Here is a 144,179-nt window from a genome sequence, read left to right as displayed (position 1 = left end):
CAGGGACTTTCTCCAGCAGAGGGGGGTGTGGGAGCCGAGTCCCTGGCCTGGGATTCTCCCACCTTCACTAGTGAGTGTGGGCCCCTGGGCACTGACCACAGGGGCGTTATATGTTATATTGCAATAGTGCTATAGAGACATCATTAATACAATCTCACATTGTATGGGGGGGATGGGAACACAATGTAAAAGGCCACTTTTCCTAAGGTTGCAGATGAAATGAAGTGACGAGCCACAGCATGCCAAATGACCAAATGTCTTGTCACCTTTGCCAAGTAGCAGCCCCAGTCACCTGTATGAAGACATTCTTGGCCCTTTCCGCCCTTGTCCTTTGTACTATTTTGCTGTGCATAGGAGTGAAAACTTCTGAAACAATTGTGACAATTGTGCTTCTGTCTTAGCATTAATTATAAATATCAGTTAAAATCATGTTTAACTCAGAACAAGTGCCATCGAATTTTCATTAACTGATAATGCTATATATATCAGAAATCGTACATGGAGACCAGGAGGTTTGGTGTGGAATTGTAATGGTGCACATTGCCACGATGAAGGCCACACAGTTCTTCTGCTCCGTGGTGTTGTTATTTGGAAAGACAGTGCTGCACACACTTAGAAAGAAAACAAACAGCATTAAAACAAAACTGTGACTGCAGATGTGGAGAGCCAGGGATGGATGCCCCTGCCTTGCATCTGGTTTTAAAATATGCATGTTCTCCAAGAATGCCCCGCAGCACCACACACGGCTTCCTGGGGTCGGCTGACATTTATTTTCTCATCTTGTGGCTTCTCCGCAAGCGGGACATCCAGGTTCAGAGACCTATGCTGAGTCTCATCTGTGCTGTGCAATGTCCCCAAGCGGCCGCCAGCCTGGAGAAGCGGCAGGCCCCGGTCGCTGGAGCGGAGAGGCGGTAGAGGTGGTGGGAAGGTGCTCTGTGTGGCCTTTGGTGGGAAAGGGCGCTGACATGAACCGTTTCGGAACCCCTGAGCCAGATGAGCACCCTTCGCTTTGCTGAAGATGTAAAGGAATTGGCTCAGTTTCTCCCTCAGAGCCATTATAATTGGGCTAATGAAGTAAAAATTTATAGTTAAAAATCAAGAAAATCTTCAAGCTAAGAGAATAAATAGAATGTGGATCAAGTTACTGGAGAAACATACGTTTTGCTATGCGGAAAGGCAAATGCCGAAAACTGGACACTGGGTCATTTCCCGAAAGGCCTGCTGGGGGTTATTCAGCTTTCTGCTAAACGACGGCTTGGCATTACTGGTTTACAGAGGCAGTGAGGGGCATGTGCAAGGTGCACTTCCTAGAGCTGAAGGTGCACTGCCACACACACTCAAAGTGAAGGGTGCTCATCTGACTCAGGGGTTCCAAAACGGTTCATTTCAGCGCCCTTTCCCACCAAAGGCCACACGGAGCACCTTCCCACCACCTCTACCACCTCTCCGCTCCAGCGGCCGGGGCCTGCCGCTTCTCCAGGCTGGCGGCCGCTTGGGGACATTGCACAGCACAGATGAGACTCAGCATAGGTCTCTGAACCTGGATGTCCCTCTTGCGGAGCAGCCACAAGATGAGTGCAAGGTGCACTGCCACACAGCCTCCTGGGTGGCATCCTTCAGAACAGGCGTCCTTAGGGTGGCTTGAGCAAGAGTATGTGCTGGAGTCCGAAAGAAACGACTGAAAACTCTCAGAAGAAACCAGTACACATCTGTCAGGGTTCTTGTTCCAGCATTAAGAAGGTTTCAGGAAATCTGGAGAAGGCTGTGTGTAGATTAAATAGGAGTTCAGAGATGAAATATAATTTTGAAAGGCATTTGGGGGTCAGAGGAGCTTAGCTTAAAGGAAACTAAGTTCTAAGATCTCCTCCTCTCAGGTCCCCATGCTTTTTATTAACACAATTTGTCCCGGAGGCGAGGCAGAGATATACACTTCAAAGGGTCAGGGTTTGGTACAGAGGCATTGTCAGAATGGGGGAATTAGCCTAGGGCTGTTCAGGTGTTTGGCCAGTAGGAGGCAATAACATGTAGATTAAGATGCCCTGAGCTGTCTTGGCAGCCAACAGTCATCCCTTTTCAGGTTTGGGGAAATGCCCTCAGCCATTCCAAACAGGTGTGACTCAGCCCTTGTTGAGTCCCCAAGTTCCATCAACTTTTTGATGAAATTCTTGCAATTATGACATGCTGGAATTGGCTTCGGGCACACATCACCAGGGTTCAAATCTCAGAGTGTGAATATAATTATAGAGTCTGATAAAATGTTCAATGGGTGCTGTCTCCCACCCACCAGGGACTATTGATACTGCTTGCAATGTGTGTGTAAACAGACCGAAAAGAATTAATTTTGTCATTTGCTCAGTTGGTCAGGGTATGCCCATTCTTTGTCATTCCACCCACCAGGAACTTCTGGGATGGTTGAGGTGGTGTCCTTTGGACAGAGAAGAAATTCTCTGGAATAAACTGGGAGTGAAGGAGTGGAGCCTTACCAGTTAAATCAAGTCACGTCTCACAACCTTGACCCTCTCATCTCTGTCCAAGTCCCTTTGGACAAGGTTTTCTTCAGTGTCTTATTTCCCTTTGTTCTTTACTTCCTCTCACTTGACCCATTCCATCCCTCCATCAGAATGAGTTTGGCAAGTAGTAAATGTCTTCAATCATTAGTCCCTTTAACTGCTATAACTAGAGTTTATTTGTGCTAGACTCTGGCTCTATAAATTGGATCAAACCCCTCTCTGTCTATACCACATGTGGTTTGCATTAATCTCAGGAAGAATGTTTTATGCCAACCGTTGAGCTGAGCCTAGTAAGCTCCACAATACAATGGTATTCATTTCTTCTCCACAACCCTGAAGCTCCTGTTTTCACATGTGCATGCCCTGATTCTCTCTACACGAGGTTCTACGATAAATCAGAATAAGCCTAGAGCTAAGCGGACAGCTTAAGCAGTTTGTGGACTGTGGAGGCTGTGGCTAGCAGCATAGAGTATCAGGAAATGGGATAAGGAGGTAAAGGTGTGATTAGTCAGAAAGTCAGACCAACTGGCAATACTCAGGCAACTTACAGAGTCCACAGAGACAGGTGTGCATTGATGATGACCAGATGTCAAAGCCAAGGGTGACTGATGTATGGGATTGTTAGCCGCATCCAGCAACTTCTAGTGGATGTACTGGGCTCTCCCCTCTCCACCCTTTTGAATCTCAAAAAATGTCATCCATGTGCTACTGGGTGGAGTTTAAAGTTGCAGGGATTCAGTTAAAAGCTCCTGCTTTTGCATGGAGGGCCCAGCCAGGATCTCTCTTTACTTCTAAACAGTTACTAAGAAGGGCTGAAAGGATCTCCTCATTTGTTCTCTTACCAATGTGACCAAATATAGAAAAGGACTAAGGTAGCCACTGTGGCTTTGTATAGATCTTAAGGAAGTTGGAACAGTTACTCCCAAAGATATCTTTAAAATCCAAGATTAAATTAAATTGGAAATTAAGATTTTCTGCATTGCATTTGACATTTCTTTGACTGTCCTGTATGTGTTGATACCCCTGGTGAGTTAGATTAAATTCTTGGATTTTGGTCCAGGTGGTTAAGGAAAAGATCAAATTGCTTTGCAGTTTTTAAAATTCTTAGTTGTTAGAAAACTTAAATTAATACCTCTTTTATTTTCATAAAAAGTATTATAGGTTGTCAATATAACTACAGTTGAAACAATATTTTTAGGGGAAATAATTGCAATCACTGATTTCATTGCAGTATGTATTTTCATTCTTTTAAAATAATTTTTATTTGTACCAAAAGCAAAAAACAAAACTCTGATTTGCCAAATTTTTTAATATCATTCCACCTTTTTCTATTACAGCCTTTCGGAGTGCTGCAATGCCTGATCCACAGGACAGGGCAGTGAATGATGTGCCTGCCAGGTTTAGGATGGCAGCTGAAATCTCAGAACACTTCCCAAATCTGGGAGGACTCTTTTACCCCTGTTGCCAATCCCCTGATCTCTGATCCCTGGGTCAGTTTCAATAACACCTGTCCTCTAAGCATCTCAGACACAAATCATGAGCCACTTTGGAACAAGAGGGTCTCTGAGGGTAGCTACTCCAATGTTCATTGCTCTACACTGAAGGGAGGTCAGTGTACTTATTCATTCCTTTTATTTTTAGACTAGAGGACCAGTGCATTGACTCATGCACCGGTGGGGTCCCTTAGCCTGGCCTGAGCCCTCTTGCAATCTGGGACCCCTCGGTGGATGTCAGACTGCCAGTTTTGGCCCAATCCCTGCAGGCCAGCCTGAGGGGTCCCACCGGTTCGTGAATTCATGCACCAGGCCTCTAGTATGCATATAAGATCTTTGGTTAATTGCTTCCTGCCCTCCCCCCCCCCCCGCCCCCATTCCCTCTGAGATTCATCAGTCTGTTCCATATTTCCATGTCTGTATGTTGAGTGTCTGTCCCCTGCTGGTCAGTGCATGTCATAGCTACCAGTCAAACAGTCAAATGGTTGAACGGTTGCTTAGGCTTTTATATATATATACTAGAGGCCCGGTGCACAAAAATTTGTGCACTCGGGGGGTAGGGGGGGTCCCTCAGCCAGGCCTGTGCCCTCTCGCAGTCTGGGACCCCTCGGGAGATAACGACCTGCTGGCTTAGGCCTGCTCCCGGGTGGCAGAAGGCAGGCCTAATCCTTAAGTGCAGCCCCTGGTTGGGCTCAGAGCAGGGCCGATTGGGGAATTGGGGCACCGCCCCCTGTCATGCACAGAGCAGGGTGGATTGGGAGGTTGCGATGCCACCCTCAGTCATACTCAGGGTAGGGCCGATTGGGGGATTGGGGCACCACCCCCTGTCACGCACAGAGCAGGGTCAATCAGGGGGTTGGGGAGCTCCCCCCTGTCACGCACAGAGCAGGGCTTATAGGGGAGTTGGCACACCGCCCCCTGTCACACACAGAGCAGGGCAGATCAGGGGGTTGGGGCACCGCCACTCTCACACTCAGGGCAGGGGCGATGGGGAGGCTATGGCTCTACCCCATCACACACAGAGCAGGGCCTGTGGGGTGGGGGGGTTGGGGTGCCGCACCCTGTCACACACAGAGCCGCAGGGTGATCAGGAGGTTGGGGAGCTCCCCCCTATCAGGCACAGAGCAGGGCCGATCAGGGGGTTGGCGCGCCTTCCCCTGTCAGGAACAGAGCAGGGCCGATAGGGAGGTTGTGCCCCCCCCCCACCCCCCCGTCACACACAGAGCCACAGGGCGATCAGGGGGTTTGGGTGCTGCCCCCTGTCATGCTGATCCCGGTGCCGGGAGACCTTGCAGCTCCGCTGATCCTGGTGCTGGGAGGCATATTACCCTTTTACTATATAGAATAGAGGCCTGGTGCATGGGTAGGGGCTGGCTGGTTTGTCCTGAAGGGTGTCCTGGATCAGGATGGGGGTCCCCATTGGGGTGCCTGGCCAGCCTGGATGAGGGGATGATGGCTGTTTGCAGCTGGTCACACACCCTTCAGGGTGAGGGTCCCCACTGGGGTGCCTGGCCAGTCTGGGTGAGGGGCTGAGGGCTGTTTTCAGGCTGGGACTGAAGCTCCCTACTGCTCCTTTTTTTCTTTTCTTTTTTTTTTATTCTGAGCCAGCTTTAGCTCTGAGGCTCCAGCTCTTAGGCCTACGCTCCTGAAAGCAGGTATCTGGTTTGTTTAGGTTCTACAATCGAAACTCTGTATCAACTCCAGCTATGAGATCCCAGCTAGCTGAAAGCTGGTTTCTGGGGTTTTGTTTAGCTTCTATTTTTGTAACTATGTTTCAAACTGCCAGCTCAGAGGCCTGCAGCGGCAGGCGGGGAACGTTGGAGTCCTCCATCACTGAAGCAAGCAAGCCTCATGTTAGTTTCAAGCTGCCTGGCTGCTGGCTGCCATCTTGGCTGCCAGTTAATTTGCATATCTTCCTGATTAGCCAATGGGAAGGGTAGTGGTCGTATGCCCATCACCATGTTTCTCTTTTATTAGATAGGATATATATACATAGTAAGATAGAAACACAGGCAAAAGGGTTGTGACAATGACCACCATTAATTTCAATCTGAAAATGTGATAGAAACCCATGACCCTCTTTTGCTTCTAGGCGACTGCTTAACCCACTAAAACTGCATTTATTGCCAAGAGTGTGATGACAAAAATCATTTTTCTTAATTGCTCTTGAATGTAATGAGGCAGAAAAGAGAAGTCAGGTCTTTGGATCTCTAGCCTCATCAATAGCTAATGAATCACGCATTCCATCCCTGGATTCAGGTGGTTTTACATGCAGTAGGCGCAGGAGTGGCTGGGCAGATGGCTCTGATATAGGACGCCGGTGCGCAACAGTTCCCCTGCAGTTGGAGAGCTGTGCACCCACTGGGGCAGCCGATGCTGCGGAACAGATGGATTTCCTGCCCTGGTTACTTCACCTGGGTTCTGTAACTCAAGAGGTCCCTGATGACAAATTCCTCCAACACTTATAAAACCACATTCCCAGGAAGGTCTTTCTGAGGTGAAGTGAAAGTTAACGGGAAGCACAGTGAGCAGCTGGGTCAGGTTGCACTTGGGAGGTTGGTTGTGATTCGCACAATGCTGTGGACCGCAGGCATGTCCACTCTGCCCTGACCGGGTAAGCACGGAGTGAACAAGCTCGCCAGTTCCTTCGCATGGCTTTTCTCTGGAGCAGGGGGAAATGCCACCAGAAAGTCTGCATTGGTGGTAAAAGGTGTCTTGCCAGCCTCGCCAAGAGGGCAACTGCTCACAAGTCATAACTAACATTAATCTCAATGATAGCTGATATTTGTTAGGTACCTACCACCTGCCAACACTACTCTAAGAATCTAATGCGTGGAACTGTATTGACTCTTAAGAGCAAGTCTACAGATTTGATGCCATCATCACCCCTGCTTTATAAATGAAAATGAAACAATTTAAAAATACTAAAATCTGGCTCTGTGATCTTAGGGAACCCAGACAACTTCTGGGAACCTGCATTTCAGTTTTACAACAGGGAAACTAAAATGTGATCAAGGTAAATGTTCTGTCGGAAGAGTAAGTTGTCATTTGAGATACCAGGGATCTTGTCCATTTTCCTTTCCAAGCCTCCTTTCTCATGTTATCCCTTTATATTCCATAGAGCATGGCAAATAGGTTTCATCACCTGTACCAGCTTCAATCAATTGGTAGTAGCATCCCAAAGCACGTGATGGGGAGGATTCTCAGGGAAACTGGGGTTCAGTGTGTCAGAGCGCTGTGATCACTTAATGATACCTGTCTTCTGTGGGTACAGGAGGAAGCCTACAAGGCAGGTGTGCTGTGTCTTGTCCTTCCCCACAATGCTGTCATTGTACCTTTGACGATACTTCAATAGGGAGCTGAAACAATAAATCAGTTCATTAGCATCTATTCTGAGAAGCTTCTCCATGGTAGCTCTGTGCTATCTCCTGCCCTCACTCCACCACCAACAACCCTATCCATCCTGTGAAGCAACAGTCAAATCTACTGAGCTGAGGAATGGACTCACTGTCGTGAGGTTGGCACTTCCAAGAATTCCAACAGAAATTGGCTCCCAGTCAGAATTATACTTGACTTGAATCTCAGTGTAAAACTGATCTAGCTCTATATCATTCTACCCAGGTTTGAGAATGTCTTTCTCTCACCAGTGTGGCAAGAAGTGGCTGTGAGGACCAGGCTGAGGGTTCTAGTTGGCTGGGCTCTGTCAACTTAGCCCAGAAGGTAAAAACCCAGGAGAGGGAAGAGGCAGAGAAGAAAGGCTGTGTATGTGTGTGTATAGTGAACAGAGTGGCAGCCCAGCAGGGGGTTTGGGGTGGGAATGTAGAAGTTCTGAGCTCTTCTCTCCCAGAGAGCATCTGCTTTTAACCATAGACAACATAGTGAAGAGGAGGAAGGGCCTATAGCCAGAGGTATCAGCTCTGGAACAGGACAAGAAAGGGGTGCACCAACAGGGCTATGAAGAAAGGCAAAGAGAGGCAGCAGACACTTCAGCGTCTTGCCAGTGTGCTTTATTTGGCTGTTGTTTTTTCTGGAATAGTCTAGTTGTGGCGGGGCTGGGGTTGGTCATAGCCTGAGCAGGTTGGAGAAGAGAAAAGAAAAGCGGAAAGAAGAAAAGGAGATAGAGTGAGCAGGAAATGAGGTGGCATTTCCAGGAGAAGAAGGTCTTCTCAGCAGAGGAATATGAAGATGGGGTCTGATAAAGGCGGAGCAGGGAAAACATATGATGGGACGCTCCTTAGCATTAGGGAGTTATATAAAAAAGACGCCGTTCTGTAATTCACCTTTTTGGAAGCAGGGGATTTTAACCCTGATAATAACTTCAGGTCAGCAGTATTCTTCAAGAGACTACATAAGAGAACGTATCAAGAAGAAACAAGTCGAGAGTGTAATAAATTCAAGTTACTCTACTCAGAGGAAAGTGGAGGCCTTGTTTTATTTAGGAATTAAAATCACCTTCCATTGGTTAAAAAAGCCTTTCCCTGAATGGCTACCAATGTCAACAAAAGTTATCTATCACCAAGTCTATGGCAAAAAGACGGATAACATTTTGAATGGTTCTGTGTTTGCATGTCAGAAGCGAGACAAGATGGACATGGGTGGGTTGCCAGCAGATGTAAGCTTGGGGATGACGGAATCTCCTACCACTGGTCAGCAAGCTCATTAGTCAACAGAGCCAAATATCAACAGTACTTCTTCAAAATAGACTCGCCCAGGCCGAAAACCGACTTCTGCGCATGGGCCACGAAGTTTCAATTGCATTGTACGTGCGCCCGCACATGGTATTTTGTGGAAGAGCCACACTCAAGGGGCCAAAAAGCTGTATGTGGCTCCTGAGCCACAGTTTGCTGACCATGGTCCTACAATTAGATGCCAGAGTTGAAAAAAACCTTAGGGAGTGCCTACTGAGTCTCCTCATTCATCAGGTTGGGAAAGATGAGACCGACTCTATGGTGTCCTTGGTGATCCTCACCTCACCAATGTAACCCTGTCCCCTTGAGTGTGGGCAGAACTTGCTTCTAGCCAACAGAATATGGCAACAGTTAGGGATGCCATTCTGTGATTATGTTACATGATAGGAGATGCCATCTTACTAGCAGATTTACTCTAGAGACTCTCCTGGCTGGCTTGGTGAAGTAAGCTGGTGTGTTTGGGGAAGGCCACATGGCCAGGATTTGCAGTGGCCCCAGAACTGCAGGCAGCCCTCGTGGCTGGAAGCAGCCTCTGAGAGCTGAAAGGGCCTCCAGACAACAGCGAGAACTGAGTCCTCAGTCTTATAACTTAAAAAAAAAATAACTCAACTTGAATGATTTTGGAAGTAGATTCTTCCCCAGACAAGTGTCCAGATGAGAATGCAGCCTGACACTGCAGCTTTCTGAGACTCTGATCCAAACACCCACAAAGCTGGCCTGACTTCAGAACACAGAAACTGTGGCATAGTAAATCATGGCTATTTATTCTGCAGCAACATATAGCACACACATGCAACCCGGGAAGGATAAATTATTCGTCTACAGTAATTTCAGTGTAGATCAGAAAATATTTGTTTCTGTGCCCTGTATTTATGGTACTGCTTGGATTGAATTATGTTCCCTCAGAAAGACGTGTTCAAGTCCTGACCCCAGGTAACCTGTTAATGTGACCCTATTTGGTCCTTGATGATGTAATCAAGTTAAGATACCATGTTATTTTAAAATACTAATATTAAAAATAGAACGTCCATAGCCCTGACATATGGCCCCTGTCAGAAAACATTCCCTAGTTGAATGCTTAATCCCCAGGAGGGGGCATACAGGAGGCATCACGATCCCGATCAACGTTTTATGCTCACATGGATGTTTCTGTCTCTCTCCTCTCCCTTAAAAAAAAAATCAATAAAAAATCTATTAAAAAAATAGAACTGCCATGTATATGATCTAGCAATTCCACTTCTGGGTATTTATCCAAAGAAAACAAAAGTACAAACTAAAAAAGATCTATGCACCCTATGTTTACTGCATCATTATTTACAATAGCCAAGGCTTAGAAACAACCTGAGTGTCCATCAGTGAATGAATAAATACAGAATGGAATATATATATATATATATATACACATAATTCAGCCATGAAAAAGAAGGACATCTTGCCATTTGTGACAATATGGTTGGACCTTGAGGGCACTATGCCTAGTGAAATAAGATATACAGGAAAAGACAAATACCATGTGATCTCACTTATGTGTCAAACCTAGAAACAAACAAACAAGCTCATGGATACAGAGAACAGATTGGTGGTTGTCATGGGTGGTTGTGTGGGGGCATTCAAGGGCACAGCCTTCCACATAATCATGGGGATGTAAAGCACAGCATGGCAGCTGTACTGTACAGCTACATTGAAAGTTGCTAAGAGAGTAGATCTTAGAAGTTCTCATCACAAGAAAGAAAACCTTGTACCTATGTAGGATGATGGATGTTAACTAGACTTATTGTGGTGGTTATTTTACAATCTTACCTAATAATAGACAGACATGTAAATTAACTGTCCCTCCGCTACGCTCACCAGCCAATCAGGAGAGTATGCAAATTAAACCAACAAAGATGGCAGTTAATTTGCATATATAGGGGCGAAGCGAAGACTGAAGGTTCCATCCAGAGCCATAAAGGCTGAAGGCTCTATCCAGAGCCACGAAGGCTGAAGGCTCTGGCTGGAGCGAAGGCCTGGGTCCCTGGTGCCGGAGGAAAACCGGTGCTGGCAGTCAGGGAAGGGGAAGGCCTATTGCACGAATCTCTTCGTGCAACAGGCCTCTAGTCCTATATAATAAAAGGCCAGTGACCATAATGGCATAATGATCAGAATGACCGATAGACCAGTCACTGAGGTGCATTGACCACCTCTTGGTCCCTCCCCCAGCCTGCAGGCTCTGATCATTGGATGGCCAATGGAGAAACACGGGGAACCCGGCTGGGTGGTGGTGGGGCAGGACTGGGGACTGGCGAGCAGGCAGAAAGCAGACCTCTTGGTCCCACCCCCCGGCCCGCAGGCTGTGATCAATCCTCAGTTTCTTCCTAAGGAATGTGGTGCCTCCACTGCGCAGCCTTCCAGGACACGGACTCACCGCTGTGAGAGGCTCCGGGGGACCTCAACAAGGACTTCAGCTCCTGCAGCTACCCTCAGCCTTCCCTGCTTGGAGGTGGACGGAAAGCATCAGCTTTAAAGCACAAACACCCTCCTCAGGGAGAACCGCCACCTTCCTCTCCACAGTGGCTTCTGGTTCCCCAAGAAACTGGCATGCTCTTCCCTGTGGGATGGGTGGGGCCAGAGCCTGAGCTGAGTGGTTCTGCGATGAGGGAGGGGCCAAGCCAGCCAGCTGGGCCAGTGAAGGGACAGAGGGAAGGAGGGAGGAAGAGAGGGAGGGCAGGGCAGGAGCAAGGGGGCAGCCCTGGTTTCCTGCACATCCTCCCACAGGTATAGCCCTTCCTGGTTGAGTTTTCCACATCATTTGGAACTTAATGCTAGATAGTAAGTGGAAGGAGCATAGTCATTTTGATTTTATCTTGGAAATATTAAGGCTAAACATTGGGTCAATACCACTGTTGGGGAGATACCTCACATAAGAACAAAATTTATTATGTTTTGGCTGGTGATGCCGGCTGTGAAAGGATTCACAAGGAAGAGAAGAAACAGGTGCAGAGAAAGGGCATTAATTTTACTTCTTTAAAGGGAGCAAAGGGCCAGGTGCCCTTTGATGGCACAAGGCACCTAAGGCAGAGTCGGCTGTTCTTTTGATTGCTGGAGGAGCTGGGGTGGATGGTGGTGGCGGGGCTGGACGGGGGACTGGCAAGAGGGTGGAAGATGGCCCTGATCGCAGAATGGGCCTAGGGACTCTACCCATGCACGATTTCGTGTGCTGGCCCTCCAGTATAAAAATATTATACATCTGACACTAATTAATATTATATGTCAATTATACTTCAATAATATTTTTTTTACAAAGATAAGGTTATAACAGATTAGGGTGAGCTTTAAATTTAACAACTGGTGTTTTCATAAGAAAAGGAAATTTTAAAGACAGAGGGGACACAGATATGTACAGGAAAGAAGGAATGTGAAGACAGACACAGAAATTTCAGCTATAAGCCAAGGAATGACAAGAATTCTGCCAACCACCAGAAACCAGGGGACAGGCATGGAAAGGAGTCTCCTTCACAGTGTACAGAGGGAAATAATCCTGCCAACACCTCCATTTCAGACATCTGGACACCTGGGATAAATCAGTAAATTCCTGTTGTGTTAAGCCACTCAGTTTGTGCTAATTTGTTAGGGAAGCCCCAAGAAACTAAAATAAGCACCTTGGAAAGTAAGCTCAGAGACCCAAGTTCTCAGACTCCTAAATGCAAATTTTTTTAGAGTGATAAGATACCAGGACAGAGTTAGAGATGTGCAGGGCAAAATGTGACCTGTGGTGAAATGAAATAAAGTGTGTGTGTGTGTGTGTGTGTGTGTGTGTGTGTGTGTGTGTGTGTGTATACATGCTCATTCAAACCACATAACAAGCAGGCAATGGTTGGAACTTAATGCTAGATAGTAAGTGGAAGGAGCATAGTAATTTTGATTTTATCTTGGAAATATTAAGGCTAAACACTGAGTCAATACCACTTTTGGGGAGATATCTCACACAAGAACAACATTTATTATGTGTTAAAAACCTAATTCTATAAGCCAACAAAGAGTTAACATGGGATTGTGGAAAAACCAATTAATCCAAAGGAAAACAGAAATAGATAAAGGAACAAAAAACAGATGGGCCAAATAGAAAACAAATATCAAGATGATAGATTCAAACCCAATTATATCAATAATCACATTAAATGTAAATGGTCTAAATACCTCAATTAAAAGGAAGACTGCCATAATGGATTAAAAATATCAATATTCAGCTATATGTTGCCTACAAAAAAGTATTTCAAATATAAAGACATAAATGGATCAAAAGTAAAAGAGCAGAAAAAAGCTTACTGTACTAATATTAATAAAAATAAAGCTTGATTGACTATATTTATACCAAAGTACATTTCCACAAAAAGAATGTGACTAGGGATAAAGAAGATTACTTCATAATGGTAAAGATGTTGATTCATCAAGAAAACATAGCAATCATAAATGTGTATGTACCTAATAGCAGCACCTCAGAATATATGAAATTAAACTTGATAGAACTATAAGAGGAAACATAAAAATTTTGAAGTACAGTATTTAAGATTTTCATTATTTTGAGTATGGTCATGAGTTTTTACATATCTCAACACATTGAATATATGCTTTAAATGTTTACAGTTTATTATGTTCAATGGTATGTTTAAAATTATATTAGAAAGCTACAAGAATAAAATAAACTGTTTAAATAATCAATAAACTAACATAAATTTTTGCTTTATCAGAAAATCAAAACCCTCCCAATGTCTTGCCTTTGGTCCAAAATAAATAAATAAATTAATTAATTAATTAATGTAGTCATGGCTGATTTTAAGGAATAAAAATAATAGACAAGTCTAAAGTTTTAATAATTTTTATTTTAATTAAATATTGAAATAATGAATACCTCATCAGTAATATTAAGATCCTTAGGTAATATGTTTTATGATTAAGCATCCAAAAAAGACATTAACTGAGGCTGTATTATATGAAATGGTGCCTTTTATTAAGTAAAATATAACACACAAACAAAATTTATTTTTTTTAAAGAGAAATAACACTGAAAGGAAAATGTCCAACAAAATATTATGTAAAGGCAGATGTTTTAAACCCTTTAAATCTTCAGCATAGAAAACATATACATATTTTATGTTACATAGAAAGAGAAAAAAAGCCTGGCATAGTTATGCAATTTAATAAATGCACCTAAAATTAGATTTTTTAAGTTTAATTTTTAAATTATTGTTATTGTTTCTAATTTTCCTGGTAGTTTTGTCACAATGAATTTACATTTAATACATTCAACACTTTCCAGTTTCAATGACTAGAGTAGAAAAGTTACAGAATTAAGAAAAGTCCCACAAGCATTTTAAATAAATAGCAGCTTTTGTACACAATAATCAAGAATGATGAACATAAAACAGAGAAGAAACTGTATTTCCTCAAGAAAGAAAATGATGAGTTCTCTCAGATGAAGAAAATTTGCAATACTAAAAATAAATTCAAAGACTTAAAGTGCATAAAACTACTTTTTTTTAATGACTTAAGTCATAGAAGAATATTTTAAAGAAGCTTTGAGAGGCTATTAAAATGTTAAGGATCATTAAATAAGGCCAAATCTTGGAACATATATGTATATATGAAGGCACTCTAAAATTTATATATATAAAATTTCTACTTCAACAAATATGCGAAAATACATTGCATCACGTCAACATCCACCACCACAAATTATCTCTTTTCAGTTCTTTTCCCAAAACAATTTGATGAAAATAAACAAAATGTAAATTGGCTGAACTGAACCAAGCCACCAAGGGAAACTGTTACTTTGCTTGTTATTTATGAATCTTAATACATATTTGCAAAAATCCCTAGGAAACCCAGATTTACCCTTGAAAATTACACCTTTTAATTTAAAGAAAGGAGGAAAGCTAAAGCTGTTTAACCAATTTGACAGGTATATAAAGTGCTAATAGTCCTAGTCAAGAAGGCTGGGAGCCTGTAAAGTTTATTTCATAGCAGAGTCGTCCTATTTCATGGTAAATCTCTTCATCTATAGAACTGCTGCTAGTGACCATTTCATCATGTTGAGTTTTGTAACTACAAGCATGAGTTAACTCATGACCCCAAAACAGTCTGATAAACAGAGCATTCTGGTTTGATTACCCTGGATCTATAGTTGTTGAATTGAGCAACACCCTTGCCAATGTATGAATCAGCTCTCATTAAGCTTTTCCCCTAAATCTTGTTTCTTGAAAAATCAATATATTTTAAACTTTCTCATCACCATGTCTTTCCTCTTCCAATAAAAATGTAAAATGTGCCCCAACCGGTTTGGCTCAGTGGATAGAGCATCGGCCTGCGGACTCAAGGGTCCCAGGTTTGATTCCGGTCAAGGGCATGTACCTTGGTTGCGGGCACATCCCCAGTGGGGAGTGTGCAGGAGGCAGCTGATCGATGTATCTCTATCATCGATATTTCTCTCTATCTCTCTCCCTTCCTCTCTGTAAAAAATCAATAAAATATATTTTTAAAAAATGTAAAATGTCAACTTAAGTTGTTTCAAGACTAGATGATTGCAGAAGTGGGATTTGGTCTAGTCTACAAAATCTACCAAGTCAGTGTGCCCATGCTAATGACTGTTTAAATACAGAAATAGTCTGCCATGTTGTCACAAAGGTATCATGGGAAAGTGTCATTGAATTTAGGTGCCATTAGGAGTGTTCAGTGAGGAAGGTGGAAGTATCCCCCCTTTAGGAACACTGACTGCGAGAGAAAAGAAAGTTAGCCTGTACATCAAAGACCTGTGCAAACCCTAAGTAGTCTGCCATTGAAACGCGTCATCACAGGACTCTCCAAGCAGTTTGATGGAACTTGCGTGTATATTTGCTTAGGGCTGGCAGGAATCTCTGAAGATATTAATCTGTTCCCTGATGAGCACACTGAGACTCTGAAAGCCCCTCGGCCTTTATGTCAAGTCACAAGACAGCGTCAGGCAGAGCAGAAATCCAGGTCCTGGGCTGCTCCTCACCGATTCCCAGCCTGCGATGGGAGACCCGCACTCACTCTGCCGTGCAACCCCCGTGTCTGCTTCCTGTTGGTGACTCCGGATGAGGAAGTCAAATGGCCTCCCTCTTGCCGAAATGACCAATGTAGACTCCACCAGTGGGATTAAATCACTCCTCTCTCCTTCTGACTTCCACTTCACGATTAGAGAGCTTTAGGATTCAGAAACTTGCAGTGTGTACTTGGGTAGTCTTCTAAGTTCAAGATATAATAACCTTAAAATGTATTACAATGATCCCAAATTGTATAATCTCCGTGCAAAGAGGCCTGGAAGTGCGCAGCAAAATAGGGACGTACATGTACGCAAACATATTCAGGCAAACTATAGTCATTCTCTAGCAGCGATTTTCAACCTGTCGGTTGCGACCCCTTTGGTGGTCGAACGACCCTTTCACAGCGGTCGCCTAAGACCATCCTGCATATCAAATATTTACATTATGGTTCATAACAGTAGCAACATTACAGTTATGAAGTAGCAATGAAAATAATTTTATGGTTGGGTCACAACATGAGGAACTGTATTTAAAGGGCCAGAAGGTTGAGAACCACTGCTCTAGATCCAAGAGTGTGTCTATACAGTTTTTAAACAGAGGCTAATATAAGAACTGAAACTTATATCCTATTTACTGTATGCCAGGCATTGGTATAAGCACGTTACATAATAATTTAATCCTTAGAACAACCTAGGCTGTGAGGGCTGTTGCTATCAGCCCTTCTTTACAGGCTAGAAAACTGAGGTTCAGAGAAATTGTTTCCCAGAGTCTCCCACTGGAGACCAGCACATCTAGAGTTCAAACACTAGTAGAATACCCATGCTCTTAATCAACAATTGACTCTGACTCTCAGTAATGAGGATTTCTGTTAGAAATAGGCTTAAGGAGCTTGCCAGGTGATTGGTGAGTTGTAGTAACATATCTGGTACCCATGGCCACCAATGGTTTCAGCCTGTGCTGATTAGTTCCATCTGGCATTGCCAATTATAATTAAAATGCATCCTTACCAGTCCTTTCAAATGAGAGAAGGGTCCTCCATTGCCCTGGTTTGTCACTGCTATTTACACACACCCTTAAGCCTCTTTGTATACCGCCATCAGCCGGGTGCCAGGTAAGGGTAAGGAGGCAGAACTGGAGAGTATAGCTGCGGAGTCAGGGAGGAGAGAATTCGGGATGTACTAACTTAAGAAGAGGGTGCAAGGGGAAGAAATTGCATCCTGCGAATTGAACTTCCCCCCAAATTGCACATGCAGAAGCGGATTCCCTTTCATGGGGCCTGAAGCTCCGATAGCTGTAGGGGCTTCTTTAAGAACAGAACACAAAGCTGCACAGCTGGGAGGGGGTAGAGGAGCCTGGAGGGGCTTAAGAGGTGAAGGATCCGGAGTTCAAGCTTATTCCCTCCGCAGTGCATCCACCTGCTCAGGGGGAGGCAGGAGCCCACAGAAAGAACGCCTGCTCCTGTGTGCCCAGATAGGCGGCAGATTTCTTCCAGAGAGCCCTTAGGACAGTGGTTCTCAACCTTGGCTGCACGTTACAATCACCTGGGAATCTTTTTAAAATCCTGATTCCCGGACCCCATCCTCCGGAAATTCTGTTTCTTTGTTGCTAATGTTGTGGCCTCGCCCCATCACAAAGAAAGAGAATTTCCAGAGGATGAGGCCCAGAAATCAGGGTTTTAAAAAGATTCCCAGGTGATTCTAATGGGCAGCCAAGGTTGAGAACCACTGCCTTAGGAGAAACCACAGCCCCCTGGGGAATAGTAATTACATGGGGAGGAACCAAAGCTGCAAAAGCTGCCCTTCAAATTCCTACAAGGAATACATTCACATCTAGAGAGAAAACTGGTTTGTTTTAGAAACTGTATGAAGAGAAATTGGAGCAGAGCCACATGTTCTTCAGAATCAGGCCTCCCTGGCGTTCACAGGGTCAGCAAGGACGTCACTAAGGGGATCAAAGGAACAGAGCACTTCAGGCCAGTCCAGTGCCTGGGTGAGTTCACATAGTAGGCCCTGTCCTGTCCCCTGCCTCGCCCAGGTAGACAAGTCCAGGGAAGTCCCACAGCAGACATCAGAATGTGGTCACAGAGGCAGGTTTGGGCACATCTCCTGACCGTGGAATAAGTGGGGGCAGAAAGCCTAGGACCGGGCTCCAGAGGTGGCTGGCTACATAGCTATGGGGCAGAATGGTGAGAATGGGAGCTTAGTGATGAAAAAGCAAAATGAGCCCAATTATCAGATTGGAGCCAAATTCCAGGTAGGTGAGGCTTAGTGCTATGGCTGCCGGTGTAAGGATTGGGCATCTACATCCCATCAGAGGACAGATTAGTCTGAGCCTGGGGTGGTTTTGGATGTGCCCAGGTAGCATTTTTCTGATGCCCATTTTCCAAGATGAAGCAACAGGAATGCATGCAGATCCTCTCATTGGGTGACATTTCCATCATGTGGCAGTGAAAACAATGCATCATGGCTCGACTTGTTTTTGTTAATAGTAATCTTAGTAAGTAGGCTCAAGTTAAATTTTGTGCATCCCTTCAGGGTAAGAAAGAACTGTGACTTTGTATGCATGCATATGAGCATAATCAATGGACATAGACGGGGTGGGGGAGGTGAGGGCATGCACTGGGGGCATGGGAGCGGGTGAGGAGAGGTCAAAGGGGGAAAAGGAGACATAATTAATACTTTAAATAATAAATAATTTAAATTTTAAAAAAAGAAAGACATTGTGACTGAGTAGAGAAGCCCTGGGCTGTGCTTACAGGTTGACAAGCATTAATGGACATATTATGTGAAAAAGGAACGTAGCCTACAGACAATGGGGTCTGCTATTTGGAACTTGTGTATTTATGGCTGGTAGTCAGAGACCTAGACCATTTACTCAAGGACTGGAATGGGTCAGAGGGTCACCTGAGTGTTGATACCATTGGAAAAGTGTCACCAGTGTGCAAAACCAGCACCTGGCAATCTCTCAGGTCAGGGTGAGATTCAACTTAAACGCAACCTTTGGGGACAGACAACGGACACTTGGGCTGTGAGCATGGGTGAGGCTAGTGATGGTGGGTGCCCTGGCCATGTGCTTCCTGGGACCGGAAGAAAAAAGGTACAAGTTGTTCAGCTGCAAGGGCCCCGGTGGAGAGGCCGACTGTCTGGTGGCTCAGCTCCATCCAGAGGAGCCGCTGAAAGCTCTCAGGGTGGACGGTCAGGAGGCTGCTAAGACCTGGGGGGTTTAAAGGAAGGCAGAGGAAGCAGTGAAGAAGGTGAAGGGTTACTCAGTTCCTCTTGTGGAAAGAAAAGGGGAAAATTCAGGGACAGAGAGGGGGAAAGAAGATAAGAAAGGGAAGGAAATGGAAAACAAGTCTGTGTACTTAAGAAGAAATAACAATTTAAAAGCACCTTAGAAGGATGACAAGAAGGATAAATAAATAAATAAATAAATAAATAAATAAATAAATAAATAAATAAATAAATAAATAGGGCAGCCAGAAATAAGGACTCGGAGTTAAAAAGTAAGAACAGGACACAGCACCCTTTTTCTTCACACCTGTTAGGATGGCTATTATAAAACTAATGTGAAGAAAGAAGCCAGAAACAACAGAGTTGAAGAGGATGTGGAGACATGGGAGCTTCATGCTTTGCTGGTGGGAATATAAAGGGTACAGCCACGGTGGAAATGTTTTGGCAGTTTCTCAAAAAGGTAAGCGCAGAACTACTGCCTGATCCAGGATTCTGCTCTGAGGTGTGTTCCCTAAAACTGAAAGCAGAGACTGGGGCAGATATATTCACACCCATGTCCACAGCAGCATTATTCACAACAGCCAGGTGTCCACTGTGGGATATACAACACACACACACACACACAATGAAATAGTATTCAGCCTTAAAAATGAAGAGAATCCAAGCACACAATATGGATGATCCTAAAAGACATTATAAGTGAAAGAACCCAGATGCAAAAGGACAAGTATTACATAATTCTGTTACATGGGGTACCTAGAGGAGTAAATTTCTGGAGGCAGAGAGTAGAATAGACTCCCTGGGGCTGGCAGAGAGGGTGGGGCGGAGTTCATGATTGATGGGTACTGGGTTTCTGTTTGGGATGATGACAAAGTTCAGGAGATGGATAGTGGTGATGGTTGCACTGAATAAGCTGAATGGCTGACATGGTAAAATTTATGTTATGTGTATTTTACCACACGGACTTCAAGAGGTCCCTTGGAAACAAAGTACATTCTCACGAACCAAAGCAGAATGGATTTAATTGCAAGCACCACAGACCTGGACTCAGGCAATGCATATTCACTTTTTGGCCACTTGATGACAATCTTGGCCAGCGGTTCTCAACCTGTGGGTCGCGACCCCTTTGGGTCGCCTAAGACCATCGGAAAACACATATATAATTACATATTGTTTTTGTGATTAATCACTATGCTTTAATTATGTTCAATTTGTAACAATGAAATTGGGGGTCACCACAACATGAGGAACTGTATTAAAGGGTCGTGGCATTAGGAAGGTTGAGAACCACTGATCTTGGTGAACCCGAGGCTTAGAATACAAGTGTCCCTAGTTCCAAAAGATGACACATGCTGCCTTCTCTCAGGATTAGGATTTGAACACTAGGATTCAACCTCATTTTTAGAGCAGGGCGTGGTCCGGAAGGTGGGAAAAGCAGAGTATAAAAATTCAAAGGAAAACGCGGTCTGTCTGGACCAGATCAAAGTGATGATGAAAGCAATGCTTAGCACAAGAAAGGAGGAGCTTTTTTATAGCTCTATTTTACTGCTCAAGGTGGGGGGTAGTCTGTAAATTAAAGGGCCCAAACTGGATGGATTAAGATAGCCCCAATTTAGAAACTGTTATTAAGGACCTTTTCTTAAATGAAATTTTTTCAGAATCCAGAAAAGATTTAATGGCCCGGCGTGAGGGAGCAGGGCCGCAGGAGCGGGAAGGAGCCCAGGGTCAGCGCAGGCGCCACTCCTCAGCCTCCGCAATGCGGCTGTGTGCAGGGGAAGGGAGGTCTGGGGCCGCCAGCTCTGATTCTTATTAATAAAAGCACATTTTTGTGAAGAGTTTTCAGTTCCCTATGGGAAGTAAGAAAAGTTATGGATTTAATGATAATCGTTTAAGAGACAGAAAATGATTGTGACAGCCCCAAGCATGCAATGCTTGCAGACATTTCCGCTGGCATGAGGCTGCCAGCATAGTGTGTCCTCTGCATTTTTTTCAATGAATGAGAAAACCGAGGTTCATTGGTCCTGAATGATTCATGTAAGACCTCATTATTCCCAGTAGAATCAGGACTATTCAGAAAATTACCCACAAAATATGATTTTTCATCATTAAAGCACAGATAGAGCTGATGAGTGGAACAAATGTCATTTAAAAATGGAAGGTAACCCTGACTGGTTTGGCTCAGTGGATAGAGTGTCGGCCTGTGGACTGAAGGGTCCCGGGTTCAATTCCGGTCAAGGGCACATGCCTGGGTTGTGGGCACATTCCCAGTGGGGGGTGTGAAGGAGGCAGCTGATCGATGTTTCTCTCTCATCGATGTTTCTAACTCTCTATCCCTCTCCCTTCCTCTCTGTAAAAAATCAATAAAATATATTTTTAAAAAAAGAAAAAAATGGAAGGTAGAGTCAAGAAAATGGATAGAAAAACTATGGTTTCCTTTCAGGATACACACGCACACACACACGCACGCACGTGCGCACACACACACGGTGGTAGGTAAATCTAAGGACTGTGTAATCATATTATGTATCAGTAAAGCTATATCTCTGGCCTCAAACAGTGTGTAGAGAAAAGTTTTAAGTGATGTAGGAAATAAAGAAGGGCTGCTTATGAAGATGGTAGGTGTCAGGGAAAGCAGATGCAGACACCAGAAAACAGCATAGTGGTGCTAACAGAAATCAGGAAGGCAATCGTAAAAATGATGATGATCAGGCCAGAGAAACAGGCACTGTGAGTCAATTAAATAATGGAAGCGTCGTTGGAATGAATGGGCATGAAAAAGCAGAGAACACACTGATGGAAACACAGGATCCAGCATGGAAGGATCGATGAGGGAAACGGAATCTGGGGGCATTATTACCACGTGGGAGACATGCTGCCTGAGTGAGAGGACAGGGTGGGGCTGGGAAAAGCAGATCTGCTTCCACTTTTTCTGTGTATTCATTCTCTATGGCTCTGGGGAGTAGAGCTTATTTTGTTGATACAGAACTTTCTAATAATGACCTCATCAGATAGCAAGGGCCAAAGAGTCTGAAAAAGAGCTCATTGTTTACCGCTCGATGGAAGCAGAGCAGACAAGTTCAATGCATGTGGAATCACCTCACGGAGGACTGCTGCATCTCAGTGGGCAGAGGGCATCAGAAGGCACATGCTGGAGGCCAGGGGAAGGCACTTTCTCCAGAGAGAACGACTCCTAAGAGGTAAGGGCACAATCTAAGGAAAGGGACAGGAGGTAAAGGAAGGTAGACAAAAGGTTGAGTTTTGAAATAAAAAATAAGGTATCATTCTGGGGCCAGATGGTTACAAAAAGGGAAAAAGTAACAAGAGTCACATTGACAAGAAAGGAGGAATGAAAAGAACAACCACAAAATTAAAGCCACAAGATGACATTTTGGCATAAAGATTTTAATACAGGAAAATACTGAAGGGGAAAAATTCCCTCAGAAGAGAAATGGCATGGGAGTAAGAATGATGTGGAGGGGCGAGGCTGAAAGATGTTTGTCAGTAGCTCAGGTGAGAGGAAGTGTGGTGGTGGGAAGGAGCTGTAGCAGACACACACTTTGTATCTAGAAAGAAAGGAAAAAGGGAAAAACCTATTCAAACCTAAGTGGGGTGTAAAGTGCTTTGAGCCATTCCCTCTAACGGTAAGATTATTATTATAGGCTACTGAGTTGGACTTTTCATGACAAAGCACATGTGATCTGGTAGAAGATCAAGTCTTCTGGAATGAGAACGGGGCTTCTCTCGTTCTCTCTGAAAACTTGCAGTAACATGACTGTGCAATTGTCCTGCTTCCTCCTGTCCTCTGCTTGACCAGCTGGTGCAGGCCTGCAGTACGGAAACCTAAGCTTAGGTACGGGTTTATGGGAAAACAGGTGGAGAAAACGCCGCTGCCCAGACCAGAGGCAGACAATCTTTCCGAAGTGAGATGCCCCGTGGCCGACCCTGGTTCCTCAGGTCAGAGGTGAGGGGTGGGCGGGGAAGTGGTAAGTTACCTTCCAACAGCACCTCCATCTCCTGTCAAAAACGGGCTCCCCATGCTTTCTTACTCTACTTCACCCCCCTCCCTTGGGGCCCCGTTTTCCTAGTGTAATTACTCTTGGGGAAAGATAAACCCATCTGACCTTCATCAGTTTGGGGACATGCATCAAATACTTGGACAGCTTTCCCTAGGGCTGAAGCTGAGGGCAGTGGCCCAAGGTGGACTACAGGCTTTCCCCAGGAATCTGAAGTAGGAAGTAGACACCATTGGGTTTGGTGCATTTGAAGAGAGGGCAGAACTTAGGCTAGAAGAGCCTGGGATATCGGGCATCCTTGGACACAGCAGGGTAGAAGGCACTACAAGGTGGAAGAAGCAAGGAGATGGGAGGTGGGAGGGGGATAGGCACATCCCTCCCTTTTGCCATGGAAGAGAGACCCCAGGGACAGCGAACACTCTAGGTTTACTATGAGTGGCTTTGGGAGAAACCAGAACACATGGGCTTTGTTTGTGACAGTGGGGACCAGACAGGGACTTTAAAGCTCTCGTAGGAAATACCAGCTGACACCCAGCTAGAAAGCTAGCCTACCATGTCCCAGCCAGCAGAGCCCATCAAAGATGCCACTTCTCATATCTGATCCTTTGAATGCACTTACGGTAGCAAACGCAAGAATTTGGGGATGAAAAGTAGGCTCCCAGTTTATTGTTACCTTTTATTTGACAGTAAAACTAGAGGAAAGTAGGTTGTGGGACATATAGCTATTAAAATGACACAACCAACAGTTAGAAATTAAACTAGAAAATTAGGTTGATAGCCTGAAACATACCAACTAAATATCCTGAATACGCCGCAATTGGGTCCATATATTAGAAGCGATGTCTATTTCCAGTTTTATTTCCTCCTGGCATAATTAAAAATTCACTATTTTACTACTCTTTGTATGAAGGTGCACTGCTTTGAAATTTCCCAAAATTCACCTTTTTTTAAGAGGAAAGGCCTCCCATTCTCAAACTCCATGACAAAAGGGTAACACTTTCGCCATCCATGTTTCCCGCCCAGATACTTGAGATTCTGAATGCAGAGCTGTTTTCCTGCTGAGGAAGGTGTTTTAAGGACCACAAATCCTACAGTCACGCTGATGTTCCCTGACAGGGCTGATGTTTGGGTTATTGAAGTCAGATTCTCCCTCAGTGACCCTGAGATGCAAGAGGAGGATGGGTAGGGCCCTTTATTCTGCACCAAGACTTACATTGAATCTCAGCCCCACATGTCTATCTTTGCGAACCATAAGCTCTTCTCTCTCCCAATGCTATGGTCATTAGATACTATGTTCCCAGGTTTCTAGAAAATGTGTCCCAGTGAGAATTCTCCTTCCTTTGCTATTACTCAGCAACTCAGGGCATTTCGTAAACCATAGCACATCCATCTGAGAACAGCTGCTTAGCCGAAGAGGAGCCTAGCTCTTGTCACTTGGTTGTGTCTGGTGACAAGAAATGCTGTCACAGCACTGTCATGGAGGCAAATCGAAACTGCACGACTTGAACTTGAAAAGGCCTTTGGGAATGCCTACTTGGAAGGTCATTTTCTAACTGAAACCGACTGATCCTGCTTCACAGAAACGTAACTATCTGCGTGTTACAAGCTGCTCCTGTATCTCCGTAAATGCCCAGTTCCTTGCTGTTTCTCTTTGGAACTCCTCCTGGCAAAGTGCAACAGGAAACGCCGATCTGTTTATTATGGTGCAGTCACGGGCAGAGGCACAGAGAGAAGGATTCTCAGGAGAAAAACCCGGACAGGTGAGTGGAAGAGTTACCATCAGGCTTCACTAGAACCTGGTTCGTAGACATGGTTCAGACACACACTACCTGCGACGGGTTTACTTCTTCCACCGGGAGCCTCAGCACCACTGGCCGTTGGGTGGGTGACTCTGATGGGGACTCGCCTCTGCATGGCGAGATGTTTAACAGCATCCCTGGCACTCACCCACCAGAAGCACCTACATGCCACCACCTTCGGGACAACCCATATATCTCCTCCACACGTGGCCTTGGGTTGCAAAAGCAGCCTTTGTTGAGAATCACTGTCTTAAGGATTCGTTTCCTCAATGGTAAAGTGGAGCCCATGAGAGTGGAGAGCTGCTGGGGGCTGACGGTGAAATGCTGCACTCGAGAGGTTGGTCTGCTACCTGACTGTAAGGTATTATTTCTTACAGACGTATTTGTTCACACATGGAATTTAGGTACTTTCATGGGTAACAGATTTGGCAGGTCTCAGCTGACAGAGCAGGTGCAATGTGCAGAGAGGGAATGTATCCTCTTAGCAACTGCAAAACCAAGAGTTAAGAATTTACAGACACATCAATGTTTTCATGCCTAGTTCAAGAATGAGTACAAATGCTAAATGGGGATGTGATCCAAATGACCCTTGAGGTTTATTCTAACTTTAAGTATTTGTGGAAATGGGGAAATTAGAGTGGGATTAATACTCCTAGAGTACTTAACATCCATTCTCTAGAAGCTCATTAATCCCAGGTTATTAGAATAAAAGTAATTTCCCTTAATAGTTTCTAAGTTATTGGGAGAATTTACACACAGTAGATGTCACCTCGTAAGGAAACTACAGAGAAAGAAGCTGTGGACTCTGATTGTTCTGGAGACAATTATTCACTTTTAGGAAGAGTTAAGGCGGTCAGCAGGCAAGGCTGTGGAGCAGGCAGGCAGGTGGGAGCAGCAAAACCTACTATTGGGCGTGGCTAAATGGAAAGAGACATCTGAGGCCAAGTCCATGCGCAGCAAGTGTAAGTGCCACAGAGAAGTAGGTACGGAAAAGTCCTTTTCTGGAGGAAACCGAGTACTCTGACTCTAGATCTTTACACATTTTTTTTTTCTGGAATCTGTAACTTCTAACACCATCATGAAATCTTAGAAGTCAGGTTTTCCTAGAGTGCTGTGTAGTCATTCATTTAAAAAAAGTAATCTGAACAAAATAATCTACATGCAAGAAGAGATCATTTGCACTCAGTTCTGTTTTTATTATTATTTTTCTTAACACAAAAAAAGATGAAGATTGCTGAATACAATTGTTTCCTTTTGCAAGCTACTTTTGCATTATGTCAAACAAATGTTTATAAAAGGGTCAGAAGCACAAACAAAACGAGTTTAGAAAAACAGATAAAGAGTTCGAAATGAGTATCTTGTTGCTGATAGTGGCAATTCTAGTGGAACAAAGACAGGCTGTGGCACTGAAAGCTGAGGGCACAGCGGGGAAGGAGGTCGCCTGGAAAAAGAGGCCTGGATTTGGGGTTTACTGAACTCCTAAAGGTGGGGATTAATAAATAGAGCCAAAGACTTGGAGCAATCATGAACTATCTAGAAACTTAAATGATTCCCCCTCCTTTTAATCCTGTGTTAGGCTTCTCAAGAAATACTTCCTTCTTGATGCAACCTCTGCGGTAAATGGGAAATTGTTCTGCATATTCAAAACAACTTCAGTTTCTTTTGAATGACAACACTGGAGAAGAAAGAGAATGCACTTTTAGAATACCAGAGTGTTTGGTCCTTTAAATTCTGCCAGATACAGGAAAGTTCCATGAGATAGGAAACGCTTTCCTCTTGGGTTTAAACCTGTAATAGAATGTTGCCAACAGGCTAATTATACATGCTTTATATATTTCGTGCATATGTGCTCCTCTCTAAACCAATTTAATTCCTATTAATGCTAATCTTGTTATTGCTCACTCGGAGAGGAAAGGAATCCTTTTAATAAACAATTGACTTATTTGTCAATTGTTTCAATGGGGGATTGGCAGAAACAGATGGGAGAGGAGGAAAAGGCCACCATTTTTATCCACCTGCAATTCTGAGACTATTTTCCAAATATTAATGAGTATTAGGTTAGTCTAGGTATGAATAGGAAGTGGGAAAAAATAAAGTGTCAAAGTCGACAGTCCTCCACCCATGAAAAATAAGGGCATGGTAGCAGAGGTTTATTGATACATCTTTAGTGCCAGCTCCAAGGTTAGGAATGAGATATCACCAACAGAAGCAGATTTTCTCTGTTAAGAAAAGGGATAAATAAAAAGGAGATTCATACTTGTAAGCTCTTACAGAAATGGCTTTTTCTTAATTAAAAAAATAGGACGGACAGGTCAAAAGAACAAATAGGTAAGTTGTGCTCCCACCACACCTTGTCTTGTTGCCAGCACGACTGTTCCCCTTGTTCTCGATACAAGAACCCAGTAATTTCTCTCAGCTTCATTCAAACCGAGATTGGCTCTTAACAGAGTGTGTGCCCAGGTCTGATGTTCTCCTGGAGTGAACTGTGGTGTGACCGAGGGCTGAGGGCTGGCCAGGTGCTGAGAAAGCCAGAGGAAACCCTCTCCGTCCCATCGAGCCTGTGTCCAACCTGGCTAACCGATTTTAAAGGTACAGATGTTTATTTCCAATTCTCCTGGGAAAAGTGGCATGTAATAAAGAACAAGTGAAAGAAGGGTTGTCCAGGAGTCACCATCTGGCCCTAAGATAAGTTATTTAACCTCCCTGAGACTCAAGTTTCCTTATCTGTAAAATGGGGATAATGATCTCCAGGTACCATGTTCTTGTACCGCACAGTAGTATAAGGATCAAAAAATGTTTTATTTTAAAAACACCGTGATAACTGAAGTGGTGTAAAACCATACAGTATTATCAGTTGGGAAATAGTTTTAGGAAAAGTGGCACAGGAGAAAAAAAAAAAAAACTTAAAGGGTGAAATACACAAGGCTAGGAATCAATTTTGTCTGGGCCTTGTAAGCCAGAGAGAGAGACTGATTTCCCCTCAGAGTTCTCTTAAAAGTTTTAATGGCAACTGATGCTCTTACTTTATAATTATGCATATAAAACAAAATAAAAATTAAAGATGGAAAGTATTTAGATGAGTAAAGTTTTCCATTTTTTGTTTATCCAAATGTTTGGTGTAAGTTAAACACATGAAGATGGGGTCAGAGGTGAGGACAATCTTAACAGTCATTGAAAAAACTACTGCAAGAAATATTTTCAGCACAAATATTAAACTGCCTTTTCTCTACCGATTGGTAAAAAAATATATTATATTTGATTCTTTTTTTTCTTTTAAATTACATTGTTATCCATCCCAGCCGAAGTCGTGCCCGGTCATCTGGTAGAACTTGCGGTTGAAGGGCCGGTAGAACTCGCGCAGCCGCCGCACCACCTCGGGGTCGATGTCGGGGTGGGTCCGGCCCTTGGTCTTGCCCAGGCAGTGGGGCTTGCTGCTGCCCTCGGCCTTCTTCAGGCAGGGGAAGCCCTTGGTCTTGTTGAAGTAGAAGTGCTTGTCGGTGATGATCCTCTTGAGGCCCAGGAAGTCCTGCACGCGGCCCAGCTCGCCGGCCGGGTCGCTGATGAGCCGCTCGCCGCTCACGAAGAGCATCTGGCCGAGCGGGAAGTGGCGCAGCCAGTGCTCCAGGTGCTTGGCGTAGATGCCGATCTGGATGGCGCTCCACGACGTGTCGATGAGGCCCGTGCTCCTGTTTTTGAACGTCAAGCTCTCGAAGGTGGGGATGTCGGGCCGCTTGGAGAGCGTCTGCGTGTAGTCCGAGATGGCCCTGGTCACCGGGTCGCGCACCACCACGATGAGCTTGGTGTCCTTGGACATGGCCGAGATGCGCGCGGGGGCCTCCCGGGTCACGAAGTAGCTGGGCGTCTTCTCCATGGTGATCTGCCCGTCCAGGGTTCTGGGCATCAGGTCCCTGAGGAAAGAAAAAGGCACATGAGCCTAAAATAAAGCGACTGGCCCTGGTTTACACAGAGAGCTCATTCCAAGGGGAGGGGTGAGTATATACTCAGAGCCGGACTGGGACCTGATCCCAGCTCTCCCACCTGCTAGATGTGTGACTGTGGTACCTCAGGTGCCTGTGTATTTAATGGGAAATAATAATAATGATAATAAATAATGATAATAATCTCAGATGATTATTGTGATGATTAAATGAGTTAATGTATCTCAATAGCTTAGAAAAATGCCTGACACAGAATAAATGCTACCTAATTTTTATTTTTTATTATTACCAACCCACAATGCTGTAGAAAATAAGCTTGATCAAATTCTTTATGTGAATTAGAATATTGTAATAAACACAATCACACTGCTGGTAATAAAATACCCTGAATACTTTCTGTAATTTTCTTAAAAACAGAGCAATTATCCTATATAACAAAAAGTTAATATGCAAATAGACCGAATGGTGGAAAAACTGAACAACTGGTCGCTATGACGTGTGCTGGCCACCAGGGGGCATGCGCAGAACATAAAGGGTGTGGGCCACGGTGGGACAGTGGAGCAGGTGAGCTAGGGTGCCAGACCAAGGTGGGTGCCAGTCGCTGTCATCAGGGCAAGCCTCTGGTGGTTACTGAAAATTCTTTACTCCCATGCGCTGTGGTCCTGCCCAGTGCTTGCACCTGCTGCTGGCACAGGAGCCGCCACTCGCACCCGCTGCTGGTGCTGGCCCCAATTGCTTCGTGCCATCAGCAGGTACAAGCGGGGCTGGCATGATCAGCACCTGGGAGCGGCAGCGGTGGGAGCAAAGCTGCTGGCAGACAGAGGACTGGGCCACAGTGGGAGGAGCGGGCTGGAGGCATGAAAGATGGTCCGAGACTCACCCCTGTGCCTACCACAGCCTTGCGGCCCACAGTTCCTTTAAAGGTGTATGAATTTGTGCACTGGGCCCCTAGTATTTAATATCATACCATAGCATATTACACAAAGTACTTCTCTATAATTCTGGAATTTTCTTATAACAAACAAGACATTAAATAATCCATCTTTTATCTAATAATTTGAAATGTCATTATTACAATATTCTAAATATCTTTCTTCCTCTCTTCATTGGCCCAATTATAGGGTTATTATCACATTAGAGTACATTCTTATGTACATCAAAGTAAATTCAGACTCTATTCAAAACGTTCTTGGCAAGTCTTGTCTGTTTATTCTTCCTGATGAATGTTAGAATCACTTTGTGACACACACACAAATCCCACTGGAATATTTTGATTTTTTTTTTTTTTTTTTTTTTAGAGAGAGAGGAAGGGGATATGTGCCCTGACAGGGAGTCAAATCCACCACTTCTTGGGTGAACTGGACAACATTCCAGCCAACTGAGCCACCCAGCCAGAGCCCAGGGGACTCTCCGTAGAGTGGATATTGCCACCCTGTTCAAGCATGCTTTCCTCCTGAGAATGGGTGGGTCTCAGGGCCAGTCAAACTTATGAGCCAGACAGAGAAACCCTATTTATTCTCCAATTTAAATGTACTGTCATTAAATCCACTATTTATTAGAAAAATACATATTAAATATGTATATGTTAAGGCAGTGTTTTTCCAGTTTCAAGTTTTACAAGAAATAGATATTCCTCAAATCAATATTAAAATAACTGTATTTTGGGGGAGTTACAATGACTGAATGTGTTTTGTCCTTTTATTCATCAACTAGAGGCCTGGTGTACAAAATTTGTGCACGGGGACAGGGGGTTCCTCATCCTGGCCTGTACCGTCTCACAATCCAGGACATCCCTCTCGCAATCTGGGACTACTGGCTCCTAACCGCTTGCCTGCCTGTCTTCCTGATCACCCCTCACCACTCTGCCTGCCTGCCTGATCACCCCTAACCACCTCTGCCTCGGCCCCCGCACCCAGGACCCAGGCTTCCTTCTTCCCGCCGACTGCAGGCACCTGGGACCCCGGGCGGCACTGCCTGGGCCCCAGCTTTGTCAGGAAGGATGTTCAGAATGACGTCTGGAAGATGTCCAGTCTATCTGGTCTAATTAGCATATTACCCTTTTATTAGAATAGATAAGAAAAATCAAACTTATAAATATCCTTATATTGGATGTATTAATCTTTTAATATACTCCTGTATTTGAACCCTCTTTACTTTGTTTTGGATTTTTCATCTATATTCATTAATGAGATGTTTCTGCAGTTTTTCCTTTGATTAATAGCTTAATGAATTGTTAAAATATGAATTATTCTACAAACAAAATGAGTCCAGAAAAGTTTCATCTTATTTATTATATATCCTAGAAAACTTTAAGTAGCAAAATAATTTTCTAGTCTTTCAAAATTTGATGGGTGTCACATACACAGCCATCTAATCCTGGCACTTCTAGTGTGAGGGTAGCAAAGGAACTAGAGTCTTCAAATCTCTTTTCAGTTTCTTCCCTGGTTACTGGTTTGTTTGTTTGTTTGTTTTTGTAATACTCCGCCTCATATTGTGTAAATTTTAGCAATAAATATTTTCCTAAAAATCACCCTGTTGAAGAGTTGATTTAGCATTTTCTGCCTATCTTTCTGCTTTCTCTATTAGACTATCTTCTTTAATTGGCTGATTTCCCTTTTAGCTCTTTAATACCCCTCTATACTTTTTCTAGTTATGCTTTGTTATCCTTCTAGTTTATGTAACTGAGTGCTTGGTTCATTTATTTTCAATCTCCCTTCTCAATTAATAATAGCATTTTGATGATACTAATTTCCCTTTAAGTACAGACTTAGTCAAATTCCACAAGTTGTAGTTTTTTTGTTTGTTTGTTTTTATAATCCTCACTCAAGGATATTTTTTCCAGATTTTTAGAGAGAGTGGAAAGGAGGGGGAGAGACAGAGAAACATCAATGTGAAAGAGACCCATCAATTGGTTGACTCCCACACATGCCCCCACCAGGGCCAAGGATTGAGCCTACAACCCAGGTATGTGCACTTGACCAGAATCAAACCCTGGGCCCTTCAGTCCAAGGGCCACCGTTCCAGGTAGGGCAAATACCACAAGTTTTAATATGTATAGTTGTAATTTTCATAACTTCATGATTACTTAGGAATCGCATTTTGCATTTGCATTTGTTATTTCCATTATGGTCCAGGCATTATCTAGGATTGATTCTTTATTTTTATTTTTAACTCTAATGGTTGATTTGATGTTGTCTTTGTGTGTGTGTGTGTGTGTGTGTGTGTGTGTGTGTGTGTGTGTGGTAATTTTGTTAATTTCTACTTTGCCTTTGTAAGAAAAGAATGTACTTGTGATATGTAAGTTTGCTTTTGTTGACTTCCTATAATTTTTCTCACCTCTACTATTCCCTAGCTGTATATTGTGAAAAATTTCAAAGATACACAAAAATACAAAGAACTGTAACATAAATCTCAGTGCCCTACATTCAGTTTTAAGAAGTGATCGCTAGTGGCCAGTTTGATTTCATTCATAACTTTCCATTCCTACTTTCCCAAGACCCCAAGTGGATTCCCTGGAAGCCTAGCTGAGAGATCATGATTGGTTCTTAGGCAGTGCATTGATCTGGCACATCTTAGACATTGCATTGGATCTGGCACAGGTTCTCCAACCTCGTGGCAATCTAGTGGCCTGACAGTGCCTCCGTTGAATGATGCAGGTTTCCCCCATTTTTGCTTTCTTTGATATTGCAATCAGGTTATCTTTAATATTTTTTTTTGAAAGGGAAAATGATAATTAGATGTCTGATAGCTTTTTTTGGTTTGTTTTTAAGAAATCTGCAATTCCCTTTTCAAATGAACTTTTAATGTGCCATAGTCTCCATTTCTTAACGATCCTAAGATCTGGGTAATGGTAACCAAATAGTGCACAGGGAGCTGCAGGCTGCCACTCCTCTCTGAGCTACGCCAGTGCCACTGGGAGACGCTTTCACAGAGTTTGTCACTGCGCACCTCCCTACATTGGACTCAAGAAATTGGCTAGGCCAACCCACTCTGGAAGCTTAGGTTACACTTTCATCAGATGAGGCAGGAGATCTATCCAGAAATTGTGGGAATATCTCAGTTAAGGAAATTTGATCAGATGTGTGAAAAAGTTTGGGATGTAAAAGCAAACATCATATATCACTAAAGTGATAACGATTTAAAAAAACACATGTTGATTTAAAAAAAAAAAAAAAGGAGCATATTTGCCTCCTTTCCTGGAATCTCTGACTTTTAACTATTCGACCTCCTATTTTGGCCTGTGAAATAGAGATAACATCCTTCACTCCGGAGCTACTGGCTGGCGGTCTCAGCTTTCCTTCCCTGGGTCGCAGTGGGAGGCCGGTCCCCAGCAGCCCTTAGAGTAAGCAGAGATTAAAGCTGCAGATTGGGCTGGGCCAGAGGAAACACCACTACTATCTCTGAAAAAAGAAACCATATTTTAAGTTATCTCAATAGAGTAAGGGAAACGCTATCCCAAAGAGGGGGAGTTAGAAGAGGAAAAGCTAAAATAGAATTTCAGAAGAAAAACACATTAATTACTGTCATCCACAGGATGAGAAAAGTCGCTGGGTTAGCATGGGGTGGGGTGGGAGTCCAGGTTAATTATAAACTGACTGCAAGCCACTTTTTCCAAAAAGGATGAAGTGATAGTCTAAATAGATCCTTAATTGGGCGTACAGTGTAGAGAATGGTTGCTTTGTAAAAGGACTCAGGACAGTTTTCTTAAACCAACAATGTCCCTTTTAATTTCCTCATTCATTTTCTTATTGCAATTTGAATTTTAGTGTTCAGAAGAGGCTTGTCTCTCACATAAGATGAAATGCACGTATGTTTTGGAGTAGCATATCTCAAAGTGTTTGGAAGGAATGGAACTGTCTTTCCCTACCCGAGTGAAGTATGTGCTGTGGCCGGCTCGATGCCAGGGTGTGGCCGAGACAGGCAGTGAATGAACCAGCCCCTCCATGATGAGAGCTTTGTAGAACTATGAGGTAGGCTGTGGGGCAGAAAGGTCTGTTCAGCTGAAGACAGAAAACATTGGGGTGGGAGTGGGAAATTCAACTGGATGATGGCAAGGATAGAACCCAGGAGGCCTTAGCTTCTAGGCCAAGCATGTCAAACTTGCGGCCCTCAGGCCACATGCCTCGCTTATTTGGCCCGTGTTAGCCTTTGAGTTTGACATGCTTGGTGTAGGCTATTCCAATTTCCCCTCTATATAATAAAAGGGATTTGAAGACATTTATAATAAGTATGGAGATGCATAAATGGGTAGAAACCAAAATTACAAAGAAAACTAGTGAAGCTTATTTGTTTTCTCCTGAAGAAGGCAAGGATACAAAGGGATTTCACAAGCAAATTAAGGATTACTACAAGGTGGGTGGCACACGTTTGCTCTTTGCCCCTAAAAAACATGAGAATTGACAATAACCAAAAGGTAGAAGCTATGCAAGTGTCCACATGTGGATGAATGGATAGGTAAACTGTGGTGTGCATACACAGTGGAATAGCACTTGGCACGTGCTACAACATGCTAAATGAGGCCATGTTAAATGAAACAAGACAACCACAGAGAGACACGGACATGAGGAACTAGAGGAGCCAAATCCACACCCACAGAAAGTAGGATAGCAGCTTCAGGGCCTGTGGGAAGGGAATCAGCAGTTGTTTAGTAAGTACAGAGTTTTAGTTCTTTGAGTTGAAAGAGTTCTGGAGAGTGACTGCTTAACACTGCACTGTACCCTTAAAAATAGTTAAGAGGGTAAATTTTAGGTTATGCCTATTTTATCATACTTTATTTAAAAAAGAACTCCCCAAGAAGTCAAGGACTCTAATTGTATCCATAGAACTTAATTAAACAAGGGCATTGTTTTGGCCTTGAAGATAATTAAACATTAGCACAAGGTACTCAAGGAGGCTGTGGTTTTGTTTTTCTCTTGCTGAACCAAAGGGGAATAGAATAATTTATAAGATTTTTGTGGCACTATATGAAATTAGAAGATGAGGTCTGTGGCCTGTCTCTGCCCATTCCCAGTTGGGTGACCACGAGCTAGTCACTTAACCTCTTTAATCTCAGGTAACTCACCACACCAGAAGAATCAAGCCAAAGTTTGGGAAATCTGGGTTGTACACGGAGTGCTGGCACGGCCATTACTACAGGGATTATACCAAACACTGCTCTCCAGAAAGTGACGCCTGCTGCTGTACAGAACCCCCAGCTCCCAGGGCCCAGAGGAGTGGGAGCCCGCCAGCATGGCCCTCGGGCATCCACACACCTGCCCTTTGAGGCCTCCTATGTACAACATGCAGAAAGTGAAGACACCTGATTTGAGAGCCATGAGCTGGTGAAGCCAAGTTCTGTGGAAGGACACAGGCTGGCCTGTTGTGATGTGAGAGAGGTGAGCTCAGTTTTTAAGGGGAATCATTCTTTTCTCAGGCGGTGTAGTGCAGTTGTGCCAAGAGGGAAAGGATTTGGTAACGCTTCCATCTGATTCCAGGCGCTGTACCACCAGTGTCCTGGGGATTTCATTTTGGGTAATATATCCTGGGAAGTAGTTTGTTTTTTTCTACTCAAGCCGCGCTGCCGATTGGACAGACCTGCCTCCAGGGCTATGCTCCATTGACAGTTATGGGGGCAGGGCCTCCTTTGGGACAAAGTGGCCCACCACGTTAGCGCTGTCTACACCACCACCACCTGCATGGTCAGGGGAACCACCCCAGAGGCAGCCCTCAATGGCATTCAACAAATGTTCATTGAGCATATGACACATCAGGAAAGTACCAAAAAGGATCCCACCTTATGTGCTTCCCCCTTATATGTTTGTGCCATTTCCCCTAAATCCTCGCTGCACTTCTACGGTCTTCTTGCTCCCCCACCATCCACTGGAACTGCTACTGGCTCTCTCTAGAGGCACTTCTTCCTAAAAACCATATCCTTCCCCATCATACTTTTAACAAATGGTGTTTGGTCAATTGGCTAATTACATAGAAAAATAAATCTTAATCTCTTACCATATGCAAAGATCAATTCCAAATGGCATGAAGATATAAATACAAATGGTAAAATTTAAAAAAAAGTTTGAAAGGAAATGAAGAGATATCTTATTAATTTTTAGTGGGGGTAAAGATTTCTAAAATTTCTTGAATGTATACCGAATGCAAAAGACAGTCTCCAAGTGGTCAATACAACTATGAAAAGGTGCTGAACTGTATTAGCCCTCAGGGAAACCCAAATTCAAACACAATGAATGCATACGATGACAACCCCTCCTGAGAGGCTAATATAAAAATCACAGAGCAGTCTGAGTGTGGGGAGGATGGGGAACAGCTGACTCTCCACTGGTAGGAGTGTAAACGACACGATGACTTTAGCAAACTGTTTGGCACTGCCTACCAAAGTTGAACATATGCATGTACTGGGCCCAGCAATTTCACTGCCAGAGAAATACTCATCACCACAACATGTTCACTAAGACACGTTCATGAATGTTCACAGTTAATCATGACAGCCCCAAATGCAAGCTAACCAAACATGAATATCCTTCTATTTGTATGATATATACATATATGTTTATATATAAATGTATTTACATTTATATTCAGAGTTGGCAGGAATGACTCAAATCTGTGAATTTCATACACCCAATGTTAGCAAACATAGCCAGTCACAAAAATGTATATACTGTGTGCTTTTCCTTATAAAAAGTTCAAAAACAAGCAAAAACTCACCAGAGTGTTTATGTCGGGACAGTGGACACCCGTGGAGGAGTTAGTGACTGGAGGGAACATTAAAGAGATCTGGAGAGATGGAAGTGTCCCTGGCCATGATCTGGGTGCTGGTTACACAGTACACCCACCTTGTGAAAAGTCATTGAGCTATAAAGAATTTGTATTCTTTTCTGAATTTTGTGATACTTCAACAAACATTTACAACAAGTATAAAAAAAATAAATGGACAAAATTTTTATATCCTCCAAGAAAAACATTCATTTCAGAAAAGTGCATTTGCCAAACCAACTATATCTTCACTTTGTGGACTCTCAGATCATAAAGAATGGCAGTTGAGCTCCCAGACTTAGGAGTCAGTGGACATCTCAGTGGCCACATCCCATTCGTCCCATTTAAGTTATCAGAACAGGAGCTGCTGAGCCTCTATCCCACTCATGGGCCACTGATTCTCATGGCGCCATAAGCACAGTGCTCACAGAATCATAGAGGAAGTGTCTCTAGAATGTGGACATGAGTACCGAGATAGCTGAAGGACATATTATATTTGCACAACAGTTTAGCAATTACTTTCTCACTTAATCTTTACGCAGACATAGGAGGGATAAGGTTGATATGCTCTCCAAGTTTTCTGATGAGAAAGCTGAGATGCATGAGGCTATGTGGCGTGGGCAAGTTCCCACAGTCTATGTATGTATGGAAGGCAATGGCTGGTCTTCCCAACGCCCAGGGCAAGGTTGCTTCTATTGCAGTGGATAAGAGAAAGTCAGCAAAGAGGACAGGAAAATAACACGCAGAAGTTGGCTCAGAGCAAATTTGACAAATGGAGAATGTGAGAATGTGAGAAAGTTATCCAGTGGGGAGCTTTGTAGGTCCTGAAAGACCCCTAATCGGAATTGAATACAGACGAAGGAATCTGATTGCTTGAGCTGGAGGATTTTGTAAAATTAGAATGAGAAGATGACAGTGCATTTAACATCAGTGATCAGTTCAGTCCGAGGTGATGCATAAATAGAATGAGCAAGAACAGGCAGCAGGTAGTGAAATCCTTTAGGAAGCTCTTCCAGGGTAACCCCAGCTTGGTAACTAACAACCTGCATTAGAGGGATAAGGGTGGGATACAGGGGTGGTGAGAGCATGGAAGGTACTGAAGGGAGAGCCGATGGGGCGCGGACAGCTGATTCATGAAGGGAACAAAGTAGAAGGAGATCCCAACATTTTGAAGTGGAAAATGATGGCAATTGTACTAAAACAAACAACAAAACAGTTATTGAAATAACTAAAAAAGGAAAGAAACGTAAGTTTCTCTTTCGGTAGAGTCAAGACTCATTTTCAAAAGTTAGGATTTCTGCCCAAGAATTCTAATGAAGACAAACATTATTAGTTTTATCCTAAAACATGGCACAGACAGACATGTCCATGAGGACAACCGTTTCACTGGAAGCTCAAATCTGGGAACACGTGTGGGGGTTCAGTCTTGATTCAGTCTTGATTGTTCAGCCGGGGGGATCTTAAACAAACCACTTTCGTTTTCTGGGCCTTGTTTTCTTCATTAGACGAATAGACTATTGTCCTCCGTGTCTCCAAGGCCTTTCCACGCACTAATTAATTACGAATGTGTCAAATGGAAAGCTCCGCACAGCCTCACACTGCTCTGGGCCGAAGTGAGACTCCACCAATCAAAGAAATGGTTTTGTGTAAATCATCAGACAAGGCAATTCTGCATCAACAGAATGGATTTCAAAATCACTGAGGTTTGAAAGAATGCAGCTCATACAGTGGCTGCCATGAGAAAGCACTGAGGTTAGTTTAAATGTAGGCTCGCCTGGCATTTCCCTAGCATGTGGAGGGAAGGAAAGACCAGGCAGCCCACGAGTTGAGTGATCTCACTGCATCTGATAAGGCAGTGACTAAGAAAACCCATCTCTTCCCCTGCTCCCTCTGTGCCTGAAACATCAAAGATGTTATAGCGAGAAGATGAAGTTCACAGATAAGACTAAGTTAAGAATAACAGATACAGGGGCAGCCAAGAATTCAAGTTTGGTGCCTCAGACAGAACATGGTGAAGGCAGAGCAAATGAATACTTATTAAGTATTTATTATAGACAAAGATCTGATGCATTATTTCCTGCCTCTCACAATAAAAAGCTAGAATTATCAGAATTTCTCAGATGAGTAAGTAGGCTCAGAGAGGTCATGTGACTTGCCCAAGAAACACAGGGATAAGTGAAAGGGACAGCTCTAAAGCACATATCCTGTCAACCTTCCAGACACCTAGGAAACATCAGTGTCACTCTTCTGGTTGCTGCTATTGGCTGTCTTTGGCATTTTGTCAAAACATGTGAGTGTTGAAGGCAAACTTCACTGTTCACCTCAGAGGGCAAATTGCCCGCCTGGAACTCTGTGAGGAGGTAAAACCATCCCATGTTTTTTCAGCAGCTGCTTCTGCAGCAGAAGGATATGCTGCCAGGGAAGTCCCTGAGCTGTAACGCAGAGGCAATTCACCTTGAGGAACAAATAAATCTGGCCCGTGGACACATAACATTTTTCTAGTCTATACAACCAAACAGATCCATGTGTCTGCTTTTTGTGAAGCCTTTGGCATCAGCAAATTCTAGGAAAACACGCTCTTTCATGGCCATCTCGTGAAGGTCATTCCCGTGGGTCCCCAGTGGCATGAGGCTGGAGCGGAGGAAGCTGCTGCAAACCCCAGAGCTGTCAGCCCGCGTCCCTCGGGCCAGGCCTGACCCCATCAATATTCCTTTTCCTGCTGTTGCTAAGTGCAAGCCCACTCAAAACGTGACTTGTCAAGCTGGAAAGGAGCCTCCCTCTAGTTGTTGTTTGACTTGGCTTCTGTGGAAGGAGAAGACTTATGTTCCTAAACCAGCTCCACACTGACTGAAGGAAGATGTGTAATTCTAGTCATCAAACCACTGTCCAGATAAGTCACGCAGTAAACCTGACGGTTGGCACACCTCCCAGTGCCAGTGATAGCAGACTCCTTCTCAATCTCTGACCTATCAAATAAAGAAAGAGAAAGCGAAGGTTCTTACTCTCCCCAGGCTTACAACAAAGGAAGAAAGTTTATTTCAAGAAAGCAACGCCATGGCCGTGGCCCCCCAGAAGAGGAGAGAAAGGTCAGGGATTCTGGGCTGATAATTTTGGGGAACCTCATAAAAGGACAGAAAGTACCTCTTCATCCAGTCCAGAGAGAAGAGTTCTGAAATGGAAGGGGTAAGAGTTATCCTGGGTCATAAACTCCAGCAACAATGCTTTCTCTTTGTGTAGGACCTTATTGTTTTCCAAGCAATCCCGCATGTTGCTCACGCAGGGACTCTTAGGGAATACAGGCTCACCACTACACCCTCTGCTTTTCTCCTCAGTTTATTTGACTGAGGAGCTCATCCTATATAATAAAAGCCTAGGTGGCGTCACACCTCACGCGATGCCCTCATGTCATCACAAGATGGCCACCACAAGATGGCTGGCAGAGGAGGGCAGTTGGGAGTGATCAGGCTGGCAGGGGAGGGCAATTGGGGGCAATCAGGCTGGCAGGCAGGTGAGTGGTTAGGAGCCAGTGGTTCCGGATTGTGGGGGGGGATGTCCCAGATGGGAGAAGGTGCAGGCTGGGCTGAGGGACACCCCTCCTGTGCACAGATTTCGTGCACCGGGCCTCTAGTACATATAAGACATAATTATCATTTCTAACCCTGTAGACATTATCCCAAACTCTGTCTGGCTCTTGGGAACCATGTGCTTCTCCTAGTGTCCTATCAAATTATCAAAGAATATCCAGGAAAAAATAACATTAAAAACTAAAATTCACAGACAAACCTAATAATGTCAGAATATGTAAGCCAATCAGAGCCTAAGAAAGCATCTGGATAAATATAGGGACATGCCCCACCCCTGCACTGTGTCTCTGGATTTAAAACAGGCTTTATGCATCAAGCTAGTGGCGATTCTTCTGTTACTCCATGTGCAGAGCTCAACACTCTGAGAGGCATTCAGGACCCTCTGGGAGCAGCTCCTCAGAACTGTGCTGCTCGTGCCTCACCTCACTCCTTACTCTAGTGTGGCAGGGAGCCACACCTTGAAAAATATTAGCACAATTTTTAGTTTCAGAATAAAGTATTTCCTAGGCATTCATGCAGAAAACAAACAGAATTACACAATAAGCTACTGGCAGGTGGGGAGGGGGAGTTTGGCCTTAGACTTTAGTAAGAAGTGCTCAACGGCAGTGAACGAGTAAAGAAAAAAAGACCCTGTACTCTGCTAAGTTTTACTTCATTTGAAGTAGCCTCAGAAAGACTTTTCCAGAGAAGCAAAGAGTCAAAAATCTTAACTCTCAGGGATGCTTAGCATCTACATGAGAAAAGCAAACACTGAAGTTCCATTTCAATTGGACAGAGCTCAAGAATGAAGGAAATCTAAAATCAGGTGGAATAGAAATAAGTCAAAGAATGATTCCAAATCTAGTTATAAAAAAATGACCATAAATAAATGGCAGAAATAACTAAAATTAAACTAGTCAGGATCTAAAGCTGATATTTACAAACCCTTAAAAACAGTGAGAGAGAGAGAGAGAGAGAGAGAGAGAGAGAGAGAGAGAGAGGGACTGATTACTGAGATACAGAGAAGAGGAGCCCAAGAAGGTGGAGGAAAGAGAAAGTGCGGAAGAAAGGAGAAGTGGAGGGCTGTGTCCTCCTTAGCAGCAGCCTTTCTGGACATTAGACCTGAGAGGAATCACAGAAGTCTCCTAATCCAGCCTCTTCTCACGCAGCCAACTTTCTCGACATAAAGTATGTGCAGGGCTCAACCACCTTGACGTTCCAGATCCCTGAAAAATAAAACTCATCTGCGGAGGGAGGCAAAACTCCCGTGATGTGCTCCTGAAGGAGGGGAGTGCCCTTCCCCATGAGCCCGGATGAAGGGGGAGCAGCAGATGGACACTGTTAACTGCTTTACAACCCACAGTCTGGAAGAGGAACTCGGAATTCTCTAAATACCCAAAGCGTGGGCCAGGGATAGGCACCTCCCAGCTCCGTGGGATGGCCCAGCAAATGGCCCACCCAGCCTAGCAGCTCCTCCTGGCTCCTGGCAGGGGCTTTCTAAGTGATCGGTTTGGGAGCTGGGCTATCAGCTGCGAGATGCTGTGGGCAGCGGCCTCAGCCCAGGCCTTCTCGCCTGTGCTGCTGGAGATACGGGAAGAGCTGCTTTCCTGGCCTGGAAATCAACAGTCTAAGAGCAAGTGAGACAGAAACATGTTGAGGGAAAAACCTAAAATTTTAGATATGTTATTTGTTACATTTTGGCAATAATGGGTTTTCATTAGTTTTTTGTTTCCTTGATTTTTAAAGTTTTTTTTTTTTAATATGCTTTTATTGATTTGAGAGAGAAAGGAAGGGAGAGGAAGAGAAACATGGATGAGACATATCAATCCACTGCCTCCTGCATGCCCCCTACTGGGTATCAAGCCTGAAACCCAGACATGTGCCCTGAGCAGGAATCAAACCGGTGACCTCTCAGTGCAAAGGATGAATCTCAACTGATTGAGCCACACCAGCCAGGGCTCCTTTGATTAATTTTTGTTTGTTTGTTTATTAGGTTCTGGACACAGAGTAAGTGCTAAATTAATATATCTTCTGAGTTTAAAACAGAAAAAGCCATCCTAAACCAGGATTTGCTTGATCTGGGGCCTTGGCCTGCCTCAAGGTTCTTCCTGAAATTGGCTACCAGTACCCTGGCAGCAGCCGCCACGATTTTCAACAGTAGACAATGACAGTCTGTCTCACCAACATCAAAGCAAAACTTACCAAATAATCTCACTCTTTTGACATAAAACAAATTTTCAAGATAATAGCATCATTATGAAATGAAGCCTGCAGACAAAACAGACTCCAGGAAGTAAATCAGTGCGTGTCCATTAGACACAGTTCATCAGCGTGGTTGTACCATGTGCTGCCACGAAGGAGAAAACCATTGCTCCAGTAGGACAAGACAAGCCCCAGATCCATGTCCCACAGTGTGGAAAGTCCCACACGACATACAAATTTATTAAAGAGCTTGTCACTTCTGCACTGCACGGTGCAACCCCTAAGCCCAAATACCCACTCTGGTGACCGACACTGCTCAGGCACCAGGACATGCTTCCCCAAGCCTCTTGCCCCGTGTTTTCAAAACAAAGCATCAGGATGCTGAGAATGGGGTGGGTTTGAGACGCTGCCAACATTGAACCTGAGCATCTCTCTGCTTCAGGAAGAGTTGAGTGAGGGAAAGAGTTAGCAGAGAGAAAAGACAAGTAAGTAACTTACCGGATCTTCATATCAAAGAGCATGGAATGGCTTCTTGTTAAAAGTATCATTTGCTAGAATTACTGACTGCTCCTATTCCAATTTATAGTCCCTGGAGGGGAAGGGACAATTCGTATTATTAAGCCGATCATGCAACTCGAAAACTTGTAAATATGTAGGTCAAGGGGAACCAGGTGGGGCATGAATTGGCAACTCCATGGGCATTTCAGCTTAGAACTGAAAACAGTTCTAATTTTATGAAAATCTTTAATAAGAAAGGGATAAATATAATTAACAAAGAACGTATCTAAAATTTAGAATTTTAAAAATGAATAAAATTCAACTTTAATTCTGATTTCAAATTTTGCTATTTATTCATTATAATTTATATTTTTGTCTTGAGATGTTGATAGATATCTTGGAATACTTCAGAAGAAAAAAATGACTTTTAAAAAGATGAAAATAATTTTAACTTTTATACTTACTTTGATTTACAGTTTGGATAAAGGTACATTTAAATTTGTACACTGCCCTTTAACAATCCTTTAGACCAAGAGTTTCTAAACTGTGGCCCACAGGCCAACTCCAACTATTTTTATTGGAAAGTTTTATGGAAACAGAGCCATGCCTACCTGATTACGTATTGTCTATGGCTGCCTCTGAGCAGCAACGGCAGAGTGAGCAGTTGTGACAGAGACCAGATGGTTTACAATATTTACTATTGTGACTGTTTCAGAAAGTTTGTCAATTCTTGCTTTAGATTATTATTGTCAATAGAAGAAAATTAATAGAAAATCTTGATTGTAACATAATTAGTATTTTGTTGAAATTGAGCATGAAAAGCAAATTGCACTGCATAAATATATGAGCTCATGATTTGTGTAGATCTTTATTACTCATCCAAACATCGCCGGCCCATCAACAGAATACCCCGCTGAGCAATAATAATTAAATCGAGTCATCTTTGGTAGTTTGCCAAAACTTTCAGACATATAAAAACAGTAGATTTAAACATATTTTTCTGCTTTGTTGTCATGAAGGAATAGTTGTCAAAATCGGAGAATAGAGTATATTTCAGTCAACAGTTTCTAAGCTTAATGTATCACTTTTTAAATGCTTAGACACGTGAGATGTGGGGCCTCCATTTGTACTCTTGTCCAGCGACCCGACAGGGTGAAGGGTGGGTCTAGGGAGCATGTGCCAGGGCTCGGAGAAGTCGGTCTAAAGGAAACAACAGCAGAAAACGAGGCTCTGGTTCCCAGCAAGCTGGGGGCCCCAGGAGCTGGACTTTGCCATGGAGCAATTCCTGGGGACTAGGCATTCCTCACAGCAGATGCCACAGATGGATCCGACATCTATGTGATTAAACAAGTTTCTCTTTTCAGCACAGAAGACAAAACACCACAGGCTCCAGGGGAAGGCTATGGAGAAAATAGCTGCTTTCCAAATGGTCTTTTTTACAATTAAATGTTTCAAAACTTAAAAATTACACAAATGAAAAAAGTTCATTATAAAACATTTCAAAGAAATACAAAATCCTAAAAAGTAAAATCACCCACCTAGCATGCAGATGTAGCATTGTGAACTATATCCATCCAGACTATTCTATTCTGATCTTTGTAAATTATTTATAAAATAGGTCATTTTGTACATAGGTTGTTTGAAATGCTTTTTGCACTTAGGAATAAATTGGAAACATCACTCCTGGCGTTAAATACATGTCAACTTCATTTTAAAAGACTGTGCAGTATTGACTAGGTGAACTGTGATAAAGGGCTTAGTGAATCCCTTATTGTTGGACACTTAGGTTGTTTCCAAAGTTAAACAATTTATTCATATGTTTAATTATTCCCTGGAAGGGAAAATGAAAGCAGGCATGTTTAAAGGCATCTTTTAAAGAATCATATTACAAACTTCCTTCTGCAAAGGTATTTAAAGTATATCTTTGAATTTTAATATATCATTTTTAATATTTTATTTCTAGTTCAATATATTAAAGTACATGTTTTCTCATTCACTCATTAATACTGTGTTATCATATTGCACAATTACTACCAATAAACATAGGAAAATGATTTTCGACATTTTAATACCTATGTTTTAAACTAGTGAGCATTATCTCATATACTATTAGAAATAGAAATTTTAAAGACATTCTCTGGTTGTGTATTATTTTTTGCCTATTATTTTCTACTGAATGATTTTTTCTTAGATCTTAAGCATTTCCTTTATATTAATTACATTTATCCCTTTTCTTTCATGCAGCATCTATTCTAGTTTATAATTTCTCATTTCCATTTTTGTGGCCTTTGATTTTTTTGTTTTTAAATCAGTCTTTTTCTTTATGACTTTTGCATTTCTTTATGATGTTGTCTAAATAATCTCTTTCTTACTTTAATATAATATAAATAAATACCCATCTTAATTTTATTTATTTTGGAATTCATTATCTATCAGTCTTTAAAAAGAAAAGTATTTAAAATTCAACCTCAGCAATTATCTAAAATGAATTCTAATACTGATATCCACCAATTTCTTATAGTAAGTTCCTATATAACCTGCATTTTGTATATCAAGATTCTATATGCGGTTTGTACATTAAGTTTTTAGATTCTGTTCTCTGATTATTTTGGCCCTACTAGAACACTCTTTTAATTATTGTAATGTCCTAATATGTCTTAAATCTAACATGAAATTACCTATCTATTCTATTCTTGAATAGTTCTATTAAATGTGTTCTCTTCCAAATGACCTGAACAATTATAAAATGTTTGTATCAAATCCCCTACCTTCTCCCATTAGAACTGGGATTTCATAAAATGTAGAGATCACTTTTAGGAAGAAATGGCATTTTTTCTATATCGGGTCTGTCAATCTGATAGGGCTTTCATTTATACAAATTTTCTTCAATACTCTTCACTAAAGCCTTTATTTTATATTTAAGTTAATATGTAGTAAAATTGACTTTTTTTTGGAGTACAAGTCTATGCAATTCAGTATCTGTGTAGATTTGTGAAACCTGGCCACAATCAGAATACAAAACAGTTCCATCACTCCAACAATGTGCTACCACTTTGTAGTCTTCCCTCCCTTCTCCTCTGATCCCTGGCAAGCAGGGAGTGGGATCGCTGAATAATTTGATAAGTAATTTTGTTTAACTTTATAAGAAACTGCCAAATTATTTTAAAAAGTAGCTGTGCCATTTGCATTCTTCAAAACAATGTGTGATGGTTCCATTTGTTCCACATCCTTGTCAGCATGTGATATAATTTCCCCGTATCTTTTAACCTTCTTAACAGTTATACCGTGGTATCTCACAGTGGTTTTTAACTTGCAGGGCCTCGTGGCTGATGGTATCGAACATCTTCTCATTTGCTTAATTGCCTCTTTGTTCAATGTTTGTTAAAGCCTTTTGCCCATTTTAAAAACTGGGTGGTTTATTTTCTACTGTTGACTTTTAAAGTTCTTTATATATTCTAACTAGAAGTCTTTTGTTGGATACAGGATTTAGAAATATTTTCCCAGTCTGTAGTTTGTCTTATCATTCTTTTCTTTTTATCATGAATACTAGACAACATTAATAATTAAATTTTGGACTTCTTTTTTTCAGTTCTTTTTTTTTTTTTTGGTGAGAATATTTAGTTCTACTCTCTTAGTAAGTTTTAATTATACAATACAGTGTTATCAACTATAGGCATCCTGTTATACATGTGATCTTCAGACTTATTCATTTTATAAGTGAGAGTTTGAACCCTTTTACCAACCTCTCCCTACCTCCCCCATACTCAGCTCCTGGCAACCACTTTTCTACTCTGTTTCTGAGTTTGCCATTTTTTTTAAAGATTCCACATATAAATGACACTATGAAGTATCTCAGTCTATAACTTAGTAATATTTTTTAAAATTTTTATGAAGCACAATTTTATGGATTGTGCTCTTAGTCATGTCTAAAAACTCTGCCCAGCCCCAGGTCAGGAAGCGTCGTCAGTAAAACTTTTTACAGGCTACTTTGAATGTGATCCTGATGCTACATTTAAACTGAATATAGCTTAAAACGTTTTTAAAATGCTGAGATCATATTTTCTATCTGGTAATGTTTTCCTTCCAATAAATCAAACATCTATGAATTTGCATAGAGTTATGGTTAAGTTGTGTCAAATAAGTCATGAGGCATACATGTGGGAGAGGTTTACATTTGCATCTATGGCATTATCAGTAGCCTAAAGTAACATGGGTGTCTCTAAAACTATTTTAGGGGTAGGAAAGATATCTACAATGTAGATAAAGGTATAGATATGACAGAATCCTTATTCTGGCAACTTGCACTATTGTCATGAGTAAAGAATGAAGACCTTGATGGGTGGGTCTAAGCTCAAGGTCCCCAAATCTGCCCTTGGTGTAGCTAAGTCTGACACAGGGCCATGATCTTATCAACCAAAAGCAGAGGTTCTTAATCTGAATCCCAAAGAATGAGTATCAAGAAGTAGTGAGCTCACTGGAAGTAAAACGTGAACAAGAGCATACATGCATTTTTCTGAGAGAAAAGCCTGAAATTTCATCAGATGTTCTAAAGAGACCATTCCATTTTGAGACGGTAGATTCACATTCTCTCCATCCTCTCATTTCAAACACGTCCAATTCACTGTACGTATTCAATACATAGTTGTTGAATGAACGAACAAATAAACATTTATTGGATTTTTATTATATGGCTACCTTTAGGTTTTTACCTCAAGTATAAAATTTTTATTTATCAAATGTTTATTGAGTGCCAATTTTGTCCAAGATCCCTATTAAAAAATGGAATTACATGGACAAAAAAGATGATGTTCCTGTCCACAAAGACCTTACCATCTAAGGGGCAGATAGACTTAATAGCCAAGGTATTTCAATGGGATAATTACTATAATAAGAGTGTTTATCAGGTTCAGAAAAAGATCACCTGATCTGCTAAAGATTTAAAGATGGCTTCACAAATACAGTGGTGCTTGAGTGAAGACTAGAATGTCGATGAGGGTAGAGCTATAAGTGGCTTCCCAAACAGTTCAATTGCATATACTGTGAAGTTGAGATGTTTCAGAGTGAGTCTGATGTGGAAGCTTGGAGCCAGTCACCAATCATGTTACATATAGACTCACTTTATCATGGGTTTCACTGTAGTTTAGGAGGGTCAAAGGAGAGAATTCTAGGGGATAGGTATTTGGAAACATGGAAGCATTGGAGTTTGAGGCATGTTCAGGGAACTACAAATGGCTCAGTTTTCCTGGAGGACAAAGTATGAGGGAGCCCACAGACGTACTTCTGCAGGTTCAATAGACAAAAATACAAATAATACAAATCTTTCTGTAAATGAGAGTCCACTGTAGTACTTTTACAAAAGCCTCCAAAACAAGAAACAACTTAAATGTCAATCATCAGGGGACTGGATAAAAACTTCTGCAGTATATCCATACCATGGGACATCTTGGAACAAGTTAAGAACATTGACTTACATTTGTTTCACATTTTAAAAAGTCTTCAAAATAGTATAAGCCGTACAGTGATAGGATATTATCCCACATTTTAAAAAACAGGTAATAAAAAAGAATGCCTGTGTGTTAACATGTTTCAATGATTATTAGGTTGAGTGTGTTGATGGCCCCAATTCTTCATCCCTCTCTATTTTTACCCTTAACCATAGATTTTGCAAATTATTCATCACGAGTATAATCTATCTTTCATTCCTTGATATTGAGTTCAGCCATGTGACTTGCTTCGGCCAATGGACACAAGCAGTTGTGATACAAGAAGAGGCTTGAAAAACTTCTTATATGTTCAGCTCATGCTCCTGTGTCTGGCCACCACTGCAAGGACATGTCTGGACAAGCTTTCTGGAGGATGAAAAACAAATGGTTGAGCCACCCAAGTTATCCCAGCAAAGAACACCCTAGTTCTGTCTTGAGCCAGCTGATTCCCCAGACATGTGAGCAGACCCAGCCAAGATAAGGAAAGAAATGTGGTTGACTCACAACTGACCACAGGCCCATGAGCAAGGCCAGCTGAGATCTCAAATTAGCCTGGATCCGCTGAACTCTGTAGACTTGTAAAATAACTATTATTGTATGTTTCTGAGGTTTTGTAGTAATGTTATAAAGCAGTATTTGTATAGAATATAGACTTGCCAAAAATCTGGACAGATGCACACCAAACTATTAACAGTGGTTACCTCTAGGGAATGGAATTATTGGTTAACATTGTATTTCCAAACACTTGAAAGTATTGCTATACTCTCTAAGAAACAGAGTTGCTATTTCTGATTTGATCCATTTTCTTTCCTTAGCTTGTTCTTAAAATGTCAAAATAGATTAGATAAAAAATGTAGTCCTACTTCCAGTAGCTGCCTAGGGTCTTAAGATTAAGTCTAAATGGTTACAGTACTGACTTTTAGAATGGTTGGCTTTTGTTCTTATCTGCCACACAGATGGCCTGAAATCAGTGAACAAGCCACTTAACCCCTATTTTAGCCAATTTTTCTTTTATAAAGACGCAAGTGGCTCTTGTTAGAGTGGAGTCATCAAGACAATAATTGTCTCTACTATGAATAGGAAAACCATGATGAGAAACTGTTAAAACTACCCGAAATGCTGTGTAAATGAGCAAAGAAGCTGAAAGTGATTAGTGTGGAGATGATGATGATGATGTGTTTATTTTTATGCACAGTGACAGCCAACTGCTGTATGATCTCTAAACATCTTGCAGTGGATCTACTTTGGACTTTCAGATGATTAAAATACATGAGATATTTTATAAATAATTAGATACTGATGTATCTAGTTACTTCATTCAGTGATGCCAATTGTCTGGGAAAAGATATGATTATTGTTTAACCTTTATCAAGTCTAGAAAAAATAATCGCAAACTATTATTGATACAGTTGGATTGTTAAGCTTACTGTTAACTGCCTGAAATAAATTTAAAATAACTGTATAAATCTGAAATACCAGAGGCTCATCCCCTGGTGTGAAACACGGAACTTAGAGGGAATAGAATGAAAAAATAGTAAGAAAATTGGTCAGGTTTGGTGACTGTAAGTATCTGGTTCCATTTCCTCGTAACTGTGACCCATACGTGTTTTAATTTATCTGACTCAGTTTCCTCATCCATTCAATGGAAATAATTAAGGTACCTTTGTTATAAAAATCAAATTAACTCATTTGCCACCATCTCCCTACTTCTACCCTACCATCAAATTAGTAAGAAGCCTGGCAAAGGATCAGTGAAGAACTGATGTGCTATTGCCATTGACACTCTACATATTCCTTATAACCAAAATATTTTGACTCATAACTTCTCTTCCTCCAATATGCCTCCATTTTCTAGTGTCTGCTATATTAGTGATGTGAAACAGGAGCTGATGTACTTTACAGTTCCATCATTACCCGTCCTCTTACATCCATAGTATGTTCAAGGGGAAACAGGCCTTTAGCAATCACAGAAGTCCAACCACATGTTTAGACATTACAAGAGCCTGGCTGGGAGACAAGGTAATTAACCCAACATTACACCAATCAAATAGGAACAAAAATCTAGGCCTCCACCTCCAGGTCAGAGTGACCTCTAAAACATTTCCCAACTACTGTATGTCTATAGAACTAATGCATAGTGATTATAGCTAAGAATGTTGAAGAACATGCAAAATATTTCTGTTTAGATAAAAATGTATTGCTTATTCATAAGAAAACTAAAATATCATCCTTAAAGTCAAGTTTGATGAGCACTTGCTGTGACAACCTCAACCTTCCAACCAAAAGCAACTTCACATGCCCCCTTCCAAATTCTCTACTGTTACATGAATGTCGCTGAGCTTTCCTAGTCCCAGGGCCACCCTTTCTTGCTCCACAGCAGCAGCTGTCCACGGTGGCACGCCTCCCAAACCCATGCTTCTGAGTTCTGGTCACAGCCGGCTTGTTGGCCGGGCTGGTCCACAGACTACATTAGAAGTCCCTCCACTTGGTGATCTGCTTTCAGATTCTTTGCTAATCGCCTCGTTCTTTCAGGGGCACAAAAACTCCCTGAACTTCCCTGCCCCGGTAGGCAGGATGTTCTCTGCTTTCAGATGTCACAGCCCTTCCAAAATACAGACTTGATCTTGGGAAAATAAGTAATTAGCCTGATGGGGAATAAACAGCCAGTTCAGCAGTTTTCTCACTACTGGGTTTTGAAGTAATAGAAGCCCAAGCAGGTCAGAAAGAAGGTGAGTGCTGTTGGGTCTCAATGCCTCACTGAGCTCTAATGCCAACTACTGGCACCCAAAGCTCATTAGTTCCAACCCAACTCTGCTAATCGCCTTGAGTGCTGATTCAGCTTTCAGGGACACTTAAGGAGGCCTTCATTAACGTTTTAACCTCACAGTGCCCTGTTCGGCCTGAAGACCCAAGTCTCACAAGTTAATGTAAACTTGAAGAAAGAGTACACCAAACACTATAATAGAGAAAAATGGGTTCACCTTGTAAAGGCCCCAAAAGACAAAAATTGTTCTTACCATTCCTCTTGGAAAAACTTTGGCATATTATTATAGACAATGTTCTTTCCTTTTTGGTAAATGTAGAGTGAAAGTAATTTGCAATCTGTGGGAACAACCCTTTAGATCAGGGTTTCTCAACCTCAACACTATTGGCATTTTGGGGTGAACAATTCTCTGTTATGAGAACTATTTTGTGTATTGTAGGATATGAACAGCAATCCTGGCTTCTACCCACTACAAGGATCCTCCCCAGATTCCTAAAGCATGACAACAACCAAAAATGTCTCCAGACATTGTGTAGAGACCCTTGTGGGGAAAACACCCCATTGAGAAATAATGCTTTAGAAGATCACAATCTACATTAAAAATATAGAATAGAATAAAATAGGATAGAAAATATCAGACAAAAATCACATAAGGTAAGAAAAGTATTCTTTATGAACACATATTTCATACTTATTTGTATATATATATATGCATAGAAATAATGTGGATCATGGTAAAAAAAAAACCAATTACTTATCTGCACTATTGCTAGGAGATGGGTATTGTCTCACACTTAGAAGCTCTATTTTTGTCTCAGTAATTTATTGCATGCTTTTGTTTGATTGTTTTTAATTTAATGTGGTTTCATTTCAACAACTAATGGGCACTTTGTTTTCTACCTAATTACGGCAATTGTGGTTTATCTCCAAATCAGATGATACAAAATTATCAAAATAGAACATCACTAATCATCCAGCAGATTAGTGAGTCTGCTATGTGCTGCAGAAAAATGTGGGAATAAAACCTTGCCCACTCAGTGCTATCATCTACTTCAGGGGATGATCTATTCAACAATGTCTCTTTAGGTCTCACTTTATGGTCAGATCACAGAGTTAGTTGATGAATATCAAATCACACAAGAAATGGTATCTTCTTAGTGAGAAATGTATAACATGAACATACAGAGACTGAAATAAGTATATAAAGATAAAATAATGACTAACAACACCAAAGCTTCAGTTTCAAGTCAAGCTTCACAGACCAGAAACACACACACACGTACAGAAGACACGCTCTTAGTTTTTGCCACATTACCATAGAAAACAGAAGTGAAGTTTTATAAGCAGTGGTAGAGCAACTTCTCAAGTTGGAAAAAAAATCTGGAGTGAGCTAGAAATGCTGAATGTGTGGGAATGAAATGGATGTGGGTAAAGATAGGAAGTGGAGGCAGGAGGTATAGTCAAAAGTGAGAAGTTTTACAAGCAAAGAGGTTCACAAAGAAGAGCTGAGGAGCAAGGTCTCAAGGTTCCAGCATCTCAGACTAGAATCAAGCAAAAGAACAAGTGAAGTTTTGTCCATGTTTCCGCTTACGTATTTCCTTTCTAGAAAAACAGGATTTGAAGACCTGGCCATGTAGTTGTGCAGAAAGTGGGTGGAATAAGAAAAAGACAAAGAATGCGACCTGACCAATCAATTTCTTGAGTAGGAAACAGGATCAATTAATAAAGACAAAGGACATAACAATTTGTAGGACAAAACCTGGACCTTGGGGGCCCACATGGGTAAAATTAGGAAGAAAAGGCAATGCAAGAGGAGAGTGGTGTCAATGGGAAGTGAAGCCAGGGGATACAGGACAAGGCCTTAAAAAGAGGTCAAATCAACTGTGTCAAGTATCAAATGCTACAAAGATATGAGTAAAGATGCTGAGGATGACGGCTGAGCAGCACAGTGCCCTGCTGCTGCCCTCGGAGAGAACGGGGTCCCTAGAACGTGTGTCCCCATGTGGGGCAGGTTTCCTGTGCTTCAGATGACAGATGAGAGCGAGCTTAGCAAGGAGCAATCCCTGACGGTTTCTCTCTGCAAGTTTTTGTCTGCTTTTGTTTGGCTGCTTTTGATTTAATTTGGATTATCTCTCAACAACTGATGTCCCCTTTGTTTGCTCTAGTTTTGGCAATTTTTATCCTTCTAGAGATTATAAATTATTTCAGAAATTCTTTAAATTCACTCCTATAGTTATGTTTTCTAATTTCTTTGACATTTTTAGCTATATTTATTCTCATTGTTTTATTATTTCTAGATTTTTCTGTGTTTTATTTTGGATTTGAATGCCAACATTACTCATTTTCATTCTTTCTTGCTTGATATTAAAATATGTGAGGACTGAATTCATTTTACTTATATCACTGACTTTACAATAATAACAGGTATGCAGTGTTATCATTTGACTCTTACATAAGTGCAAATTTAATTTCCTAATAATTCAAGGAGTTTAAAGAAAATACCTTTTAACCTTGTAGTAATTTTATAAATTTTATGTTTCCCTCTGTTAAATTTTCATTTGTACTCAAAGTGTGAGTTTAATCTTAAACTTTCAGGAAACTTATGCTTTTTGTGGCCATGCATATAAACACTTTTATAAATGTTCTTCAGACTTGTTAAAAGACTTTCTATTTTCTGTTTGTAGTATAGGTAGCTTTCTTATACCTATTTATTAAATTAAAATTAAGTTCCTTTTTGAGAGTTTCATATGTTTATTATTTTTAATTGCTGTGACAAAGATTCAAATGAGTATATTAGAATATGCCATCAAGTTCTGATGTTTTAAAAAAATCTCTGCTTGTACTGTGGATTAAATCCATGTCAATTTTCTGGTTTTGATATCCTATATCAGGGGTCCTCAAACTACAGCCTGGAGGCCACATGCAAATACAAATATTGCATTTGTTCCCATTTTGTTTTTTTACTTCAAAATAAGATATGTACAGTGTGCATAGGAATTTGTTCATAGTTTTTTTTTTAAACTATAGTCCGGCCCTTCAACGGTCTGAGGGACAGTGAACCAGCCCTCTGTTTAAAAAGTTTGAGGACCCCTGTCCTATATAATAAAAGCCTAATATGCAAATCGACCAAATGGTGGAATGACCAGTTGCTATGATGCACACTGACCACCAGGGGCCAGACGAAAGTTCTCATGTGTTTCCTCAATGCAGAAGCTGCCCCCAGCCTACAGGACCCAGGCCAGCCAAGGTGGGTGGGTGTGAGCATCCCCCCGCCCCCTGATCGCCCTGCTGGTCACCCCACAGATCAGTCCTGATCGCCGGCCAGGTATAGGGACCCTACCTTTGCAAGAATTTCATGCACCAGGCCTCTAGTTATACCATAATTATACAAGATGTTAAAATTAAGGAAAGCTGGATGAATGATACACAGAAACTTCTGTACATTCATTTACAATACTATAAATCTATAAATGATTTCAAAACATAAGGTGAAAAAATAAAATAAGGTAAAAATTGTTTGCCTTTCTAACAGCTTTCACTTCATATATTTTTATGCTAAATGGTTATGTCATCTCAGGAACTAAGTGAAAGGTTGTACTCTTGATTATTAAAAACAGATCTTTTATTTCATTTAGTCTTTATGTTGAATTTTACATTGACTGATATAAATGTCATGTGTTTATATCACTCCAGTTTGCTTACTTTTATTTCCTTTTCTCAGTTTTTGTGTGTATTTGTGTTAGCTCTGACCATTCTTATATTTCTAAGTATTATTTTATATTGCTTGAGTATGCCTCTTGTAAACAATTGTAATTGTAATTCCCATCATAGATTAATTCCATGTTGTACTATATAATTTCAGTTCACTCTTTTTTTGTGATGTCTTAACTTTCTGTACCTTAGCCATTTGAGATCATTTGGATGGTTAAAAATTCTTAAGGCACAAAATTTTCCCTTCAAAACTCTCTAAGAAGAGGCTAAAGTTTTCTGAAATATAATATTTTGAGGAAGACATCTAATGCCAACTTCACTTTTCTTCTTTTGAGGAAACTGTTTTTGTCATTTAGATGATTGGAGCATTTCGTTTTGTCCCTCCCCTCCCCCTTTCATCCTTTGACCAAACTTTTCTCTTTGGAGTCAGGATACATTTAGGCCATTTTCATTACTTTTGCATGGTCTTCAGTTAATCTCTTCAACTGGAGACTGAAATCTTGTTGAGGAAACACCTGAGAGCTTTTTCTGGCTTTCTCCTATTTCACAATGAAGCTCTGCACCAGGGAGGGAGGGGAGAGGGTGTTCTTTCTGATTCCGCCCATTGGTTACGTTCTTTTGAACAACCAGAACTTAGGTTTGTTCCTGTTTCTGCCTGCTGACCCTACGGGGCACCAAGGGTGAATCTACATTTGCCCACATGTAGGCTGAAATGACTTATTGTTCCCAGTTCCTCCTGCAATCTGTCAGGGCCAGAAGAGGGAGAAGAGAAATGGAAGGTATTTTCTGGGATTTACTTTGTCAAATTAAAAGTGAAATAAATAGCCTGGCTAGGGGAGAAGGTAGGGGGTGAACACAGGAGCTACTATGAAGCCAGCTGTGCTGAGCCCCGCCTGTACCCCACTCTCCCTGGAGGCAGGGCATCTCCAGGCCCGGCCCCGCCAAGGCAGGTGTGGGTGCTGATGTTCATCCTGGGCCTCGGTGTTCCCCAGAGTGAACTCAGATCTCCGCCCAGTCTCTGCGCTGCTCGCACCCTCCCCGGGGCTTCCTGATGGTCCCTGGGCTCCTGGCGTGACGCCCCCTCCTCAGTCCATCCCCTGCTTTATCTCTGCGAGAAGTTTCTTTGGCATGAGGAGGTGACTTGTTTCATTGCTGATACTGCCTTTTTCTTATTGAAACGATTTCTTTGGCCGTTTCACTGCGGATTTGGGGAAAGGGGGGACTTACATGCCAAGGTCCATGCTACCACAGTGAGCTGGAACACATCTCAGTTTCTTATTCTGTTAGCCCGTGATTGATGCTAGGAAAAGGTGGACTCTTCACCCGAGGACCCTGGCTGTATCAGCGAGGGAAGCGGCTCTGGTGGAGGTCCTCTCCTGTGGGGCCTCAGGGGGCCACCACGCTGTGCGGGGGACAGGGACCCACGTTCCAGGGGCCTGCATGGCGGCATGTGCCAGCGCCACGGCCGGGCCCTGTCCACGCCTCGCCCGGAGCTGGTGGCTCTACCGAGAGGAGAGAAGGGCACTTCCCCCACCCTCCGCCTGTTCCTTTCTGATGCCTCTCCCCTTTCTGCCCGGTTTTAGAAGCACAGACCAGGGCTTCCTCCTGCACGCCCCACTCCATGTCCACAGTGCCGCTTTCAGGAAGAGGAGGGACCAGAGCTTGAAAGAGGAAAGAGGCAGAACGCTCACGGGACACAGAGGTGGTTCTGTGCAGTTGTGCGTTTTGTATCCCCCTAATTGCTCTGCCCAATTATTGATGCGGAGAGTGTGTCCTTTTAGGGAGCTGAGTAATCGAGCGCCCCCAGGCCCCAGAAGACACACCTCACCTGCTCCGGGTCTGGTAATTAAGGCTTCGGCAGTCCCAGCCAGGGAGGGCGGCCCGGGGGAGATGTCCACGGCGCCAGGAGCCCTGAATGCCGGTCACAGGTTCTGGAAGAGCAACTGACAACCAGGGGAGAGCAAACACGCAGCCACGCCAAGATTGGCTCCCATCCTGCTCACCGGCCAGTCTTCCTTCCACAGACAAAGCCTTGTTCACAGGCTCTGCCCTCGGCTGCAGTGCCCTGGCTCTGGGGCCCCAGCCCCCTTCATTGTCTATAATTGTCTGGGGACCTCCAGTCACAAAGCCGAATATTCAGAGCGCCAGTACTGTTTCTGTTACATGTGCAATTGAACTACGACGGTCTCTGCAGATCTCATTCATAATTTCCTGGTTTTTTTACCCAACGTCCTCCCACATTCATTCCTCTTGGCCCCAGGAACAGGCAGCGCCTCCTGTGTGGCCAGATAAATAGATCCTTGAATGTCACTGGAATGAGGAGTAGGAATGGGATGGATGGATTGATCGGGTGGATTCTGATTTGGGACTCAGTTCAGTGTGGATCCTGCAATGAAGGCGATCCTAGGCGATGTGGCTGACAAGGGTTTCTGTCTCCGTCTCTGTAAAATGCGAAGGCTCCACTGCATGACCTCAAAAGTCCCTCTGGTTCTAGCACCCCGGGCACGTAGGGGAAGGAATGAACCGACAGGGACAAAGATGGAAGGCACCCCGCTGAGCACTCTGGTCTCCCTCCCCGGAGGACTGCGGCCCAGCTGTGTGAAGTGCGGTCAGCTGACAGGTTCCAGCTGTTAGAATCCTTAGGGTCATTTCAGCTACTGGCACAGACTTTGCACAGGCGGCTCTTGGTCAGTGGCTGAACGGAGGTGACACAGGAGCATAGCCCAGTCTGCCCTGGTTGCAGCTTCTCTGATGAGTGATCTTGGCTCCAGATCTCCTGGTGGCTGGCACTGCCCACAGGTCTGCCCCGTCCGCTCCCTTTGCTTTCTCTTCACAGAGAAAGAAACCTCTCCTAGCACCTTTGTATTCTGAACGCCTTCTGGAAAATCCAAAGAATGACAGAGAATGGGTTGTAGCCAACATAGCATTCAACTCAGAAAAGGGTATGTTAAATCCAACCATGAAGGGGACACTGGGAAAAGCAAAGTCACTCAGGAACTGGACTTTATCTTTGAAGAATTAGTGAAGCTTTAATGAGTGGAAAACAAGAAAACAGGCATTTCCAGCAGAGGGATGGACACAGGCTCAGAGGCACCACGGTATGAGGAGGAAGGATGTGGGACAGGATACTGGGCGGGAAGTGAGTGTGCAGTGGTGGGGGCAGGAGGAGGACTTGGAAGATAATGCTGGAAAATGCGGGACCCAGGTATACAGTTGTCACAAATGGTCTACATACGTAGCCTTGTTGGTTTGCAGACTCTGATAAGAAAAATGGAAATCTTTGGAGAATAATGAGCACCTACAGCAATGAAATGTGGAAAATTCCATAGCACAGAACTTTTGACAGCCTGAAAAAAAAGATGTTTTATTCTACGTAGGTGGTTTCCTTGAATGAATAGCACCTGCTATTTGTTAGGGAGAAAATGAACTGCTTGTCCCATGCTACAGCAAAATCAATCATATCGTAACACCAATCTCTCATGTAAAAATCAGTCTTAAAACTAAGTTTCCAGGAAAGAAATTGGCAGTTAATATCCCCATCACCATCTACTTACTCAGAAGGAGAAAATGACCTGCTCATGGGATCCAGAATAATTGCCTTGAGACCATTATCAAATTATAACAATGAAATTCAGCCATCCTAGCAAAGTTTTCATTTTATAAATCACAATTGCTGTAGTTAAAGAAAACACAGCATTTCCCAAACTGTATTCCAAGGAACACATAGTTCTGTGGGTTTTCATTACAAATACTTTCCATTGTCAGAAACACTGCAAATTACAAAATCCATTTGACTTGTAACAGTGAATCTCAGAAACACAACTCTTAAAAGTCCACTGTAGCCCAGCTGGCATAGCTCAGTGGTTGAATATCGACCCAAGAACCAGGAGGTCATGGTTCAATTCTAGATCAGGGCACACGCCCAGGTTGTGGGCTCAATCCCCAGTGTGGACATGCAGGAGGCAGGCGGTCAATGATTCTCTCTCATCATTGATGTTTCTATCTCTCTCTCTCCCTCTCCCTCACTCTCTGAAATCAATAAAAATATATTTTTTAAAAGACCTTGTATTCTATAAAAATAAGTCCTCTGTAAAAAAATCCATTTGAATTCATTTCCCATTCCCATCTGACTACAAAATCCTCCTACTTCCATAACATCATGGAAGTAACATTACAGTGAATATATTTTGCAGGCTGACTTTGAGGAATCCATAAACATTTCATATCAAAATGTGATCATAGTAAACAAAAGAATTGTCATCTAGTTTCATAAAGTTTCACCTCTTATTCCTGAACTTGCTGCCCTGGACTCAGAATAAAGTTGGAGAAGGTTTGTTCCTAGCCTGGTATGTGGATGGTCCTCACTGGTCACCTGTGGAGGGTCCTGTGGCAGTGGGACTAAGGAATAGTCAATGTGCTCTTTCTGTGGTAGAAAGAGAGCAGCTTACATCTGGAACACAGTTTAAAGGTATAAATAAGAAGTTCAAAGCCTATGGTTTGCTGGATTGCCAAACAATCATCTATGGAAAGAACCTCCAATTCTGCCAAATTAGGGAACATTTGTATAAGTCTGTCTTAGTGTTTGTGACCACAGTGCAATATTCTTGTGCTCATTTTAAGTTTCAGTGATGTGGTAGACGTTGTGCATTACTAAAACAATGATGCAAACCTGTCCAACACAGAGACAATGCAAGCCATTGAGCTACGCATTCAAACTAGGCTGAAGGCAACCCTAGAGGCTGCTTGATAAAGTTTGAAGGTATCACTCTATAAAGTGAGAAAGTGGGCTAAGCAGGTGGGTGGCAGACACCCTCCCTCCCTCAGTCAATCAGCACAGATTCTATGATATGGTAAGAGTTGGCCACTTTTTTTTTTTAAGGGTGAGTCCTAGGAGTACAATCATTTGTAACCACAACTGTAAACTGTAATCTATCTACACACACACACACACACACACTGGAAGGTTAGTCTGTCATTAGGGTAAGGGGGGTGACCAGGGGCTTGACTGTGAGGAAAGAAATGCCCCCCTTTTGAGTGCTCCGAATAGAGGCAACACAGAGGTCCCAAGGGATTCTTTTGGTCAGACAGCCACAGTCCCATCTAAAACACGCTCTCATTGCTACCCTTGAAACTTAAGAAAACATTGCAGGGCCCAATGTCTCCAATCGCTTTAAGTGTAAAGGATGTCCACTAATGATGGCCCCAAAATGATGGCTTCCTGAGGTCATGGGTCAAGTGACCAAATCACAACAGTAACAAGACGGTTCACATGCACCATCTCTACTCCAACACAAGCCAACCAAGGCATGCATCATCTCTACCTTGCCAGATGGCAAAACTAAAGCATGGACAAGCTAAGCCACTGTTCACCGTTACCCAGAGGATAAGGATGAGTGCTGGGGCTTGAACCCCAGGCAGGCAGGTTTCAAAGGCAGTGCTCTTACGAAAGCATTATCTGTTCAGAAATGGGACAAACTAGATTGTTTTCAAAGCTTCTAAGGTGCCCTAACCGGTTTGTCTCAGTGGATAGAGCATTGGCCTGCAGACTGAAGGGTCCCAGGTTCGATTCGGGTCAAGGACATGTACCTTGGTTGCGGGCACATCCCCAGTAGGGGGTGTGCAGGAGGCAGCTGATCGATGTTTCTCTCTCATCGATGTTTCTAACTCTCTATTCCTCTCCCTTCCTCTCTGTAAAAAATCAATAAAATATATTAAAAATATTTAAAAAAAAAAAAAAAAGCTTCTGAGGTTAGCTTGCTTTGCGGAACTTGGGGTCATCTGCTGCCACCCGGATTTAAGTGCTACAAGCTTCAGAAGCTTAAACCCCTGATTCATGGCCTTCCTTTGCTCACTCCATCCAGTGGCCCCAGCCAGTCCAACGCAGTCATTGTAGGTGGAAACTCCTCAGTCTCCCCGTTTTGTATATGTGCCTTTTTATTTTCCTAGTGTGATAAGCGAGTACAAGGTAGGCACTTCCTCTCCTCTGCCGTGGCTTCAGAGCACCTGACATCTCTCCTCCGCCCCTGAGACCTCTTTGAGGAGGGCCAGTGCGGGCTGTTCCCTGCAGTCCACCCAGGAGTGAACCCACTGCTCTCACACACTGATAAACAGAGTCAGGATGCTACTGATTGTCTCCATGTGACCCAGCCATGCAACTCTTCCAAGGGCACTTTAGTGTTATCCGGAATTCCAGAGAACCCATCTATTGCTAGAGCCTGAATGTCTTGATTGATTCAATCAAACACTGAGGGGATAAAGTATAAATAGATGGCTGTGCGATGTTATCATTACTTTGCTTCTAAAGGAATTCAAAGCAAAGCATGAATTGAATTTGTTTGAAGAATAGCCAACTCCTTAGACATATGTATTAATAAATAGCTTATTCTTCAAAACGCAGAAGCCAGGATTATGTTTTCAACGATTTTTGTTATAGGTGTGATTCTGGAGTGAACAGCTGTGTGTGTTGGGGTGCAGCGGCGGTGCTGACCCCTAGTCACATCCCAATATCAAGAGAGAAAGACTAAACAGGTTTGTCCCCTTTAAAAGTGCTTCAGACAGGAAAGACCTCCGTCAATGCTATAAACTTGAATAGGAAAAATGTCTCTTCTCCTTCCCAACCCCCACTCTGTTCCCAGCAGCTTTGTTTGAACTGAGTCTCAAAAAAAAACATGTAAATCTGGGCCCAGACTAAGCAAAGCACCTTAAAAAGGAAGGTTAGAGGACTGTTTATTATTTGAAATGTCTCCCTGGACCTTATTTTTGATAAATTGGCTTCAGCTTCATTACTTCATGATATATCTCCCTTGACATTTAATTATACTCACTCCAAACACATTAAGGGAATCAGTCTGAACAGCTTCTTATTAATATGCAAATTTCTCCTTTGAAAACCCATGAATCTGTGAAAAATCTCTTTAGGCTTCCATGAAGCCCCCTCAGGAAGTTGTATACCTCACACAGACACTCGCCTCATTCAGCGACTCAATGATTCAGCATTTACTAATTGTCTCAGTTCACTATTCTGGCCACATCAAGGGGAGGTGGTAGGAGAGACGGGACAGGGGACCAAATGGGAGTCAGAGCGAACACTTCAAGATGAATGACCAGAAGGCCAGGCCTGAATCAGCGCTGTAATTAGAGTTGAAAACCAAGCCTCTTTGCAGCACAATCAGCCAGATGAGTTGAAACAGCCCATTTTGAGGCCAAGAAGCCATGGGCAGGGCTCACCAGTGACTTGTCTGGCTATTGCTGCTGCGCTGGAGTGGGGACTGCTGAACTGGGGCCTAGGTGGTTTCCTGCACACAGAGAGATCTCTCGTGCACTGGCCAACCCTCACTGCACACCAGCGCCATCAAAATTGCATTTTCTAAAACCCTGATTATCACGTGACATGGGCACCAGAGGCAGACTCTTCTGTGCAGCTGAGGAACATGGGGCCTGGAGCGAACCGCCAGGAAGTGCAAACTGCAAACTGGCAAATGAGTGATCCTAAGGCAGGAAGAAAAAGAAGCATCAGCCAAGTTTCCAGAACTCTGGAACCAAAGCCCAGCACTTGAGGAACAAGCCACGGAAGACCTGGCCACAAGGAGACAGGGGCATCTGGGGAGGGAACGAGTGTTCCCGGAGAACCCAAAGCCTGAGGGTCCAAACCAAGGGGAACAAAGTGGAGATAACACAGAGAAGAAATCTGGATATTCAGAAAGTAAGGGAGAGTTAAGAATTTCATTGGAATCTGTTGATAAGATACCCAAGATGGGGGAAAACCATCATTCTCCGGAAGTCCTGAGGCCAAGTGTGAATAGGGATGTCTGGGCAGCAGGAGACAAGAGGATCACAAAGCAGCTTCTTTAAGTCGGGTTCTGCTGGTTTTACAATATTGGTGGTTTGGGACATTTTTAAGAAGTATTTGCTTACTAAAGCAATATGGTGACTTATGCTTTGGCTCATGATGAACATGGAGGAAGTAGAACAGGTTCCTTCCATGACATGTTTGATCTTTTTCTGAATGATCTCATCCTCTGTAGACCCCCATGTCATCATCTTACTAAAGAAGGCAATGACACCTGCTTTGTCCTTTTTTCACAGTTGGTGTAACTAGCTAGTTATTAATATTACTAATAGGAAGAAAGCTAAGGGGGACAGACATTGTAAGCACGGTCATCTGGGCAGCTTCACCAGGAAGCTGCAACTTCACACTCCCCAGGGAACCACGGGTCCACTCCCCACAGATCACTGGGGGTAGAGGTCCAACAAAGGGGAAGATGGATGCAGGAGCAGTAAAGGCTGGGCGGTGCAAGGAAGGTGCTTGCCTGTCAGTCTAACCTGGGACAAACGTTGGCTAGGAGGGTGAACCAATGCAAGCCAGTGAAACTTTGGGAATACGAAATCCCCAAAGGAATTCTGTCTCTTGTTCATCCTGTTTCACTCCTGCTCCCTTGCTCCCATGTTAGCCACATGGCCCCAGAAACCCCACCGCCATCTAGGCCCTGCACGTAATGGACTGGGGACATGGCCAAACTGGACCGTGCCTCATGTGGCTGGACTGTGCCTCATGTGGCTGGACTGTGCCTCATGTGGAATGGAAAGTTGGGGCCATGGCTTTTATCTTAGCTCTGCTGAAGATGAAATGGGAGTTTTTGCTTGGAGGGGCGGAGGAAGATGGGACATTGGAAACTCAGGGATTTATTCATTGAAATAAAGCTTTCCATGATGCCTCATTCTCCCGTGGTAGCCTCTGGAAATTCTTATTCCAGTGTCACCCCAAGACTCCCACTTCCACTAGCAACTGGTAGGGACCAATAACACTGTGGGGATTAAATTGAATAAAATATGTGCAGGAGAAGGGAGGGGGCTCTGCAAACTGTAGAGAACTCTACATAGCAATATGTACAAGTTGGGTTTTCTTATTTACACACTAGCCTTACAAGTGACCTTGACTGCTAACCAGAGATTAAGTTGCTTAGTAAGGGGAGTAGAAAGTAAAAACTAATATTTAATGAGTCCTGCTATAACCAGGTGCTGCTGAAGGTGATTTTTATGTCATTTTCCTTTATCCTTACAGCAACCTTGAAGGAACAGGACAAAAATGTCATTGAGTCCTGATTGGATGGGAAAGTCCTGGACACAGACCTGACTTTAAAAGAGTCCCCAAACCTTTAAAGGGAATTCAGGACAATTGGAAAACTATTAAATTCATTTTTAAGGCAGGATTAAACCACTAGATGTACACCTGTCATTGAGTTTGATTGCTCTATTGCAAAGGGTTTAAGTTAAAATAATACAATTGGAGGAATGTGATTGTTTGGTGGTAAAAAGATGTTACTTTCATGGAGACAGTTTCCTAAAACTTTGGATACAGTCTATAAGTTGATTAAAGAAGACAACAATACCCCCCAAATTAAATAATATTTATTGTAGTAAAGGATCATAGTCTTGAGTTAAAGTTGTTTTCTTGCTGTTTAAAATTCATTTGTTAATATTTAATCCAACAACTCAGGAAAAAAGGACTGATATGAAGAACTGTAAATTTTATAAGAGCTTCTCTGAGAAGATTTTTATAAATATCTCAAAGCAAGCTAGAGGGAGAAAGTAAGATGGGCTCAGTGGCTTTGAGAAAACAAACCAGAAATATCTGTTTGGTACCTTCCTTTTGTCATTCTCATAGTGGCAGCGTGTGTGTTTCCTTCTCTTTGACTAGACAGCAGAGCTTGAGAGGATGATGCATGATTTGGGGAGTCAATGATTTGGGTCCAATTCTTGGCTGTGCCACTTAGGAGCTGTGCCAACTTGAGTCTTTGTTCCAACAAATGGTTTAATGCCCAACTTACAAGATTATTTGGAGAATTAAAAAAAAAACATTCTATATAATAAAAGGCTAATATGCAAATAGACGGAACGGTGGAACAACTGGAACAAGCGAACAACCAAACAACCGGTTGCTATGACATGCACTGACCACCAGAGGGCGTGTGCAGAACTTGGTAGGCATCGGCCATGGCGAGATGGTGGAGCAGGTGAGCAGGGGCGCCAGACCAAGGCAGGGCATCGGTCGCTGTCATCGGGGAGAGCCTCTGGTGGTTACTGGAAGTTCTTTGCACCCATGTCCCACGGTCCCACCTGGCACTTGCACCTGCTGCCAGAGCCAGCCCTGCTTACACCTGCTGCCAATGCTGGAGCCAATGCTTGCACCCACTGCCAGCACCTGGCACTGGCCCAATCACTCGGCATCATCAGAAGGTGCGAGGTGTGGCTGCCGGCCCCAATCACCCCTCAGGGCTTCTCCACCTCCCCCTGCTCCTGAGGGGCAATCGGGGCAGCAGCTGCCACTTGTGCCTTCAGAGGTTGTGAGTGGGGTCAGCACTGTCAGAGCATGGGAGCAGTGGCAACAGGAGTGGGGCTGCCAGCAGACAGGGGACCGGGGAACACAGCAGGAGGGGCCAGGCAGGGTCATGGAGGATGGGCCGAGACCCCCCCCTATGCCTACTGCAGCTTCATGGCCCACAGTTCCCTTCACAGTGCATGAATTCGTGCACTGGGCCCCTAGTACTGTATGAGGTGCTTGGAATAAATGGTAGTAAAAAATGGTCACACTATGATGAAACACACTCCCTGAGGATGGATGCCCTCTTCCATTGCACTTTGTAGCTTCAGGACAGTTGAACAGAATGGTTCTCAACATACACAATGGATTCTCATTATTCAGTGTAGTTATGTCCTATAAAGTGAACACTGAATTAGCAAATACTGACCTGCTGTTCCTAAGGGAAATACAGGGTTAGGTTCCCAAGAGCCTCTGTTTGTAGCACTTTGTCAACCAATCAATACCTAATAACATTGTTTTATGTCTGTTTCTGTTTAAAGACACCTTTTTAAATATATATATATATATATATATATATATGTATATTGTTGATTCATAACATTGAGCTCACAGTCCACTGCACTATAACTCATACCTGGACAAAGTTGATCTAACGGCACTTACTTTCTCTGTGGGATACATGACAGCTGCCCTGAGCTTAGGGACACTAGACAGCACTTTAGCATTACACTTGAAGGCCACTTGAACAGCGAAATTGCAAAAACAAACAAAAAAACAAAAAACAAAAACAAAAAAAACAAACACACAATAAAGCACAAAAATACAAAAAAAAAAATATTAAGCAAACCCAAAAAACCCTCATGGCACTAAATATACCAGAAAAGGACACTTGTTTGCAGTATGAGGGCTAAAATGAGAAGCAGAGTGTGTCCTTATTAGACCTCTGCTGGGAACACATGTGCCCTTTACTCAAATGTTTTGTTGCTCTGTACATGCCAATCCATGACCGTGGATGTGCTGCAAGTATTAATTTTGGGATTACAAATAAATTTTAGGAAGTAGACAAGTTCACAAATGAAAATATATGAATAACAAAGGTCAATGTACTTGCTAAGTGGTTGAATTAAAAACCTGTAAAAGTATACCAAATGTATTGCAAGAATCCATCCAAATCAGGTTTTTCCCTTTTACAAGACAATAAATAAATAAATAAATAAACAAATAAATAAATAAATAAATAAAATAAAGCAAAACATGAATTGGTCAGAAACACACCCAAAATGACAAGTTAATGTTAAATCACTTTCCCTGTGCAAGTGAATAGCTTGACTGTACCACTGTCTATGCCCTAGGACCTGAGGGGGAAAAGAGCAGATCTGCAGAATTATATGAGCTTCTTTCATCACGACCAGAAATTGAAGCATCAGCATGTTTTCCTGTCGACTCCAGAACCTTCCCTAAACGACCTGGAGAACCAGAGTTACTCATTTCACAGCTGCCAGACACAGAGTGAGGTTTCTCAGGACTCACAATCCAAACCTCAGTGCGCAGGGTTAGTGATCCTGTTATGGCCACAGCAAGAAAAGTGAGCCTTCATCCCATTCTCATTTGTCATCTCCCAGGAGTTCAATCTCAGAGCCCAAGCTTTACAGAAGGCACTTGGGTTTCAAGGTTTCTTTTCAAACAGATAAACCTGCCAGTATAGCCTAAAGAGTCAGGTCCGAGATAAATGAGCATGTGCTGTTTTTAAAATCTCTGTTTGGGAACCAAAAAAGGTTTAAGTTGTTTTAGAAGAAAGGCAAAGACTAATTTTCAATGCAACTGAATGGATTTTATTTTATTTTATAGACTAGAGGCCCGATGCATGAAATTCGTACAAGAGTAAACCTTTGCAGCCCTGGCTGCCTCATAGCCCTGCCTCCCACCCACTGGTCATTCCAGAAGGTTGTTCTGGAAGGTTGTTCTGCTGTCTGGTCTAATTAACATATTAGTTCTTTATTATATAGGATGCAAGAAAATGTGCTCTTAATTTTTTAAGTTCTTTTTTTGCTTTATGAGACAATGGCCATGAGCTTTCTACTCCCCACCTCCTGGGTGCCTAAGAGAATCCAAATCCATGATTTGAAGAACAGGATGAAGAGCAGCTTTTTGGAAATAAGACTTGAATTCCATTAATAATGGTGCTGACTCCATCAATGTTTCACCCCCACACCCAAGGTTAACATTGCTAATCACGTCTCATCAGTGCATTTTAAATACATGGAAACTGACAACTCCAAGGAGAAGCTTCTTGTTACAAAGTCATGGAGCCTGGATGGCCTGGTGGGCATGAAGCCTGTGCAGTCTCCAGGGTCCTCGCTTAGAAAGGCTCTGCCTTCTGTTTAGTGCTTTGATGTTGTAGCCAAAAATTCTCAACACTTTTTAAACAAGGAGCCCTACATGTTCATTTTGCACACTGCCCACACATTATGAACCTGGTCTTGCCTGGAGCTAATGACTGAGAGAGGACTATGGATTCATGGTCCTGTGCTTCCCATCTACTCTAAGTGGTCCTACAAGGTCTGCAAGACAGGTCACAGACACTTCTGTGTGACGTCAACTTCATGCCTCTGAACCCATCCATCCGCCAGGGTGGCTGGGAGCCAATCTCTGCACTATCAGACTCACACACCCTGGGACCAGCGCCTCGGCTCTGCTCTGCACAGACCCCGTTTATCTGAATGAAAAGAATGAGCTAATAGACAGGCAGGTTAGGAACACACTGCTTCCTGGACAAACACAGTGGCCTCCAGTCACTCGAGCAGCATCAAGTGGCATATTTTATGTATATGTATTTTTATAAAGTAGCTAGAGAAATGAAGCGATCTTTTATCATCTAAGAACAACAACCCTCTCTATTTGGCAGGCTGCCCTGCATCCCTTCCCCGGCAGCTCCTCGTCTCCTCGGGCTCCTGAAGTGGCCTCCCTCCTGTCCCCGAACATTGCACAAAGGTGAATAAATCAACATGAAACTCTTATTATCTTATTTTCTCTCTGCTCCCTCCTACTCTGTCCTACCAATCTTGAATGGTCTGAGAAGAATTAATGCCGGTGTCTCTGGAAAATGTATTGCACCTATAATTCAGCTTTAAAACAAGCACAGCAGCAGTGGCCAAACCTTCGGAGAAGGTTCATTTTTCACAAGAGTAATTGAATCGTTCCTTTCCATTTTCTCTCAGGTAGTAAAGACAACTGATGCCTCACTGAAAACTCTTATAAAATTTCCACCAGACACTTGTCAACTGAGGGTAGAGTTGTCTCTTATACAGGACAAGGGTGTGTGTGCGGGGGAGGGGGAAAATGGTGGTGGGAAAGCAGTGCCCTGTACTTTACAGCCAGAGGTCACTCCAAGGCAGTGACAGTAATGAGAATCCTTTATTTCATCAGCCCCCACTGTGTGCGTCAATACTTCTGTAAGGTTAAAATCTGGGTTTCGGTGTTTTCCTAAGTGACAACATTGCTCAATTTAACCGAGTTTCAAATAATACAATAAACATTTTTTAGCAGATTGCTTTGCCCAGCCAAGGTTTTAAAAGGTGTTTTCTATCAAGAAATATGTATTTGATATGGAAGTGAGGCATTTGTGTATTTTAACTGATACATCAATTTTATAGTGTTTTCGACCCAACAAAAGGGACATGGCTTAGTGCTTAATGGTCAGGCACCCAGCATCTGTGTTTCCCGGAGTGAAGCTCGCGGTGTTACTGCATGGGCAAGCCACCTTTGTGTTTACAGGTGGGATTCCTCTTTTTCCGAGACAACTTTTTTTCACAGTTGACTTAGACGGCTCAATGACTGACCAAACCCCAGCCCTCGGATCTACCACTTCACAGACTCCACCTCCCCTGGTGGAGTCGTTCATTTTGCAAGTCACTGGAGTAGATTCTGGATATTTTTGTGGTAGCGCTTTCTTTTCCTGGAATTCAATTGCCACCCTTACTCTATCATTGTCTAATTTTCCACTTCTGATCCTTATCACTGCCTCCTTCTCCCTAGGTTTTAAATCCTTTAGAAAGTAATTGTGTGCCAAGTGTCACTAGATTGCTTTGCAATGGGAACTGAAAACCAAGCAAAGTAAAACGTGGAATAAAATAATATGGAATGTATCAATATGAAATGTATAAAATATGCATCAGTGACCACTCCTACACAACTGAGAGCCACAGGCAAACACTGTGGCCAGGTCCCCCAGCCCAATCACCCATTCGGATGAAATGGAAGGTTGTGCAGGGCCCACCACTGAGAAGTCCCTGAGGCTTTGTTTCTGTTTTGCTTTTCCTCACCAAGAATCTGGGCAGCTTTGGAGCACACAAAAGCAGAAGACTCTACTGGAGGAAGGAAAAGAATCAGGGCAGAGATATCTACTGTTTTCTACTGTCACCCACTGTTGCCTAACAAAGCAACAAAATTTAATGCCTAAAACAGAACGAAGCATTTCGTTGCTCATGATTCTGCATTTTAGGAAGGGCTCGGCTACGTGGTTCTGCTGCTCCATATGATGTCAGTAGGACTCACACAGCTTCATTCATCCAGGAGCTCAGCCCAGCTATAATGATCAAGATGGCTCCATTCATGTGGCTGGGTCCTCCACTATGATGGCGGAAGAGTTGGGGCTGGCTGGCCTCTCCCTCCAGCAGGGTGGCTGGCCTTCTTATATGGTGGCTCGTGGGTCCAAGGGAGCAAAACCTGAAGCTGTCAAGCCTCTGCATGGCTAAGCCTGGAACTGGCACAGCATCTCTTCCTTTAGTTGGCCACTGCAAGTCACGAGGCCAGCTCAGATCCAAGGGGAGAGAAATTAGATTCCCCCTCTTGATGGAAGGAGCGGAATGCACAAATATGAATGGGAAGAATCGCTGGTGGCCACCATCGGAGATAATACCAATGTTCTTCTAAACCCAGATCCAGGCTCAGAGGAGGGTACTAAAGGTCATCCGAGGAAATTTGCAGTCACCCTCCATAATTTCTCTTCACAGTTTAGAAACATTGCCAAAGAACACCTTTTCCATTAAGCATCACTACATATTTGTTACTACATCCTCATTTTAAACTTATTTGAGTTACAAGTCAGTTCTATCACCATGAGTCAATTCGTGGGCGAAGTGGGACACTTGTATAGTGGAGTCAGATCAAGGGCAATTCCTCAACACAGTCAACCAATGAAGCTCAAAAGAACCAAGCATATAACATAGTTATGCTGCCTTGCTCAGGTGAAAAATGACCTTGGCTTCCAACATCACAGGAAAAGTAATATATCAGCCAATTCTCCAGAGACAAAATACAGAACTTGTCTTTGAGCTTCTAAGAGCCTGAAGGATTCTCAGAGGTGATTTTGATTTTGTAGGATCTTTACCTTTTGCACTGATTTTTAGAAGCTCACCACCAACCATGTCAGATAGGAGCCCACTCTATATGTGCCAAACTTGCCAGTGCAGCGCTATAGCGAGGGTGCCCCTCTGCCCCTCAGCTTGGGCTTGGGTAAATGAGCCTAAAACCTTCCAGGAACATGTTTTATTTAGACATGTGGTCCAGGCTGACAGACTTATCTTTTGTGTTCCAACCAAAAGCAGTTCCTTGGCATCTATCTCAACCATAAATGAAATACATTTCTGCACAAGAGAAAGCAAATGGTTGATTTTAAATTTCTTGTTGACCTTTGATTATTTGGTGTATACCACTGATCGAAATGCCCTCAAGCAGCAATCAATAACATTCTAGTGTCCTCTACATCACTGACTAGCTGCTTGCCACTGAGCAAGATGTTTTTACCCTTTTCTGAGCTCTAGCTAAAGGTCCATGGGTTAAAGATCAAAGGGATATTAAAGTTAAAGGAAGGGGGTAGACATCATCATCATGAATGCTTATCCTTGCAGAATGTTTTCTAGGTTAGAAGTTACTTTTGTCTAATTAACTCATTTGATTTCAATTGCTAGGTTCCCTTTCATTTTCACCATTGTATGATTTGATGGATTAAAAATGCATGCTCAGTTGATGAAATACACCTGCTTTCAGCAGTTTGCTTTAAACAGTCAAAGAATTTTAAATGTTCCTGCTATGAGGGAAATCTATTTTCCTTAACCTCTACATTTAGCTTGGAAGACAAACTATAAATTTAAAAATATTTTTCAAAACTTAAGGAGAAGTGTGACTTACTACTTAATGATCAACTTTGGTCACATATGCTCTGTGCTTTACTGGAGAAATTCACTGTAGAATATGAATCTCCCAGAGAAAAGGCATTCAATCTATCTTCTTGAAAGATCATGGCATTCCTTCTCATTATGGTCTACCCACAAGAATGAAATGGAGTGGTGGGGGTCCTTGAGAACGCACATTCTTATTTAAACAGAATTTTATTTCAATGAAAAATTTCATTTGAACCCACAGTTCTAAGATCATCAAATGTTTGAAAACTACTGCTTAAGGCAGTGGTTCTCAACCTTCTGGTCCTTTAAATACAGTTTCTCATGTTGTGACAACCATAAAATTATTTTCGTTGCTGCTTCATAACTGTAATGTTGCTACTGTTATGAATCGTAATGTAAATATCTGATATGCAGGATGGTCTTAGGCGACCCCTGTGAAAGGGTCGTTCGACCGCCAAAAGGGTCGCGACACACAGGTTGGGAACCGCTGGCTTAAGGGAACACATGTAGTTTTGTAAATCTTGCTAACTCTACTTACATATTGTGATATAAATCTCTGTACTGATACTGTAAAATACTATTTTTTTACTGAAAGCTATGATATAAACTATTCAGACTGACCCTGCATACTCCCCCAAACCTCTTTTATAGTTTGCCCTGTGGTTTGAATGAGTTTTGAATGGATGCCAAACATTTCCTATCTCGCTAGATAAAGAGACGAAGACTACAAAAGAAGTCAAGCCACACAAAAAATCTCAGTCATGAAATTTTAAAGAATTCTCAGATGTTAATTCTGACCCAAGTGCCAGAGTGATTCACTGGTGGGCAATGCTGAGTAATCTTACTCTGGACTTCTTAATCCATGTTCTAGTGATGGATTTGAGCCACTGCACCAAAGGTTAGGAGTGAAAGACCCCATTTCCACTTCTTTTTATTAAATTATTCTAACCTCATCCTCGGTAATTCATCACTGTCTCACTCACCCTTAGTATACGTATTGGGAATGGAAGAGCCAGTTATATAATTACCCTCTCCACCTTCTCAAACGTAGTGTAAGAAAACAAAGCCTGTGTCTGGTTTCTTTGAGATTGAAGCGGGTGACCTTCCAATTTTCCACCCTGTGCTACAGAACAGCCAGTTCCAAGAAACCCGAGGTACTTGAGAATTCTCCTCCCTTATGGAATCACTAGAGGCCCAGCACACAAAATCATGCACACGTAGCTTGCTGCCACTTGCAACTGTGAGCCGCCTCGCCTGGGGCAGGGAGTGGGAGGGAGAGGGACCGAGAGGTGGTCAATGCACCTCATGGCAACTGGTCAAGCGGTTGTTCTGGTCCTTATGCTTATGTCCTTGGCCTTTTATTATATAGGATATCTCTTGCCGTGGGCTTGATCATTTCAATATGAACTTAGTTTGAGTCTTTGAGCATCATGGCCGGAGGACCATCTGTTGGCCGTTTACATTGCACATTCAGGAAAACCAACATCTGAAGGCTACTTGAAGAAGAGGTCAGGTCTTTCACACAGCTGCAGACACCCCTTTCACTTGTGAAAGGTAGTTTCCTGAACAGCAAACTATGCTAAAGAAATGGAGGCCTTCATTTAATTGTACCTGTTATGAACTGAGTTTTTCCCCCACCTCCTTCTATATTTGTCTGTTAAAACCTTAAGCCCCAGTGTGACTATATTTGAAGATAAGACACTTAAAGAGGCAATTAAGGCCCTAACTGGTTTGGCTCAGTGGATAGAGCGTCGGCCTGTGGACTGAAGGGTCTCAGGTTCAATTCTGGTCAAGGGCATGTACTTTGGTTGCAGGCACATCCCCAGTGGAGGGTGTGCAGGAGGCAGCTGATCGATGTTTCTCTCTCATCGATGTTTCTAACTCTCTATCCCTCTCCCTTCCTCTCTGTAAAAAATCAATAAAATATATTTTAAAAAGAGGTAATTAAGGTTATATGAGGTCATAAGGATGAGCTTTATTTAAATTAATGAAACTGGCGTCCTTATAAGAACAGAGTCGCCAGGGATAGGCAAGAAGGCCAAGGAAAGATGCTTCAGGAAAAACTATCCTGACTGACATTGTGATCTTGGACTTTCAGCCTCCAGAATTATGAGAAAATAAATTTCTATTGTAGAAACTTCCCCATGTGTGGTATTTAGTGATGGATCCTTAGAAGACGAGTGCAGTACCAATTAACCTCCATCCCAGGCATTGGCCTTTGGAAGGAAGATGGTGTGGCTGTCTTTAACGGTCTGAGAGGCTCCTGTGTAGGGACTCAGATTTGTTCTATGTGAACCTGGGAGGAAATCTAGAATCAGCTGGAAACAATAAAGAATTTGGCCCAATTGCTAAAAAGAATTTGTAATTTTTACAGCCTTTCAAAAGATGACCTAGACACTGAAAAGGAGTGCATAAGCATTCGCCAGGATTGAAGCATCACATAGAATGTTGGCTGCTGTGACTCCAGGATGAATTTAAGGTGGTAAAGCTAAGAGGACACCTCTCATAAGGGGTTACCACTAACCAACTCAGGATCTTGGGCAAGTTGCATAAGGTCTCTTAACCTCCATTCCCAAAATTTTTTCAGAAACAAGTTCAACTTTTGTGAAAATCAATAAGAACTGCGCTGGTGAAGCATTACGTGGATGGGAAGTGTCAGCACCATCACCATCATGTCGCAGGTGCCGCCAAATGAAACCACTCCAAGGGCAAAGCTCTTTGTTCCCTGTGGATTGCTTAAAAATAGAAATGTTTATTTATTAGAAAGGCAATCATCTAGACCAGCGGTTCTCAACCTTGGCTGCACATTAGAATCACCTGGGATTCTTTTTAAAATCCTGATTTCTGGGCCTCATCCTCCGGAAATTCTGTTTCTTTGTTACCAATGTTGTGGCCCCACCCCGTAACAAAGAAACAGAATTTCCGGAGGATGAGGCCCAGAAATCAGGATTTTGAAAAGATTCCCAGGTGATGCTAATGTGCAGCCAAGGTTGAGAACCACTGATCTCTAGACTCATTAGAAACCAGACTCTGAAACTTTGTATTCATCAGAAGAAAAAGGGTAGGTGGGACTGGACGGGTGTTCTCCTTTCCCATATGGTTGAGATGCAATTGGAACAAGCTATGCCTGTAGAGAGACAACTCAAAAGGGTCATTAAAAGGATCTGGTGGCCTCGGGAATGGGGCAGAGCTGCCTTTTCTGGGCGTCACCCTTTGAAGGAAAGGGTTGTCTGCCGGGAGCAGCTCTGCTATGTCCCATCGCTTTCCTTCACCACCGTCAGGCCCTGCAAGTCTGGCACAGCCCCACCCTCTTCACTTGTGCGGTTTGGCTCACGTCGCTGTGGAGCAGTGATCAGGGAGCTCTGACTCAGGTGAGCAATAAGGAGCAGATGGTGCCTCCACAGCTCCAGAGCCCCTCCGCATGCCCCGATCCATTGAACAACAGTCATTATTATAAATGGGCGGGTGATAGGATGAGCCAAGATGCAGGTTTTCCAAGGGGACCTGCAAAGCACCATCCTCTAAAGAGAGATTCAGCCACCGCCACGGGCAACACAAAGGCATTCTGATTGGTGATTGTTTACGGATGTGGTGCTCACTCCCAGGCGATTGTCCTAATCTGATTAATGAAATGATGATGCTAACGGGGTGTCAGTTTGCTGCATCTCATGGCTGACCTGCGTTAGGCAGTTCCCCACAGAACATCCATTCTCAGGGCCCTTGTCAGATAATTGTTTATGAAAAGATGAACGCGTGTGGCAGTCCCAGGCGAAGGAGGCTGATGTATGTGTTGCTAATGATTGAAGTCATCAGTTTGGTAATAACGAGCACGCGTGTGTCAGTGAGCACTGGGGAGCATTAGCATTCCTCAGGCAACGCCGTCTGACAAGTCCCAGACCACCCTGAACAAACGCCCAGGCTTACCCAGACATAATTAAACTGCCAATGCAGATACCCCTAAATAACACTGATATCTTAATGACACCAGATAGTGTTCAAGTAATGAACAGGGTGAGGGGGACGAGCACAATGAATGGAGAAATCAGAGCTCTCTGCTCCACAGGGAGCACGTCCACGAGTGACTCCTCCCAGCGTCTGTCTGTCCCCAGGGGAGGAGCGTTCATTCTGCGTGTTTCTCTCTCATGATGTGCCTTTGCCATCTGAGCAACCTTTCCTTCCCTCGCCCTGGACCTGGGAGGTAAGCATCTCTCTGCGTGGGAGAGGTTTCAGATTTTCTGCCGTAGAAGCTGTGGTCATGTGGCTTCCAAAGGACCAGGCTGTGCTTGGGATGTGACCCGTTGCAGAGTGGGGTCTGAGGCTGTGCCACTCTCTGTCAGTTTATGGGAGGGACGCTCTCCTCCTCATGTCTGCATCACCCGGAGCATCCAGCCTGAAACTCAGAAACCCGATGAATCTTCACTTCCCAGCCTCTGAGCACTTGAGCAGGGGTTATGCATGTGTATTTCTCTGCTTAATTTCCACTCTTTCCTCTCCAATATCATAAAACTGTCTGTCTACTGGGTAGACCCTCTCCTCACCTCGAAGATGGTGCACTTCATCCTGTCTTATTCCTTTTTCATATGCCAACCGAGAAAAGTGTGCCTGCCCCCAACGTCGTTCCCACCACACCACTCGCTCAGTTCCAAGATCCTGTGTGGACTTTCCCGCACTGACGTCCGTATGGAATTAACCACCTCCTCAGCCTCTCTCTTTACCTCCTCTTTTTACTGAAATCTGACTATTCACAGGCTTAACTTCCTCTTCTGAAAAGTAAAGAGGTTGGACAAGATCAGCACTTCTCAGTTGCATTCTCTAGCTCACCAACCTTTCATACTACAGTACCAAGTAGTAAATGCTCAATAAATATGTGTTGAATACATAAAACTACATGTACCATGAAAAAGATGGATTTCATAGACAAATAAGTTTGGGAAGAGTTGAGATAAATGTGTTTAATCTTTAGGAGCTTTCAAATCCTGTAAGTGCTAGTAGGCACTGTGAAACTCCAAGATCACATGGTCTGTGACACTTAGCAAACATATTGAACTGCCAGGTGCATGTGTGGATTGCCTAGGAAGCCCTCCCAGAACACACATCAGAGTCAGTGATTACCGACGTCCCTACTCTGTTAAATATTCATAACCTATTACATTCTATGACCCAGTATCTCACATTGAGACCATCATCTCCGAGGAAGAAAAGGGGTCTGACTCAATCGCTCCTCTCAGCAGCTAGCACTGTGCCTCACCTTTCTAAGTCCCCGTTATTTAAGTTTCCTAACAAGTCCAAGTTTCATTTCATACTCTAATGCTTCCCAGTAGCCACTTCCTTGGTCTTTAATGATTTTCTGGCTGCATTGCGTTTATATATTGTCTTAATCAGTTCAGGCTGCTAAACAAAATACCACAGGCTGGGGGGTTTAAACAACAAACAGTTCTGGAGGCTGGAAGGTCCAATATCAAGGTGCCTGCAGATATGGTGCATGGCTAGAGCTCTTCTTGGTCGGCAGACATCACCGCCTTGCTGCATCCGCACTGGCAAGGGAGGGCATTGATCCCAGCACCAGGGCTCCTCTGGCAGGCCTTCACCTGAATGCAGTCACCTCCCAAGGGCCCCCACCTTCAAACATCATCACATATAAAGTGGAGGGGGAAAATGGATAGTCAATCCAAAGCATATATCCACCATGTCTCTTAGCATCCTAGATACTATTCAGGCTAAGGACACATCTATTACCTTGACCTGCGGTCCATCATCCTCAAAGACTTCACTGATAAGTCTTCACGCCACATCTGTCAGCCACAAACTGGCGCACACTCAGCTATTGCACCACACAGTCCCCGAGTTCTCTGAACTTTCCTGCTTTCTACGTGCACATTTTCTCTTGCTATGATTCCCTGCTCACCGCTGTTTAATGGTTCTCTGAGCTCAGGGAAATTTCCCCAGCGCTGACCCCTCCCAGTGAACCAGACCCATCTGGCTTCCTCTGACAGTAGCCACACTCACCCTGCTGGACTCTGCGTCGGACACATTCCTCACACTTACTCACACACGTCCCTCCAACCACCACGTGGACTTAATCGGTTGTACCTGTTGTCACACTTGGAACTCCAGAGCCATAGGCTTTCCCCCTTGTAGCCTCAAGGAAAGGTACTAAGAAAAGTCACAAAGCTGCCCTATCTTAGTTCACCATAAATTCTTGCCCCCGTTAATGGCTAATGGTACTCAGAGGTCCTTTTATTCACTTCTTACTGATTATCTCAAGACGTCCCTATCCTCTAGACACACCATTCCCCAAGATGCTCACAGGAGATTGACAAATATTCTAGGAAAAGAAGATTTCATGGCTACCTATGTTTGGGGAACATAGGTTAAATTAAAGTTTCATTTATCCACCCTGGCTGGTGTTGCTCAGTGGGTTGGGCGTTGTCCCATGCACCAAAAAGTTGCTGGTTGGATTCCCAGTCAGGGCACATGCCCAGGTTGCAGGCTCTAGCCCCAGTAAGGGGCATGCAGGAGGCAGCTGATCAAGACCAAACTTTTAGCATAAGTTTAAATTGTTTTTGCAGGACTTGTGACAGAGGGGTCTGGCTAGTTGTTCACCCAACCTATTTCCTTTCCTTCCTGAGAACACAGCTACACCTTATTTACCACCCGCTGCCCACCATAAGGTGGCAGGTGCTGAGCTCCAGCCAGTGGTCTGAAGGCAGAGCTGACTGCACCACCTCCAAATCTGGTCTGTGCAGACCTCCCCTCCACAGCCCTCCCTGGTCTGTCCCACTTCCAATGGCTGGACCAGAGCAAGCCGGGCGGTATGTGTATGTCAGAAACCGGGGTCCCCGAATCACCACTTGCAGCAGTGTCACCTGACCAAAAACACCTGCACTGTCGGTTACCTGAGTGACAAGTAAACTTTTATGTAAATGCTCAAATTTGAGGATTTATCCAGGGCCAGGGCTAGGGTGAGATGACTGAGATGTTTTCCTTAGGTGCAAAATTTAAGGTGGCCCCAAAAATTCAGGAATCAAGATGAGCAAGATTTTAACGCAATATTTTTAAAAATCAACATTGATGAAAAAATCCACCAGGAACACATTATCAATATTTTAAATGACGACAGGATCACCATTTACCTGCTTCAGCAGACACGCTTTCCTACTTGACAGAGCTTTGCACGTGCACACAGCAGCCTATGAATCACATACCACTGTGGTCACACCCAGCCTCATCCAAAGGGCTCCTGGGGGACGCTGACCTGCTTAGCAGAGCCCTTACTTTCAGGCTCCGAAATATTGTCCCTGCTTAAATGAATCGCATTCTCTAAGGAAAAAAAAGTAATTTTCAATCTCTATTTTGAATAAATTGGATGCACTTCTGTCTCTATGCGATGCTTCAACTGTTTCCATTCTTACATTTCTATTCTCTACCTTTTTCATCATACCCCACACTTCCCCATTAAGGTCCCACTATCTCCTTCACATGCCTTTATCACAGTGATCTCTTTGCCTCGTGGCATGTCTTTTTCCTCATTTATGTTTTTCATATATTATTTAACTTGAGAATTACAATTTAACATTTTAGGTCAGCATCTGTTCTACCCAAGGAAGCAGCAGATTTCGTGAAGTAAGACCCTGTCTTCATCCTCTGTTTATCCCCACACACAGAGACATCAATTGACGACACTCACTGATCTGATTTAGACCCGAGTTTACGGCTGTCTGGCTGGCCACTGCTATATGTGGTTCCTGAACACTTTCATTTCCCCTGGCTGACCATGGCGGTGTGATCCCAGAGCCAGGCATGTCAGGGGAAAAGACGACTGAGGCACTGATCAACACAACTTCCCCATAAAGGCATTCTCAAGGGCAGTGTGGGAAGTGGATGTGTGCAGGGGCTTGGGGGGAGGGGTGCTCCTTCTGCCTCTTCTTAGGTGGCTGGCTTATGCCCTATCATCTTATTTGTCAACTTATTTACAGAAGATTCCCATCTGCACTGAAATGTTCTTCCCCAGAACCCTGCCTGCTAGCTGAAGGGATGGCGCCATTTCTGCCTTCATGATTATTCAGAGATGCACTTATTATGAACACTTCCAGGACTTTTTCAAACGCAAATTAAAACAAAAAAAAGGTGCAGCTACAATGTCCTCAGCAGCAGCCCCTGTGCCCAAGAAGGGAAATGAAAGCAGCAGATTAGGGTGGGGCCTTTCCAGGCCTTACCTCTCCCACCCAAGCAATTCACCTGGACCTTGACTATACCCCAATGAGGAGTTCTCCCCTCTGGTCACTGACCAACACTGCTCCCCTTTAACGGGGGAGGAGAATTGTCAGCTGACCTGTGGATCCCTAGGCCTAAGGCTTCCTGGTTTTCCATGATCAACTAACTTCAACTCCTGTGGCTGTTTCTTGGTCATGGTACAAAGTGTGCACAAGAAGCAAGAACTGCTGTGGCCCAAAGCTGAGAACAAAATGCAGAACCCAATCAGATCAGATGATATCTCTGAGGCTGAGTGTAGAGTTGGAGCTAGTTCCTCCCGTCAGCTTCTCAGTGGGGGACTGTGGGTTCACAAGACAGGAAACGTGGTGCTGCCTGGCCCAACAGGTGCAACCCGGGGATGACCAAGGAGGGCGTCTCCGCAGGCCCTGTGCAGGAGAGGCTGCTGAGGAAAGGAGGGGAGCTCCGGGCCGCCCATCACTAGCCATTATTGCAGATGCATAAGGGCAGTGATGAGGGTGCCTGCCATGATGACGCTGTGCCTTCCTCTTAGTTGCAAAAACTAAGCTCTTCTCTACCTGTGGTCCCCTCAGGGTTCTCAGACTTGTCCATGCACCAAAATTCTAAAACATAGCTCAGATCTCCCTGAATATCTCTGAGATTATCCTCATGAACCAAGTCCCCATCCACAGCCCTTCTTGCTTTAAAGACTTTTCTTCTGAGGTGCCCCTGGCCAGCTGATATACAGCTTTCTGAATGCCCCTGGAGTTCTTCTGAGGCACTTGAAATTGCACTGATTTCTTTAAAAAATGTTATGTTCATCATCCCAGTGTTTCCTTCTAAAAGTGTACCTAGGCTCTTGGCCTAACTATCCGTCTTTATCAAGCACCCCTTAAAATGATGTTCAGAAGAAATTGTATTCCTTTGATACCCTTTACAGAGAGGGACTTTAGAGCAATGGATAACCTGATAATTTTCCTATGAATACTCTAGGCAGCAATCTGCAAAGGAAATTAGGCACCAAGATAAGGGAACGATGCCCCTCACGTGCTTGCCAGCAAGTACGGAGGCTGGAGACATCAACAATCAGAGATTCCAAGGGAAAAGGACATTCCTGGCGCATTAATCAGAGTTGGGGACTTCTGCTGCAGAGACAAGACATCTTCTCCATTTGACTGATCACAGGCTTGTTCCTTTTGGTTCTCTTGTGGGTTAGTTTGTTTCCTTCTGCTCTGTTTCTTAGAGTTCCCGTTGAGTAGCAAGCCTGTGCTCCAGGCTCAGAGCGTCTACCTGCCCAGCTGCAGAGCCCGTGGCCCAAGCCCTGCGGTGTGAGCAGCTCAGAGCCTTCTGCCCATGAAGGGGGGTAGCAGGAAACTCACAGCACCCAGAGAAGCTACTAAAAATGGGGAATCAGTGTTCACCAGGGGAATGGCAAGTCCATGAAAGTCCCCAGACACAGTTGTTGTCAGATCCACCACCTGACAGCGCGAGGCCCCACGGGGAGTGGATGTCCCTGGAGGCAGGCCCCGGGGACGCTCAGCATCCCTGCCCGCCCTGACCAGGCAGCTGATCACTGCCTCCCTCACTGGGTGCTGGTGCCTTAGCAACTGTTGAGTCTCCAACCTACAAGGGCAGACCAGGTAGAGCAAGCTCAGCCAAAGAGACAAGACAAAGGTTTGTTTTCAAACAGAAAGAGTCAAGTTCCTCCAGAGTATCAAACCCTGCCGGGTGGGCAAGATGCCATCCTTGAGGCTGTAACACGTCACCTCCCTTCACCACCATCCATCCCCCACTCCACTCTGCCTTCTTATCCTGAAACTACCATTCGATTCCACCCTGAGCCTCCGTGCTGCCCAATCACTTCTCCTCAAGCCCCCGAGGATGGTGTCACTGGCACTAACTCAGTGGCACCCGGCTGATGAGCACATTATGAATGGACATCTTAGTCTGGAAGTCACAGTTGTCCCAGATCTCCTGCCTGTTTAGCGTCACCACCCGCTCTGAGACTCACATTTCTGTGACCCCGGATGCCCAAGGCTGCCTGAACACAAAACACGGTTTCATGCCTCCTCTGAGCTGCCTGCCCAGAGCTCACCAGCTGCGGTGCACTCTGGGAAGCATTCCCAAAGCCATGCTCTTATAAACCCACCATGTGGCTCATGCCGCATGCAAGAGGGCAGCCAGATGGAGAAGTGCAACCACCCTTGTTTAAAGGGGCGTCACATTGACACCCATCTCGCTTACACAGGGTCAGCGTGGCCACGGAGGGCACTCGTCTGAAACAATGCAGGGGACTCTCCCTGGCCTTCACCGGGTTCATGTGCCCGAAAAAGAAGGAATGGTCCCACCTCGCTGCTTCCCTGGGGCCCTGCAGAGCTCCACTCCAGGCCGCACGCTACACCTGACTCCAGGTTCCTCAGGCAAACGACTCTATGAGAATTTACCGTCCATGTGGAGTTTAAGTTAACATCCAAATGAGACACGATTCCCCTATGACATGAATGTGGCACATTTTTGATGAAATAATGAACATAAGAAAGGTATCTACACTCATCAGAAGCTGAACTATTTGAGACAAGAAATAAAGTTCTATCTGCACCCCAAACCACACACCCAGTAAATTCTAGGTGTTAAGAGTTCCACATGTATTTGCATATACAGAACTGAAGATATGTAGTCACTCCTGGTGAAGTGTTTTCTAAGCATGAAAGCAAAGGAACAAATCCTGAAGGTAAAAGATACCTAAGGCCGCATTAAACGCCCCTGCCTTACATCCTTCCCCAGGCTTAGGCAAAGTGACGAGAGGAAGGTGAATGTGCGGAAATCCCTCTCCTGGGACTGACAACTAGTAAGGTGACCTCGGTGTGCGGACACAGTCAAGCTAACTTAAGAAATGGTACCTACGGCCAGCATACCTGAGCATCTTTCCTAGGAAGGTAGACTGTATGATGAGCAGTAAGTAGGGGCGCCCCGCAAAGGACTCCTTGAATCTGGGCAGACATCACAAAATAAATGGAGACCCTGGAGTAGGGCAGACCCAGCCCTGTCATTTACACCAAATCAAAACAAACAAAGACAAAACACTGCTAATAAACAAAAGCCACTCGAAGTCGGCCATCCAGCCCAGCACATTTACAACAAGAGGAGGGTGGGCGACGGCCAGGAACGTCCCTGGTGGGTGCTGAGGTGCTGCCTCTTCCCTCCTCTCAGTTGCTGAGTCACGTCATTAACTCGACCTCCCGTGTATCAGAGGTGAGTCATGCACCCTATTTTTTAAGCAAATTAAAGACCTGAATAAAACCTTGAACAGTCAACTATGAGTCAACAGCGGACATCAGTTCTGAAAGAGCAGCCGCAAAATTAAAAGAAAGAAACAAAGCCCTAAATAAGGAGAGGCTACAGAGGTACATAGTGGAGAGAAAAAAAGTGATGATGCATAACAAACAAACAAAACTGGAAGTTTAAGGGCTACCTGCCAATATGCTCACAAAACTTAAATATAGATTTTCTAAACCCAGAAAAAAAAATATGAAATACTAAGGATAAAACAGGCTATGGGAATGCTACTTGAGAGGTAAAGAGAAATGGAAAGGGGATAAGGAAAGTAATTAAAAGAAACACACAAGTAAAAAGTGAATGATCACGGTGGAGGCCAAACGAAGCTGTCTCCCCTTAAAGTGCAGAGAAACCCTCGGCAGAGACGAGAAGAGGAGAGAGAAGGGCGGCCAGAGACCCAGGGACCCCAGAGCAGAGCCTCGACCTCGGGCTGTGCTGGGGCGGTCCTCACGGTCAGGTCTGCAGCCAGGAAGGTCTGCCTTTGACAGGAAAATTCCTGAAAGGGGACAAACACAGGATGTCCCGGTAAATGCTTCAAAATGTTAAGAACAAACAAAGAGGCTGAAACCGGTTTGGCTCAGTGGATAGAGTGTCAGCCTGAGGACTGAAAGGTCCCAGGCTCGATTCCGGTCAAGGGCATGTACCTGGGTTGCGGGCACATCCCCAGTAGGAGGTGTGCAGGAGGCAGCTGATCAATGTTTCTCTCTCATCAATGTTTCTAACTCTCTATCTCTCTCCCTTCCTCTCTATAAAAAAATCAATAAAATATATTTTTTTTAAAAAAAGAACAAACAAAGAGCACAATGAGTTACCTAAGGCAAGTCAAAGTAAAGTAAAAGTACAGGCAAAGAAGTTGAACAAGCAAAAATTAATGGACAATTTAAGTAGAAGAGAGACACCAAATAAGTCCGAGTTTATGGATAAATGACCTAAGTAATGGTAAGAATGAAAACCCCTGGTTGCCCGTATAGAACCTTGATGCAAATTTGAAAAAGCGCCTTATCCCTGGGCACGGCGGCCCTGCACCAGGATGCTGGGTGTGGCCGCGGGCATCGCCCTCAGCGCCTGGCCCTGGGCTGGGCACTCTCTCGGAGGGACCCGAGGGAGACCATTTCACACATGGACAGCAAGTGCCTCCCCAAACATCTAGGAACTCAGACATTCACGGGTGAGACTCTAGTTCCAGGCTACACTTACAACTAGGAGGGAGATTAAATGTCTGTCATACACACGGTCAGCCCTCCGTATCTGTGGGTTCCGAATACTCGGATTGAAAATATTCCAAAATAGTTACATTGTTGCTGACGCATACTATGTCGTCAGGCCTGTGATGTGTCCGTACTGAACACATACAGACCTTTTTTCTTGTAATAGCTCCTAAGCAATACAGTGCAACAAGCCTCTACAGAACATTTCATTGCATTAAGTATAGTAAGTAACCTAGAGATGAGACAGAACAAGTGCATAGGTTCCACGCAAATATTGCATCATTTTACATGAGAGACTTGAGATTTTGGTATCTGTGGGGATGTCCCGAAACCAATCCCCTGTGGATACGAAGGGACAAATGTATTATATACCACATATAGCTATTTGTTATACATATATAAAGGTTTTAAGCAATTTATTATCTCTACGATACCATTCCCTTCTAAAATTCTAGAAATGAGCTCATTGCTAGTAGATAACCTCAGCTAACAGGCAGCTGAAAGCAACTAGCACTTCTTCCTCACATTCTGGGCACAGAGTGTAAGCACACACCGACCTTGATGTCACTGAGGAGACTGGCAAACAGCACAAAAATACAGATTTTTATTTACTTATTTACTTTGCTCAGATTGTACAAACAACTGCATTCATTTTTAAAGAGTTTAAGTTATATCTGGGCCACCAGCTTTTTAAACCAATTTCTTGATTCTGAAAATTTTTATTTTTAAACTAGAGGCTCAGTGCATAAAATTCATGCACTTGAGGGGGAGGGGTCCCTCAACCCGGCCTGTGACCTATCACAGTCTGGGAGCCCTCAGGAGATGTCTGACTGACGGCTTAATGCTGGCTGTTGGGCATTCTTAGTGAGCCCAGCTTCTGTCTGAGCAGCGCTCCCCCTGTGGGAGTGCACTGACTGCCAGGGGGCAGATCCTGCATTGGTCAGTGCGTGTCATAGCAACCGGTCTTTCTGCCATTCGGTCAATTTGCATATTAGCCTTTTATTATATAGAATATTTCAAACTTACAGGAGAGTCACAACAATAGTGAGATTGAATTGTCCATATACTCTTTCCATACTGACTGACTGTGTTCACTTGTTTTTTGCCACACTTGCCTCTGTGTGTGTGCAAACACATATGTTCCTTTGATATAACCATAATATAGTTGCAGGCATTGTGACATCGCACGTGCAAATATTCTGGGTATATCTTCTGAGAACAAACAGAAGTAATCCTAATGCAATTATCACCGTCAGGATAGTTCACATTGAGACCTTTACTAGTATTTATTTTATTTTATTTTTTGGTCACAGCATGTGTCTGTGTTTAGGTTTAGCCTGATGATGCCCAGGCTAAGGTGATCAGACCTCTTTTAGCGCAAAACACTGCAGGCTCCATCACTCATATCATGGACAAATACCTCAACATAGTTAAGTACTGTCGTTCTGTTTAACTCAGAGGACAACTGCAACCCAGTGAGGTGCCTAGAAAAGAACCTGACATTGAACTAGAGTGCTTAGTGCTCCAAGAAAACCATTTAAAATGTTTCCTTCTTTTAAAAAGATAAAGGCACCAAAGTTTAGGAACTTTAAGTGGCATTCCTGAGCTACCACTTGGTGAAATTGAAACTAATTCCAGCGATGTCACCCAGCTACACACAGAGCCTCAAAATTCTTACCCTCTGGGGGCTGGAGCCACTCGGAGCAGAAAGGAACTGCTTCCGTGTGGCCTCATTTCTGTTCACACCACATCTGAGTGAGGGCTCCTCCCTAGTGCCCAGCAGAAGCACCCTGGGACCTTTTAAAGGACGCACAGATGCCTTCAAGGCCCCCGGGCCAATTAACCAGGAGTCTCTGGGCAGAACCAGGCACCAGCGTTTACGAGCTCCCCAGGTAACTCTCACAGCCAGCATGGTGCCCCATGCCCGGAGCAGTGAGAGCCCAGACATTGGCTGCAGCTGTGTATGTCTGTCCTCCTCCAGCCAGTGTAAGTCTCTCGCCTTAGGAGGTAACACCAGGCTGTATTTTTCTCTCCCTGCTGCTGATTTTCTGGCGGGCACTCACCCTGAGAAACTGCCAGGCCACAGCCCTTCCTCAACTCACTGGCCACAGCCCTCCCACCAGGCCCAAGACACCAGGGATTCTAGCAGGAGACAGACACAGTGGCCAATGGCAGCACTTTCGCTCACACAGCATCCAAAAGACAACGGTGTGTTTCACCAGCACAGATGCCCCAAACATAGGTGAGGAGAGCAGGAGCCAAGAGCAAAGTGAGGATGCCATGCTGTGTGCTGGTCTGGCTGGGGCTGAACGCCCGTCCTCAGAGCTGTTGGCATCCTCGCTGGGCAGCGAGCGCAGCCACAGAGAAAGCCGTAGCTGACACAGCACAGGCAGAGGCCCCTGTGGGCAGCCGTATCCTCAAGCAAAGGCTGGTGCTGGTACTGTCTCAAAATACCTACCAATGGGAACAGGATGGGTGGCCATTACCACCCTGTCTTTGGGGGACAGGCAAGTAGTAACTCAGATTCACTCTGGGAGAGGGGAGCCGCAGCCTGCCACCTGCCATGGAATGAGTCACACACGTGGGTGGCCGGGCAGTAGGTCCAGGGTAACTCGTTCTGCAGAAGGCAGCAACTACCGAGCCTGCCTCGAACAGATGGACACCCAGGCCATCCTGTGAACATGGCACATCCTGTCACCAGGGTGGTGGCCGGGGCAGTAACCCTATCTGATTCCTGACACTGCAGCCCCTCCCACCCACTCTGATCTCCTTACATCCTGGGATTGAATGGCCCCATAAAAATGTCCAGCGTGAAAGACAGGTTCAGAAACCCAAGAAACCTTATCCCATGAGGTCCTTCAGCACCCTCCACCCTCCGCCTCAGGCCCTGCCCCCAAGCCCACCATACCTCCCCGCTGGCCAGGAGACAGTCTATGGCTGTGGGTCCCGTTTCCCTACATGGATGGAAATCACTGACAAACACATCCACTGGGCCAAACTCATAGAGTCAAATGCCATGGCACCCGGCTGAGCTCCAGAAGACGGTTCATGAAGCCAGTCCACAAGCCTGTGACCGTAAACCTTATGTTTATGATGACAGAGCAGTGCGCACGCTCATAAGAAGATGGTTCTTGTCTGACTTGCCTTGCCTGCAGGCCCCAGCTGCTTTTACAGGGGACTGTGCAGCAGGAGCGGACACGGGACCTGAAGAGACAGGTCAGCAGCTGTTGTTTGCTCACTTTGTTGGGGTAAAGGAATAAGTCAGACCTAAAGGGGCTGTAACAACCCTACAGGCCCTCTGGCTGCCCTGCAAGTGAGAAAACACATGCCAGCTCCCACTCCTGCAGCGGGCAGGGCCCCACGGGAGAGGGGAAGTCAGTGATGGGTGCAACTAAGCCCAGAGCCCGGGGGAGGGAGACCACAGGTCATCATTCAGAGTGGCTGCAGTACCAAAAGGAACTGAGGCTGGAGCATAGGAAGTGGGGGGAAACTGAGGCCGGAGCACAAGAAGTGGGGGAAACTGAGGCCCAGGACCATGTTATGTCTCACTCGGTCATTGTGCAGGAGGACTTGGTGTTGGCGGGGCTGTTCAATGGGAGCAGGGCTTTTGAAGGGCATCTGAAAGCGGGAATCCAGGCAGACTGAGAAACGTGCGGACGTCCAGCTATTACGTGAGGGGTGGGGGATTTCGCACCCTTCATCTCTGCAGCAGATTGACAGGCTGATATTCGTTAGGTTCCGACCAACTCTGACCAGCTCTGCTACCAGGACTGACTAAGTGGACGGAGTCCAGAGGTGTCAGCCCAGCAAAGCATCATGAAACAGCCCGACCTCCAGGCACGGGTCCTGATGCTGGCCGGAGGCTGCCGCGCTCTCTGGCTGGGAAATCTGTCCCAGGCAAACACAGCTGCAGCCCTTCCTTCCCTCAGTCCAAGCTTCTGAACTTGGTAAATGCTTATAATTAACTGTGAGAGAGCAATTTAAAATCACAAAATTGCAACTTTTAGCACTGGTGCCAGGAATAAAGTTTTTCTGAATTATCAGTGAATGAAGGGTCCGATCTATTATTACACAGTGCAACATTTGGACTCATCCCATTGACCAAAACCTGCATCGCCATTGCTCTGTAGGAAGCTAGAGTTTACCATTGATTTTAGGAAGTTTCTAATGTTAATCCAAGAAAAGCAATTCTTGCATCAGCAGCACCTCGGGACATATGTTAATAATATGTTTCTATATACAGATCTCTGCTCTTTGCACAGCAGCATGTATTTTTATCCCCTGGTGAAGATACGGGTGGGAAGTGCATTGAGGAAGCTGGGAGAGTGATGTTTCTCCAAAGACCCAGGCTCTTCTTGATAGAGATCCATATTTCTGAGAAAATTATCCAATCAGAAAATCTCTCCAGGTTCACATTTATTTTCATTACTTCTAAATTTGGCCTCGTTTTCTATCGTCTTAATGGATTGGTCAAGTTTAGCTGTAGTTTGGCTTAGCATCTCTCCAGTTTGAAGTTATTTTTATTCTTTTAGTGGTTACATTGAAATGTTTTGCATGACAATTGACTTAAGAAAACCTAAAGCTGGTATCTCTAACCTTCACCCTATCAACACAGTTTAAAATACTTCAACGCTGCCCCCACTTCACCTTCCTCTCATTCTCATTAGTGATCCAACCAATTTCTTACTTTAATTAATCTCATAGTCTTTGCTCATTTAGATGCACTAGCATGTTTACCGATTTCTTGGCTTAACATTGCATTTATTACATCATGGTTTCCTCTGGCTTCAGTCTTTCTGGCTAAAGTATGTCATTTAGTCATTATTTCAGGGGAAGTCTGTGTGTGGTTAACTCTCTTTGTTTATCTGAAAGTTCTCCAAGTTCTGTCTTAATAAACATATATTGGACCTAGTTATTCTATTCTCTGTCTCTATAAATGACCTTTTTTCTAGTCCCCCATTTCTTTATCTCTTTGGTAACTTTATCAAATATTTCAGTGATTAATATTACACGGCTGTTTTGCTCTGCTGTTTATCAAGTCGATATTTTCATTATTATGTTTTTCTGCTCTTTTATCTTCACTGATTTTTTAATTTCAACTCTATTTTTCATTTCACATTCTATTTGGCTCTTTTTCAAATCTTTATGCTGCCCAACCTTTTCATTATGATTTTTATATTTTCTTTTATTTCTTTAATAATTTGAAACAAGCATGTAAGTATCTTTCAGAGTATATATTTTTGAGGTCTGTCTTGGGGTTTGTTGTGTCTGCTGCCTCCCTCTCATGGTTGATTTCTTTCCTAAATTGCTAACTGTGCACTTGTCCTCAATTGTGGTTGCTGATTGTGGGGAAGTCTCCTGGGAACCAAGTTATGAAAAATCATGGGACAGGTTTCAGTTTGTCTTCTGCCAAAGATACCAGGGTGTCAATGGTCCTGAGACCAGTCCGTATGTTGGTGTCTGAGCTGTGGTTCTCACACTTCACAGGAAGTATGAGCTCAGACCACATGTGAACATACAGCTCCGACTGTGGTTTTCATTCCCTACGGTCGATTTTAAAATTTTGTCCAAAATCCTGTCTCTTCAGCACTGTGTTCTGGTCCTGGGAGGTGAGGTTTTCTAACCCACAAGGTCAAGACCATGGGGTTTGGGCGTTGGACATTCTGGAGGGGGCACAGTTTTGTTTCTCCTGACAAACACAAGACCGAATTCCAGCCCCGGGCTCCCTCCTACAGGAGCTGAATTCCAGCTCCTCTCCTGCTTACCCTCTGTGGGTTCCTGCAGCTCAGCCTCTACTTACTGCTCCGGCAGAATTTCCTTTCTTTGAACTTCAGCGTGGTGAACTTGCTTTTGTTGTGGTGGTTATATTTATGCAACATTCCTATGTGTTTATTGTTAGTGGGCGGAAGGGCGGGAATTAGATCACATCTTTCCTCCGCTCAGTCCATCTCATCGCTGGAAGTGTTGCTGAGATAATGAAAGGTTTTAATTATGAGGCTATATTGGTACCACATCTCACATCCACTGCATTGCCGTAATGCTCACAGATGCACTAGCCTGAGCCTTCCCGTGGGGACTGCTGGGGGTGCTGGCTGGTACGAGGTACACACACCTGGATGTCCCAGGGTGACACAGAGGGAATCAGATCACTCGCTGCTCATGTCCCCAGGCGTGCCTGCCAGCTCCTTCCATTTTCATCTGTCTGCACAACCAGTAATGGTTTCTAAGATGTTCATTTCTCACAACTATCAATTTCTGAAACTTTAATGCTGGAGACTAGTCTGGAAGTAAAATCTGATGTACATTCATTCCCTTGGGGAAGGTAGTGGGGGATAAAAGTTAAAATAGAACTCTTGGATAGCACACCTAAGGAATCTCATTGCTGCCTCCCCCTTTACCCTCCTGGTCTTCACATGCTCTGTTCTATAATCTAAAATGGGTCTCTAGCCATTCCACACTCCTCCCACCTTCCTGTGCAGCAAGCTATGTCCTACATGGGTAGACGGGAAATTCTATTCTGGGAGTTGCCACTAATCCAGCTTGGACCGCGGCACAGTGCAAAAGCTAAGAGAGAGCAGGTTAACCAGCAGTTCCTCTGGCCTCCCAAAGCTTTCTTATAGCTCAAAACTGATTAAGTATTCCAGAATTATTGACATTTTAATGTTTTCACCACATTTGGGAGATTCCAGCTGTTACCCAGGAATGTAAAATAAAGGATATTCTTAGGATATCCTATATAATAAAAGGCTAATATGTAAATTGTCCCCTCAACCGGGAGTTCAATGGGGAGTTCGACCAGGGGGCAGGGCCGGCCAACCAACCACTTGTGGTCCCTCCCCGTGGCCAACCCCACGCCTGATCAGCACCCCCATCCCAATCAGGGCAGGCCGGCCGGACCCCACCCTTGCACAAATTCGTGCACTGGGCCTCTAGTAGAAGGTATAAATCAACAGTCAGTGCTACATTGGGCAAAAAGTGTTCATTGCTATGATATTTCCATTTCTCAAATGACTGGTTGTTTCCTTTATCTACTATCTATCACAAAAATTGTCTCTTGCTTTTTGTTCTAAAATGATAAAAACACAGATGTTTAGTCCTATTCCCCATTTTCATGATAACAGTAATAACACCTTATAAACAATCTTGGAAACAAGAAGAGGAAATAATCACTCATTCTTTTTTTTTTTTTAATCCTCACCTAAGGATATTTTCCCATTAATTTTTAGAGAGAATGGGAGAGGGAAAGACAGAGAGAAATATTGATGCCGGGGAGGAGCCTGCAGACAAGGTATGTGCCCTTGACCGGAATCGAACTTCGGTCCCCAGGACAACGCTCTACCCACTGAGCAAAACTGGCGAGGGCTAGTCACTCATCCTTCATTCTAGCACACACACAATTAATGTATTTCCTCTCAGTCTATTTTTTTGCCTTATGACTTCTATTTAAACAGTTAAAATCATAGTGCCCCATGCATTTTTAATGCCTTTAAGAAAGCTTTGGTTTCCTAAACATCTCACTGTTTTTGTCATCTAACAACCTCTAACCAGAGCAAACCAAAATTTCTTGGCCAAATTTTACAGAAAAGGAAACCGAGGAGCAGGCATTTGATGGCGAGTTGCTGGGTGTGACAGGGAGACAAGGAGAGAGGTTGTTCTCAGGTTGTTGCTCTTTGTGGGTGTCCGCAGGCCCAGGGGACTCATCTGCTGGGCCACCGCGGGCTCCTGGGCAATGAGGAGAGGTGCGGGGGGGGCTGCGGGGACAGAGGTGGCTTGGAGAGAAGCAATTACATGTCTAATCAGTCATTACAGTGCCTGCCTCCCAAGAAGCAATGAAGCCAGCTTTCCTGGGAGACATTTAGTTTCAAAGGGAATTCCAAAAGAACCCCCCACCCCACCCCCCAAGCCTGTGTGAGGGCAGCACGGGGCAGGCAGCAGCCTCATCCTGGGCTCTGGTGAACCTGCTCAATGGGATCTGCAAATTCTCCACTAACACCCCCACCCCCACCCCCGTCTCCTTAGCTTCAGGTTTTCCATTGCAGAGCGGGGTGTTAGCTCAGCAACTTTCCTGCTCTGCGAGTGCAGGAAGGGCATCTCCCTCAGAGCATCCGTGATGGCGAGGGCTGCCCGCGTGCCAACTCCTGTTTGTCTGGATGGTAACGAGCAACCGTCCCTCCCTCTCCCACAGCCCTGGGAGGGAGTCCGGGCAGTCACGGGCCCTGAGGAATCATGAACACAGGAGGATCCACACTGGAGAGAGAAGAAATGGGTGGGAAGATATGCGATAAAATAAGTGTAGTGGGATGTGAAGAATGAGCTCTAGGGTGAGTAGTTACGTATTCACTGTAAACTCATTTTAGCTTTGCTTTGTACTGAAATTTCTCAGAATAAAATGCTGTTTAACAGCAAAACAAGACAAGACAGAGACTTCACAGAAAAATGGTTTCCTAAATGACAAACTGCTCCCGCTTAGATAATTGTCTTCTCTCTTCACCTCAACCTCTCTCGTGTCCTTTTTACTTCTATGAATTGCTTGAAAACATTCCTCTAAAGCAGTGGTTCTCAACCTTCTGGCCCTTTAAATACAGCTCATGTTGTGACCCAACCATAAAATTATTTTCGTTGCTACTTCATAACTGTAATGTTGCTACTGTTATGAATCGTCATGTAAATATCTGATATGCAGGATAGTCTTAGGTGACCCCTGTGAAAGGGTCATTCAACACCCAAAGGAGTCGCGACCCACAGGTTGAGAACCGCTGCTCTAAAGGGAACCAAATGTGATCAGAAAAGTGATTCAAACCCATTTATTTAAAAAACATTTTTATTGATTTTAGAGAGAGAGAGAGGAATGGAGAGGGAGAGAGAGAGAGAGAGAGAGAGAGAGAGAGAGAGAGAGAGAGAGAGAAACATCGATGAGAGAGAAACATTGGTTGTCTGCCTCCTGCACACACCCTACCAGGGATCCAGCCCCCAAACCCAGGCATGTGCCCTGACTGGGAATGGAACCAGCGACCCTTCGGTGAACCGGACAACGCCCAACCAACTGAGCCACACAGGCCAGGGCTCAAACCCATTTTTAAGAGAACAAAACTGAGTCCTAAAGAGGGGATTAAGGTCCTAAATCAAGTAACCACAGGGGGTTTGGAGCAGAGCGCAGAGCCCTGTCTCCCAGCTTACACGGTGTCCCCACACGCCTCCCTCAGGTGGAGAGCTGGATCTCTTCCTTGTGAACCCTCACCTGGGAGGACTAGGAAGCTAGTGCACTTGGAAACTGAGTGGAGGTTTAAAAGAAGTTAGGGTGCTGAGGACAGCCCACGAGTGAGCAGAAGGGACGCGAGAGCATCTGTGACTGGACTCTGCATCTGAGACAGGGCTCACAACTGACCTTTGGCTTCTGTTCCTAGAAGCTGGCTCCCTGGGCAGACGTCCGGGTGTGATTTAACCTGCTGAGGGCACTTCACCTGCTGACCTTTAGACCCATTCTCTCATTTGAAAGGATTTAGAAGATGGAATTCACCAGCCATTTTCGGAGTTTCTACCAGGTGCGAGATACTGGGCCAGAAACCTCAGGAAAATTTTTAAAAATGAACAAAACACGGATAGAAGGAGATCACCATCTTAGGAGGGACCTGGGAGAAAAAAGGAGTAAGTGAAAATTTTATGTACTGAACTGCAGAAAAGCAATGACCCTTTTATGCCATAGGCCACGCTTAATGAACACCTTGACCCCCGAAGGCAGAAAGGATTTTTATGCAAAGGCCTGGAGTTCAGAAGGTCCTGGAGAAACAGTACAACACACTCCATTAAAGCTTTCCCCCTCACACCTGAATTGCAGTCAAAATATGCACGTCCATGCGAACGCTCACCCTGACCTGCTAAGTGCCAACCTGTTCGATCTTCGGAGTCATGGCTGCCCCCACCCTCCTTCCTGCCTGCATTTAAGAGGACACTCTCCTGGCCGCCATGGCCTTACAGTTGCCCTGCGTCTCATCTGACCTCTCGGAATGCTCTTTAAAACATGCTCCCATAGCCCAGGGCCCCCGGCCAGGCTTCCTCCAAGCCTCTTGCCCTCAGTCTCTTAAAAGCTCAGTCCACCTCTGGTTTCTCCTCTCACTGCTAAGAGCACTCCACTTCCACATTCGTCATGCTACACCTCTGCCTCGGTCCCATACCCCCCCGCCCCGACCTCTGTGCATTCAGATTCACACCCCTCAGCCACACTCAGCCTCTTGCATTTCCAGATGAACGTGATAACATTTGGGGAGAGTCATTTTTAATTCCTTTCCTCCTCCCAAACCAACCAGATGCCACAATGCGATGATTCTCCCGTCCAGTCTCCCCTGGCTCAGGCCTTCATTAGCTGTGGCCCAATGACCGCAGGCGGTGCCTTGGTGAGTTCCCACCTGAAGTCCCACCCCACACTGAACATCAGCCTAATTCAGTCAGCCCTATCATCTACCTATCTATCTATCTCTCTATCTATCTATCAACTATCACCTATCTCCTTAAAGCATTAAAGGGCCTATAGCACTGCCTTGCTCAGAAACTTTTCCTATTTCCACAAAGAAAAAATTCTGAACTTTTAAACTAACTTTCAGGGCCCTACAGGAAGGTTCTAGTTTTTCTTTCTCAAATTATCTCACAACACTCCTCATAGGCAAACTATCAGCTCTGGTTAAAGTGGTCCACCTCCCACCACCCCACACATCACTCCCTCCCCCACTTTGTAGGTACTCTCGCTGGACTTTCTTCTCCGTGTTTCCCTGTTTACCTAAGTCTATTCATTTCTGAGACCCCCATCTCCTTCCAGAAGTTTCTTCCATTGTCCCAGCACATGAAGGTCTCTACTACACTATCCATTCTGACATGTTCTGATGCTTATCATCTGCACGCCCTCACGTGGCACTGCATAGGCTACCCAATACTGCAGCCTTTTCCTGATTCCCCAACCGAACAGCAAGCTCCTGCACTAAGGGGAAAGAATCTTTTACTGGCTCAAAAAAGTTGGATAATAATGGTTGCAGTCATGAGAGAAACCAAGATGGTGGCACAGGTAAACACCGGAAATTGCTGCCTCGCACAACTACTTCAAAAATACAACTAAAAGACAAAACTGACATCATCCAGAACCACAGGAAGGCTGGCTGAGTGGAAATTCTACAACTAGAAGGAAAGAGAAAAGCACACTGACTCAGAGGAGCTGCGGAAGTAAAGTCCACAGGTACGGAGGCTCGAGCGCACGTGGGGAAAGGGGCTGGCACCTGAGGATGCGGCTGTCTTTTTGAATTGGGAGGGAGTCACAAGCTCCCGACTGCTCTGAAATCCGGTTCCAGGAAGTCTCTGGGGACCCAGGACTCATACGGGGAGAAACTGGACTGTCTGGCAGCAGGCAGAATTCAGAACTTGAGGGCGGCTTTCCCTCAGAGGTGCTTGCAGCAATTACTGGGACACTGAGACTCGAGGCCCCTTAGGGCAGGGCTGAGGATCAGCCAAAGATGCTTGCTCCGCCCTTTGATTCCCTGAGACACCGCCCCACCCAGGCTGCAGCATAGGCTTTTGCATATGAATGCACTGGCCTTTGCAACCTGAAAATTACCTAACAAATTGCAGCTGGGCCAGACAGACCCAGAACTTCCAAGAGAAGGCCCAAGGCCCCACAGCAGCTTGCATTGCTTCACAGCTGGGCCTCATCTGGGCACCTCCAAACTCCAAAAAAGGAAGGGGAATCTGCAGTTCTCTTCATAGCTCCTGCTGGGTAACCTCAGGCAGAGGCTAAATTAGCACCTCCTTAGATCCAAGAGCCAGTATATGCAGTGGTCAGAGCGGGACCATCCAGATTACAACTCCTCAGATCCATAAGGGACACACTCAGGGGGCAGACTCAGTGAGCACCAAAGCCCCATTGAAGCAAGTCTTGCCCCAGAAGGGTGTCTTCAGCACAGAAGTTCTCCCACTGCAGACACAGCTGATTCTCACTGCCAATTGGCCTGGAGGTCAATTCCTCCCAGTGATACCTATAACAATCAAGGCATAACTACAAGACTGTGCACAAAGCCCACAAGGGGGTGCACCAAGAGTGTCCACCTCAGGTAACTGGGAAGGCAGAGCCACTGTGCCCTACAGGACACCTAGAACACAAAACCACTCTACCAACACAGGGAAGCATAAAAAATACGGAGACAAAGAAACAGGCCACAAATGACAGAAATGGAGGAAAGCAAACGACTGGATATAGAGTTCAAAACCACGTTTATAAGGTTTTTCAAGAATTTTATGGAAACTGCCGATAAATTAAGTGAGACCCTTGAGGATATGAAAAAAGACCAATTAGAAATTAAGCATACACTGACTGAAATAAAGAATAATATACAGAGATTCAACAGCAGACAAGTGGATCTCAAGAATCAAGTCAAAGATTTGAAATACGAAGAAACAAAAAATACCCAACTGAAAAAGAAAAAAGAAAAAAGAATCCAAAAATATGAAGATAGTGTAAGGAGCCTCTGGGACAACTTCAAGCGTACCAACATCAGAATTATACGGGTACCAGAAGAAGAGAGAGGGCAAGATATTGAAAACCTATTTGAAGAAATAATGACAGAAAACTTCCCCTACCTGGTGAAAGAAATAAACTTACAAGTCCAGGAAGCACAGAGAACCCCAAACAAAAGGAACCCAAAGAGGACCACACCAAGACACATCATAATTAAAATGCCAAGAGCAAAAGACAAAGAGAGAATCTTAAAAGCAGCAAGAGAAAGACAGTCAGTTACCTACAAGGGAATACCCATATGACTGTCAGCTGATTTCTCAACAGAAACCATGCAGGCCAGAAGAGAGTGGCAAGAAATATTCAAAGTGATGAATGCCAAGAACCTACAACCAAGATTACTTTATCCAGCAAAGCTATCATTCAGAATAGAAGGTCAGATAAAGAGCTTCACATATAAGAAAAAGCTAAAGGAGTTCATCACCACCAAACCAGCATTATACGAAATGCTGAAAGGTATTCTTTAAGAAGAGGAAGAAGAAAAAGGAACTCTTTACCATTTGCCACAGCATGGATGGAACTGGAGAGCATTATGCTAAGTGAAATAAGCCAGTCAGAGAAGGATAAATACCACAGGATCTCACTCATTTGTGGAATATAATGAACAACATAAACTGATGAACAAGGACTGATCCAGAGACGGAGAGGCATTGATTGGACTGTCGGGCCTTGGAGAGAAGGTAGGGGAGGGTGGGGGTAAGGGGAAAGATCAACCAAAGGACTTATATGCAAGCATATAGGCCTAACCAATGGACATGGACAACGGGGGGGGGGGGGTGAGGGCATGAGCGGGGAGGGGGGGGAGGGGGTAACATGGGGATAAGGACACATATGTAATATCTTAATCAATAAAAAATATATATACACCAAGAAGAAAAAAAAAATAATGGTTGAAGTCATAAAGCAAGGAAATTCCCAGCTGGCATTTTGATTTCATAATTTTCCAGTTCATAAGACATTTATATTTGACACTGCACAGCTCAGATAAATGTGGGTGTGTGCCTTACAGAAAGAACCACAGACACAAGCTTGAGACTGCAGGCAGTCGACACCTAGTCCCAACAATGGGAAAGCCATCATTAACCTTCAACTCCCACAATTTCAGCTTCCAGCTTATTCTAAACATTACTCAGAGATTTCAGCTTCTTCCACATGTGTTGAGATTCCCAGACAACACAAGACCATACCAAGTGTTGTCAAGAGTCTGCCCACAGAAGCTAAGAAAAGAGGGAAATTGTATTGGGAAAGAGTGAACTGAAAACAGACTAACTGCTGGAATGGCTACCAACAGACCAGCAGGCTGTGAAGCCTCCAAAGCTTCCATTGTAAGAAAGTTCTCCCAGGGCAGCACCATGGAGAAGCTGCCCTGCTGAGGCCACGGGGACAGGGAGGTTCTCTGGGCAGCTGGTGAGGCCTTCTCACTCAAAGGATTGCCCCCAATTGAACAGCTTCGGCATCATTTGAGCACCTGTGAGAAGGGCCTATTCTCAGCCCCACAGGAAGCCTCCTGCATCTGATTCTCAGAAGCTGGGCCCAGGACTGTGTGTAAATGAGCTCTGGAAGATTCTGATGCCCACTGCGTTGGAGCAGCTTCAGCAAACAGACCGAGCTGCTGGTTGTGTCAGCAACTGCTAAGTAACAAATGATCCAGAACTCAGTACCTTAAATAACAGACAGATGATCTCACACAGCTCCTGAGGGCCAGAAGTCCTGGAGCAGCATATCTGGGCGGTTCCTGCTCAGGTGTCCCCTGAGGTTACAGGCCTGTGGTCAGAGGAGACTGCGATCACAGGCAGGCTTGATGAGGTTGGAGGATCCATTATAAATATACTAATGCTACCTGGCCATGGCAGACTTCTGGCCCTTCCCTGTGGGCCTAAGGGCTGCTGACTCCCCCATTCAAGTCATCCAAGACAAAGAACACACCCGTGTCGGAAAGTAGTCTTTTTACAACAGAACCGAGAGTAGCATTCTATCTCTTTTGCCACACTCAGTTTGGTATGAGTGACTACAGCCAGCCCACACTGGGAGGAGAGGGTTAAGGCCACCCCCTGAAAGAAGGGGTATCACAGAATCTGTGGGCATAGCTTCTACTAGTAAGCCACCAGAACGGCAGTGTCGGAGAGGTCCACAAACCGTCAAGAGCACAGAGCAGCTGAAGCATCCCATTTTAATCAGGATGTGGCAGTTATAAAATACATATGTCATGAGGATGTAATGTATAGCTTGGTGGCTATCTATCTACATAAAGGAGGAATATGCAAATTAGCCAGGATGTCATAATGTCACGACCGAACAGCAGGGACCTAAGGCTGCATGGCGCCTGGCCGGGGCGAGGGACCTCAGGCTGTGCCCACCACCCCACGGGGCTTGACAAGGGTAGGGCCGGCCGGGTTTGGGTCTCACCCAATAGGGGTGGGGCCGGCTGGATCTGGGTCTCTTGCGTTTTTGAACTGCATGCAGGTAGTGGGCAGGGACTTGACTCTAGGTCCCACAGCGCGCCCCAGACAGGAGGGAGATTTTCATATACATTATACTAATTTTTTTCATCTCTGACACTTCTATTATAGAGAAAGGGCAAATAGCAATATTAAAATATTTCCTCTAATTAATTCCCTTTTAATGTGCACAGATTTCATGCACTGGGCCACTAGTAGTTAATAATATTGTATACTTAAGAGTTTCTCAGAGATTAGACCTTAAAAGTTCTCATCACAAGAAAAAAATAAAGTGTGGCTATGTATGGTGACGGATGTTAGCCAGACTTATTGTGGTGATCATTCTGCAATTCAAAAAAATAAATAAAATCTCCCCAGCATACCATCCTAAGAGTCAACTGGTCTGCATGAGATGAGAGCTGGCCAGCCCAGAGTCCTCTAAGCCGTATGGACTTTCCGCTGACAATGGGCCCATGGAGTGGCTTCCCAGCTGCTCACCACAGCGGGCCTACCTTCTCTACCACCTTCCTCCCCGAAGAGCCTTTAGGTCTGGCTGTGGAGGGACCCATGAAGCCAACTGGCCCTCCTGAGCAAGAGGAGAAATGAGAGCAGGACTGTTCACGATGACGGGAAAGCCAGGCTTCCGTGGCCCACATCTGTAACCAGTACAGACGACATGGAGAGCGGTGCACTTTCCGGCTTAGTGGGAACCAACAGGAATCACTTAGACATTCTTGCTTTGCAGATGAAAAACCTCAGTCACGAGGAAGTCTAGAGCATGGTATAAGTTCACTAATTAGTGAGGACACCAGGCCTGGATTCCAGGCTTTTCCACAACCGTCAACATGACTGCCTTTGGCATCAGCTCAGGCTTCCACTCCACGTTTGTGCCCATGGCTACGGCAGGACCCCAGGCAGGGCTGACAGCAGCACTGTTATTCATAAGGAAAAGATTGTTCAGAGTAGCTGTAATCTAGAACCCAACCAAATGGACTCTCTCACACCACCAGTGGGAGCATCTGAAAACAGTGTTTCCAAAGGGCAATTTTGCAGTGTCTATCAAAAGACTTCAACAATGTGCCTGCCATCTGACCTAACCGTTTTTCTCCCAAGAAGTCACCCTAAAAAATAACCAGGGATGAACACTCAGCATCTGTTCCAAGGAGCCCACTGCAGTTTGTTTGTCTTAGTGAAATGCTGGACTTGAACAGTAAGGAGTTCTTAAGCGCCTCATGGCACAGCCAGACAACAGCATCTCTGCCACATTAAGCATCTGTAAGGGCGGGGGCTTTGCAGTGGTGTTTGGAGAGCTGTGCTTTCCTCACTCACGGCCTTAATCCAGTCTGGGGCCTGGGCCCCACAGATCTCCACTCATAGAGACCCAGTTCCCAGCACAGTGCTCTCACGGGAAAGGGACCTGGAATAGTTAATGAATGAGTAAATGAGGAAATAACAACTATTCTTACCATGGCACCGAAGTGCCTTAATAACAAAGTCACACTCAGGTAAGGGGAATTACAAATACCATGTCAATAACAATAATTGTTTGCAAGTATGGTGATTATTTAAATTTGAATTACTTCATGTATTAGAAATAGCATTGACTTTCCATTATTATGATCCCCAAATTCTCTATTTCTATTAATTGTACAAAATATGAATTGTACATGTATGAATAAAATGTAGCTAGCTGTCTGATGTCAAAATACCTAAGAAAACATTTCAATTTTAGGTAAGCTGGAGATTCTTTGACCACATCACACACTATATATTTAAATATCCCGATGCCTAGCACTGTGCATCTTTTTTTTCTATTAAAATATTTGTGTAATTGGATACATTTTGGCATTTAAATGAAATTTTCTCTTTGTTGTTTCAGAATCATGAAGACTTTATCACATTTCTACCTGTACAATACTGTTGAGAATATAAATTCACACAACCATGTGGAAATCAATTTAGCAGTGTGTATGAAATGTTCATAGCCTTTGACCTTATGATTCTATTTCTAGGCACACATTCTAAACAACTTGTACTCAGTGTTACAAATAACATTACAACGATATCCAGCAAGGTGTCACTTATCATAGTCCCAAATTTAAAAAGTACCTAAAGGCAAAATAAGTAGATTATGATATATTCTTAAAACGGGATTTAGAAGTCAATACAGTATTTATAAAAGGCCTAACTGTAAACTTAGCAAGTTTTATACTATTCTCCTAAATGATAAAATTATTATACATTGTATATATGCCCTGAGCCTCATTAGGTTAAAACGTTTTTTTAAAAAATGAGTGCTGCCCTGACCAGTTTGGCTCAGTGGATGAAGCATCGGCCAGCGGACTGAAGGGTCCCAGGTTTGATTCCGGTCAAGGGCATGTACCTTGGTTGCTGGTTGTGGTCACATCCCCAGTTGGGGGTGTGCAGGAGGCAGCAGATCGATGTTTCTCTCTCATCGATGTTTCTGACTCTCTATCCCTTTCCCTTCCTCTCTGTGAAAAATCAATAAAATATATTTAAAAAAATAAATAAATAAAAAATGAGTGCTATGTAGTAGAATGTCTGAGAGGAAGTGCATCTAGCAGGTTGCAAGGGTTGTCTTTGCTGTATTTGCTATGTTTTCTGTCATGTATCAGCTATGCAGAGCTTGTGCGAAGAACTCCAACATACTCAGTCCTAAAATCATCACACTGCATAAACCACACAGTAAAAGTTACAGGGCTTATGGGGAAAATAGACTTAGGGTACAACACTCAGACACTTAACCGGTAGCACCGTAAAAAAAAGGTGGGAACCTAATAAGAGTAGCACAGTTTTACACACCTTAAATGGTTATGAAATTCATAAATACTACAATAAACATGGCACTTAACCTTGAAAACACCCTAAAGTTTTCTTGTAAAAGTGGGCACTGGAAGGCTGCAGCTTGTCAGTGACTGTGAAGTGGTACCTACAGCTGGACACCACACACGTGTGTGCCCGTAACGTGTGGTGAGCTGAGGGCTGTGTGCACGCGTGTGTTTTCTTGCGTGGCTGGGTACAGCTGGGTACAGTTTTCTGCATTCCTTTAGTGTTTCTTGTGGATGAAAATGCACATAAACAAACCCAAAATTCACTTCATGCTCAAATTATCCCCTAATATCCTCGTTCCCAGGAACAGACTCACTTGATTAAAACAATCATCAGAGCAGAAGTGTCTGTCCTGTCTTCTGAATAAATAACTTTGATAGCGGCTAGTAAAGGCATGCTTCTACAGTCGTCTACACACGCTGTACTATCTCACAGCCACTAGCCATGTGAATAAAGAATAAAGACATATGAACCTGCTTGTCAACCAGTAGGCAAAGGAAGCAATGGGCTGACTAAATATTTTACTCTTCAAACACATTACATCGCTGTTGTGAAGACATGTCCCAAAAGCATTACTTGATGACTAGAAGAGCTGTGAGCTGTTTAAATAAACTCTGGTCTATCAGGTAAGTGTTGGACTAAATGGTCCGGAGGCCATTTCCAATGCTGATAATGAGATCTGACGACAGTGGGCTTTTTTCTTATTATTAAGGCACTTTATTTTGGATCACAGTAAACAAGCTCAGTTCCCAGTGGGCTGGGATTTAGTACTCCATGAATTTCAAACGGGAATCGAATGCAATAAAAATAAATCCAGTCACACCATTCTGAGCCTAAGTATTTCAAATTTATAAAAATATGTTTAAAGCACATTTTACATGTTGTTGTGTGTCTAAGAAAACTGCAAATATGTGGACCATCTCTTATTTCTGTCATTTTTATATGAACATACGCTGTTAAATAGTCTAAGTTACTTTCCTCTGACGACGTAAGACGCTTGTTTAACTACCGTCTTAGCTTCTCTGTGCCAACAGAGCGCAACCCAGAGACTCAAACTTTTTTTTTCCCGAAATGTTACTCAACAACAATAGGACGTTTTCCTCTATTTTAAAATTACTGTGACTTAAAGAAACACAAGAAAAGGCCTTTCCTGGGAAACAGTTTGTCCAAATGAACACTTCCCTTTTTTTCTGATGGATGTTATAAAAGGGGAAACGACTCATTTGGCAAAGCCAAGAACATCATTACTCAAATCGGAGTTCAATAGTTCAGATTTCCAGAGGCCATGGGGAGGAAGGAAAAGAACTTTCTGTTTACAAGGAAAATGATTTTGCCCAAGCTTTCCAAACTGAGCTAGTATATTCTATAACATTCTGATTATAGGCACTCATAAATCAATATATTGAAATCGCTTACATATCTAATTATTATCTGATTTTGAGGACTTCCTGTTTTGAAGGACAATGATGTCACCCAAACTTTACAATGTGCTGGCATCTTTATATATAAAAGCCTAAGCATCTGTTTGACCATTCGACTGGTCTCTCTATGACACCCACTGACCAGCAGGGGGCAGATGCTCAATGCAGAAGCTGCCCCCTGGTGGTCAGTGCACTCCCACAGTGGGAATGCCACTCAGCTGACCAATGGGTACAAGACACCAGGCTCATAGCTGGCAAGGGCTGCTGTGGCAGCTCGAGCCTCTCCCCTGGACACTCCCCCTGCATGCCCCTCCCCCATCCGGACCGGGACTGGAATCTGGACCTGCATCAGGACTAACTGGGCATGAGCCCGCAGCCGCTTCTTGGTCACGGGTGCTCCGGTATCATCCTCGGACAGGTATGGAGACCACAGCAGAGTGGCAGCAAGCCTACCGAATGGTGGAGGTGGCAGGTGCATCTGGGCCAGAATGAGAAGGAGTAGCACAGCCTCCCTGGCCACCTGCTGCTTTGCACACTGCTACATCCCTCGGGGGATGTGGGACTGCCGATTTCGGCCCAACCCTTGCAGGCCCACAGAGGGACCCCACCGGTGCAAGAATCTGTGCACCAGGCCTCTACTATCATAATAATAGATATACATAAGTCACATATTCAAGCCAATTAGTAATCAATGAACTATTAACTTATTTACTTTTTTTATAAGTGAGGGAAACATGCTTGCAAGAAGAAAGCTGAAATATAACCCATCCATTGGCATACTTTGCTAGACAATTAAGGGGTTTGCACATGGAATGAGACAATGAATGGCCAATGGATTTCTAAGCATTTCGTAATAGTCAGCTTCTGCATTTGCATAGCACTGTTCATACATTAGATCACTTAATTAATGATTTTCTTGCTTCCTTTGCCTGAGAAGTTAATCATCTCTTAAAAGAAACCATATTTGAAATATTGTCATATCTCTCTGAATGCCTTACTTTTCAACCCACACTGTTGTATAAAGTATCCCCTGGCAGTGACTCTGATGATGTGTAAGCAGACTGAGCAGTTCATGAGATCCTGTCATTGTTAATTTTGTGGAGGCAGATGACTGGCACTCCTGTAAAGACGGTACAGGTCTTCATCTTCACAAAGATGGGGAAATATTACTTATCAAAAAAACAAAACAAAAGGTCAAGTGAACAAAATTATGGTAGAAATTGAAAAATCAATAAATTTAGGGCCTGAGGAAATTTACCGGAAACCCACGGCTGTAGAAAGGATGTGACCAGGAAAACAGACATGAGGAAGCAGGTACAATGAACATTTCCACATCTAAGAATTTCAGGACTCACAAGAGTCTCTGGAGGTACCCACTGAAAACATCAAGGCTGACCATGAACGAACTCTGAAACTGCTTCTCATCCCACTCCAATGCACCTGGGTCTCCTTGGCCCTTTCCTGGTGGTCCTCTGAGCACCTATGTGTTCAGTGCTGTTTTCTACTTTCTCCCCTGCTGCAATTATGGCTAGTTCTGGTCATGCAGTTCAACCTTTCCAAGTGCTCCCACACATGCACAGAGGGTACATGGCAGCTGCTGTATCTCAATCAGGAGAGTAGATGAGTAGAGTGAAAATGCGTCATCTGTCTAAACGTAAGCCCACTAGCTTTTCAATTCTTTAGTTCTCTGGACTTCACACGCCTTCCCTCTGCTCTCCTCCCTCATCCTCTCCAAACGGATGCCCTGAGGTGCTGCGTGGTGCTGAGGGTCCACCTTGCGCCTCCAGGTGCACTGGAATCACAGGCTGGTGCAGTGGATTCCTGACTGCAACATTCCAGCACCAAATCTAGAGAGACGCCATGGAAATCATTCCTGACTCTATGCAGCAAGTCCCTGGTTTAAGCAACTTTCAGCTTGAAGTGTCTTCCAAGTCCTTTCTCTAGGAGTTTAGATGAATTGGAGAGAAATTATCACCATCAACTAAATGACAAATAAAACACTGCAGTTTTTCCATGAGCAATCGATTTGCGAGTCGGACAGTTAAGGAATAAATTGGTTTGGTTTTCTCAGGGTTTTCTTCTCTCTCTCTCTTTTTTAGTGTATTCTCTTCATCACCAAAGTTTCCCGAGATGAGAAAGCATCAGGAACATAAGAAAGCATGTTTGATATTTGGCATTCATAGAGGAAAAATAAGAATATGTCACTGATGAAAAAATATTCAATGGTTGAAACTTCTTTAAAAATTTCAGTGTTGGTGAGAGAAAACACAAAGCATTTAAATTTCTTCATTCTCTCATGGGCCTTTCAAGTGAGGTTAAAAAGATGGAGACTCTTTTTTTAAATAATGTTTTTAATCTTCACCCAAGGAATGAGGATACGTTTTCCATTGATTTTTAGGGAGAGTGGAAGGGAGGGGGAAGGGAGGAGAGAGAAAAATGTCCATGTGACAGAGACACTATTGCTTGCCTCCCACACATGCACCGAAGGGGGAGAAGGGATTGGCCCTTCAACCCAGGTATGTGCCCTTGACCTAGAATTGAACCTGTGACTTCTGGTGCACAGGCTGATGCTCTAACCACTGGGCTACGCCAGTCAGGGTAGATGGAGATTCTTAAAGCAAGTTTATGCTTCTTTCCACGCCCACAATGCAGTTTAGCATAGGCTAGTGCAGTACACCTTAAAACAGGGCCACTATGCTTTTCCCAAAATGTTTAAGAACATTCAACAGGCATAGCAGACACTACTTGTGTTCAATAATTAATACTGAAACCGTAGCATCCATCCAGAGAGCACAATCTGCAATTAAAAAAAAATCTCTCTAGAAACTTCTGACCAAAATAAAGGCCAATGGTCAAGTCACCATGCATATGTAACCATGTCAGTGCAGAAAACATTACGCACAAAGGCAGTAACCAGGACAAAAACACACTAAATACACCCTAAAGCCTCCTTCCCTATAGGGAATTTTATACCTGGATGACTAGCGATGATGGTTCTAAAACAAGGATAAGGAACTCACTGGCCAACTCTAGTCCAGCAAAGGAGATGGCATAGAGTAGACACCTGGTGAAGTCTCTTACACTCCCCATCTCTCTGAAGCACTTCCATACTCCCACTGCTGGCTGGCTCTATCACACCACAACAGCCCATCCGGTCGCAGGGTCGCCAATCCCTTCCTAACTGAAGAGACACACATCCTTTCATTCCGGACCTCCTCCCCCTTCCTTAGCACTCGATACCACTGACCTTGAAACCATCTCCACCCCACCCCCACCAACCCTGTATCATGAAAACTTTAACCATGGCCACAGTAGGAGAGACTTGTACAACAAACACTATCTACCCACTGGCACCAAATTCTAAATACATAGTTTCGATATTTTTATTATCATATATCTATTCATCCATCTATCCATGATGTCATTTTTAATGCATTTCAAAGTAAATTATAGACATCAGTACAGTTCCCTCTAAACACTTCTGCCTTCATGGCGTAACCTACGGAAACTGCCTCCCTTTGGGGAAGAATACACACCTGTTTTCCTGGTCCTGCGCCCCTTCCACCCTCTCCTTGTGTCTGCTACACACTTGCACGTCGTGGCCATGGTCACGGCTGGCACAACCTCAGCAGTCATGCCCTTTGATGGCTCCCGAGCCTGACCTCATTCGTGAGCTGCAGCTCACCCCGATACACTTTCCTCTTCATGGTAAAAAAGAAAGCTGTTTGTTCTCCATCATCACTGTTATTCCTATCTGTTCCCTATCATAGTCACAGTTACCACTAAACACACCTGAGCTGGAAATATTCTCCAGTTTCTCCCCCTTTCCTCATTGCCATCATTCCACAAAAAGCTTTACAATTCCTGTTACCGAAATGTCTAGCACATCATCCCCCCAGCCCCATGCCTACAGCACCTCTAGCTCAAGCCTCCACCATCTTTCTTTTAGGCCCTTTAACCCTTTGAGTGCCAACCAATATCCTAGGAACTATGCTAAAATTGCCAAGGCATTTTTGCTGATTTTACAGCGGTTTAGGGGAAAAAAAAATTATGAATCGCAAATAAATGAAGTTACGTATTCAAAAATTTAAGGAAACCTTTACTACATTTGTTTCCATCTTTGACATATATTGTTTGCTGATTGTATTATAAAATACTAGTAGAAAAAAATTTGAACAAAACATATAATGTTAAAATAGAGGGACACCCTTCTCCAATATCTTCCACAAAATCGTCATCTTCACAGCAAGAATTAACATATTTAGCAATATCATCATCACTAATAAAAGCAGACTTAGGACTGGACGCCATTTCAAAGCTTTAGGGCTACAAAATCTGAGTAAACTTCATAAAATCGTAGTACCTGTAAAAAAATTAGGCAGATAAATGCCAGTGGGCGATTTTAGAACTACAAACATTTGGCATCATAAGTAATCTGCTCTTAGGTGCCATCTGTCAATAAAGAGTGAACCACTAGCATCTCATAGTGACACTGCAGGAGGAGCGCGATCCTGCTCCCCTTCACTCTAGGGGTTAACCGCCACCTGCTCAGTATCCTCCAACTTTCAGAGGCTTAGGCTCCATGGCAGAACCGGAGAAGAGCGAAGAGTGGGTCCTCTGCTGAAATCTTCAACACGCACTCCCAGGCCCTGCCCCAGACAGAGCTGTGCTGCCCAGTACGGTAGTCACTGGCCTCACGCGGCTAGTAAGCCCTTGAGATGCGGCTGGTCAGCACGGAGACTGCTGCGCACATAAAACCCGCACGAGGCCTATCAAACCTTGTACGAAAAGGCAACATATCTCAGTGATAATGTTTTATTTTTGTTTACATATTGAAATGTTAATATTTCAGACATGTCAGCTTTAGTAAAATATTATTAAAATAAATTTCACCTCTTCATTCTTACTTTTTTAAGGCAGCTACTAGAAAATTTTAAATGACATTTGTGGCTCCCGTTACATTTCTATTAGACAACGTTGATCGAGAATAAGGCCCCAACTCCCGAAACATGCCTTTGAAACATGCCCTCTGTGACCTTTCCTGGTGTCTCGCTCCTCTCTTGCCAAGGCAGGTGGTTGAATTAAACCACGTGGTGGGACCATTTCTCAAAACGGAGGTCAGATGATGAGCTATTGCCTCATTGTGTGCTCTATCGCCATCCCGAAGACGAAAGGGACAATGGGGAAGAAGGGGGAGATCTGTAAATTATACATGTATTAAAGTTCAAAGTCAAGGGAATATCAATGAGTTATTGGGCTTTTAAAAAATGACCCAAGACTGTTTTGATTTGTGTTTATGTGGTAGCTTTTCTAAAACAGAATGCTTGTAGTGGAGCCTATAATCACTTCACATGAAGTGCCATCACCCCAAACCACTCCAGTGATTTCAGAAAGTTCCCCAGGTCACTGCCCTGCAGTTCTGGATGGACTGTCCCCTCCTCACACAGCTGCAAGGAACTTGGTCATTTCTGAGCTATATCACTTCTTGCCTACATCAGCACTCACACCTCCCATGAATTGGGTGGCGGGCATTCACCTGAGAGTGACAAGGTAAGTAAAGTACGGAACCACCTTTAGCCTCCCTAGAAGTCTGCTCGTTATGACCAGTGAGCTGAAAGCCTGTGTTGGTAAATGCGTTGTTATTTTTAGAAGTGTTAAATACTCTTAATTTAATATTATACATACACCACACAAAAATGCCTTTCATTCAGTAAAGGGCAACAGCTTAAGACAGGGAATTTTATCAAATTGCCATAGTTGGGACCAAAAAGATAAGATGGTCACTGCCGGCGTACCTGCAGCCCTTGCCTTTCAACAGGCTGATGATGAACACAACTTGAAACCCGAGCAAGCCTTGCAGGTCTAAGAGACAGTGAAGGGCTTTCCTCAGAATGTAAACATATTGACACAACCGGTTCTATAAATCTAAATGTGAGCCAGTCTCCGGCAGGTTTGAGACGGCACCCACCACCTCAGTGAAAAGTGGAACACTAGCAATCAAGTCCTGTCATGTTTTTAGAAGGGAGGACAGTGACCGCGCTGGCTGAACCCAAATCACCATCAAAGCTCAAGAAGCTGACCATATTCACTTAACCACAAGCTAATTTTACTTCAATCAGAACTGCCCCAAAGACCTGCTGTGTTAGCCATTCATGATCTGAACTCTGGTGTAGGAGAGCAATTTAAATATGGCACATGCAAAAAAAGTCACGAGACGTTTGTAGCAAACAAGGCCATGGCCAACTAGTACTCATGAGTAGCTATCAGGTCTGTCCTTTCTGCACTCTTCTCAAGGCCAGCGAAGAGCTTTTTTGTTCCAGGGATGTACTTCTTGGGATTCTCCAAATACTGCATCAGAGTAGCCTCATCCCAGGTGATACCTTTGTTCTTGTTGGCATCCCTGTAAGAAAGTCCAGGGGCCTGACCTGTGTTTCGCCCAAACAGACCACGGAGATTTGGCCCAGACTTGTGCTCGCCTCCTTTCTCCACAGTATGGCACGGGGCACACTTCTGAACAAAAATCTTCCTGCCCTTCTCAACATCACCCACATTTAAATCGCTCGTTAGCCACGCGCGACACAGAGGTTCCCACTCAAAGAGCCAGAACATCCTGCTCTCCGATAAATACAGGTTTATTGGGCCATCACAATGCCCACTCACTTACATATTGTCGAAGGCTGTTTTCCTGCTCTAAAAGCACAGCTGAATAATTGATGGAGACCATATGGCCCACAAAGCCTAAAATATTTGCTACCTGGCCCTTTCCAGAAAAAAAAAAAATACTGACCTCTGCCTTAAAGGTCATTTTCAATTTTTTTTCATTAAACAAATAGTGAATCTATTACGTGACAGGTACAGTTCCAGGCCCTGGAGATACAAGGTTTAGATCCCCAGCACAGAATGCAGCATATTCACCTGGGTCTCTTCACACAGGACTCCTGCTCACACCAGCCAGAGTTTCCCAAACTATTTTTCCATTGAGATTCACTATAGCAAATACATTTTATGCCTACTCCTTTACACACACACACACACACACACACACACATACCTGAACCATGTTTGTCAAGATACATGGATTGCTAGCTACCTGGATTCACTCCTCTGTTGTATCCTATTGTAGCCCCTTCCATTAAATCGTTTGATTTTGTTATACATGAATGTCTTGTGACTCAGTGTTTGAAGACTCTTAGTTCACCAGCTTTTTACTGTCCACCTCTGGTCTCCCCTAGTTTACAAACTAGCAACTATTCCCCTCAGGTAAGAGTGATCTGCTTCATCCAGGCCGAAGTTTGTTTTGTTTTAGATTTGGTTTTGGTTCTAAATATATGAATTGTTTCCCAATACGTTTTTTAAAAACATGTTCCCCAATATGTTTCTTTTTTAGTATTCAAAATTGTATTTAAAAAATCAGAGGACACGGCAGTCAGGAGTCCACTTTCTTACTTGGTCCCCACCAGCTGGAGCTGAGAAGTCCTTAGTACAACATTTGTTTCCAACCTGCCAGCCTTCGCCACAGGAAAAATGCACCTGAAAATCCCAAGAATTTTTATCACAAGCATTAACTCCCCATGACTTCCCCCCCATATAAATATAAAACAGATCCAATTTGTTTTCTTTCCATCGTTAAATCTGGCAGGGCTTCGAGTAGGCCCTCTGGCTTTGGGGAAAGCCGTTTTAACAGATACTGTTGGAATCCAGGTCCTCCTACACCGAGAAGAAAGAGTAAGGTCTCATTAGAAAGAAAAACAAGTGGCCTTTATTTCTTTCAAACAGAAACAAAAACAAAACACACCCACAACATTTGATGAAAGAAACTACAAAAATAATTAGAGTCCACCAGGAAATCAAAAAAAAAAAAAAAAAAAAGGAGATGCCCGTTTTTGTTTACTGAAAAGCATTGTTTGTGAAATGAAATCACTGGTGGCTGCAGCGTTTTCCTACCACAGACTTTTCAAAACAGTGAGTCGGGGAGAACGTGGCTTCAGTTAAGAAAGGTGCCGAGGGGAGCAGTGGGCTCTGGGAATGGAACTTTAGTTGCTGCTTAATCCAGTTCCCTTCTTAAATACCTGACCTTAATGAGACTCTGCCAAGATTTATGACCGTAACAAACACATCATTTCTGACTTTGTCATTCAAACCAGCCTGGCAACTTTGATATTTTCTATTGAAAAGAGAGGGCTAATCCAAGTAAGAACTCTGTAAAAGGGAAACGGAATTTTATTCCCATAATTTGATTGATTACTTCCTACCCTGAACACTCAAGAGAGAAAAAGCAAACTTTTTCCTGCCTGTGCTCGGATTTCTCCCACTAATCTTTTACAAGCAGGCAACAAGCATAAAACACAAATTACTTACACGGATCCACAGGCCAGTCGCGCTAGCGGGCCTCTAAAATCTCTAAGCATCGCTGACTCAAGTTCAATTCAGTGCTTTTAGCTCACCAGTTGTGGGAGGAGAAAAAAATAATGCTGTAACTTGTTCCATTCTCAGGAATATTTTTTTGTCATTGGTGCAAATCCTCCAAAATTACTTTATGTAATTCAGAGCCTGCAACTGTTTCCCAATTGTATTCTCCAGAATCGTTCCCTGGCCGTCAGGAGCCTCAAGCTCCTGTGGTTTGGCTTTACCCTGGGCAAGGCCCCTCAGTTTCTTCATACAAAGAAGAGTCTAAGTGGCTTTTAATTCCAACATCCTTTACAACTTACCGTTCTATCTGGCTAGAGCCACGTCTGACGTGGCAATGACCTGGCCACTGCACCGAAGGGCTGGGCAGGAACAATGACCAGCTGGCCAGAAATCAATTCGATGAAAGTCACTAATAACAATAATGAAGATAGAATAGTGATTGGAGGTAAAAACTGGGCCATGCCCTCATTGGGAGTATTAATATATATAAAGAATAAAAAAAAAGTATCAACCAAAAAGTGCAAATACGGAAAAGAGTGAGAAAGATGGACTTTGGCAATGACTCAGCCAAATTTGGGGGGGGCTCCGAGGGGGGTGTGGGGGGATTCCTACAGTCTACAGGAGCAGGCATTGCTGACGACAGCAGCCAAGGGGCACTGCCACCAACGCACCTTGCCCCGATTCCAGGAGCACAAGCAACTGTCTGATTATAGCTCTGATCCTATTTTGTTTTCCTATCCAGCTGTTTAGAAGGAAGAAGCTTGCTCATTTGGACCAATGGCTAAGTGGAATTTTTCATGATTATTGTGATATTTTAATGGGTGAGGAAAAAATCAATTGAATGGCCCAGGATTTCTGATATGCTCAGAACAATGAGTTCTGTAATCAGATTACTTCTTAAAAAAAAAAAAAAAGAGTTACACCAAAAGCAGAGGTGGCCTGCATTATTCTATACAGGCCAATGAGTGCATAAGGGTATTTATCAACTACTTTAAAAATTCACTTTTCAACCACGTTAATATGTTGCTTTGTTTTCTACAGAAGATTCAGGACCCAGAATCAAACATTCCAAGTCACTCTGCCACATGGGCCAGCCCTTCCGTCCCTGCCATCACCAAGCCACTGAGGCCTGCTGTGTGGGCAGCAGCCACACATGAGCGGCTGTCTGAGAACACGGAGAATGTTTCGTGGTGGAGCACGGGCATGCTGGGCCCAGCGCCAGTCCTACTATTTGGGAAAGTTACCTTGAGCCTCTATATCCTGATCGATAATGCACCTATTTAATAATACTAATCATATCCATCAAGTCTCCAGACCATGCACCAGGGCACACAGCAGCATCCAGCACACAGTGAGGGCCCAGCAAATGTAGCCATTCTGGCATGTCTACAATGATAGATGAATCATCCAGGGAGGAATCAGGACGGAAACACGGGCTTGAACTGCACTTTAGAGCAGATGGATCTAACAGACACGCAGAACAGTCCGGCCAACAGGAGAACGCGTGTTCCCCTCCAGCGCATGGAACATTCTCCAGGAGAGATCCTAGGCGGGGCCACAGACAAGTCTGAACAAAAGTAAGAAGACTGAAATCATCGCAAGTATCTTCTCGAACACAACGGTACGAAACTAGAAATCAGTAACGGGAAAACCCACACATATATAGAGATTGAACAATCTGCTCCTGCAGAACAAGTGAAAGAAGAAATCAAAATGGAAATTATATATATATATATATCTGAATAGGGAAATCAACTTATGGGAACAGCAAAGGCAGTTTGCAGAGGGAGGTTTACAGCGATAAATGCAATAGGTCAAGAGAAAAGGAAGATCTCAAACAACCTGGTTTTACCTTTTAAAAAACCAGAAAAAGAAGAAACAGCTAAGCTGAAAGTTAGTAGAAGGAAGGAATCAACAACAACAAGAAACAACAGTGAAAATAAATGAAATCAGACTAAAATGATAGATTTTTATCATGTGCATTGCAGGGTTCACATGTTTTGCTAATTTAAAAAATGGTTCAAAACGCATGAGGAAAAGTACCAAACAAGTTGGAAATGGCATTAAATCACAGAAACTCATTTTACCTACATAAGCATAAGTAGCCTGTCTTTTGCAGGAAACAGGTTCATAAAACAGATCCAATAAAGGTAGGTGACTCAATGATTAATAGGAAATACTGTTAAATTCTCTGATTTTAAGATATAGCTTGCGTGCGGTTTGGTTTTGCTTGTGTAAACATGTAATGACAGTTGTGAAAATGTCAAAGGAAATGCTTGAAGTCGGATTTCCATTCCTCTATGGAGCTGGACTCTCCGTTGCACACCGTGTGCTGGAAGGCAGAGCAGAGAATGCCCGCGTGCCCCTAGGCAGGAACTTTGGGCCTGATGGCGGGCCTCTGGCTGGGCAGCTCCAGCAGGAAGAACTGCCCGGATGCCCAGGCCTGGCCCTCCTGTGCCCTGAGGGTCAGAGCTTCTGGACCCCCTGGTCCTTTAGCCCCGCGATTGCTCCTGATCTGCTTGCTCCTGTGGCTGACCTCCTAGACCTCGTGCCTAAGCCAGGTACTCTGAAAAGTGCAGAGTAAGCAGGTAGAATGTCTGAGCTGGCCCAGGAAATCTAGGCTGTGCTGTTTCCTTAGCCACAAGTCACGTTCACAGCCATGAGCCCATCTCTTCACCCCTGGCAACTGTTCCTCCTGTATTTGTAGCAAAAGAGCCAGATGCCCACGTCTGATTTTCCTCTGACCCCTGACTCAGCTCCTGTGTCCCCAGGGACCGGTCATTTACATCAGAATTTTTGCCCTCCAGCACGAGAGGGATGCAGTCAGGGTGGGCAACTTCTCAGACCTTCCTCACTTTCCATTTGCCGGAGAAAGAAAGAAAAACAAAACTATCTCTGTGCTGGATTCAGAGACAAGAGAGTAGGAGGGGAGCCAAGAGCTGATTTTCACATGAAATCAGCTGAGGGAGGCTGCGCCTGTCTGAAGCGACAGGTGCTGGGGTGGCGGGGAAGCCTGCGCTGGGGCCTTCAGAGAGGAGAGAGGACCCCGGACACAGACACGAGGGAACTGCCACAGGGCATGCCGGCACAAGCCCTGTCCCCCCTGTGCGGATGCATCTCCTGCCATCTCTGTTGATGGAGCTGTTTTTCCTTTTGTTTTAGAATAATTTTAGGTATTAAACTCGTAAAAGAAATAGTAGAATGAATTCTCATATGCGACTCTGCCTTAATTCCCATAAGCTTGTTATCTTGCGTAACCCTGGCGCTATGAACGAAACCAAGAAATTAACCTCGGTAGAATACTATGGGCGGTCGCCAACCGTGAGGTCCGAAAGGTTGGCGACCGCTGGACTAGACCACTCACATTACTCGCATTTCCCCTTTCCCATGAACGGCCTTGTTCTGTTCCAGGATCCAATCAAGAGTATCACCTTTATTTACCCATTAGCGATCAGTCTCGCTTGCTTGCCTCCTCCCATCTGGGACAGTTTATCAGTCTTACATCATCTGGACATTTTTCAAGAATACCGGTCAGGAATTTTGTAGATGCCCCTGCATTTGGTTGGTCAAATGTCTTCTCATGATTACAGTGAGATTATGGAATTGGGAGGAGAATCCCCCACGGGGGGGGGGGGGGGGCGGTGAGGGGAGGGGACATCCACATGATAACAAGGCAACTAACTTTAAACCTTACGACTTGATCAGGGTGGTGTCTGCCAGATTTCTCCACCATAACATTCCTATTTTTCCCTTCCCTCCTGCATTACTTTTACCCTGAGCCCCTCCCCCCGCATGCCGCCCTGGCTGGGCACTCGGCTGTGGTCCCAGGAAGGCTTCCTGGAACTCTAGAAGCACTTCCCATACAGCATCCCGGTGAGCAGGGCCTTGGCAGTGCATCGCGGGACATGAAGGCTTCCTGGGACCACAGCACTCGGCTGTGGTCCCAGGAAGGCTTCCTGGAACTCTAGAAGCACTTCCCATACAGCATCCCGGTGAGCAGGGCCTTGGCAGTGCATCGCGGGACATGAAGGGTTAAACGGACTTCTGTGTGCTCCCTGTTAGGAGTCACAGGACCTTCCTCCAGAGCCTGCACAGCACAGCACGGGAAGGAATAAGGCTGCCTGCTGAAATAAAATCATCTGGAAGTATTTTCATTGGAGGCTGGCTTTCAGAAACAGAGGCAAAACACACTAACAAAGCTAATCTGGGGCATATGGCATTCTTTTCAGTCATGTGCATTTCTAATATAAATCTCCTAATCATTTATATCTTGTTTTTCAGATTTATTGTGAAGGCAAGTCTCTTTTATTCCTCTCCAAAGGATAAACTCCCTACCTAAAAGAAGCGAGCACAGGCAGCCCAGCCACACCAGCAGATCGTACTTGCTGTAAGTGCTCCCTAACACAGCCCCACCCCACACCCCTTTTTCAGTTGAGACTGAATTTAGATTGGGATAATATTGTTTTCATAGTTCAGCCAATTCGGTTCCTTGCTGACTGTCCCTTCCACTAGGTGGCGCTACAGGTCACATTCAAAGTAAGCTGCTCTCAGGAGTCAGTGAATAGATTAAAAAAATTTTTTTTCAAGAATACCACAAGCTTAATGTCAAGTACTTCATTCTTCATAAACACTTCCCCTTTTCTTTTGACATTTGCTGTCATCTGACAACTTCTGAATCAAGCCTAATTTGAACTTCTGAAATCCCTTCCCGATGTGTTCATAGGATGAATGTCAATGTTAGAGGCATCATAGGGACCACGTGAATAATGCAAAAAAGCAGAAGTTTCTATGATTGAAGGCAAAAACCGGGAAAGATGCTTCAATCCACTGAACTGGGCATTTCCTCAGTTTCTAAGTTCTGTTCACATAATTTTATTTATTAACTATATCAATATCCCCTGCAGATATTTTTAAGCTGCATCACATTTAAGTGCTGGCAAGCATGTTTAAGACAGGTTTATAATTGCAAAGCCTAGGAAGCTGAAATAATACTTAGGTGTAATTTCTCTTATTACACATTGAAAACATATATTCAATAAGAAACCTCAATTTCACAATGTTAGCTCATCACTTAAGCAGAAACACATTTCTAAAAGCTTGGAGTCTATCTAATATACCTGGGAAACACACCAAGAAATGGTACGTTTTAGCAGCCAGGTTACTATTACTTGGTGGAGAAAAACATCCCCCTAAGGAAATGTGCTAAGTATATAAAATTCCCAACTTGTCCCGGCCTTGGACTGGTGGTAACTGCAGTTTGCGATTGTTCAAATCCGCCCCTTGGAGATGCGAGGCGCACTGTGGTTTACACCTGGCGGCCTGCTTGTCTGACTCCCTCCGCAGGATGGAGCATCCGCCGTCACTAACTGCACCGGCTCTGGGCGTTCCCACGACCCCTCCAAAAATACCGATTTGACACATATTTCCTGACCAACCAACACATGTATACGAGGCAACTATTTTGCCAGAGTGTTCTCCTTTGAAGGGGAAGGCAGAAGATGTTAATATTGTGGAGGATTTTCACTCATAGGTGGCTACGCATTTGACAGGAAACATAACAGCACATCATCAATCGCGTTGTTATGCAGAAATATTTGCTCACACGAGGTATTCCAGGACCAAGCTGAATGTGGCTTCGTTGCTGTTATTGCTTTTAGGGCCTGGCCTCAGCATCCCCACAGTCTGTCCCATAGCGGGGTAACTGATATTGTTCAGACGTTTCTAACCACTTCATAACTTTCCTGTGACCAGTCCCACCCCTTCCCCCTCCTGGAGGTGTCTGGTCTTGCCCCAAGTGCGTGTGGGGATGCAACCCACAGACTCACAGAACGAGGCTATCTGACTTGTTTGCTGGGCAGTCTGCCGGGAGGAGGTGCCCAGGGCCGACGCTCAGCAAACAAGTGGCAGCACTGTGGCTTCTCCACCAGCCAGTGTGCCACCTCTCAGGGACGGAGGTGGCCACCACCGAGAGCTCCGGGGACTGTATGTAGGAGAGAAACTGTACCCTCCCCCCCTTAGACATGTGCCCTAGACTCAGGGTCGAGAGCAACTTCGTCCTGCTTCCTCCTACCCTAGCCCCCTCCCCATGTTCTTAACTCGGCCTTAGGGACAGAGAGACCGCTTCGGACTTCAGCCATGTGACCGAGCCCGGGTGGCCAGCCCTGCAGCTCCCTTGGCTCACATTTCGTTTCCAAGCCTCCGCGCAGAAGGGCCTGCGGCTCAGGAGGGTGGGAACTGCACACGGAGGTCCTCTGCAGCTGCTCCCAGCTGCTGCCAAACGCCGACTGCCCGAGAGGAACCGAAGCTCCTCCGCTCAGCCTGTCCCTCCCTGGACTTGAAAAAAAACACGGTAATCGGGGAAAGCCACAAAACTTCGGTCGGGGGAGAACCGACTCCCAAATACCAAGGAAGCAATCTTTGATCTTCCTGAACGCTGCGGAGTGAAACGATTTAGGTGATACCGATCTCCACTGAAACTGTCCAGTCTCACCAAAGAAAGCAAATCAAAACGTAGGAAATAGATGTGCCAGCATAAACGACGGGATGATAAATACTATCCTGTCCTAAAATATGAAACTAAAGTGCTAGAGAAACCAAACATTTCTGTGCGCACACACATATAAACGTGTGTGTATATATATTCATAGAGAGAGAGACACACCCATATACACAAATACACGCATCTTTAAATCCTTCATGAGTAGGTATGCCTTGTCTTCCGGAGGCCCTCCTATGCAATCCTAAGCTCACCTGCTCTCGAACCCCATAGAGGCATGTGGTCGTGACTTCCAGAAAAGATCTGAATGCCTAGAAGCCAATGAAGCAACTCCCTGCTCTGCTTTATGAGCCCACCACACGGACAACGGAAATGGAGACTATTCATTGCAAAGGATTGCTTTCCCGGGACGTGCAAGCCACAGACATTTGTTGTACTGATATCATGTCTGCTATTTTAAACTCATCGGTGTGGTTTCATATCCAGAAAACTACACTGAAGCAGCCTGAGTTATCATTGACAAATCTCCTAGAACGTGAAAATTTGCTTTTGTTTCATTTATTTTAGAATAATGTTAGGACATTTTAAATTAATTAGAAGAAATCCTTCTTAAATAAGTTTTCTTTGCCTTCATTACCAATTTGTTCAAAGAAACAGTTGGTTACACTCTTCTTGGGATGCAGTTTATAAAGCACCTTATTTTCCCCCAGCATGCTAAATATATTGAAATGTCCCAGCAAGGCACTTCTAACCCTCAAACTCATTCCCCAAGGGATTCTCTCCAACTTCCTAACAGCAACAAATTGCTCCCTTTGTCTGGACAGTAGGGGGCACTGCCACAACAAACTATTATGGGCAGAAAACAGGGCTAGACATGTATGAATGATTCTCCCATATCATTCATTGAGCATCTAAAAGCTATTATACAGATTTTTCTCTTCCACAATTCACATCAGGGTGCAAATACTAGGACTTCCTGTTTGTGTGTGTGTGTGCACACACAAGTGGTCATCAGTGTGGATTAGAAGTGCTATATTACAAATTTTGGTCTAACTCAAGAAAGTCTAACTGGACCCCTTATTCTAAAATACTGGCTAAATACAAGCAGCTGAAATGCACTTAACAGCTAACCCCTGGCAGGGTAGTTGGTTAGAGTGTCCACCGGATATGCCAGGGTTGCAGGTTCCATGGCTGGTCAGGGCACATACAAGAAGCAACCAATGAATACATCGATATTAGTAGAACAACAAGTTAAGTTTCTCTCTCTCCCTCCACCCCCTCTCTCTAAAAATCAATAAACAAAAAAATTAAAACGCGCTTAATAGTTAAGTGGCATTCTGTGTGGGAGATTTATTTTTCAAGGTGAAGTCTTCAGTCTTTCTCACAAACATCAAACTCTAACTTCAGGGCCAAATGAAAGGGAATTGTGGCAAAATTTCATTAAATAATCACATAATCCAGGCTCCACAGCTTTGGATTTTTTTTTGTAATGAGTTTCCTATGTAATTGAGTTAAACTTAAATTTATGCATCCAATAAAAACCCATTGCAAATGGCAAAACAAAGACATTGCTCCAACACTTGGAAAATTAAATTCACCAAACCATGAAGTCTACTGTGCAGTTATTTTTGTAACCACCATAAATTGCTTTATAGAACTCCTCTGCTGGAGTAAACAATCCAAAGAAAGATTTACTTTACAACGTGCATCCCATTTCCAAATAGAGAGTGCTCTAAATGTTTATGACTTTCCCCCTTCTCTCTCGCTCTCTCTCCCAATACTTGTGTTTCTAGTTACCTTGAAGCCTTCCTTCTCTCTCACAAGCTCAGAAAGTCCCACAGAAAATAAGATCCAGGTCTCCAGGTCTCTACATACCGTATACTGGGCCCTCAAACACTCATTTCTGGAATATGAAGAAACAATCCTACTTTGTGGAAATAAAGTCAAAAAGGTAAAATTTAAATAGTTTTAGTACTATACATTTGACCATATAGTATAGCACCCCAGAGCCAAACACTGTCTTAGATATTCGGGGCAGTCAGCTTGCAATGCATTCACTTATACACTGTACGAGGCCGAATTCATTGGGAACTGCTACAGATAAGAGTTTTAGGGGTCTTTAATCACTTCTTTCTTGTGTCCTTGATGGAAAAAACAGAGCTGCCTTTGTGCTAAAAAGAAGGACCTGTTGTTTTCAGATTCAACAGGTCATTTTTATAAGAACTTCCCAGAGGATACAACATAAATGACAGAAACACAAGGGGATTTTTTAAGAGACTGATGATTTTAAGTGATATATATCCCATATAAAGGAAAGGCTGTTTGTTTTTCTTTCCAACCAATGAAAAGTTACTGTTTTAAAGTATTTAATGTTTGAATTTGACTTTTAGGACCAAATGTTTTCTCATGAGTTGGGTTACTGTAAATTCAGCTCCTGAAAGCTATCTGAGAGTGTGTCTGACCCCTCATGTAAATAAACTTGTCAAATCATGTCCATTTCTGTTCGGGGGATGCATGGTTGATTTAGTGGGCTTTTGATATATATTTAAATTGTGTTGTAACCTTTGTAATACTGTTTCTGTTAAAATGACAAGGAGACTGCACATTTAATGAACAAGCTACAACTGTGGAATGGAAAGTCCTGGCGACATGATTTTTCCTTGTTCTCGGAGTAAAGAAAAAGGCCAGTATTTTATGGCAAACAAAGTCCAGGTGACACCAGGATTTATTAGAGTTTGGCTGATTCTATTATTAAAAGTGGGCAGAATCTGAGAGGACTGCTACATTTAAGATTAAGATCTAAATCAGACTTGTTTCCTAAACTGCACTAGGAGGGTTTTTCACCATATAACCAGAGTCCTCATATTTTGCTCTTTTCTTCCTTTTTTTTGTTTGTTTTCTTGTTTGTTTGTTTTTTAATTGACTACCTAATTTCTAAAAAGAATTGTCTGAAGCACTCTGGAAAAGTTTCTGGAAAAGTTTCTGCCAAGCCAGAGACAAAGGGCACTTACTCTCCTTTATAAATATAGATAGCACCGGGCAAAACTCATTCCTCGCCCCAAACAAAAGTTACTACCAAGGACGCCTTCTTTGAAGCACAGTGACCCGTTGCTGGCACCTGCTCCAACATATTTTTCCCAACTTCCTGGACTCTGATTCTTGACACTTTTATGAAGTTTCTATATTACCACCTAGAACAAGTCTCTGGGGGTCAAGGTGAATAAATCCATGGCGGCCAAGACTGCATTTATCACAGGGAATTGCCCAGGAGGGAACGGAGAAGTAGAAACAGGCTTCCTCCGGAGAGGGGTGTCCACCCAATAATTGATAAACAGGGTCTAGCTTGTGTGAGATTTCTTTCTTCTTTAGCTAACAAACATCCTCTCACAGAGCAGGAGGAAAAGATGAGATCGGCTATTTGGGGGAAAGGGAATCCCGAGGACTAAGGAAAAAACCCTGAAGGCCCAAGTTTCCCACCCACCCACCTGCAAAGTGGGTATCACCCTCTCTCCTGGTAAAAGGAAGGCGCCCCGCGAGTTAAGGACAATGACTGAGGACCTGTTGCCTTCTTCCTGAAATGGGGAGGGAGGTGAATGGGGGGTCAACATGGGCTCTTTAGAGCCCTCCCTCCACTGCCTCCCCAAACACGCCAGCGCTCTGCCGCCCGCCAGGGCCCCGCGCCAGCTCACCGGTACCAGGCGAGGCCCTTGTCGTAGCTGCGGTCGAAGAAGTGGGGCTCGGCGCCCACAGCGCGCACGTCGGGGTGCACGCGCAGGAACTCGAGCAGCGCCCGCGTGCCGCCCTTCTTCACTCCGATGATGATGGCCTGCGGCAGCTGCTTGCTGCCCTCGTCCAGCAGCAGCGCCAGGGTCCCCGGCGGGGGCTCAGCCACGCTGCTCCCGGCCCCGGAGCCCCCGGGACTCCCGGCCAGGCTGGGGGTCTCCTCCTCCCAGGCCGCCTCCTCGCCGCCGTCGCGCCCCGGGGGCCGCGGGCGCCTCCGCCACGGCCGCAGCTGCCAAAGGCGCGTTCTCTGCGCCCAGGGCCACGCCGCCAGCTCCCGGGGGCCTCCGGCCAGGGCGCCGCGACCCGGGGCGCGCGCCTCCTCGCCAATCGACAACCCCATGACGGGGCCCGACAGGGTCCGGCAGCGCTCGGCCAGGCAGTAGAAGACGTACAGGGACGTGAGCAGGGAGCAGAGCATCAGCAAGAACTTCCGGAAGATGCTGCGGGACAGCGGATCGGCCGGGGCGGGGTGCGCGCCAGCCAGGCCCGGAGGGGCCATCCTAGCCGGAGGCGACGTCGGGGAGCGCGCGGGCCATGCTAGGCCGGGACTCCTCCGGGTGCCAGGACATCCTCCGGGAGCTGCCCCCCTGCTGGGGAGCCGGGCCCCGGGAGCCGGCGCGGGAGCCCTGCCTCGGGTCGGGGGCGGGACGGGAGACGCGGTGCGGTGCTTAAGAGACCATCGTCTGAGACTCGCCAAGTCCGGAGCCTGGCGGCAGGTTTCGGCGCCCAGTTCTCAGAGTCGCGGAAAAGGGGGGTCTCCGCGGCGGTGGCGAGGACGCGTCTTAGCCCGGCCCGGGCGGCACTCGGCCCCGATCTCCGCTCAGCGGCCGGGCATCCCTCGCTCCGTCCCTTGGAGACGCGCTGCTGCTGCTGCGGTGCCGCTGAGCTCCGTGCGCTCCAGACCGCGGTTAGCGACAGTGCCTCCCGGCCCCGCGTCCCGGTCTCCGCTTCCTAGGGACCTGGTGCGAGGTCCCCCGAGGCCCGCACCCCGCAGTCCGCCCCTCTCGGGGCTCCCCCGGCGGCTCCCAACGGCGCGGGCGCCCTACCTGGGAGCCGCGCGGCCGGTCGGGCTGAGAGGGACCTGTCAGCGCCGCGGCCGCTGCTCGCAGGCGCTCCCTCCGGCCTCCCGGGCAGCCGCTGCCGCCACACGTGGGGCGCCCAGGGCAGCAAACTTGGAGGTGACGTCAACGGTGGGCCCGACCAGCCCCAGGACCGGCCGGGTGGGATCGAGAAAAGGTGGCGCGGACCCCGCAGCCGCAGCCCAATGACATCGGAGAAGGCGGGGGCGGCCAGGGAGACGCCCCTTCTCCTCGCCGCTGTCCCTCCCTCCCCCGCTGGCGGCCGCGCCCCTCTCCCTGGAGCTGGAGGCGGCGGCCGCCGGGACGTCGGACTGGCGGCCAGAGCCGCCAGATCCCCGAGTCTGACTTCCACCGGCGGACACTCCTTGGATTAGGGGTTCCCAACGCCTCCGGCTCGGCTCAGCCCTTCGCAGCACTGACCCCGTCCGAGTCGCCGGCGCCCCTCTCCCGCCCGCCTGGTCGCGCTGTCCTCCCGCGCCCCGCCCGCTCCTCCCTGAACCCTCCGAAGTTTTGCAGCGCAGTCCCAGCGCTGCTGCGCGCTGCGCCCCTGTGTCCCCAGCGGGCGGGATCCCTCCGCGCCCTCCGCGGCGACTCCGCGCGCACCTCTTAGGTGCGGAGGCCCTGGCTGGTCTCCCTGCGGCTGTGTTTGTAGTTGTTTCTCCTTTTGATTGTTCTCGCTTCTGTTAATTTAGGATGATCAGGAGTTCCCCGACCTAGAAAGGAACTACCTCTTAGGAGAGAAGCCAATAAATCAAGAGGAGAAATTAAGATTAAAAAAATACATCAACTTCGATTCCAAATTCATATGCCCAGTTTTTGATGATGGATTTTTTTTTAAATGGTGTGTGTGTGTGTGTGTGTGTGTGTGTGTGTGTGTGTGTGTGTGAAGGAGTTAAATGTCCTTTCATAAATGGCGATTTCCCCTCTCTTGCCTCCCGTGACCCCACATCCTCTCCTTGCGCCCCTGGGAGATCAGGTCAGGAAGGGCTACAAATCGCCCCGCAGTTTAATGGAGGGAGGTGGGCCATGGAACCTGCATGAGGCAGGTCTTTATTCCAACCCGATTTGTTCCTGATTTCTTGGCTTCCTCCTCTCAGCAGGACGCCCCACAATGTGGGCGGTAGCCTGGCTGGCACACCAGTCCCTGTAAGTGGCTGAGGCAGCCTGGGCCGGCCTGGGTGCTGACCAGGGCCCACAGCAGGCGCATCAGCGTGGCAGGAAACTTGGGGGACTCCTGCTGCCCAGTGTTGGGACTGTGCGCCCTTCCCCTGGGCTGAGCTCTGTATGGCCTTGGAAGTGGCAGTCAGGAAAGTCCATTTTAACCTTCCAAAGGGACCGGAGTGGTTGTAGCTGTGCTGGGAAAAGTGGCTGCGTGTGCCCGCTGGATAGATAAATGCGCAGTGCTGGACGTGAGTAGTTTTATGTTCATGAAGCACCCATCCCAGCCTCTTCCACAAGCCAGCGAAGAGCTTATTACGTTCTGATGCCATAAAGCAGTGGGCTTTTACAAGGATAACAAACAAATCCTGCCAAGTTTTAATGCCTCGTTGTGTGCTAAAATTGGATATCGACAAACCAGTTGAGGTTTAATACTAACTTGAGATTTAGTGTATTTTAAAGTTTTTCCTCTAGGTATTTCAGTCTGCGTTCCAGAAGAAAAACGAACAACAAAAAAATCAGACCATTTTAAAGTTATTCTGAAACATTTGCAGTCCGGCAAGTGCTTACAAACATGTCTAGCTTTTCTCCTCCTGAAAACGATGGCTTCCAAGCCCCCTCCCAGCTCCCACATGGTGGGATATTGTGTTTCTGCTTTCACATTTCCAGCACAGGTGATTCCTCCATGTGGGTGTTAGAAATACACATTATGTAGGAGAGATGTGCGTTTTGGGGACCACTCACTAGATATCCAGGGTCTCGCTGTACATCCTATATAATAAAGAGGTAATATGCAAATTAACCCTCACACCCTCACAAGATGGCTGTATGGGGCAACCAGGCAGGTGGGGAGGCTAGTGAGGGGCAACCAAACGACTGAACAAGCAGGCTGCATGGGGTGACCAGTCCGACAGGGGGGTTAGTGAGGGATGACCAAAGGACTGTATGCAGGCTGCGTGGGGTAACCAGGCCAGTGGGAGGGCCATGAGGGGTAACCAGGCCTGCAGAAGGTGGCAGTTGGGGGCAACCAGGCTGGCAGGGGGGCAGTAACAGGTGACCAGGCCAACAGGGGAAGGCAGTTAGGGGCAACCAGGCTGGCGGGGGGGCGGGGGGGTAGTTGGTGGCGATCAGGCTGGCAGGGGGGGCAGTTAGGGGCAACCAGGAAAGCAAGCAGGTGAGTGATTAGGAGCCAGCAGTCCAAGATTCTGAGAGGGATGTCCAACTGCTGGTTTAGGCCCAATCAGGCCTAATCCGGCAGTCTGACATCCCCCAAGGGGCCCTAGATTGGAGAGGGTGCAGGCTGGGCTGAGGGGACTGCCCATGCATGAATTTCGTGCACCAGGCCTCTAGTTAGAAATAAATATGAGCTACAGCCCAGTGGGTGTGGCTCGGTTGTTGAGCATAGACCTATTAACCAGGAGGTCATGGTAGATTCCAGGTCAGGGCACATGCCTGTGTTTCGGGCTCCATCCCCAGTAGGGGGCGTGCAGGAGGCAGCTATCTTTACATATAGATACATTATATCTAACCCACCTTTAAAAAGGTAAAGAGAAGCAGGTGAAATTAAACTTAGTAATAGATCTACTACACCTAAACGTGTGATTTTTATATGTAGTCAATATAAAAATAATTGACGTCATTTACGTTCTTTCTTTTCATACCAAGTATTCAACATCACGTTTCCAGCTCTTCTTTCAAATATATCTTATTGATTTTTACAGAGAGGAAGGGAGAGGGATATAGAGTTAGAAACATCAACGAGAGAGAAACATCAATCAGCTGCCTCCTGCACACCCCCCACCAGGGATCGAGCCAGCAACCAAGGCACATGCCCTTGACCAGAATTGAACCTGTGACCCCTCAGTCCACCTGCTGATGCTCTATCCATTGAGCCAAACTGGTTAGGGCCTTCCAGCACTTCTTTGTTGGGACTAGCTACATTTCAGTGCTCAACACCACATGTGGCTAGTGACTCCCACATTGGACAGTACAGATGGGTAAGAGGGGTTTATCTCTGAGTCCCAACAGAAAACAGGTAGCACATTCAAATTAGGGTAATTCTTGGAGGGCTTATTTACAAAAGATTTGTTACAAAGTAGAAGGAAAAGCCAATATGAAGGTACAATGCAACACCCTAGGCCAGCAGCATTGGGGTTGTTACCACATTTCAGTCTCAGGAAAGAAGGAAAGGAGAGCTTATCACAACCAGAAGGAAAAGGTCATCTAAGGAGGCCCTTAAGTGGAGCAGGAGCTCAGCCCACGCAAGGCAAGTCCTCAACAAAGGGTCAGGGGGAGAGACAGATTTTTGACAAAAACAAACAAAGAAAACCAAAACCAAAAAAAAAAAAAAAAAAAAGAGAAGAAAAAACCACCACCACCATCAACAAAACAATAGGGGATAGATATGTGGCATATGTCTAATCATAACAAGATTGATTAAAGCCCCACGAATTCCCATGATAACATTAGTTACAGTCACACCACAACCCTTTACTAATAGAAACAGCTTCTTTCCATTCACTCAGGGGCATTTGTTAGAATGCAGCCAGTCACAGTTAACCATTATTACGGAACTTTGGAGGGAGAAATACGGCTGCCGAAATACCAAGACGTGCTGTGGAGGCTGCTGCCAGGCCTTCTTGTTTCTTTCTTATTGTTTGTCATTCCTTGAGAAAGCTCATGGCCACTCCTCACAGGTTCTTCCAGGAAAAGCTCCTGCCGCCATAGAAGCTGGTCTGTGCTCAGCAGAGAGGTAGGTGAGGGTGATGTTCCCTGCCTTCCAGCTTCCTTCTCTGCAGCCTTGTCTCCCCTTGGTGGGTTCCCACTTCTGCTCCACCATCCTCCAACGCCTCCTACCCACAGGCCCTTCTTAGCCCTGGATCTTATAGAACCACCAACTCTACTGTACCAAAGATCACTCACCTTCCTTCATCGCTACCCAGAGTGTTTACTTAAACTTTATTTTAAACTTAGAAATACAATTTCAGCCCAACTAGTATGGCTCAATTGTTAAACATTGACCTATGAACCAGGATGTCATGGTTCAATTCCCAGTCAGGGCACAGGGAGCAGGCTTGATCCCCAGTACAGGGCATGATCAAAAAGATCAGCATATAGGCAGACCTGTGCAGTTCAAACTTGTGCTGTTCAAAGGTCAACTACATAAATAGATATAGATATAATATATAGTGCTACAATAATTATATATAATAATTATATAACATAAAATATATTTATATAACTTATACATAAAATAGTATATACTACTATGTATTATATGTGTATATGATTTATTATATAATACTAGAGGCCTGGTGCACAAAAATTTGTGCACTCGGGGGAGGGGGGAACCCCTCAACCCGGCCTGTGCCCTCTCGCAGTCTGGGATCCCTTGGGGGATGACCACCTGCTGACTTAGGCCCGCTTCCCGGGAAATTGGGCCTAAGCTAGCAGTCAGACATCCCTCTGGCAGCCCGGGAGCACTTGGGGGATGTTCACTTGCCAGCAGGGAGCAGGCCTAAGCTGCAGTCGGACATCCTTAGCACTGCTGAGGAGGCCGGAGATGCTCCCACCACCACCGCTGTACTGGCAGCCATAAGCCTGTCTTGTGGCTGAGCAGAACTCCCCTTGTGGGAGGACGCCAACAACCAGGGCGAAGCTCCTGCATTGAGCATCTGCCCTCTGGTGGTCAGTGTGTGTCATAGTGACCAGTCATTCCCAGTCGTTCTGCTATTAGGGTCAATTTGCATATCACCCTTTTATTATATAGGATAGAAGCCTGGTGCACGGGTGGGGGCTGGCTGGCTTGCCCTGAAGGGTGTCCTGGATCAGGGTGGGGGGTCCCGTTGGGGTGCCTGGCCAGCCTGGGTGAGTGACTGACAGCTGTTTGAAGGTGGCCAAGGCCCCCAGTGGGGACCCTCACCCCATGATGGTGTGGCCAGCCTGGTGACTAGCTGATGGCTGTTTGCAGGCTGGCCAAGCCCCCTAGCAGGTATCCTCACCCCATGAGGGTGTAACCATCCTGGGTGAGGGGCTGAGGCTGTTTTCAGTCTAGCCACAGCCCCTTCAGGGTGGGGGTCCCCGCTGGGGTGCCCGGCCAGCCTGGGTGAGGGGCTGATGGCTGTTTGCAGGCTGGCCACAGCCCTCAGCCACCCAAGCTCCCAGTGGAGGCTGCCTGGAAGCAGGTATCTGGGATTTATTTTTCTTCTATAATTGAAACTTTGTTGCCTTGAGTGGAGGCCACAGCCAGCCAGGGGAGGTGGGAAGCTTGACTTACTCCATCGCCGGGGCAACCAAGCCTCCTGCTTGCTCCAGCTCCATGGCTGCCAGCCACCATCTTGGTTGTGTTAATTTGCATATAGTCCCTCTGATTGGCTGGTGGGTGTGGCTTGGGTCATAGCGGAGGTGCGGTCAATTTGCATGTTTCTCCTTTATTAGATTAAATAATAATTTATCTGTAATTATTTATAACATAATATATATAAACCTCTATATAAAGTTATACATATGAATTACATATGTCCATCTATAGATAGATGTAAAGATAGCTATTTTTTTGAAAGACTAAGACTTTCTAACAATGTGGAGAGCATCCTTTGGCCACCGGAAAGAATGAGAATTATTGATGTATGTGGACTTAGGGCACTTCACTGGATCTTTATTCTCCCTTACCCCAGGAGCCCAGCATTTCTAAGAAACAATCCTATGGCCCTCCACTGCCTGGTTCCTTTCCTTTCCTCTCTGTGTCTCACGCTCATCTACGCCTCCACCTTCTGCCAGGGCACCCTACTGGCCAAGCCACCATGGAAGCCAGAGAACTTGGGGGCCCAAGGATGTCATGTATCTAGGTCAGCCTCCTAAAGCAGGTCAGGGGGTAACATGGTTCTGGGAGAGCAAACAAATTATGTTCTGCATGTGAGGAAACACAGGTTTTTGGAGCTTGTAATCTTAATGAGGCAAAACATGCACACATTCCTTGGAATGCAAGATTGCATTGCTTTGAACTGATTCACATGTAGTTTCAGATGTGCCCAGTCCTTCCTGTCCCAAAGCACATGGTGTTTCTATCTAGAGTGCAAATCCACTTCATCCTTCAAGTATCAGCTCAAAACACATCTTCAAGGATATCTTCTTGTCCATCCCCTGGCCCTGGTTGATCTAGTCTCTTGGACAGATACTAAAAGTTCCCAGAAGTTCTCCCTACAAACTTTGTGAGGGTTTGTAATGTTACAGGTATGTGGTGATGTCCGGGCTTCCTTTTTCAGACCACACGAGCACTCCATGCAGTCCCAGACAACTGTTCAATAGTTCACCTGGAACACCTACCTTATTACAGGGTGCAAGGCAACCAGTAAAGATTTGTTGATGAACTATGATCCTAGAAGAGTTGAGGGCTGGGCATTCAGCCTGAGAACACACAGAAAAGCCAGGGACAAGAGAGGGCCTGGTGTGCTGTCAGCTCTCTGTGCTTCACTGTGAATAAAGTGTGGGTTGGCCTGGGGGAGGCATTGAAAGGAGCCAGAAGTAGCATAAAAATGAGAATGGAGAAGAAATAGGAGCAAGATCCTGAGGGCCCTGTATGATTTTTCTTTGGAGTCTGTGCTTTTGTCACACATCTGTGGAGGCTGGCATGACTATGTATGCTTTCTGAGCAAAGTTTCTCCTAAAAAAAGCTGTCCTTTTTTTTAATTTTTTTTACAGCTGCATAGTATTCCATGGTGTAAATGTACCACAGCTTTAGTTTTCCACTCATCTACTGATGGACATTTGGGCTGTGTGATCAATAGATATATTATAATATATCTATATTTATATATGTAGTTACCCTTTGAGACAGCATGGAGGGACCCGGAGAGCATTATGCTAAGCAAAATAAGCCAGTAAGAGAAAGACAGATATCACATGATCTCACTCATATGTGGAATCTAATGAACAAAATAAACTGTTGAACAAAATAGATCCAGAGGCATAGAAACATGGAACAGATTGACGAATCCCAGAGGAAAGGGAGGGTTGGTGGTAGGTGGGTAGAGATTAACCAAAGAACTTTTATGCATATATGCATAACCCATGGGCACAGACAATAGTGTGGGGAAGGCCTGGACGTAGGGGGATGAGTGTGGGGTGGAAGGGGTCAATGGAGAAAAAAAGGGGACATCTGTAATACTTTTAAAAATAAAGAAAAAATTTTAAAATGCTTTCTCCTAGCATTGTCAAGACTAGAGGGCAAGATCCCAGTTTTAGGTAGAACAGAGAAAATGTGATCATCTATAATTAGCTTGAAATTAGGAGGGAGATTCAGTGGAGGTGGTGGACTTTAAGATGAATCTTGAGGAATTGGTTGAGGGGCGTGGTGTTTGGGGTCACAAGGGCTAAGCACCAATTCTGCAGGCATGAGAGGCAGCCAAGAAAAATGCTGATCATGAACTGTGACCACTTCTCCCTTGATCCTCCTTTCAGCCCTGGGACATGTTTCAATTATCTGTTAATGCAGGAAAGTTTCCTAGAAGCAGATATGTGATTTTCACAGCCTTTGGAAACTGCGTCGGCCTCTCCGTGACATTGTAGTGTCTGTCTGACTAGGCACCCTGCTTTTCTCTGGGTGATGTTACTGCCGTCAGGAGGGAATGCGGTCACCGGGTGAGGAGCCACATTCTTCTGTCCTTAGTGTTCACCCAGCATTCCTGCTCCCGCCAGTTCTCTCTGTCTAAAGACTTGCCTCAGATATCATGTTGCCACAAACTACCTTGAAGACCCAAAAGGATAAACGGTGGTCAAGAAATGACCGAGGGACCTCACAGAAATGCCATGTTCATCTGAAGGGGCGTGTGAAAACCCACAGATCCCAGCTTCACTCCCCTTCATTCATTCCAGAGACACCAGCATGGGCGCCATGAAGATTTGTAATTTATGGTGACAGTTTCTGTGAGATGGCAGGACAGCGTTTTGAAAGCAAAGTATCTTTTTTCTTATTTTTTAAATCCTCACTGGAGAACAGTTTTTTCCATTGATGTTTTGAGAGAGTGGAAGGGAAAGAGAGAGACAGAGAGAAACACTGATGTGAGAGAGACACATGGACTGGTTGCCTCCCACATGCCCCTGACCAGGGCCAGGAGCCTGCACATACCTTGGTTACCCCAGGACCCTTCAGTCCGCAGGCCAACACTTTATCCACTGAGCCACACTAACTCGGGCATAAAATAAGCATCTTTCTCTTTGTCAAGAGTTCTCACAGGGATGCTGAAACTCTGGGATGAAGTTTGCCTATGACACGTGTGAGGTCCTGGGAAGAGGTGCTTTCGGCCATACACACCGAGAAGCAAGACTAGAGATAGGAAGCGCCCATACATATTCTAGTGAAGAGCCATACTTTTGCCTGCGCTTCTAATGGCAGCATCTGGGCTTTCCTCTGGCCAACACTCCTCCTTCTACTCATGCCACAAAATCTGGAGATAGCTGCGCTCAACTCCTGGGTTAAGCTGTCACAGTAGTCCATGTTCCAGTGCACAGGGTCTGCATAGAGAATGCTAGCAAATCAAGCCAGCCCCAAAGGTTCCGAGGCAGGACCCCGCTGGAGTTCCTGGAAAACCTTGTCCTTTGCCCTAGGTTTGCCCATCCTGTGGGATACAAGCCCGAGCTGCTGGCGGCCATACTTTCCTCTCTGCAGCGAAATCTACCCGGGGATGAACTCAACACAGGAAACAGAGGTAGATTCCAGGAAACTTGATCTGATCTCAGATTCATTCATGCCCTGGAGTACATTCTGCTGCTGTAATCTTCAGTGTTCATTGGGATTTTGGAGCAGCATGTCTCCTCGATTTCATCGTGTCTGCTCCTCTGCTCCCCCAAACAGGCTTGTGCCGGGTCAAGTAATGCCTCCTGTCCTATTAATGCCCCCAGCCTGCACCACTCATGCTCACCAGCTTAGGTCTCCCAGGAACCACCTGCTCTCACCTGTCTGATTGTACCTGTTCTCCTGCCCCCAGCACATCAGCCAGACCTACACTGTGGTCACCTAGCCTGACTCTAGGGAGACCAGCTCAAAGGCAGTAAGTTAATCCTGACATTTAAATTGCCTTTTTATTTACCCTATGGGGGGTTTAACACATGACTAATTTTTTTTTTTTACTATAAATAAAAAATGTTTGTTTCAAAATTCAATTGCTGACTCTTATACAACAGATACACATATTGCTTTCAACAATATGTGCACATCATTCCAATACCATTTTAAAGGATTTATTTTTCATGAATGGAAATCTTTGCCTCTCTCAACTTATTTCAATCACAACACTATTAGAAAAATAAAAGGTTGATTCACCACTGCTTGGGATATAAAACTACCTGATACCATAAACTCTTTATAATTAAAATACACCAGAACTAAGAGACAAAAATTGGGGTCCAGGATCTTCAGAGTTTAAATTTAAGTGCTGATTTCTTGTTCTCAGCCCCAGGAATTATGAAAGCATCATTTTGGAAAATTGCTTTGAAAACAGAACGCTATACAGATTAGGAAAGTTTATAGGAGACAACCCAATGGAGAGGCTAGAGGCTGGCCGTGAAATCACAGAATGCCAATCGTAGTGTTGACAGAGGGCATGAACAAAATGAGAGAATCTAAAATATCTTACAGAGAAAGAAACATAAAACCCTGTGATAGGGTAGATAGAGCAGATGAAGGGAAAGAGTCAAAAACCACTCCAAGTGTCCCCACTGAGTCGGTCCTTCCACACTGGCCTTGTATTGGTTTGTAGTTGGTTTTTATTTCTCTGTCTGTACAGTCGGGATGCTGGTGCCTTGCTCTAGGTGCACTTGGGGATGGGGACCTGCCAATGGGGCTGGAGAGATGAGTTCAGTGAGTAGCAGTCAAGTGGCCACGTGGGATTGGAAGCTGGGTCCAGTCACTACCAGAAGGACCTGTACTGCCTTGGTGACAAGCCAGAGCTCCTCAAAGCTGGATCAGGCTTGAAATGAAGTCACAGTGACTATTTGATCGCAGTGACTTTTTCTCTAAATCATACACGATTCTTACTCATCGCATGTTGAGGGCAAAATTATTTTCTCAACCTCAAGAGACATGATGATTAAAAATACATTAGTTGCTAAGCTATGGGTTATGGAGAATTCAAATAAAATAGAAATATCACTAAGAGTTCCCAAAATAAGTGAAATTTAAGAAGGACCTTGTTGAAGAAACAGTAAGATTTTTTTCAGGTGAAGATGAGCAAGATGGTTGTTCCAGGTTGAAAAAATAAAAATAAAGCAGAAAGTTAGGCAAGGCAACATTCAGGAGTGTTTTCATCAACAATAGTGAGCAAAACGCTTTGTAGTTTGGACAAGAAAAGGTGATGAGGGAGAGATACTGAGCAGGGGCTGATGTTTACTGATGCCAGTGTGCTGGGCAGCAGATCTTAGTCTGAGTGGATGGGCAGGTCTTTTCCTGTCATTTCCAACATTGAAAGAGGCCAGAGTTTCCCTCAATACAACCCTAGCCCTGAGAAATTCTCCATAACAAACTAGCCTGTAGCCAAGTAAGTTTTGGGAAACCATTTTTACCTCTTGAGCATCCTTGATAAACAGGAGCATTCCTCATAGAAGTCTGTGAGATGACTTTTCAATAAAGAAACTGGATAAACTTTGCTTCGTATACTGTTCGCCAAGCTTTTGGGACCATGGACTCCTTTTACCCCTTGCCTGTCCAGTAACATTCACTGTTCTGAGGAACACACATAAAGAAATAGGACCTACTAGTAAGTTTTATAGGACTGGCTACTGCCAGGAACCTCGGCGGACTAATGTTTGCAGAACATACCGGGGTCTCAGCTGCACATGGTGAGACCTTGGTTTAGCCTGAGGGCAGGGGCATTTCACCGACTATCTGGGATTCTCTTTTGTTCTGTTATTTCTCCAGGGACCAACATTCCCCAAGGGATAGGGTCTTAAATAATGTCTTGACAAATGGCAATTTTCATGAGTTATTGATTTGGCCAAAAATAATGGGAAAGGTTGATAATTACACAGAAATTTCCTCAGGCTTCCTGCTTCTGTCCTGAGTCAATTCTTTTAGATCCTGTGACATAATTTTTTTTAAAAAAATAGGTGCAGGTTTTGAAAAATACCACATCAAGAAATGTATTGGCATGCAAAAGGGTCAAGAAACTTTTTTTTTCCAGTCAACTGACCATCCAGTTTTCAAAATGTCATGGTTACAATAAAAATTAAGCAACAGAAGAAAGATGAACTGTTGGTTAAAAACAAACAAACAAACAAAAACGGAACCTATTCAAATAAGTAACCTGAGGCTAAAGTTGATTCAATGAGGGTTGTTTAGTTATTTTATTTGTTCTCCTCTCAGTTTCTCTTCTGAAAGTAGAGACCACTGAGTCCATAATTCTCTTTGTTTTATTATAATACCGATACCTTGTTTTATTTTAAGACACAGGCAGTCCTCGGGTTACATCGGATTCGACGTATGTCGTTTCGTGGTTATGTCGCCATCTCCCATTTATTTATATATAAAAAAAGGTTCCGTCATTTCGATGTATGTACACATGTGCTTTATGTTTTTTATTATTTATTTACCACAAGTAAAGGTCAGGAATTGTTATCTTCCTTTTAATTTTTTTTTTATTTTTTTTTTATTTTTTTTTTTACTGTTTCACTTCATTGCTGCTGTGTATGTGCTCCCTGTGAGTGACGTAGGTGCTCATGTAGGTGGGTTCCGACTTCCGGGCAAAATCGCGTTACATCCAGCCGTAGGAACAGGTCTCGGATGTAATTCGAGGACATACTGTACCATACTTTTCATAGTAGACAAATAAGTTAATCTTTAGGTGACTTTTAGAAGATTGTGGGACATAAATAATAGAGGTGAAAAATTGGGGAGTCTGAGTGAGTTTCCATGGTCCCGCACCTCTAGTGATTTCTAAAACATTCCTTGTGCTGGAGAAGAGAGAGGCCAGTCAGAGGGAAGGTGAGAGATAGCCTGGGTCTCCTGAGCAGGAGCCAGTGTCTTGACCCTCCCACTCCCAAGACATACGCCCAACAGGCATGGGAGGGGAGGCATAGGCCTCACAGGTAAGCCTGGAGAGCTTGAGAACAAAGGAGACACGTGCCCCAGTCCTCAGGGAGGGCCCCCACCTTCAAGTGGCATCAGGCGGAAGAGGAGAGGGCTGTGTGTTCCTTAGCAGAACGCACCAGCCACAGCTCCGCCTGGGCCCCAGAGGCATTGGAAAAGGGCCCAGACAGATGCAGAGGGAGCAGGTCTGGAGGCCTGAGCACAGACTGGAGGAGATGGGGGCCAGGAACACGTCCTGACACAACTGGATAGCACGAGCTGCTGCTCATGAACAGGTGGGAAAGTGCAGCTCATCAGGTGCCCGTGGATGGGAGCATTCGTCAGAGCCCAGATTCCCTGTGACATCTTGGAATTCTCTAAGACCATACTGGAGCTGTAGGGTGAGATCAGAGGAACTAATAAAGGTGTGGGAGCAGGGAGAGTCTGGGGAGACCCTGAGGTTACCCAGAGTGGACTGAGATGACATTTTTCACAATCAAAATGGAAAGTCAGGTCAGTTTTCAAAAGCACAAAAGAGTTATATTTGCACACCTAACTTCCCAGCCTGAGACTTTTGTGCCTGCACACTCATGGAAGTAGGTATAAGCCCCTATGCTTAGTTTACTCATGAAAACATAAGGCATGCCTTAAAACATCTACAGATACCACTTCTTTTAACAAATGCTATTTTAATTTTCTTTTCAGTTGTGATATTATTTCAACCTAATAACATATCTTTTTTCAGTCATATTATTCAGCAATTAGGAGTGCAAGATTACTGCTGACTTTGTATGCACCAGAGGGAACAGAAAATAAAACATGGTCAAAGTTAAGTACTTACAGTTTTACTGTTTGGATGGTTTTGGTCTCCTGGAGTATAAACAGGTCTTACTTGATCAAGGTAATAAATGTTTACAAGGCTTTTAAGATTTGACACTTTAAATTCAAAATGAGAGATCACTTCTATTCTCTTTGCCCAAATAATCTCCTTTCCATTGTTCCCTGGAATACCTAGATAAGACATGTGCATATCATACATAAACATGCAGACACAGAAACATAAATAGCTTCATATTTATAGGATGAGATTTAAATTGATTGTTCTCTTAGGACCCATCTCATTTACCCTCCTAGTGATTGATTTTTAAAAAAACAAAAAGAAAAAAAAATGACTAATCCAGCTGAACAGGAATAATAACTGGACATAGAATACTCATTGCGGATGCTCCTCGGGTAATACCATATTCCACTTAAGTAAATTTGCCTTTTACTTAAATTCATAAAGCATGTAAAATATACGGTGATGGTGAGAAATAAATAAAATTTCATAAATGATAGAAAATATTGCATTACCTGCAAAATCACACACACACACACACACACACACACACACACACACACACACACACACATAGTAAAGAGCTGGGTGGCTAAAAAGGGAAGCAGACAGTGGCTAGCAAGAGGACATGTTTTATTCTCTGTCCCGCAGGGGTTTCTGCTCCAGGTCAGATATATTCTCAGCTTCTTATAATGTGATTTGCAAACACACCCTTCTTTACTGCTTTCTCCTTCATCTCATTGTTACAATCCAAGAAGACCCAAATGATGCCAACCTAGATAACTAATGTCCATCTTCTCTCTTTTCTTGTCTACTAGTTTTTTAAAAGTTGTACTGAAACTAAATGATTGCATTTTTTTATTTTATTTAAATAATAGAGGCCTGGTGCACAAAATTTGTGCACTGAGGGGGGGGGGAGGAGAAGGAGTCCCTCAGCCCAGCCTGCACCCTCTTGCAGTCTGGGAGCCCTCAGGGGGTGTCCTACTGACGGGTCAGTTAGACAGCCGTCAGTCGGACATCCTTAGCACTCCCGCCACCGCCGCTGCACTCACCAGCTGTGAGCTTGGCTCAGGGCTTTTGGCTGAGTAGGACTCCCCCTGTGGAAGCACACTGACCACCAGGGGGCAGCTCCTGCATTGAGTGTCTGCCCCCTGGTGGTCAGTGCATGTCAAGCAACTGGTCATTCTGCCATTCAGTTGATTTGCATATTAGCCTTTTATTATATAGAATTTTTATGGATTTCTTGAGAAAGAGAGAGGAAGGGAGAGGGAGAGAGAGAAACATCTATGTAAGAGAGGAACACTGATCAGCTGCCTCCTGCATGCCTCCTACTGGGGATCTAGCCAGCAACCTGAGCATGAGTCCTGACTGGGGATTGAACCAGCAACTTTCAGTGCATGGTACAGTGGCCAACCAATTGAGCAACATCAGCCAGGGATGATTGCATCTTCTTAAAAAATAAAACACATGCAGTACAACAGTAAAATAAATACATATTTTTAGTTCTAATTTTTATTTTCTACATAATAATATAGCTTTTTCAGTCATATTATTAAGTAACTAAAAGTACAATATTAGTTATGCACATTGCATTATATTGTTAGGGCTGCCATAACAAATTATCACAAATTGGATGGATTTAAAAGTTATTTTCTCATACTTTTAGAAGCTAAAAGTCCAAAATTAGGGTGTCAGAAGAGCAAAACTCCCTCCAAAGGCTCTAGGGAAGGACCTTTCCTTTCCTCTTTCCAGCTTCTGGTGGATGTCAGCAATCCTCAGTGTTCCTTCACCTGTATATGCATCAGTCCAATTTCTGGCTCTGTCTTCACAAGGCCATCTTCCTCTGTGTGACCGTGTTTCTTATGAGCTCCCCCCTCCCCCCCAACCGGTATGACTTCACTTTAAATATTAATTACATCTCGTTCACGGGTACTAAATACTGAGGTAATTGCTTTTTTCTCGTTTTTCTGTTTATTTAAAATACATATACATGAATTTGTTTTAATGTTGCAGTGCGCTCACATTTCCTATCTTGTCAATGTGGTATTGTTATTATTATTTTATTTTGTTATTTTGTGTGTTTTGCTAAGGTTTTATTTGGGATACATGCATCTATCCATATTCATTAAAAAGTCCAGCCTTTTGTGGTGTTCAATTTTTGTCATTTTTTTAAAGTATGATTAAGTTAGCTCTCTAGGATTACATGAGAACTCTTTTATATTCTTTGTGCTCTAGACGAGCATAAATAATTTATGGGAAGTATATTTCTTAAAAGTAATATAAAAATTAGGCAGCCAAGCCAGTATTGCTTAGTGGTAGAGCATCGACCTATTATCCAGGAGATCCTAGTTTGATTCCTGGTCAGGGCATGTGCCCAGGTTGCGGGCTCGATCCTCAGTGGGGGACATGCAGGAGGCAACTGATTGATGATTCTCTCTCATCATTGATGTTTCTAACTCTCTCCCCCTCTCCCTTCTTCTCTGAAATCAATAAAATATTTTTCAAAATTATGCATACAATAATTTAGATCTGGAGCCCAAATGTTGAAGGCTACTCATTGACACATTTTTTTCATGATTGTTATATTCAGGGTTTTCTACCATTTTCTGAATCAATAATTATTCATTAAAATAATTCATGAGAAATGGCATCAAGATAATAAACTGAACACAGTCATCCACGTTTTCATCCACTCAAGGTGAATCCACAGAGAAGAGAATCAGAAATGTTGCAGAATGCAGGAAAGCAAGACAGAAAAATAGGTTAGATATATGGAGGCAAATGCTATCCAAAACACTGTAGGAAAAGCTGTTGCAGAAAAAGGGAGTAGCCCCATGCAGTCCCAATGCTGTAGTCAAAGGGAGAGTTCAAGAAGTGGAGGGGAATTCCTCGAGGTAATGAAAGGGGAAGTGACACTCAGCCCTCTCCCTCTGCCCCTCCTACTACCCACCTCGCTTTGTGGTCCCCCGCAGTGGGAAGCCCTCAGAGCTCTGGTTCACAAGGTCCAGCTTACCCCACATGGAGACAGCTCCCATCTGCTATCAGTGACCAATTACAGAGAAAAGCACAGGCAGAAAAACAGATTCTTGTAAGACTTGCCAAATATGAAACTGCTGTTTATGTAGCTTACAAAATAGCCAAACATCAGTAATGACATTGGGCTTAACATGATTTGAACCACCAGAAAAATTGATATTTAATTGTATTAAGAGAAAACACAATACATGTAGGTAAAATGACCTTCAGAGGAAATAACAAGAGCAAGAACACTCCAATAAGTAAGATTAATATCATCAGTGAGGATAAAGATAATATTGTATTTATAGAAAAAATCAACTAGTCTTCTTTCAGCCTTAAGATTTAAATTTATTCACAGGAAATATATATCCCAACACCTAAAGAAATAAGTAAAACAGCAATCAGACAAGAAGGAGAAATAAAAAGTATTCAAATTGGAAAGGAAGAAGTAAAATTGTCATTATTTGCAGAGGACATGGTACCATATATAGAGAACCCTAATGATTTCACCAAAGAATTACTAAAACTGATAAATGAATTCAGTAAACTAGTAAAATACAAAGTAATATTCAGAAATTGGTTGCACTTTTATATATAAATAATGAACTATAAGATAGGGAAACTAAGAAAACAATCTCACTTATAATTGCATCAAAGAAATCAAAATACCTAGGAATAAATTTAATGAATGAGTTAAGACCTATACTCAAAAAAATTATAAGACACTAAAGAAAGAAATTGAAGAAGATACAAATAGGTGGAAGCATATACCAGGCTTATGGGTAGAAAGAATTAACATAATTAAAAATGTCCATACTACCCAAAGGAAACTATAGATGCCATGCAATTCCTATCAAAATACCAGTGATGTATTTCACAGAATTTAAACAAATAATCCAAAAATGTATATGGAACCACAAAAGACCTTGAATAGCCACAGCTACCTTGAGAAAGAAGAACAAAGTTGGAGACATCATACTATCTGGTATCAACCTATACTGTAAGACTATAATAATCAAAACAGCATGGCACTGACATAAAAACAGACATATAAATCAATGAAACAGAATAGAGAACCCAGAAATAAACCCATGCCTTTATAGTCAATTAATATTTGACATAGGAGGCTAAAACATACAATGGGGTAAAAATAGTTTATTCAATACATGTTTTGGGGAAAATTGAACAATACATACAAAAAATGAAACTAGACTACTTTCCTATATTATATACAAGAATAAACTAAAAACGAATTAAAGGTTAAAATGTAAGACTCAAAATGTAAAGACTCAAAAGATTAAAACGTAAGACCATAAAAATCCTAGATGAAAACATAGCTAGTAAAATCTCAGACACTTAGCATAATATTTCTGATATATCTCCTTGGGCAAGGGAAACAAAAGAGAAAATAAACAAATGTGACTATATTAAACTAAAAACTTTTTGCAAAGCAAAGGTAACCATTAACAAAATGAAAAGGCAACCCACTGAATGGGAGAACATATTTGTCAATGACACATCTGATCAGGGATTAACCCTAATAAATTCAATAAAAATAAACACCAAAATATATGAAGAACTTATACAACTCAACACCAATAAAACAAACAACTCAATTAAAAACTGGTCAAAGGATCTGAATAGACACTTATCCAAAGAGTACATATATATATCAAACAGACTTATGAAAATATGCTCAATATCACTAATCGTCATTGAATTACAAATTAAAACTACAATGAGATATCAGGTCACACCTGTCATAATAGCTATCATCAATAAATGAGCAAACAAGTGTTGCAGAGGATGTGGAGGATAGAGAGCCCTCGTGTTCTGTGAGTGAGACTGCAGGCTGGTGCAGCCACTGTGGAAAACAGTATGTAGTTCCCTCAAAAAATTAAAAATGAAACTTCTTTATGAGCTAGCATATCCCCCTTGTTGGTATCTATCTGGAGAAACCCAAACACTAATTCAAAAGAATATGGACACCCCTAAGTTCATTGCAGTGCTATCACAATAGCCAAGATAGGGACACAACCTGAGTGCCCATCAATAGAAGGGTGGATAAAGAAGTGGTACGTATATACAGATGAACATTACTCGACCATAAAATAAAATGAAATCTTATAATTTGTGACTGCATACATGGACCTACAGGGTATTATGCCAAGTGAAATAATATGGAATAGAAAAAACAATATAAACAAACAAACAAAACAGAAATGGACTCAAAGATGCAGCAAGCAGACTGATGGTTTCCAGGGGGATGAGGTGTTGGTGGACTGGGTAAAAAAGATGAAGGGGTGCCCTAGCCAGTTTGGCTCAGTAAATAGAGCATCAGCCTGTGGACTGAAGGGTCCCAGGTTTGATTCTCTCTCACCATTGATGTTTCTATCTCTCTCTTCCTCTTCCTTTCTCTCTGAAATAAATAAAAATATTTTAAAAAGATGAAGGGATTGTGAAGTACAGAATAGTCACAGTGATGTAAAGTAGAGCATAGGGAACACAGTCTATAATATCGTGATATCTATGCATGGTGCCAGGCGGGTACTGGAAATATCAGGGAACACTTTATAAAGTGTGATGATCTAACCACTATGCTGTACACCTGAAACTAATACAGAATAATAGTGACTGTAAAAAAATGAGTAAAAATGAAAAAAATACTCTACCTCTCTCCCATTCTAAAATTCATCAATAAATAAAGACAATGAGTGGAAACATAACAGGGCAGAGCTGGGTTAAGGCTTGACTCTGTTCCTATGTCTTTCAGTCCCCAGAAACCATTCTTTTGAATGGATATAATCCTGAAAATTGTTATGAATATTCCCAAGTCTGGAGAGATGAAAACTGAGATAGCAGCTTTATAGTTTGACCCCTTTAATCAACAAGTAGAAATTGCTTCTGGGGAGCAGTGAAAACATAAAATGAATTACTGGTGAACCCATCCAATTGGCAAGGTAAAATATTGATAATATTGATAATAGAAAATATTTTCAAGAATGAGCCAAAATAGAAAAGCTAAACGAGTTATGTGAAAACCATATTGTTGTTACATTTTAGGAAGGCAAGTTGACACCTTCTGTCAAAACAGAAATGATAAGTTCTTTTAGGAATTTATGCTAAAGAATTTCTTGCACTTGCGCCTAAAGATGTATATCAGAGATGCTCAATTTTTATGTTGTTTGTCATAGCAAAATTGCTTTCTTAAATGTCCATCAATAGAGAAGTGGTTAAGTACCTTCCTCAAGAACACTCTGAAGCTGTAAAATTGGATGAGATGGGTCCATATGTCACCAACTCATTTACTTAAGTGAAAAGGTAAGTTCCAGAGCATTATGGGCAACCGTATATCTCATGTAGATTTTCCCATATGACATGGAAGACATGATTACACAAATATGTAAATGAATCAGTGGGGAGGAGGGATGAACACCCCACTCTTGAGATTGGCTACTTTAAAAAAAAGTGTAAAGGAAGGGATATGGGAAAGGGGACATTCTTGTTTTTGCTATACTTGTTCAATTTCATTCTATGACAATATATTCATGTTTCATTTGTGTAATATTTGCTTAATAAACATTAAAAGCATGTTGAAATAATTCTATTCATCAAGGTATTCACATTGTGTATGACACTCGATTATGATTTTTAAAATATTGTGTTTATACCATAATTCTAATTCTTATTTAGTGCACTGTGTTCGTCCTCCCTTTTTAAAAAATTAAGCTTACCAGTGTGAATTTATTTATGTTGTTCAAAGTAGCAACTGAGAAGTACAACTCCCATTTTCTATTTTCTGATTCATTGATTATTTCCTTTCTTCTCTTTTTTAAGGTAAATTTTGTTGTGCTGTTCTAGAATTTTGAGCAAGAATAAAGATCATATTTTATTTATTCTTATTTTTTCTTATTCACTGATAAAATTTTTAGGGTTATAATTTTTTTTACATCTAAGTATAACTTTATATTCCAAAATTTTTCTATGTGCTGTTTGCATGTAAGTAATAATTACTTGCTATGTGTTGGGCATTGTGTTGTGAGCCTTATACACAAGTAGAAACTATTTTGTCTCATTTTACATGTCAAGGACCCAAAACATATTTTTGGGGAGTTAGCACTTCCCCATTCTTAGTCCATGTGGTTTGGAAAGCATGGATCCAGTAGAGGGGTGGGCACATGATCCAGGACTTAGCCACAGTAATTGGTTCACAACCAGGCAAATGACCCAAATCCAGTCAATTAGAGTCTTTCATAAGACTTTTGCTAAAACTCTCAGAAAAAAATACTCTTTACTATTGAATCTTTAGCTATATAATAAAATAAAACAGATAACTTTGCTCCATTGTGGAGAGAGTTGGCCTGAGATTGAAAAATACACAAGGGAACCTGTGCTGATTTATGGAGGAAATAAGACAAATTCCCAATAATATCTGAGCATCTACAACCAAATATACCTGAAGACAGAATCACCCTGTTGAATGTCCTGGTTAAATGAGCCAATTAAGTTTTTATTTCAGATACTTGAATGATTTCTATCACTTAAAATCAAGAGTCCTTAGAGAGTTGAATCCCCCAGATCTCATAACAGTTAGTGGCATCAAAATACAACCAGAGGTAATCTGATATCAGATCCCAAGCTTATAATCATAAACTCTATTGTTTTTGTTTTTATTTATTCATTTATTAAAAACACGCCGTAACCGGTTTGGCTCAGTGGATACAGCGTCGGCCTGTGGACTGAAAGGTCTCAGGTTCGATTCCGGTCAAGGGCATGTACCTTGGTTGCAGGCATATCCCCAGTGTGGGGTGTGCAGGAGGCAGCTGGTCGATGTGTCTCTCTCATCGATGTTTCTGACTTTCTATCCCTCTCCCTTCCTCTCTGTAAAAAATCAATAAAATATATTAAAAAAAAAAAAAAAAAAAACACTAGAGGCCTGGTGCATGAAATTTGTGCATTTTGGGGGGTTCCCTCAGCCCGGCCTGTGCCCTCTTGCAGTCCAGGAGCCCTTGGGGGATGTCAGTCAGACATCTTGAGCTCTGCTGTGGAGGCAGGAGAGGCCCCCACAACCGCCACTGTGATTGCCAGCCATGAGCCCAGCTTCTGGCTGAGCAGTGCTCCCCCTGTGAGAGCACACT

General features: G+C 44.0%; 1 protein-coding gene across 1 annotated transcript; it reads right to left on the bottom strand.

Annotated features, from left to right (window-relative positions):
* Positions 1-25,945: 25,945 nt before the first annotated feature.
* Positions 25,946-123,082, bottom strand: HS3ST3A1 (heparan sulfate-glucosamine 3-sulfotransferase 3A1). Its single transcript, XM_036341942.1, has 2 exons — positions 121,796-123,082; positions 25,946-28,681 (listed from the first exon to the last, which is right to left on the bottom strand). Exons 1-2 carry the CDS (start codon positions 122,386-122,388, stop codon positions 28,060-28,062), a joined length of 1,215 nt encoding a protein of 404 aa, XP_036197835.1. The 5' UTR covers positions 122,389-123,082; the 3' UTR covers positions 25,946-28,059.
* Between the last annotated feature and the right edge of the window lie 21,097 nt (positions 123,083-144,179).

Source organism: Myotis myotis, unplaced genomic scaffold (genome assembly GCF_014108235.1).
Source record: "Myotis myotis isolate mMyoMyo1 unplaced genomic scaffold, mMyoMyo1.p scaffold_m19_p_17, whole genome shotgun sequence".
Lineage (NCBI taxonomy): Eukaryota > Metazoa > Chordata > Mammalia > Chiroptera > Vespertilionidae > Myotis > Myotis myotis.
This window is presented reverse-complemented; position numbering and strand designations above follow the sequence as displayed.

Coding starts and splice junctions, on each gene's coding strand:
- HS3ST3A1 (XM_036341942.1), bottom strand. CDS start 122,388: ATGGCCCCTCCGGGCCTGGCTGGCGCGCACCCCGCCCCGGCCGATCCG. Junction 28,682..121,795: donor AAGGGCCTCGCCTGGTACCG/GTGAGCTGGCGC, acceptor TTCTTTCCTCAG/GGACCTGATGCCCAGAACCC.